The sequence below is a fragment of the Lissotriton helveticus genome, chromosome 9 (assembly GCF_964261635.1).
Source record: "Lissotriton helveticus chromosome 9, aLisHel1.1, whole genome shotgun sequence".
Classification (NCBI taxonomy): Eukaryota; Metazoa; Chordata; class Amphibia; order Caudata; family Salamandridae; genus Lissotriton; species Lissotriton helveticus.
Genome location: NC_136070.1, coordinates 201829050 through 201973228, shown reverse-complemented (window position 1 = coordinate 201973228; position 144179 = coordinate 201829050).

Sequence of the window (144179 nt, the reverse complement as noted above, 5' to 3'; positions counted from 1 at the left end):
ACATGTCAATAGGTAAACCAAACTGTACTGGCCCACAACATAAATGTGATGAGCCAAACACATCCTGCTGCACACAGTGAGGTTGCAATTCCACACATAGCCTGTGGTTGTGATGTCACACACAATGTAAACCGGTGACATCCGCAATGTGTCAGGACCATGGTTTACACACATTGATGTATTCACCAGAGTCATCAATCAACAACAGATGACTGACAAGAAGGGTAACTGTCCAGTCATGGGAGTGTTGCAACAGGCATCTTGATCCATGTTAATGACACATGTATGTATGCTTCAACAACAAGCACAGAAACAGTTCCCACACATTCCCAAAGCATAACAACCCAAAAAAGCATGTTTTAGATATCTTACCCAAACTGACATTTCCACATGTCTGTGCATGGAACGCTGATTCGACACACGTTGCAATCATCAGGATCAATAGCAAGAGAACCAAGATGACACAAACAGACAACAGGCAGAGCGACCTGGGAAAGACAGGCACACAAGGGGACACATTAATAGGAATTGCATACAGACATGGTCATGTGAATATACATCACAATGTAGTACACATGTACATTACAAATTCACTCTTTGCACATATGCGTGTGTCATGACAGCATCATTTGTGTGACACATCACAACAAACATCAAAGTGTTTTCGCATACAGTCAGCTTGACACACAGTATGCAACACATGACACTCCATGCCACAAGCTTGCACACAACTACCCAGTCACTCACCATTAAGAGAAAAAGTTGCATATGAGCTGACTCCGGATATCATCCTCCTCCTCCTCCTCACTTTCATCGTGCCCAAGCCCTCAACGGGTGGATGTTCCAGCTCATCAGGATCCAGGATGAGTGGCACGGCCTTCTCAACCGCCATGTTGTGTAGCATGCAGCACACAATGGAGATGTTACACACCTTGACCTGTGCGTATGGGAGGGGTAAGCCGGTCTTATCAAGGCACCAGAATCGGCTCTTCAGGAATCCAAACATTCGCTCAATCACGCGACTGATCTGCCCGTGTGCATTGTTGTACCGGTGGTCTGCAGCTCTCCTTGGGTTGTGGAGCGGTGTCATGAGCCACGGCATGTTGGGATATCCTGCGTCTCCTTCAAATATACAGCGTGTTGAAATTTGGGTAAAGCAATTTCATCAGAGCAAACAAAAAAATTATACATACAGGACAAACAGAGTATACCCACCAACAAGACATGCCCGATCGTTGAGCAGCTGCAGCATCATCTGTGGTACCCTGCTACACCTCATGATTAATGCATCATGGCACGATCCTGGAAAACGTGCACAAACATTGGAAATCTGCATCTTAGCAAGACACACCACAGGGGCATTTATTGAGTGATAATGCTTCCTATTGCAGTAGGCCTGCTCCTGAGCCTGTGGTGGCACCAAAGCCACATGTGTACCATCAATGGACCCAATGACATGTGGCATACCTCCCAGGGCATATAATTCACCCTTGACATCTCTCAACTCTTCAGGGTTTGGAAATTTGATGAATTAATCAATGTGCTCTAACATGGCAGCTAAGACATCATGTAGGACACGGCTGAACATAGTTTGGGACATACCCCCCACATCTGCAATGGTAAATTGAAACGTACCTGTGGCAAAAAAATGTAGTGCGGTCATCACCTTTAGCTTTGGTGTCAGCACAGTTGGATACCTGTGTCGCGGTTGGACATGTGGTTCCAGCCTGTCCGTCAAGTTCTGAATCAAATCTCGAGTGAATCTGTAACGATAGATGCAATCACGTTCCCTCATGGTCTCCAAGTCAGGAAAAGGCCTTGGTAGAGGCGGTGCCCTGCAGGACATATTGTGGAAGAAGGGAGAACAACTGTCAGATAAAAACTAATCCAATGTACATAGCACATGCAACACTGATACTACACATCAAGGTACAATGGTGTCTGGTGTAAGCAATACATCCTGGACACATATGCCAGCTTCCTGGCACTTCAAAAATAACTAAGATACATCTGTGGTTTTTTGAAAAACATTACATGCACACCAAAAGACTGCTGGGCTGCTCTGAGTGAGCAGAGCAAGATATCACTGGAGTGACACACATCACCAGACATGCACTAGAAGGTTGTCATCCCATACAGACAGCTTTTGCAAGGCACAGACCTAGGTCACATGTAATATCTATTGGACATATCATACAACTTGCTAATGAGATGTGTATGTGACAATGCAACACCACAGCAATTGTCACGATGCAGACATGTATGCATGGGGATCAATGATGTATGATGCCATCATACCCAAAAGCCATTGAAAAAAGACATGTGCCATGGTGTGCGAACATGCAAAACCATTTCATTCACAACACAGACCCATTATAGATGCACCAACGCAGATGCATTATACGGAACCCAAACTGCAAATTCAATCTTCAAAATTACACACACATTACATTGTTACATAGTTACCTGAAGAGCGCAAAATTGACAAGTAAGAAATTGCCACGGTCCCTGGCATCATGAGACAGGTCCCGGAAGTGATGACTGTGCAATTCCATTGTTTATGTGCATGACAACATGTGCATGATGATACCAATGGGACAAGTAGAAAGGTGATGTGTACCACATAGTGCCCCATCACACATCACATGTGTCAACAGGTCATCACACATCAATTGTGCAACATGAACTGATATGCTGTGCTATATCAGTGCCTGGAACACCTAGGGCCTGCTCACGTAAGTATGAAATGAGAAGAACTTGATAGACATCCTTGTGTTAACCGTACTGCTACATCCCTGCCATGTGTGCACCTTGTATCACTATTGTAATGCTGCCATACGTGAGCGTGTGCAACGTACCATCCCCCTGCTTTGACTCCAGCGTGTGAAACGCACTGTGTAAAATGCATCGTACCCCTGCATTCACATCAGCCTGTGAAACGCACTGTGTAAAACGCATCGTACCCCTGTATTCACATCAGTGTGTGAAACGCACTATGTAAAACGCATCGTTTCACTATTGTAATGGTACCATACCCAAGCGAACCGTACCCCGACATTGCATGCGTGTGTGCGCATTGTTTCATTATTGTAATGGTGCCATACGCAAGCGAAACGTACCCCTACATTGCGTGCATGTGTGCACATCGTTTCACTATTGTAATGGTGCCATACGCAAGCAACCCGTATCCCAACATTGCGTGCGTGCGTGTGTGCGCATCGTTTCACTATTGTAATGGTGCCATACGCGAGCGAATGAACCGTACCCCAACATTGCGTGCATGTGTGTGCATCGTTTCACTATTGTAATGGTGCCATACACGAGTAAACCGTACCCCTACATTGCATGCATGTGTGCGCATCGTTTCACTATTGTAATGGTGCCATACGCGAGCGGACCATACCGCTACATTGCGTGCGTGTGTGCGCATCATTTCACTATTGTAATGGGGCCATACGTGAGCAAAACGTACCCCGACAATGCGTGTGTGTGCACATTGTTTCACTATTGTAATGGTGCCATACGCGAGCGAAACGTACCCCGAAATTGCCTGCGTGTGAGCGCATCGTTTTACTATCTTAATGGTACCATACGCTAGCGTACCGTACCCCGACATTGCGTGCGTGTGGGCATCCTTTCACTATTGTAATGGTGCCATACACAAGCGAACCGTACCCGGACATTGCGTGCGCGTGTGCGCATCGTTTCACTATTAAAAAAGTGCCATACGCGAGGTGAAACGCACCATACTTGTGTGTGGATCCCAAAAAAGGCATAGGGGACACCTAGGCTATGAGTAGTAGGCCCAGAATGCAGGCTGGTTGTAATGGATCCTGAGATTTGAGTGTGTGCTACAGGTGTCCTGCAAAAGTCCGTTGGGCAAAACTAAACAATGTTGCAATGCTGTTGTGGAGCTGAAGCTCAAATTTTGAACCATGCAAATGTGTGTCAGGGCCTTATGTTGAAAGTGATTGGATGAAACGTAGGATGCTAAGTAATGTGGCCTATCACACTGTACTCCTGATACTGAAAGCCCCTCAGCAGCACTGATTTAAGGCTGCATGTGTCTGTGAGAGGGCACTTGCCTGCACAACATTGGAGTGGACCACACTGCTGCTGTCTGTGCATTCCCTGGACTCTGATTTTGCTGACCATGGAGAGGGCACCTGCATTCAGTGAGGAGGGGAACTAGGCCCTGCTGGATGCCCTCCTACCAAACTACAGCAAGTGATGTCTGCACTAGCTTTGACTGTGCACCTCTTGTGTGAGTGTCACTACAGCCATTGTGTATTTGTGGATCAGACATGCAATGTGGTTTGGCAGTGAGTGCAGGGTGTGTACATTGTGTTGTCTCCCATGCAGAGCATGTTGTAGTAAAAGTGAGTTTACTCCTTACTTGCATTATGGTAACTGTGACATTTAGTGCATACTGATTTACACATTCTGCTGTGGCACACCGTGCATGCTTTTTTGGCCTGATTTAAAGAACTGTAATAGTGTTCACCCCAGAGTGACAGCTGAATGTACTCACTGATGTTTATGGTTATTTTTGACCTGTGGTGATTTTGTACATATGCTGTGTTTGAACTCATGGACATTGAAGAGTGTGAATGTTCCTGTCACCTGGCTGAGTGTGTATGTGACGTTTTGCTGCATGGTGTTTGCAGCAGCTGTAGTCATCTGATGAGACAAGTATGAAGTGTTGTGTGCATGACTTGCACAGTTAGCCCAACACCTGTGGCACCTCTTTGTCAAGTGTGACATGTGCAAAGTGAGGGTTGTATACAATATTGAGACTGACAGGCAAGTCATCTGTGCCAGGTTGTGTATGTGTGGTCTGCTTAGGGTTCGTAGGTGTAGTGGGATATGTGACAGCATGTCACGTGCTATCCAACACCCTGCAGTTGCATGTATTGTACAGCGTGTGCCATGATCAGTGAGTGTGTTGAACCCCTTATGCAATCTGTTGCCTTTCTAAGGCATGTAGTACATTTGTGTGTGCCCACTGGGCAAATTCAGATGGACAATGATGCAAGTCCTGTCAGCATCTTATGCCCTGTTCACATCATCAATGTAGTGCAAGTGTGTGTCTCTGGGACATGCAGCAGTTGTAGTGATATTGTATAACTTTCTCTTCCTGACAGGTAACTGCCTATGAGAAGGGGGAGATCTGGTCGGACATTGTCAGGGCTGTCAGGTCTGTTGGGGGCCCTCCCCGTCTGCTGATCAACATCAGGAAGATGTGGCAGGACATCCGGTGCTGGACCCGCCGTATTGCCCGGGTCCAGCTAAAGCTGGAAGCTCCACGCCGGCATGGCGGCAGCTGTCACCTCACCCCCCAAATGCTCCGGGTCCTGGAAGTGGTCTTTCCAGACCTCCATGGGCAGTTGCAGGATGGACAGCAGCAAGGAGGGGGTAGGTACATGTCTGTTTGTAGTGTTGTGGGAGAGAGGTCTGTTATTTGGAAGAAAAGTAATTAGGAACTAATATTTAGACAAAGGACAAAAACGGACTAGTGACAGCAAAAACTATAAATGAACAAATTGCATGGTACAAAATTATGGCTTTTATTTTATTCAATCTTCATTATAATAAAAAACATTGTTATTTAATTACAAATAGTTATTATGTGCATGCCTCCATTATACATGTGACTTTTGTTCTACATATATATACATATTATTGTATCCTATACATATTTCAAGATAATTGATATTAACTTGAGATCTGTGCGGAAGCTTGTTTTGGCACATTTGTACATAAAAACATGGCTAGATATGTCATCTACGCGCGTTTCGGCTGAGGGCCTTCATCAGGGAGCCATGTGAGTATCCAAATAGACCTATGCATGTAGAAAGATATGAACAATAGCAGTGCTTGTCAATGTCCGTGAAATGTCCTAAATATATACATGTTAAAAAACAGAGAGACTTGTTGTGATACATTTATACAGTGATACAAAACATGACATAAGTGTCCTAAAAGTGCTTGAACCTGTCCTAATATTTACAGTTATATACAGTTTGTTACCCATTTTAGGCTGATACATTTGCAAAAAAGACCTTACTATACATGTAACATTTGCTACGTAACATTATGAAGGATAAGGCCAGTGGGGTAGAGAAGGGCTTATGGGGTGATAGTCTATACAACACTTTGAGATATAACTGCTAACTGCAAAAAAGGTTTTTTTTAAAATGGTGATGTCATGCAGGTTGAAGGAAGAACTAGTGAAGGGTTAGAAATGTAAGAGAGGGGAAGAGTCAGAAATGAGGTGAAAAGGAGGTGATAGAGGATATACAAGAAAGGTTAAAAAATCATAAGGTGAGAGGGGGGAAAAAAGAAGTTATAAAGGAGAATAAAGGATGATAAGGGATATAGAAAAAAAGCTGCAAGATGGGGGGAGGGAAAGAAAGAACAGATAAGTTCCGGGGCATGTGGAGAGTCATAGTTATACCTGGACGTATAGATGGTGTTGATTCTCACAGGTAGGAGAAGGAAAGAGTAATCTGAGATGGCGGGTAGTCTGTCTCGAGGAAGTGGGCGCTGAATGGTGACATAATATTGAGTGCATAAATACAAGTGACCCAAGGGGTGAGGATTCAGAGACTAAACAGGAGGGTTACAAAATGGATGAGTACCTTTAATGCATTATATTAGTTAATTTCTGTTTTTCTCTTTCCAGGTGTCCTGCTATTTAGGAGTGGGCTTCGCCTATTGAGCTGTTGAATAAAGATGACATGCGGAGAGGTTATATAGGTCATACTAGTGTCATGGGACCCAATGATGGAACAAAGCAGGATTATTACCTGTGGATTTCTCCTATATTGTTGGGAAGCTACGTACTGCTGGTTTCCAGGAAATGATCTGAAGATAACCTGTACGATAGGAGGCATTCAAGGTAGACGGTTAGTGATGGTGTTCTAATGTGGCTGCCAATAGTCATGATATTAAGAACCAATTAAGTACCTGCTAATTGATCTCAGGGGTTCTCTAGGCGGGGATCTGTGGACGGTTCTTGTCGCGCTGACAGACTGTGTGTCAGAGGGGGCATAAACAAGATTAGGTTTTAGAGTGGTTGTTCCAGCATATCATTATACTGTACTGCTAGAGGACGGGTTTGCATTTATAGCTCGTTACCTTTTGTTTGTGTCCACTGGTTATATATTGGGGATCTGTGAGATTCTGGGCGTTTAGCTGACGGATTCCGTCATGTTGATGGCGGTTCGGAGACACTCTGAATGGCTAGAAGGGAGACACAGAGCCAAAGGTAGTTGTTAGGCTGTGTCTTAGGAGGCGTGCATGGACGCTAATAAATGGAGCGTCAATCTATGCGGGCCGGTGCTTACCTTATAGTTGTCTCTCGGTCGCCTTCCAATAGGGGGGTCCTGCCGGCGTGTGTATACGTGGAGCCAGGGTCTGGAACGGACTGAATCGCACCGGATGTATTTAAACAAAAGGGGTCACTGTGAGTAGCCAATGCGTGTGCGTATTTAGATTAGCATAAAGGTGGAAGAAGGACTGTGCATGGTGGCGTCCTACACCAGTGTTGAGTACTGGCGGACATGTTGCAAGGGTGAAGCAAATCCTTCGTGCCTCAATGATTCAAAGGTATCAAAGGAGCCTGTGATAAAAAAGCTAAGTGGCGCCGGGTGTATTTAAACCGAGGAGGTTACGGAGTGTGGCCATTGCGCTTGCGTGCTTACTTTGGCATGATAGTCGAAAATGGACTATGCGCGATACTATTCTGTATCACAGCTGAAAGTTGGCAGACATATTGGAAGGGAGAGATGAACTCTTCGTTGTTAAGTGGCTAATGAAGTTCTTATTAGATTGTTCAAATTAGTAGGGGATGGAGCTAGATTTTATAATGGAAAATGTTGAGTAGGAGCACAAAGTGTCTTGGTAGGGTTGACAGTCAAAAGAGTGATCGGAATGGTAAAATATAGGAGCCTGATTTTAACCAATAATAAATGGGGGCACAAAGTATCTTGGTAGGGTTGACAGTCGAGAGAGTAATCGAACTAGTGTAATGTAGGGGCCTGATTTTACCCATGGTTGTATTTCAGTACTTGATCCCACGGTATTTCGTTGTTCATGCCCTTTGTATAGGTGTCCAAGGTGAAAATCCAATACACTTCCCGACATTTGCGCACCTGTGTGCTGAGTGTACCGGACGATTTGTGGATTTTTTCCAGAATGAACCAACGAATATCGTTGGGATTGTGTTTGGCCTCCTGGTAATGTTTGACTAGGGGGGCTATTTGTCTACCTGTACGGATAGCTGATCTATGTTCTGATAGACGTGTGGACATCATCCTTGCTGTTTCACCCACGTAACCCTTGTTGCATGGGCAAAGTAGGAGATACACCACATTGGTGGTTTTGCAATTGGTTAGAGTTTGGGAACGAATGATGTTGTTGTTGAAATTCAGTTCTTTTGTTTCAATTGCAAATTGACAGGCAGCACAGTCAAGGCACTTGTAGTTGCCTATCACTGGTCTCAAGTCAGTAAGCGTGCTCTGCGTTAGGACTTTTCTGCTGGGTTCTATTCTTGATCTTACTACCAGATCTTTTAGGTTTTTATTTTTCCTATATGCAAACATAGGCTTAGCGAGTTGGTTTTCTTTGGGTTTTGTTGCATTGAGGATGTGCCAATTTGAAAATATGATATGTTGAAGCTTCGCATTCATAGTGGAATGCCTGGTCACAAAGACCATTCTCGATTGTGGTTCTTTGATTTGGGGTGTTAATAGGTGATGTCTGTCAAAGAATCTTGCTCTTTTGTACGAGTCACGTACTAGGCGTTTTGGGTATCCGCGAGATATGAATTTGTGCTTCATATCGGTTGCTCTTATGTCAAAATCTGCGACAGAAGAGCAATTCCTTCGAACCCGAAGGAACTGACTGAAGGGGATACTGGATTTCTGAGTTTTAGGATGGTAGCTAGTGTAGTCTAGTAATGTGTTGCGGGCGGTTGGTTTCACATATAGGTCTACACTAAGATGGTTGTTCTTACTGATGATATTGATGTCTAGGAACTCAACATGTTTCTGGCTGGATGTAACAGTGAAGTGCATGTTTTTATCACATAAGTTCAGCCATGATAAAAAGGTGGATAGTGGTTCTGTTTCTGAGGTCCAGATGAAAAAAATATCATCAATATAGCGAGCCCACGATGAAATGGACTCGCAAAAGGGGGCAATTTCATTATATATGAATTTGGACTCAAATTCGGCCATGTATATGTTTGCTACGGTGGGCGCGCAAGAGGCCCCCATGCTGACGCCCTTGGTTTGTTGGTAGAGCGAACCATTAAAGTCAAAGGTGTTTTCTGATAGGACTATTTCTAAGCAGTCCAAGATGAAGTTTTTCGGACAGTCAATGTGATAAGCGTCAATGAACCATGAGACAGCTTTAATAGCTCCTGGTTGCGGAATGTTTGAATATAGAGCCTCTATATCCATGGTGGCTAGCCACTGTCTTTCAGGGTCAAATGTAAGGGATTCCACGATGTTGATGATGTCTCTGGTATCCTTAACATGGGATGGAATTTTTGGTATATGAGGCCTTAAGATGGTATCGATGTACTTTGATAGAGGCTCAGTAATAGATCCAATAGTCGAGACTATGGGTCTGTATGGTGGATCATGGCTATTTTTATGTATCTTTGGGACCCCGTATATTGCTGCCATTGTGGGTTGGCGAACATTAAGGAATTGCCACTCCTTTTCACAGATCACATTATCGTCGAGGGCCTTAGTTGTTAAGGACAAGATAGTAGATTGGACTCTTTTGGTAGGGTCTTTTTGTACTGGAACATAGTGGTTGGTATTGTGTAGTAGTGTTTCCATGTTCAATATATATTGGTTGGTGTCTATCACCACAATGCCTCCCCCTTTATCACAACATTTGATGGTAATGGTTTTATCTGCTTTTAGTTCTGCAAGGGCTTGATGTTCTTCGTAGGAGATGTTAAAACTAGGACGTGGTATAAATTTTGTGGCCGTTGTGAGTTTGTTATACACTACATGCTCAAAGGTAGCAATTTCTGGCGATACTTGCTCTAGAGTTGGTAGAAAAGTGGATGCTGGTTTGAGACCTGATAGGTTGATAGCGGGTTCCACTTCTGTGGTGTTTGATTCAAAGAAGTTTTGAAGTCTGATCTTCCTAAAGAAGGTCATGAGATCCTTGAAAAGTTCAAATCTATTGATATTGCAGTGAGGGACGAATGAGAGCCCTTTAGTTAGTAGCTTTTCTGTTACAGGGGTAAGGGACTTGCCACTCAAATTGAAAATAGGTATTTCTTCTAGTCGCGCCAATATTGTGCATGGCGGGTCACTAGGAATTGATTGGGGTTGGAGTATATTCCTGGAGCTTCCTGGTAGTTCTGAGGGGGAGGGGGGTAGGCATGCATCAGAGGGCCTGGGTATTGATGATTGAGAGGCGGCGGATAGTGTTGGTTGTATTGTTGTGGGTTGCCCCTGTGTTGTTGCTGGTATCTGGGTTTCCAGCGTCCCTGGGGGTTCCCTCGCCTGGAGAGAGGTCTGTGACATGTGTTGTTACCTTGCCTGTGCCACGACCTGTGCACTGTGTTTGGCATTCATATTTGTTTGCACTGATCATGAGTATCAACATAGGAGTGCAATTTATATGATTCACACCCTACCAGCATGCATGAGCCATGTTGCATACTCATACATAATGTACATAATTTGCAAGATATGCATAGTGACAAGACGGTTATTCATGACACAGTCAGCAATTTCGTGACCCACAGATCTGTGTGCCCACCACAGTACCCTGAAACACCCTGGCCTCCTAATCATGTGTGCCATCCAACACTGTGACCGTTCTATGTGGGTTCAGCATGGGTGTGCTTCAGTAGCATTGGTCCCTGCCATACTTTGTATTTATCATGTGTTAGCTACATCTACACACTGTCCATGGATACATGATTTAGCTTGTGCACACTCACACTGGGCATTGCCTGTGTGCCTATTCTGACAAATATGTTGCTGATTGTTTGTGACTAATATGGATTGCCAACCACAGGAGGTGACCTTGCTGTACATTTTCAAAAGTTGCTGCTCAGTTTTTGATACCCTGATTCTGATGTTTAACTTATTGAGCAGCTTCAAACACATTAATATAGTGATGGGGGTCTTGTGCAGGAGAGGTGTGATGGGCCTGCCTGTTTGGCCTTGTCAGTTGTGAACTGTGGATGTCATTTGTAAGTTACAGTTATCACCATGCACTTCCCTGTGATGCTGGACAGTGCTGTCATTGGGTGCTTTACAGGCTATGTTGTTTGCTTACAGAAATTATTGTGCCTCAAAGATTTTTGCACCATGTATGTAGCTGCAATGCTACGTTGGTTTGTCCTAGTGCGCACAGTACAGTGCTCACATTTCCCATGTGGTTAAGGGTGTGTCTTTCTATGCAGCAATTATTTTGATCTTCACAATTGCAGGCACATTAGCTTAAGCATTGTACTGATTTTGGACATGTGGGCCACTTCACATGACAGCCAGTATGTGTTATGTGCTAACAACTGTATGATCTGGTGATAGATGCCCCTGTGAGGAGTGACACATTTGAAGTGATGTCACATTGATGTATGTCCCTAGGCACTCCCAACACTTGTTGAGAGTTGTTAATGTTTGGAATGTGTTAATATGACAAAATGTGTAGGTTATACTTATATGTCTGCATTATAGTTGTCTCACAAGGTAGTGCACACCACACAACATGTGCAATGTTTTTGAATAAGCAGGCAGGTTTTGAATAAGGCCAGTGTTAGTGGTTAATGGTGTGCCTTGATCGACATAGACATTTCCCCACAGTGGTCTTGAGTGCTTGACACTCCTTTGCTGTGAATTGTACAGACTGATGTGTGTCAATCCATCAAGACCTCTGTTGGACTATGTATATGGTATATGGTCCACACCATTTATTTCTAACAGTGTTTCATCTTGAAGTGAGCAAGCTATCTCAATAAATCTGTCTATGTTGTTTGTGTGGATTTTCTTGTGAGAGATCTTTCATGCAGGCACATACGTGTTATGTTCAGAAGATGGATATTTTGCAGATGCTAAACAAGGTGATTATGTGAAGTATGCAGAGTCTGAAGATGCCAAGTTTTTTTGCCATTACTTTTCACCAAACACTACTTCCTGGGCTCTGGGAGTGGTGTAACCTTGTAGAGTGAGGTGTGTTACTTTGCCCTGAGGGGAAACACAACAGTTTTTTTATTTGTGAACTTGGTGGCATAACTTCATTGTATATATCGGCTCTCATGTGAACAAACAGAACCTCCTAAATGTGACTCTCACTCAAGTTGTGGCGTGGTCTGTTATTTGGAACCTTGTGTTCAAGTACCATTGTGTCTATACCAACTGTGCAGTACTAGTCTTAAATATGTGCAGAGTTATGTTGCTGTTACACATGATGCATGCCATTATTTGCAATGTGCCCAAATAAATGTGTGTTCATGTGTCAGATGTGTACAGGTGACTGATGCATTTTTGTTTATTCTCTTTGCCCACAGCATCATCAACCGACACAGGAGGAGACATTAGCACGGACAAGGAGGGGGGACCCAGCCGCAGTGTCACCAGCGCTGAGGAGTTTTGAGGGAGCCAGTGGCACGGAGGGTGAGGGGAGTTAGGCGGCCGGACCTTCTGTCCGTGCTGCCCCCCATGTCTCCTTCCTCCCGGCACTGCAGCCCCTGCCCCTGTCTCCCCTGCACCCTCAGTGCCGAGTCTGTGGACCTACTCCGGCAGATTCATGTTGGTCAGACATCAATGCTGACTGTCCTCCATGGCCAAACTCAGATACTGACACAGTTGTTGTCATTCATGGTAGGCATGTCAGCTAACATTTCTGACCAACGTCGGAGTCTATCGTCCATAGACTCCTCACTGACGGCAGCACTTGCCCTCCTGCAGAGGCCCGTCCCCCCACTCCTTTCGACACATCAACAACCCCCTCACCCATACCTGTCCACAGAACATGCAGACACACAAGATCGCACACACCAACAGACCCACCCAGCACACCACCACGGAAGTCTAGGCGCAGATCTCCAGGCACCCAATCTCAGGGGGTGCAGGCACACCCACAGAGACTGGGGTCAGATGGCAGGCACGCAGACACAGACACAGTCCGCAAGACTCAGAGCACTCTACCTCCACTCCCATTGTGTCCCCGGGTGCAGGTGGTGGTCTGGCAGAACTTGCAGCCACAGAGGAGGATTCCTCCTTCCTGCACCCAGAACACCTACCCTTCCCTCTACTGTCCCTGCGGTGCTGGACACTGACCCAGATGATGCGCCTCCCATGGGTCCACAGACCTTTAACTCCATCATGTCCAGGCAAGTTTGGGGGTGACAACCTCCCCAAGGTTCCAAAAAAAGGCACTTTATTCCGGACTGGCCATTGGCCTTCTTTGAGCCTGGACTCATTTATGAACTGAATTTCAATTTTGAGCTGAATAAAGCATTTTATTTTTCATTCTGAACTATTGCATTTCAGGTACTTGCTTTAGGTGCTGTGTGCCTAGGAGTTGGTGTCATGGTAATGTTTGGGTATTGTGAAAGATGTGTATTTTCTAATGGTAATGAGGTGGACCATGGTAGCCATGTCCCATCACAATGTAGCAGCTGATTATCTTGATTTGTGTGTGTTCAGTTTGCCTACAAACATTGTCCAAAAGAGTGTCAATTCCTCAGTGACACATGAGATCTTCAGTACAGACAGTTGCACAATTGTTGTGGAGACTTTTGTGCACATTTCCTAATTTTTAAGACTTCCCTTCAGCAATGGCCATGCCTCCTCACAAATGAGTTGTGCTCATTAGTCTGTGCCATCCATGCTACTCACTGTACTTGTGTTTGTAGTATGTAGTAATGCCTTCATGGACACCAACAGCCTATTTCACACTATACAGGTGTATGATCCCAGCCTTACCCTTATGTTTGGATTTGTTATGAAGGGTATTTGAGCACACAAAATCACAATTGTGTGCTTTGTATCTAAGGGGTTTCAACCCTGTTCCTTCCATGAGAGAGTACATGTTTCACCACCTGGACATTCACATCAGGCCCGGGATATACATGACAGTGTGTTTTTCTTTTTTGCTCTATTTGTTTGGTGGGCTGTTACATGACTATACACTATAGAGTCATGATAGGAGGGTGTGTAGGTTCCTTGCAACCTCCATGGGTGGATATGCATTTAGGATCTGACATCACACCCACATGTGGTGTGTCACGCAGTGTGTGACAGGAATCCATCCTCCATGGAGTGGGACACTGCTGTAAGTGATGTGTTGATATGGCACTATCAGGACTGTCACAGATTAGTGATGTAAACATACTCCCATGTAGTTGTTGTATGATGATGATAATGCACCCCCCTATAACTGGGCACTGCTGGTAGTCATATCCACCCACCCCTCCTATGTCTGGGCACTGCTGGGAGTCCTGTACACCCAACCCTCTTATGTGTGGGCACTGCTGGGAGACATATCCACACACCCCTGCTATGGTTGGGCACTGTTGGGAGTCCTGTACACCCACCCCTCCTATGTCTGGTCACTGCTGGGAGTCCTGTACACCCATCCCTCCTATGTCTGGGCACTGCTGGGAGTTCTGTACACCCACCCCTCCTATGTCTGGGCACTGCTGGGAGACATATCAACACACCCCTCCTATGTCTGGGCACTGCTGGGAAACATATCCACACACCCCTCCTATGTCTGTGCACTGCTGGGAGTCGTGTGCACCCACCCCTCCTATGTCTGGGCACTGCTGGGAGTCCTGTACACTCACCCCTCCTATGTCTGGGCACTGCTGGTAGTCATATCCACCCACCCCTCCTATATCTGGCAACTGCTGGGAGTCCTGTACACCCACCCCTCCCATGCCTGGGCACTGCTGGGAGGCATATCCACACACCCCTCCTATGTCTGGCCACTACTGGGAGTCCTGTGCACCCACCCTTCCTATGTCTGGGCACTGCTGGGAGACATATCCACCCACCCCTCCTATGTCTGGGCACTGCTGGGAGGTATATCCACACAGCCCTCCTATGTCTGGGCACTGCTGGGAGTCCTGTCCACCCAACCCTCCTATGTCTGGGCACTGCTGGGAGTCCTGTACACCCACCCCTCCTATGTCTGGACACTGCTGATAGACATATCCACAGACCCCTCCTATGTCTGGGCACTGCTGGGAGACATATCCACACACCCCTCCTATGTCTGGGCACTGGTGGGAGTCCTGTGCACCCACCCCTCCTATGTCTGGGCACTGCTGGGAGACATATCCACACACCCCTCCTATGTCTGGGCACTGCTAGGATTCATGTACACCCACCCCTCCTATGTCTGGTCACTGCTGGTAGTCATATCCACCCACCACTCCTATGTCTGGGCACTGCTGGGAGACATATCCACCCACCCCTCCTTTGTCTGGGCACTTCTGGGAGTCCTGTGCACCCACCCCTCCTATGTCTGGGCACTGCTGGGAGTCCTGTACACCCACCCCTCTTATGTCTGAGCACTTCTGGGAGACATATCTACACACCCCTCCTATGTCTGGGCACTGCTGGGAGTCCTGTGCACCCACCCCTCCTATGTCTGGGCACTGCTGGGAGACATATCCACACACCCCTCCTATGTCTGGGCACTACTAGGAGTCATGTACACCCACCCCTCTTATGTCTGAGCACTGCTGGGAGACATATCCACACACCCTCCTATGTCTGGGCACTGCTGGGAGTCATATCCACCCACCCCCCCTATGTCTGGGCACTGGTGGGAGACATATCCACCCACCCCTCCTATGTCTGGGCACTGCTGGGAGTCCTGTGCACCCACCCCTCCTATGTCTGGGCACCTCTGGGAGTCCTGTACACATCTCTCCTATGTCTGGCCACTGCTGGGAGTCCTGTACACTCACCCCTCCTATGTATGGGCACTGCTGGTAGTCATATCCACCCACCCCTCCTATGTCTGGGCACTGCTGGGAGTCCTGTACATCCACCCCTCCTATGTCTGGGCACTGCTGGGTGACATATCCACACACCCCTCCTACATCTGGGCACTGCTGGGAGTCCTGTACACACACCCCTCCTATGTCTGGGCACTGCTGAGAGACATATCCACACACCCCTCCTATGTCTGGGCACTGCTGGGAGTCATATCCCCACACCCCTCCTATGTCTGGGCACTACTGGGAGACATATTCACCACCCCTCCTATGTCTGGGTACTGCTAGGAGACATATCCACCCACCACTCCTATGTCTGGGCACTGCTGTGAGTCATATCCACCCACCCTTCCGATGTCTGGGCACTGCTGGGAGTCCTGTACACCCAACCCTCTTATGTCTGGGCACTGCTGGGAGACATATCCACACACCCCTCCTATGTCTGGGCACTGCTGGGAGTCCTGTACACATCTCTCCCATGTCTGGGCACTGCTGGGAGTCCTGTACACTCACCCCTCCTATGTCTGGGCACTGATGGGAGTCCTGTGCACCCACCCCTCCTATGTCCGGGCACTGCTGGAAGTCCTGTACACATCTCTCCTATGTCTGGGAACTGCTGGGAGTCCGGTACACTCACCCCTCCTATGTCTGGGCACTGCTGGTAGTCATATCCACCCACCCCTCCTATATCTGGGCACTGCTGGGAGTCCTGTACACCCACCCCTCCTATGTCTGAGCACTGCTGGGAGACATATCCACACACTGCTCCTATGTCTGGGCACTGCTGGGAGACATATCCATCCACCCCTCCTATGTCTGGGCACTGCTGGTAGACATATCCACACACCCCTCCTATGTCTGAGCACTGCTGGGAGACATATCCACACACCCTCCTATGTCTGGGCACTGCTGGGAGTCATATCCACCCACCACTCCTATGTCTGGGCATTGCTGGGAGACATATCCACCCACCCCTCCAATGTCTGGGCACTGCTGGGAGTCCTGTGCACCGACCCCTCCTATGTCTGGGCACTGCTGGGAGTCCTGTACACATCTCTCCTATGTCTGGCCACTGCTGGGAGTCCTGTACACCCACCCCTCCTATGTCTGGGCACCGCTGGGAGACATATCCACACACCCCTCCTATGTCTGGGCACTGCTGGGAGTCCTGTACACCCACCCCTCCTATGTCTGGGCACTGCTGGGAGACATATCCACACACCCCTCCTATGTCTGGGCACTGCTGGTAGTCATATCCACCCACCCCTCCTATGTCTGGGCAATGCTGGGAGTCCTGTACACCCACCCCTCCGATGTCTGGGCACCGCTGGGAGACATATCCACACACCCCTCCTATGTCTGGGCACTGCTGGGAGTCCTGTACTACCACCCCTCCTATGTGTGGGCACTGCTGGGAGACATATCAACACACCCCTCCTATGTCTGGGCACTGCTGGGAGTCATATCCACACACCCCTCCTATGTCTGAGCACTGCTGGGAGACATATCCACACACCCCTCTTATGTCTGGGCATTGCTGGGAGACATATCCACACACCCCTCCTATGTCTGGGCACTGCTGGGAGACATATCCACCACCCCTCCTATGTCTGGGCACTGCTGGGAGTCCTGCACTCCCACCCCTCCTATGTCTGGGCACTGCTGGGAGTCATATCCACCCACCCCTCCTATGTCTGGGACTGCTGGGAGACATATCCACACACCCCTCAGATGTGATGCACCGTACCCCAACATAAATGGTGTGTGTGTGGCTCGTATTACTATTGCAATGGTGATATACGCGAGCGTGTGACGCACCGTACCCCAACATTCACGGCGTGTGTGCGGCTCGTATCACTATTGCAATGGTGATATACGCGAGCGTGTGACGCACCGTACCCCAACTTTCATGGTGTGTGTGCGGCTCGTATCACTATTGCAATGGTGATATATGCGAGCGTGTGACGCACCGTACCCCAACATTCACGGTGTGTGTGCGGCTCGTATCACTATTGCAATGGTGATGTACGTGAGCATGTGACGCACCGTACATGTACTCTTCCGTTGTTGCGGTACGTTGTTCTCACCGTATGCACCGTCGTCGGTTCTGTGCACCAGGTTGTAGGTGTACAGGACTAGGATGACACGGTCGATGTGGTTCATGGCGTGTCTGTCGCGTACCGGGGTGCCGTTCGGGCCGGACTCTGCTTTTACAGTAGTTTTCAGCTCCCGTAGCAATAGTGTCGTACGGAGTGCCGCCGAGACGAATCGTAATTGCTGGGCCAGAAACTGCTGCCTTTTTACATGCGGACGGCGCGTAGAGCGTGACCCGGATATGTATCGTATGTATTTTTTGTTCGCATGGTGTTTGGTACGATTCGTATAATGATATGCTTTGGGTTAGGATCGTACTTGATCGTACGTACAGGGACGTTGTAGGTGTACGAATCGTATTAGAAAAACGCTCCGTACTGCGATTGGTGGGGGATTTTACCGGATCGGAATTGGCCCCTATAATGTATAGAACACTTGGTTATCTCACCACCAAGTATGTAAGTGATATATTCAAGTCAGTCAATTAAACGCCAGTAGAAGCTAATGACCTAATTGACAACTGAAAACTCACAGCTACTGCTAGCTGGCTAATAAAAGCTGAGGAACGAGCAATCCCAATTATGGTGCTCAGGAAAAAATAGAATACTGAATTAGTTCACTGCTACCAGCAGGGAGATGAACGGAGTGATGGAGGCAGTAAATCACTTCAAGGCACAATGTTGGGATACATTCTGGAAATGGAGGGTTCTAATAACACTTCATGAATTGAGATAATGGAACTTGATAAACAAGTGTTATTCTCCATGGAAGAAGGGGAATTCCATTTTGAAGGCGATAGAGAGCTCCTACTTTCAGTATTTTTGTCTAAGCTGGAGGATATAGAACTACTGATAAAGAATTCTTACGGCAGATTATTTGGTACACAAGATTGTTTGATGTATGATAATGAAGTCTTATCCAAGGTTCTTTGCTGTATGATAAAGAAGTCTTGCACCAGGTTATTATGGTGTGCACCCGTTACAACGCAACTTTTATAACTCATGCTTTTACAACGCAATTTTTACAACTCATGATCCATTACAACGAATACCGTTACAACGCATTTTTTTACAACGCTTATACCTTTACAACGCATACCATTACAACGTAAGTATAGGTAAGTAGGGTTTTTGGGTAAAGGGGTATTTTTAGGGTACAGGGCTAGGTATGGGTTTTTGGGTAAAGGGGTATTTTTAGGGTTCAGGGCTAGGTTTGGGTTTTTGGGTAAAGGGGTATTTTTAGGGTTCAGGGCTAGGTATGGGTTTTTGGGTAAAGGGGTATTTTTAGGGTTCAGGGCTAGGTTTGGGTTTTTGGGTAAAGGGGTATTTTTAGGGTTCACGGCTAGGTATGGGTTTTTGGGTAAAGGGGTATTTTTAGGGTTCAGGGCTGGGTATGGATTTTTGGGTAAAGGGGTATTTTTAGGGTTCAGGGCTAGGTATGGGTTTTTGGGTAAAGGGGTATTTTTAGGGTTCAGGGCTAGGTTTGGGTTTTTGGGTAAAGGGGTATTTTTAGGGTTCAGGGCTAGGTATGGGTTTTTGGGTAAAGGGGTATTTTTAGGGTTCAGGGCTAGGTTTGGGTTTTTGGGTAAAGGGGTATTTTTAGGGTTCAGGGTTAGGTATGGGTTTTTGGGTAAAGGGGTATTTTTAGGGTTCAGGGCTAGATATGGGTTTTTGGGTAAAGGGGTATTTTTAGGGTTCAGGGCTAGGTTTGGGTTTTTGGGTAAAGGGGTATTTTTAGGGTTCAGGGCTAGGTATGGGTTTTTGGGTAAAGGGGTATTTTTAAAAATTAAATTAAATTAAAAAAATTAAATTAAATTGAAATTAAATAAAAGAAAAATATATTAAATTTAATAACTTACATTTTTAAAAAAAATTATATACTTACCTATACTTACGTTGTAATGGTATGCGTTGTAAAGGTATATGCGTTGTAAAAAAAAGCGTTGTAATGGTATTCGTTGTAATGGATCCTGCGTTGTAAAAGTTGCGTTGTAAAAACATGCGTTGTAATAGTATGCGTTATAACGTCATACATCCGGTTATTATATGTCTGTCTCCTGAGACATTCTGCCTTTTGTGTCACCTGTACCCTGCTAATTACGGACAAGTACAGACATGTATTCCACTGTCACTGACACTACAGTTATGTTTGCATGAATGACAGTGTCAGAGTTGTTTGGGTGTCTTGACAGTCTCAAAAAGCTAACACTTATTTGTAATTAATTTAGGACAATTTTGATAGTAGCACTTTCTGTCATAAAATACAAAAACAAACATGTATTCAAAACAACAACATAATCCTTAAATATTTGCAATCACAACTTTATATATTTACCTCTGACTGATCGCCACCTGCATTATAAATTAGCTGATTCCAGATGCTCATGGATGAGATGGTAAGGAGACCCTGCAGAGCAGTTACACAAACATTGACTATGAAAAGAACATCACATTATTATGGTCAATAGATCTTGAGGATGGTCATTAGTGAACTTACACATTTTCTTTGAGTCTTTAACTCTCATGGCGACAGCTAAGAAACTCTTGCTGTAAAGGTTAACTTAACATTAGTGAGGCCTCGTTCTCGGGCCATGAATCTTACTCTTAACTTCCATGTCTCCTTTATGAGGTCTACCATTCTTTTTGTCTCCACATACTGGTATCCTCTTAAAACAAATACAATTTCTGCAGACATTCTACTGCCTATGTCACACACTGTTTGACAAATATGATCAAACATTATCCTACTAGACTCAAGACTTACAGGTAGATGGTTGAATGAAGATACCTCACCTAAACTAGCATCTGGTTCAGGATCTCCTCTATCCAAGACGGCATAGCAAGAGTGGCCCTAGAGAGCAAGAGATTAGCAGTGCCAGAAATCTCTAAAATAGAACAGCATGCATAGTCCTTTTATGAGTACCCAAGATGAAGAGTTACAGCTTTGATTATATGCTATATAGTGACACTGCTGATGTGGAACTGGCCATGAGTTCCTGGAAAGCAAGCCATTTGTTTGATTGCTCAGAGAGTTTCTGTCGGACTAAAGCAAGCAGGATCATCACCATGCCCAGAGCACAGATATGCTATCTACATCTTTGAAAAACAGGCTGTGGTGAAAAAGACATCCTTATTCAGAGAGCTGCAGGCAGGATTATGCCTGATTAATCAAAAATTCTGGAGACTCCTGGAGAGCATTGCTTACGAATATCATGTATTCTCTGACATTGGACGAGAAAAAGCAAACATAAGCATTGATCAAGGTAAAGAAAACACCGTATCTATGTGTGTTTAATATTCCTACTACAGGTGCCAGTACCTTCATAAAGATTGAATCGAAGAAACTATTATGTAAATGGCAATACTTAGACCTAGTAGTAGAGTCAGATGAATGAGAATTGCAGATATCATTGACAGTCCTGTTAAACAGACAGATGGAAGCACAGATCCCACGAGTTGAGTGCTACCTGGCAAACGTATGGCTGAATTATTGGGGTGATGCTTTGCAGTGAAGGGATTGTTTGTCACAAATATTTTCATGGTCTAGCAGTCCAACACTGTTCAGAAGTCTCCTAACTAATTTTGAGGGAGAAACAGAATAAACATTATTATTATGGTTCTCCATGATTTCAAATATTAGCACTTTTGCACAGGACCTATTAAGGGATAGGCGGTAATGATGTTCTTGTAACAGGTGGGCTTTGCAAACTAATTCCGGAGGTGGAAAACTGGCTGGATGGAGGCTGCAAAATTAATTTGGGTGTATATTCTCTGAAGACCACATGGAAAGCTCATTGACAATGGCCCATGGCAACAAAGTTCGGCTTAAGTGCTGAACCCACCTCGCAATTGAAGCAGGAGGATTATGAGGATCAAACACAGGCACCCACCACCAGGGCAACCCACTGTCTTGGGAGCTGCCTCAGCTTTAGAACCCCTCTCATAGATGTGGGACTGCTTTTTGAGATCTCAGGGGCATATTATCAAGGACCGGTGTTAAAATTATCGCCGTTTTATCAGCAGGACACAGCCGATAAAACGGCAATAATGGGCTTGATAATACGCCCTTGTTAATTCCCATAGAAGCCCATGTTAACACAAGAACATGGGCTTCTATGGGAATTAACAAGGGCGTATTATCAAGCCTATTATCGACGTTTTATCGGCAGTTTCCTGCTGATAAAACAGCGATAATTTTAATACTGGTCCTTGATAATATGCCCCTCTGTTATTTAAAATTCCACCCTACTTAAAATAATCTAAGGATGTGTTAAATCTATTAAATGACGTTAATTTTAGCTCTGACAATGAAACTCTGTTAATTATGGAAGTGGAATCCCTCTACACAGGCATCCTGCAGGAAAAGGTAATTGATGAGCTCCATTCAACATCTAGGTGGGATCACAATTAGATTGCACACACAGCTCTAACTTGCAAATATTTTGAGTTTGATAGGGATTTATTTTTACAAACACTCAGTAAGTTCATTGAAAGTACCTTTGCGCCCAGTGCTTACACATAGGTGCTTTTGAGCCTAAATATATTTATAACAACTATAATCATTTCATGATGACATCCTCCTAATTTTGAACAGAACCAGCTACGAAGCAACAACCTTTAGTGAATGACTCAACCCTCTTGATCTTTTTCATAAATTTACCACCAGTATGAGCAATAGGGAATTAGCCTTTCTTGAGTGAGGATTTATGCTGAAGAGGGTTGTTAATAGTCAGAAATATATGTGAGTTTTTATGACTACTATCAATCCATGATAAAAAAGAAGCAGAGAGACTGATCTATGTGAGTACTTTGGTTCACGTTCAAACAGTTTGAAGAAACTTGTGAACAAGCATGGATCGGCGTATCCTCACATCTGGTAATCTCTCTAGAAAAAAAAACAATGCTTTCCCTTAAGTAAGAACAAAGTCTGCAATGCCTCCTAGTGAATAGGCACTTTCAAAAGGTGTAAATCAGGAATAATCAAATTACCTTATGGAATATGACTTCCTTCGCAGGGCCTCATCCTATGGCAAGTGTAATTTATGCTGCTTAGCACATGAAGCCACCAAATTATAACTTGGAATGCCCACTCCATGCTGACTTAAACAATTCAACAAATGTAAACACACCAACATAGATGTGTTCTCTTGCCTGTGGTGCAAAAAAGAGATTACAAAATTGACACTGAACTTCCTGGAACACTTTGGGCCTGATTCACAAAGGTAAACTTAGATGTTTGATCTAAACTTAAACCACACGTCTAAGTTTATTTGGGTTGTGGAGCGGTGTCATGAGCCACGGCATGTTGGGATATCCTGCGTCTCCTTCAAATATACAGCGTGTTGAAATTTGGGTAAAGCAATTTCATCAGAGCAAACAAAAAAATTATACATACAGGACAAACAGAGTATACCCACCAACAAGACATGCCCGATCGTTGCGCAGCTGCAGCATCATCTGTGGTACCCTGCTACACCTCTTGATGAATGCATCATGGCACGATCCTGGACAACGTGCACAAACATTGGAAATCTGCATCTTAGCAAGACACATCACAAGGGCATTTATTGAGTGATAATGCTTCCTATTGCAGTAGGCCTGCTCCTGAGCCTGTGGTGGCACCAAAGCCACATGTGTACCATCAATGGACCCAATGACATGTGGCATACCTCCCAGGGCATATAATTCACCCTTGACATCTCTCAACTCTTCAGGGTTTGGAAATTAGATGAATTAATCAATGTGCTCTAACATGGCCGTTAAGACATCATGTAGGACACGGCTGAACATAGTTTGGGACATACCCCCCACATCTGCAATGGTAAATTGAAACGTACCTGTGGCAAAAAAATGTAGTGCGGTCATCACCTTTAGCTTTGGTGTCAGCGCAGTTGGATACCTGTGTCGCGGTTGGACATGTGGTTCCAGCCTGTCCGTCAAGTTCTGAATCAAATCTCGAGTGAATCTGTAATGATAGATGCAATCACGTTCCCTCATAGTCTCCAAGTCAGGAAAAGGCTTTGGTAGAGGCGGTGCCCTGCAGGACATATTGTGGAAGAAGGGAGAACAACTGTCAGATAAAAACTAATCCAATGTACATAGCACATGCAACACTGATACTACACATCAAGGTACTATGGTGTCTGGTGTAAGCAATACATCCTGGACACATATGCCAGCTTCCTGGCACTTCAAAAATAACCAAGATACATCTGTGGTTTTTTGGAAAACATTACATGCACACAAAAAGACTGCTGGGCTGCTCTGAGTGAGCAGAGCAAGATATCACTGGAGTGACACACATCACCAGACCTGCACTAGAAGGTTGTCATCCCGTACAGACAGCTTTTGCAAGGCACAGACCCAGGTCACATGTAATATCTATTGGACATATCATACAACTTGCTAATGAGATGTGTATGTGACAACACACCACCACAGCAATTGTCACGATGCAGACATGTATGCATGGGGATCAATGATGTATGATGCCATCAAACCCAAAAGCCATTGAAAAAGCACATGTGCCATGGTGTGCGTACATGCAAAACCATTTCATTCACAACACAGACCCATTATAGATGCACCAACGCAGATGCATTATACGGAACCCAAACTGCAAATTCAATCTTCAAAATTACACACACATTACATTGTTACATAGGTACCTGATGAGCACGAAATTGACAAGTAAGAAATTGCCACGGTCCCTGGCATCATGAGACAGGTCCCGGAAGTGATGACTGTGCAATTCCATTGTTTATGTGCATGACAACATGTGCATGATGATACCAATGGGACAAGTGGAAAGGTGATGTGTACCACATAGTGCCCCATCACACATCACATGTGTCAACAGGTCACCACACATCAATTGTGCAACATAAACTGATATGCTGTGCTATATCAGTGCCTGGAACACCTAGGGCCTGCTCACGTAAGTATGAAATGAGAAGAACTTGATAGACATCCTTGTGTTAACCGTACTGCTACATCCCTGCCATGTGTGCGCCTTGTATCACTATTGTAATGCTGCCATACGTGAGCGTGTGCAACGTACCATCCCCCTGCTTTGACTCCAGCGTGTGAAACGCACTGTGTAAAATGCATCGTACCCCTGCATTCACATCAGCCTGTGAAACGCACTGTGTAAAATGCATCGTACCCCTGCATTCACATCAGTGTGTGAAACGCACTATGTAAAATGCATCGTTTCACTATTGTAATGGTACCATACGCGAGCGAACCGTACCCCGACATTGCATGCGTGTGTGCGCATTGTTTCACTATTGTAATGGTGCCATACACAAGCGAAACGTACCCCTACATTGCGTGCGTGTGTGCACATCGTTTCACTATTGTAATGATGCCATACGTGAGCGAACCATATCCCAACATTGCGTGCGTGTGTGCGCATCGTTTCACTATTGTAATGGTGCCATACGCGAGCGAACGAACCGTACCCCAACATTGCGTGCGTGTGTGTGCATCGTTTCACTATTGTAATGGTGCCATACACGAGCAAACCGTACCCCTACATTGCGTGCGTGTGTGCGCATCGTTTCACTATTGTAATGGTGCCATACGCAAGCGGACCATACCCCTACATTGCGTGCGTATGTGCGCATTGTTTCACTATTGTAATGCGGCCATACGTGAGTGAAACGTACCCCGACAATGCGTGTGTGTGTGTGCGCATTGTTTCACTATTGTAATGGTGCCATACGCGAGCAAAACGTACCCTGAAATTGCGTGCGTGTGAGCGCATCGTTTTACTATTGTAATGGTACCATACGCTAGCGTACCGTACCCCGACATTGCGTGCGTGTGGGCATCCTTTCACTATTGTAATGGTGCCATACACAAGCGAACCGTACCCCGACATTGCGAGCGCGTGTGCGCATCGCTTCACTATTAAAAAAGTGGCATACGCGAGGTGAAAAGCACTGTACTTGTGTGTGGATCCCAAAAAAGGCATAGGGGACACCTAGGCTACCAGTAGTAGGCCCAGAATGCAGGCTGGTTGTAATGTATACTGAGATTTGAGTGTGTGCTACAGGTGTCCTGCAAAAGTCCGTTGGGCAAAACTATACAATGTTGCAATGCTGTTGTGGAGCTGAAGCTCAAATTTTGAACCATGCAAATGTGTGTCAGGGCCTTATGTTGAAAGTGATTGGATGAAATGTAGGATGCTAAGTAATGTGGCCTATCACACTGTACTCCTGATACGGAAAGCCCCTCAGCAGCACTGATTTAAGGCTGCATGTGTCTGTGAGAGGGCACTTGCCTGCACAACATTGGAGTGGGCCACACTACTGCTGTCTGTGCATTCCCTGGACTCTGATTTTGCTGACCATGGAGAGGGCACCTGCATTCAGTGAGGAGGGGAACCAGGCCCTGCTGGATGCCCTCCTACCAAACTACAGCAAGTTGTATAGGAGACCAGGGGAGCAGGTGAGTGATGTCGGCACTAGCTTTGACTGTGCACCTCTTGTGTGAGTGTCACTACAGCCATTGTGTATTTGTGGATCAGACATGCAATGTGGTTTGGCAGTGAGTGCAGGGTGTGTACATTGTGTTGTCTCCCATGCAGAGCATGTTGTAGTAAAAGTGAGTTTACTCCTTACTTGCATTATGGTAACTGTGACATTTAGTGCCTACTGATTTACACATTCTGCTGTGGCACACCGTGCATGCTTTTTTGGCCTGATTTAAAGAACTGTAATAGTTTTCACCCCAGAGTGACAGCTGAATGTACTCACTGATGTTTATGGTTATTTTTGACCTGAGGTGATTTTGTACATATGCTGTGTTTGAACTCATGGACATTGAAGAGTGTGAATGTTCCTGTCACCTGGCTGAGTGTGTATGTGACATTTTGCTGCATGGTGTATGCAGCAGCTGTAGTCATCTGATGAGACGAGTATGAAGTGTTGTGTGCATGACTTGCACAGTTAGCCCAACACCTGTGGCACCTCTTTGTCAAGTGTGACATGTGCAAAGTGAGGGTTGTATACAATATTGAGACTGACAGGCAAGTCATCTGTGCCAGGTTGTATATGTGTGGTCTGCTGAGGGTTCGTAGGTGTAGTGGGATATGTGACAGCATGTCACGTGCTATCCAACACCCTGCAGTTGCATGTATTGTACAGCGTGTGCCATGATCAGTGAGTGTGTTGAACCCCTTATGCCATCTGTTGCCTTTCTAAGGCATGTAGTACATTTGTGTGTGCCCACTGGGCAAATTCAGATGGACAATGATGCAAGTCCTGTCAGCATCTTATGCCCTGTTCACATCATCAATGTAGTGCAAGTGTGTGTCTCTGGGACATGCAGCAGTTGTAGTGATATTGTATAACTTTCTCTTCCTGACAGGTAACTGCCTATGAGAAGGGGTAGATCTGGTCGGACATTGTCAAGGCTGTCAGGTCTGTTGGGGGCCCTCACCGTCTGCTGATCAACATCAGGAAGATGTGGCAGGACATCCGGTGCTGGAACCGCCGTATTGCTCGGGTCCAGCTGAAGCTGGAAGCTCCACGCCAGCATGGCGGCAGCTGTCACCTCACCCCCCAAATGCTCCGGGTCCTGGAAGTGGTCTTTCCAGACCTCAATGGGTAGTTGCAGGATGGACAGCAGCAAGGAGGGGGTAGGTACATGTCTGTTTGTAGTGTTGTGGGAGGGAGGTCTGTGACATGTGTTGTTACCTTGCCTGTGCCACGACCTGTGCACTGTGTTTGGCATTCATATTTGTTTGCACTGATCATGAGTATCAACATAGGAGTACAATTTATATGATTCACACCCTACCATCATGCATGAGCCATGTTGCATACTCATACATGATGTACATAATTTGCAAGATATGCATAGTGACAAGACGGTTATTCATGACACAGTCAGCAATTTCGTGACCCACAGATCTGTGTGCCCACCACAGTACCCTGAAACACCCTGCCCTCCTAATCATGTGTGCCATCCAACACTGTGACCGTTCTATGTGGGTTCAGCATGGGTGTGCCTCAGTAGCATTGGTCCCTGCCATACTTTGTATTTATCATGTGTTAGCTACATCTACACACTGTCCATGGATACATGATTTAGCTTGTGCACACTCACACTGGGCATTGCCTGTGTGCCTATTCTCACGAATATATTGCTGATTGTTTGTGACTAATATGGATTGCCAGCCACAGGAGGTGACCTTGCTGTACATTTTCAAAAGTTGCTGCTCAGTTTTTGATACCCTGATTCTGATGTTTAACTTATTGAGCAGTTTCAAACACATTAATATAGTGATGGGGGGCTTGTGCAGGAGAGGTGTGATGAGCCTGCCTGTTTGGCCTTGTCAGTTGTGAACTGTGGATGTCATTTGTAAGTTACAGTTATCACCATGCACTTCCCTGTGATGCTGGACAGTGCTGTCATTGGGTGCTTTACAGGCTATGTTGTTTGCTTACAGTGATGATTGTGCCTCAAAGATTTTCGCAACATGTATGTAGCTGCAATGCTACGCTGGTTTGTCCTAGTGCGCACAGTACAGTGCTCACATTTCCCATGTGGTTAAGGGTGTGTCTTTCTATGCAGCAATTATGTTGATCTTCACAATTGCAGGCACATTAGCTTAAGCATTGTACTGATTTTGGACATGTGGGCCACTTCACATGACAGCCAGTATGTGTTATGTGCTAACAACTGTATGATCTGGTGATAGATGCCCCTGTGAGGAGTGACACATTTGAAGTGATGTCACATTGATGTATGTCCCTAGGCACTCCCAACACTTGTTGAGAGTTGTAAATGTTTGGAATGTGTTAATATGACGAAATGTGTAGGTTATACTTATGTGTCTGCATTATAGTTGTCTCACAAGGTAGTGCACACCACACAACATGTGCAATGTTTTTGAATAAGCAGGCAGGTTTTGAATAAGGCCAGTGTTAGTGGTTAATGGTGTGCCTTGATCGACATAGACATGTCCCCACAGTGGTCTTGAGTGCTTGACACTCCTTTGCTGTCAATTGTACAGACTGATGTGTGTCAATCCATCAAGACCTATGTTGGACTATGTATATGGTATATGGTCCACACCATTTATTTCTAACAGTGTTTCATCTTGAAGTGAGCAAGCTATCTCAATAAATCTGTCTATGTTGTTTGTGTGGATTTTCTTGTGAGAGATCTTTCATGCAGGCACATACGTGTTATGTTCAGAAGATGGATATTTTGCAGATGCTAAACAAGTTGATTATGTGAAGTATGCAGAGTCTGAAGATGCCAAGTTTTTTGCCATTACTTTTCACCAAACACTACTTCCTGGGCTCTGGGAGTGGTGTAACCTTGGGGAGTGAGGTGTGTTACTTTGCCCTGAGGGGAAACACAACAGTTTTTTTATTTGTGAACTTGAGGTGGCATAACTTCATTGTATATATCAGCTCTCATGTGAACAAACAGAACCTCCTCAGTGTGACTCTCACTCAAGTTGTGGCATGGTCTGTTATTTGGAACCTTGTTTTCAAGTACCATTGTGTCTATACCAACTGTGCAGTACTAGTATTAAATATGTGCAGAGTTATGTTGCTGTTACTCATGATGCATGTCATTATTTGCAATGTGCCCAAATAAATGTGTGTTCATGTGTCAGATGTGTACAGGTGACTGATGCATTTTTGTTTATTCTCTTTGCCCACAGCATCATCAACCGACACAGGAGGAGACATTAGCACGGACCAGGAGGGGGGACCCTGCCGCAGTGTCACCAGCGCTGAGGAGTTGGAGGGAGCCAGTGGCACGGAGGGTGAGGGGAGTCAGGCGGCCGGACCTTTGAAAGGCGGCACTTCGTATCATGCGGACGGCTCGGCTTCTGACTCCCAGGAGGAGGGGGAATACGCGGCAACAGCTTATTCCACCACTGTGTCTGTCCCCACCTTCTCCAGACCCATCTCCACCCTCCCTGTTGCTAGGGTCCCTTCTGTCCGTGCTGCCCCCCATGTCTCCTTCCTCCCGGCACTGCAGCCCCTGCCCCTGTCTCCCCTGCTGCCCTCAGTGCCGAGTCTGTGGACCTACTCCGGCAGATTCATGTTGGTCAGACATCAATGCTGACTGTCCTCCATGGCCAAACTCAGATACTGACACAGTTGTTGTCATTCATGGAGGGCATGTCAGCTAACATGTCTGACCAACGTCGGAGTCTATCGTCCATAGACTCCTCACTGACGTCAGCACTTGCCCTCCTGCAGCGGCCCGTCCCCCCACTCCTTTTGACCCATCCACAACCCCCTCACCCATACCTGTCCACAGAACACGCAGACACACAAGATCGCACACACCAACAGACCCACCCAGCACACCACCACGGAAGTCTAGGCGCAGATCTCCAGGCACCCGATCTAAGGGGGATGCAGGCACACCCACAGAGACTGGGGTCAGATGGCAGGCACGCAGACACAGACACAGTCGACAAGACTCAGAGCACTCTACCTCCACTCCCATTGTGTCCCCGGGTGCAGGTGGTGGTCTGGCAGAACTTGCAGCCATGTGCAGCCATGAATATCTTTCAAGCTTTGGCGCTGCACACGCCACAGAGGAGGATTCCTCCTTCCTGCACCCACAACACTTACCCTTCCCTCTACTGTCCCTGCGGTGCCGGACACTGACCCAGATGATGCCCCCCATGGGTCCACAGACCTTTAACTCCATCATGTGCAGGCAAGTTTAGGGGTGACAACCTCCCCAAGGTTCCAAAAAAAGGCACTTTATTCCGGACTGGCCATTGGCCTTCTTTGAGCCTGGACTCATTTATGAACTGAATTTCAATTTTGAGCTGAATAAAGCATTTTATTTTTCATTCTGAACTATTGCATTTCAGGTACTTGCTTTAGGTGCTGTGTGCCTAGGAGTTGGTGTCATGGCAATGTTTGGGTATTGTGAAAGATGTGTATTTTCTAATGGTAATGAGGTGGACCATGGTAGCCATGTCCCATCACAATGTAGCAGCTGATTATCTTGATTTGTGTGTGTTCAGTTTGCCTACAAACATTGTCCAAAAGAGTGTCAATTCCTCAGTGACACATGAGATCTTCAGTACAGACAGTTGCACAATTGTTGTGGAGACTTTTGTGCACATTTCCTAATTTTTAAGACTTCCCTTCAGCAATGGCCATGCCTCCTCACAAATGAGTTGTGCTCATTAGTCTGTGCCATCCATGCTACTCACTGTACTTGTGTTTGTAGTATGTAGTAATGCCTTCATGGACACCAACAGCCTATTTCACACTATACAGGTGTATGATCCCAGCCTTACCCTTATGTTTGGATTTGTTATGAAGGGTATTTGAGCACACAAAATCACAATTGTGTGCTTTGTATCTAAGGGGTTTCAACCCTGTTCCTTCCATGAGAGAGTACATGTTTCACCACCTGGACATTCACATCAGGCCCGGGATATACATGACAGTGTGTTTTTCTTTTTTGCTCTATTTGTTTGGTGGGCTGTTACATGACTATACACTATAGAGTCATGATAGGAGGGTGTGTAGGTTGTTTTCAACCTCCATGGGTGGATATGCATTTAGGATCTGACATCACACCCACATGTGGTGTGTCACGCAGTGTGTGACAGGAATCCATCCTCCATGGAGTGGGACACTGCTGTAAGTGATGTGTTGCTATGGCACTATCAGGACTGTCACAGATTAGGGATGTAAACATACTCCCATGTAGTTGTTGTATGGTGATGATAATGCACCCCCTATAACTGGGCACTGCTGGTAGTCATATCCACCCACCCCTCCTATGTCTGGGCACTGCTGGGAGTCCTGTACACCCAACCCTCTTATGTCTGGGCACTGCTGGGAGTCCTGTACACCCACCCCTCCTATGTCTGGCCACTGCTGGGAGTCCTGTACACCCACCCCTCCTATGTCTGGGCACTGCTGGGAGACATATCCACACACCCTGCCTATGTCTGGGCACTGCTGGGAAACATATCCACACACCCCTCCTATGTCTGTGCACTGCTGGGAGTCCTGTGCACCCCCCCTCCTATGTCTGGGCACTGCTGGGAGTCCTGTACACATCCCTCCTATGTCTGGGCACTGCTGGGAGTCCTGTACACTCACTCCTCCTATGTCTGGGCACTGCTGGTAGTCATATCAACCCACCCCTCCTATGTCTGGCAACTGCTGGGAGTCCTGTACACCCACCCATCCCATGCCTGGGCACTGCTAGGAGACATATCCACACACCCCTCCTATGTCTGGGCACTACTGGGAGTCCTGTGCACCCACCCTTCCTATGTATGGGCACTGCTGGGAGACATATACACCCACCCCTCCTATGTCTGGGCACTGCTGGGAGGCATATCCACACAGCCCTCCTATGTCTGGGCACTGCTGGGAGGCCTGTGCACCCAACCCTCCTATGGCTGGGCACTGCTGGGAGTCCCGTACACCCACCCCTCCTATGTCTGGACACTGCTGGGAGACATATCCCCACACCCCTCCTATGTCTGGGCACTGCTGGGAGACATATCCACACACCCCTCCTATGTCTGGGCAATGCTGCGAGTCCTGTGCACCCACCCCTCCTATGTCTGGGCACTGCTGGAAGACATATCCACACACCCCTCCTATGTCTGGGCACTGCTAGGATTCATGTACACCCACCCCTCCTATGTCTGGGCACTGCTGGTAGTCATATCCACCCACCACTCCTATGTCTGGGCACTGCTGGGAGTCCTGTGCACCCACCCCTCCTATGTCTGGGCACTGCTGGGAGACATATCCACACACCTCCTATGTCTGGGCACTACTAGGAGTCATGTACACCCACCCCTCCTATGTCTGGGCATTGCTATGAGTCATATCCACCCACCCCTCCCATGTCTGGACACTGCTGGGAGACATATCCATCCACCCCTCCTATGTCTGGGCACTGCTGGGAGACATATCCACACACCCCTCCTATGTCTGAGCACTGCTGGGAGACATATCCACACACCCTCCTATGTCTGGGCACTGCTGGGAGTCATATCCACCCACCCCTCCTATGTCTGGGCACTGCTGGGAGACATATCCACCCACCCCTCCTATGTCTGGGCACTGCTGGGAGTCCTGTGCACCCACCCCTCCTATGTCTGGGCACTGCTGGGAGTCCTGTACACATCTGTCCTATGTCTGGCCACTGCTGGGAGTCCTGTACACTCACCCCTCCTATGTCTGGGCACTGCTGGTAGTCATATTATTATTATTGTTATTATTATTATTATGCGTTCTTATATAGCGCTCGATTACCCGTAGGCATCTTGGCGCTTGCCTTGGGAACCCGTCCTGGCTTCCCCAAGGTGAAAGTCAGGCATCCCGTTGCAGGAGGGCCATAGTGGAGATTAAGCAGGCTAATGCCCAGAGCTGCAGAGTGTGAACCCGTGATTCGAGTAGGCACCGAAACGAGAATTATCGAGTCCGTGGATATTTGGGCTCAAGACCCTGCCGCGTCGGGAATTGAACCCTGGTCCCGGGTCTGACCTCTGCTTCAGGGTCTGCCTCCTCTAACCAGTGAGCCACACTTCTCCAGTCATATCCACCCACCCCTCCTATGTCTGGGCACTGCTGGGAGTCCTGTACACCCACCCCTCCTATGTCTGGGCACTGCTGGGAGACATATCCACACACCCCTCCTATGTCTGGGCACTGCTGGGAGTCCTGTACACCCACCCCTCCTATGACTGGGCACTGCTGGGAGACATATCCACACACCCCTCCTATGTCTGGGCACTGCTGGGAGTCATATCCACACACCCCTCCTACGTCTGGGCACTGCTGGGAGACATATCCACCACCCCTCCTATGTGTGGGTACTGCTGGGAGACATATCCACCCACCCCTCCTATGTCTGGGCACTGCTGGGAGTCATATCCACCCACCCCTCCTATGTCTGGGCACTGCTGGGAGACATATCCACCCACCCCTCCTTTGTCTGGGCACTGCTGGGAGTCCTGTGCACCCACCCCTCCTATGTCTGGGCACTGCTGGGAGTCCTGTACACATCTCTCCTATGTCTGGGCACTGCTGGGAGTCCTGTACACTCACTCCTCCTATGTCTGGGCACTGCTGGGAGTCTTGTGCACCCACCCCTCCTATGTCTGGGCACTGCTGGAAGTCCTGTACACATCTCTCCTATGTCTGGGCACTGCTGGGAGTCCTGTACACTCACCCCTCCTATGTCTGGGCACTGCTGGTAGTCATATCCACCCACCCCTCCTATATCTGGGCACTGCTGGGAGTCCTGTACACCCCACCCCTCATATGTCTGAGCACTGCTGGGAGACATATCCACACACACCTCCCATGTCTGGGCACTGCTGGGAGACAAATCCACACACCCCTCCTATGTCTGGGCACTGGTGGGAGACATATCCACACACCCCTCCTATGTCTGGGCACTGCTGGGAGACATATCCACCCACCCCTCCTATGTCTGGGCACTGCTGGGAGTCCTGCACACCCACCCCTCCTATGTCTGGGCACTGTTGGGAGACATATCCACACACCCCTCAGATGTGATGCACCGTACCCCAACATAAATGGTGTTTGTGCGGCTCGTATCACTATTGCAATGGTGATATATGCGAGCGTGTGACGCACCGTACCCCAACATTCACGGTGTGTGTGCGGCTCGTATCACTATTACAATGGTGATGTACGCGAGCGTGTGACGCACCGTACATGTACTCTTCCCTTGTTGCGGTATGTTGTTCTCACCGTATGCACCGTCGTCGGTTCTGTGCACCAGGTTGTAGGCGTACAGGACTGGGATGACACGGTCGATGGGGTTCATGGCATGTCTGTCGCGTACCGGGGTGCCGTTCAGGCCGGACTCTGCTTTTACGGTAGTTTTGAGTTCCCGTAGCAATAGGGTCGTACGGAGTGCCGCCGAGACGAATCGTAGTTGCTGGGCCGGAAACTGCTGCCTGTTTACGTGCGGACGGCGCATAGAGCGTGACCCGGATATGTATCGTATCTATTTTTTGTTCGCATGGTGTTTGGTACGATTCGTATGTTGATATGCTTTGAGTTAGGATCGTACTTGATCGTACGTACAGGGACGTTGTAGGTGTACGAATCGTATTGGAAAAACGCTCCGTACTGCGATTCGTGGGGGATTTTACCGGATCGGAATTGGCCCCTATAATGTAAAGAACACTTGGTTATCTCACCACCAAGTCTGTAAGTGATATATTCAAGTCAGTGAATTAAACGCCAGTAGAAGCTAATGACCTGACAACTGAAAACTCACAGCTACTGCTAGCTGGCTAATAAAATCTGAGGAACGAGCAATCCCAATTATGGTGCTCAGGAAAAAATAGAATACTGAATTAGTTCACTGCTACCAGCAGGGAGATGAACGGAGTGATGGAGGCAGTAAATCACTTCAAGGCACAATGTAGGGATACATTCTGGAAATGGAGGGTTCTAATAACACTTCATAAATTGAGATAATGGAACTTGATAAACAAGTGTTATTCTCCATGGAAGAAGGGGAATTCGATTTTGAAGGCGATAGAGAGCTCCTACTTTCAGTATTTTTGTCTAAGCTGGAGGATATAGAACTACTGATAAAGAATTCTTAGGGAAGATTATTTGGTACACAAGATCGTTTGATGTATGATAATGAAGTCTTATCCAAGGTTCTTTTCTGTATGATAAAGAAGTCTTGCACCAGGTTATTATATGTCTGTCTCCTGAGACATTCTGCCTTTTGTGTCACCTGTACCCTGCTAATTACGGACAAGTACAGATACATATTCCACTGTCACTGACAGTACAGTTATGCTTGCATGAATGACAGTGTCAGAGTTGTTTGGGTGTCTTGACAGTCTCAAAAAGCTAACATTTATTTTTAATTAATTTAAGACAATCAAAACAAAACATGTATTCAAAACAACAACATAATCCTTAAATATTTGCAATCACAACTTTATATATTTACCTCTGACTGATCGCCACCTGCTTTATAAATTAGCTGATTCCAGATGCTCATGGATGAGATGGTAAGGAGACCCTGCAGAGCAGTTACACAATCATTGACTATGAAAAGAACATCACATTATTATGGTCAATAGATCTTGAGGATGGTCATTAGTGAACTTACACATTTTCTTTGAGTCTTTAACTCTCATGGCGACAGCTAAGAAACTCTTGCTGTAAAGGTTAACTTAACATTAGTGAGGCCTCGTTCTCAGGCCATAAATCTTACTCTTAACTTCCATGTCTCCTTTATGAGGTCTACCATTCTTTTTGTCTCCACATACTGGTATCCTCTTAAAACAAATACAATTTCTGCAGACATTCTACTGCCTATGTCACACACTGTTTGACAAATATGATCAAACATTATCCTACTAGACTCAAGACTTACAGGTAGATGGTTGAATGAAGATACCTCACCTAAACTAGTGTCTGGTTCAGGATCTCCTCTATCCAAGACGGCATAGCAAGAGTGGCCCTAGAGAGCAAGAGATTAGCAGTGCCAGAAATCCCTAAAATAGAACAGCATGCATAGTCCTGTTATGAGTACCCAAGATGAAGAGTTACAGCTTTGATTATATGCTATCCAGTGACACTGCTGATGTGGAACTGGCCATGAGTTCCTGGAAAACAAGCCATTTGTTTGATTGATCAGAGAGTTTCTGTGGGACTAAAGCAAGCAGGATCATCACCATGCCCAGAGCACAGATATGCTATCTACATATTTGAAAAACAGGCTGTGGTGAAAAAGACATCCTTATTCAGAGAGCTGCAGGCAGGATTATGCCTGATTAATCAAAAATTTTGGAGACTCCTGGAGAGCATTGCTTACGAATATCATGTATTCTCTGACATTGGATGAGAAAAAGCAAACATAAGCATTGATCAAGGTAAAGAAAACACCGTATCTATGTGTGTTTAATATGCCTACTACAGGTGCCAGTACCTTCATAAAGATTGAATCGAAGAAACTATTATGTAAATGGCAATACTTAGACCTAGTAGTAGAGTGAGATAAATGAGAATTGCAGATATCATTGACAGTCCTGTTAAACAGACAGATGGAAGCACAGATCCCACGAGTTGAGTGCTACCTGGCAAACCTACGGCTGAATTATTGGGGTGATGCTTTGCAGTGAAGGGATTGTGTGTCACAAATATTTTCATGGTCTAGCAGTCCAACACTGTTCAGAAGTCTCCTGCCTAATTTTGAGGGAGAAACAGAATAAACAATATTATTATGGTTCTCTTTGATTTCAAATAATAGCACTTTTGCACAGGACCTATTAAGGGATAGGCGGTAATGATGTTCTTGTCACAGGTGGGCTTTGCAATAAGCATGGGCGCAAAATCCGTTCCGCTCGCGGATTTTTCGGATTTTCGGTAAATCCGCAATCCGCGAACTCTCGCGGATGTGGCGAAAATACACAAATCCGTGCGCGGCGGATTTTTTGCTTGTGTTCGCACTGCTCGCGGGCCGCGGCGCGGGCAGCAACAATCTCGCACTCGCGAAATTACAAAAATTACAATTGGGGAGGGGTGAAGGAAGTGACCCAGTCTCCAACTTCCTCTTCCTGTCCAGCAAGCTCCTCCCATTGCTTAGTCCATTTCCTGGCCACTTTGAATTCGATCTTGACTGGGAAGGATTACTTTTTGTTGATGCTGCTGGAGATTTGGCTTTGAGGCCTTTTGGATTACTTTTTGATTAGAAATTTGATTTACAAGTAAGTTGATAAGTTGATGTTGTTTGTTTGTGGTGATTTTTGTGTGTGTTTTTCGACTTTTTGGGGTGGGTTTGGGGGCTGGCTATGTGTGGGAAGCCATTTTGAGGCATGGTCCTGCAGGTCCTGGCCATGTGGATGGGGTCAATCGGCCATTTTGAAGTCAGGCAGTGTGTTTTGTGCCCTATGCCCAACCAGTCTGCTATGATTGCTTTCATTATGCCCAGGGGGCCTCGAACTCCCGCGGATTACCCGAAAATCGGATTTTTAAAAAAAAAATGTGCCTGTGTTCGCACTGCTCGCGTCCCACGCAGCAACAATCTCGCACTCGCGAAATTGTAAAAATTACAATTCTGCACATGAATTGAAAACTACCAGGCTTAGTTATGGGTACATGCATGATACAACTGTTTTCTTTAATTTTAACATTATTCTGGCCAGGGCATGGATGGCATTGGATTTTTGTGATTTTTGTGTGTTTTATGACTTTTTGGGGTGGTGTTGGGGGCTTGCTATGTGGGTGGGGGCCAGTTTATTGCCTGGTCCCGTGTGGGTGGGGGTCTAGGGGCCATTTTTAAGCCAGTTTGTGTGCTTTGTGCCATAGGCCTGCACCCAGTGTGCTGTGATTTTATCATGCCCAGGGGGCCCAGAATCCGTCTGTTCGCGGATTTTGCTGGTTATTCGCCACGTTCGCGTCGTGAAGCAACAATCTCGCACTCGCGAAATTGCAAAAATTGCAATTTCGCACCAGAAAACCACCAGCAGGCAGCATAAACCTTCTGAAACTTGATGGATGGCATTGGATTGTGGTGATTTGATTGGTGTTGTGTTTTTTGACTTTTTGGAGTAGGGGTTGGGGGCTGGCTATGTTGGTGGGGGCCATTTTGAGGCATGGTCCTGGCCATGTGGATGGGGGTCAAGCGGCCATTTTGAAGGCAGGCAGTGAGCTTTGTGCCATAGGCCTGCACCTATTTTGCCTTGCTTTCACCCATTGTGCCCAGGGGGAGTCAGTGGTACATGAAACTATAACCCTCTGTGTGTGTGCTATCTTGGATAAATGTTAAATTCCTGTTTCCCAAAAATTTAGCAATTCTTAATTTTGAAATTTCCATATTGTGTGGTGTGCACGTGTGTATTCATAAATGCCTACTTGCAAACTATTTATTGAAGCGCTACATATGCAACATATATTTACTGATGTTCCTCTGTCTTCGTTTGCTTTTAGGTGCACAAAGTCAATAACTCCGCATCATCGTTGAGCATCAGTGCCAGGAAGAAGTCCTGCTGCGGCCTGCTGTTCCGACATCTGAAGAATATGGCTCCAAAAAGAGGTGCCCGTAGCTCCTCTTGCAAGAAAGATATCTCTACTAAGGAGAAGAAGAAGCAAGTGGCACCACTTACCAAGGAGACTGGTGGCTCGACCACTAAGTTTTTGTGGAAAAAACAAAAGTCCACCATGAGTGCTGCACAGGTAGCCTGTTTAGTGGTTCAATCACCAACGACCAGTGATGTTGGCTCATCGCAAGAAAGTAGCAGCACACCATCAACACAGGTTGTAACTCATCTCACAAGTACTATTCAACAACCAAAGCTGCAACAACAACTGCATGGGCTACTAGTACAAGCACAAGTACATGCGCAAGGAGCTGTCCGAGAAGGAGCTGTCCGAGAAGGAGCTGTCCGAGAAGGAGCTGGCCGAGAAGGAGCTGGCCGAGAAGGAGCTGGCCAAGAAGGAGCTGTCCGAGAAGGAGAAGGTCGAGAAGGAGCTGGTCGAGAAGGAGAAGGTCGAGAAGGTCGAGAAGGAGAAGGTCGAGAAAGAGAAGGCCGAGAAGTAGAAGGCCGAGAAGGAGAAGGCCGAGAAGGAGAAGGCCGAGAAGGAGAAGGCCGAGAAGGAAAGGTCCATGGAGAGTTGCAAGTAGAGGTCAGTGAAGAGGCCCATGTAGCGGCGCATGGAGCGGTGCAAGTGCCCACAATGGTTCTTCTTCCAGGAGTAGGGGCACAGGAGGAAATTGACTTTGGAGCCGGGGTATCATGTCAGGAAGACGAAGGCACTCCTCCTGATGATTCATTTTCTCCCAGCTCCCCAGCAAGGAAAAGATCAAGGAGTGTGTGTAGAAGTTCCTCTTCAAGCCCCGCTCCATCAGATGATCTGGATCTAGATTGGCAACCATTTCCGACGTCTGAGAGGGAGGCACACCACTCGCTGCGAAAGGTATCAAAAGTTAAAAGGAAAGGCCCCGGAAAGCTCATACTTATGCATCCGAACGCCGGACTTGATGAAGTGGTTCATTCTGATGTTGATGAACAGGATGACAGCAATGACCTAGTCATCACACACGTCATTCCAGCCACACCGGCCATGCAGCAGACAGACATTTATACCCTATCCCGACGTCATGCTGAGCGTGACCCTGGCGACGTGGCACTGGTAGCACCACCAACGCAGTCAAGTAGTACAACAAGTTCAACAAAACCTACAGCTCCCATATTTTCTCCCCAGAGGGGGACTTCATCCAGCTCGACTCCCTCAAGTAGGGTTGCTGCAATAATTGCACAACCCAGTAGATGTCTGCAAGGCTCATCCACCCCTGCTTCATCTGGCATTGGCAGTATCATCTCGTGCGGCAAAACCAGAAGTTTCCAGTCCCCAGTTTGGAATTTTTTTAGTGTCCATGCAAAGTATGATAACATAGCCGTTTGTTGCATTTGTAAAACTAGAGTTAGCCGTGGTAAGACTGGTACCAACTATGGAACCGGAGGCCAGATAGGTCATCTTCAAAGAAGGCACGCTGTCGTATGGTTTGCGCACCTAGCAAACATCAAGGGAAAGCAATCCCAAAGGGCATGTGGCCAAAATATACCCATACTAGGTGTTTCATCTGAAGATGATGGGGAGGTAGAAGAAGCGTCAGACATTTGTCCGGTTGCACCCAGTACCCCTGGCAGCACCACACCCTCCGGAACACATAGGAGGCACACTGAGAGTCTGGGAGACACACCAATGCGGAAAATGTCAACACTGAGCACAAGTGGGTCGAAGAAGGCATCAGCATCATCCAGTAAATTTGTCCAGCGCACCATTTCAGCCATGTTCTCCTCAGATGCGCAATTTCAACGCAACCACCCAATTGTACGCCTGTATAACACTAAGCTGGCTAAAATGCTAGCGGTGGACCTTCTCCCTTTTTCGTTTGTCGAAGGTGTGGGTTTTCTTGAACTCGTGGCAACACTGGCCCCTAAATGGAAGGTTCCTAGCCGGTTCTATTTTGCCAGGGTTGCTGTTCCAGCACTACATAAAGAGGTGCTTGAGTTGGTTGGGGCAGCTTTGCAGAAGAGTGCTGTTCACACTATACACCTGATAACAGACATGTGGACCAGTTGCCAAGCCCTTGATTACATGTGCATCACTGCACACTGGGTCTCTTTTTCAGGGGTTGCAAAACAGATAAATGCAGGTGGTGACTTGGCCGAGATTTTTAAGGGTGCTCGTAAACATGCAACATTAGCCATGTTTGGCATGGAGAAAAGTCATACTGCAGCCAACATTTTGGATGACTTTAACAAAAAGGTCTCGCAATGGCTGCCCCCAAGAAATTGCAAGGTTGGTTATGTTTCTACTGATAATGGCAGCAATGTAGTTAAGGCCATGGAGAACGGTTACTATTTCAGAGTGCCGTGTTTGGCGCACTGTATGAACCTTGTTGTGCAAAAGTTCTTGAAAAAAGAACTTGCAGTCGACAAAATACTGACCATCTGCAGAAGAATATGCACACATTTCAACCATTCTTTTAAGGCCCGGAAGGAGCTGAGGCGCCAGCAAAATGTACGTAGAATGCCAGTAAAAGCACTTTTCCAGGAGGCGGCAACACGTTGGAACTCAACCTTCTACATGCTTGAGCGTCTGCATGAGCTGTTTCCAGTAGTCAATGAGTATTTCTACAACCTGGGTGGTGATACGACAGAAATGATGCTAGCGGTGGGGCAATGGCAGTTAGTTAAAAGCCTGACAGACATGCTTCGTCCTTTTGAGGTCTTCACGCGTGACGTCAGCAGGGAGGACTGTTCTTTGAGCAAAGCTATCCCATTGTTGCTGAAGCTCGAGCACCAAGTCAAGGTGGTGTCTTCAGAATTAAAAGATGCTGGAAAGAATGAAGCATATGAGTTGGCGCAGAGATTATTACAACGCCTAGTTAGCAATAAACGGCTTGTAAATATCAAGAAACAACAGCACTACATTTGTGCTACTATTCTGGATCCACGTTACAAAAAGCCATTGTTTGGCAAAGTAATAATTCCTTTTGAAACATCAGATGTTACAGAGTACAAAGGTTGGCTAGTTCAGTCAGCCATTCGTTTTGAAAGAGAGCGGAAGGAAACTGTAGAAGACAGTACTACTAGTGAATCAGCAGGCCATCAGGCGTCCCAAAAAAACACTTCTGCATCTGTGCCTGTGGCAGAAGTGAGTGACTTTTCCTCTGAGCCGTTAACCACACCAGCAACCGTATCATCTGCACCAGGCCCAGGCGATATGTCTGAAGCGGATTGGCTAAGTGAGCTAGGGTTTCCTTGTCCCAGAAAGGACACAGAAGTGCAAAATACAGGAATCCGGGAGGACATTCTTTCAATGGTGCAGGCCTATCTGGATGACTCAACAGCGGTCAATATTACTGAGGACCCATTGGCGTATTGGCATGGGAAAAGAAACATATGGCGAGAGCTCACCAACCTGGCTATCAATTACTTGTCTTGCCCACTCGCAAGCGTGTCTTCAGAACGTGTTTTTAGTTCTGCTGGTGGCATTGTGACTTCCAAAAGGTCCCGCCTCTTGCCCGCAAATGTGGAGCGGCTCACCATGATAAAGATGAATCAGCACTTCATACCACCAGATTACAAAGTACGAGAATGCACGCAGGAAGAAGACGAGGGCACCGACCTACCTGAGGAAAGTTCTCCTCAGTTACCAGAAGTACTACCGACTCAATTTGCAGAGTTTGAGGACGAGCTCTGCTTCCCTGACAGCGAGTTCTGAAAATTAGTCAATGATTCATTAACTTTAATATTAGTCCTTATTCACTTTTATTCCTGTGTGTCTGTCTTTCTTTTTTTAGCAAGTGCTTCATCACATTCACAACAAAACTGTAATCACCCAATCAAACAACAAGCCCATCAATAGAACTGTCTTGATTTTGATGCCGCAGCATTCCTCAGGCTCACAACAGTTAGTTGACAAGAACTCAGTCCTGGTCGTCTATCCTCCTCCTCCAGACTCACCCTATCCATTTCCCGTAATGCTGATGCCTGGATTCTGCACAATGAAGAAACTTACGTTGACGAGTCCCCTAAAGAGGGACTGTCTGGAAGTAGTGAGTCCTCATTTAAATACATTTTGCTAAGTGTGACTTTTTTGCGTTTGGGTTTACGGGTCTTGGCTGGGCCATTGCTGGCAAGCTCTATTAAGGGATGAAATTGGTTAGGCATTTACTTTGGAAAACATTTGGCCTATTACACGTGAACGTTTAGGAGTTATTATTGCTCGCTTGCATGTCTTAGGGGTGCTGTCTGTGGGGCTTCTAGGATTTTGGGGTCTGTGAGCACCGCTGCCATATTTCTAATGTTGATTGCTTTTGTTTTGCAGACAATCCACGCCGGGAAACTCCAGTTGGGGCCCTGCTGCAGAACGCTTTAGGACACTGTGAATTCCAGGTGGAGCCAGCCCTCAAACACAAATTACAGGTAAGATAAGCGTTTGGATGGGAGGTAGTATAATGGAGTATTAGGAGAGGCGAGAGAGTGACAGTGGTACTAGTAGTAAAGTCCTAGGACTCCTCAATTAACAAACTCTGTGACAGGCATTTACTTTGGAAAACATTTGGCCTATTACACGTGAACGTTTAGGCGTTATTATTGCTCGCTTGCCTGTCTTAGGGGTGCTGTCTGTGGGGCTTCTAGGATTTTGGGGTCTCTGAGCACCGCAGCCATATTTGTAATGTTGATTGCTTTTGTTTTGCAGAAAATCCACGCCGGGAAACTCCAGTTGGGGCCCTGCTGCAGAACGCTTTAGGACACTGTGAATTCCAGGTGGAGCCAGCCCTCAAACACAAATTACAGGTAAGATAAGCGTTTGGATGGGAGGTAGTATAATGGAGTATTAGGAGAGGCGAGAGAGTGACAGTGGTACTACTAGTAAAGTCCTAGGACTCCTCAATTAACAAACTCTGTGACAGGCATTTACTTTGGAAAACATTTGGCCAATTACACGTGAACCAACACGATGACAGTGTTCAGTAAAACGAACTTACTGCAAAACCACCACCCACCAGGCTCAAAAGTAGTAAAAAAAAAGATATGCTCAGATAAAGTTTGAAAAAGTATATTTTTATATCCCTAACAAAATAATCTCCCGCAAGACCCTCCCTAACCCCAACAAATAAATAGTCCCTCAAAAGTCCCCGAAAAACCCAACTCCCAATTCCCACCCCCCAAAAGTCTCTAAAAAAGGGGCAAGGGACACTCTAGGGATGCATGGTGTTGTTAACTTTGGCCTCCAGGGCATCATGCCTTAGGGCCAGGGCATCGTATTGCTCCCGGAGGGTGGCGTGATCTAAACGGAGGCCCTCCACCAAATTTTGGTACTCTTTCCATTTCCGGACCTCCGCCTCCAGGTCCGACACTCTGCGGATTGCTCGGCGCAAGCGAGCCTTTACAGTACTGTGAGGTGCAGCCTTTGCTGCTCGGCGGTGGCGTCTGCCAGCACTGCTCCGTTTGGCTGGAGCACTGCACTGACCGGCCGAACGTGGGGTCACGGAGGAGGATGCAGATGTCACGTTGGAAGTACTGGACTGCGTGTCGTCCCCCTCCAGTTCCACCAGCCGCCGATATTGGGCAACAGTTGCATCCAGCCTCCGTTGCCGGGCCAGTACAGCCTGCATACTCCTTGTTGGTTTTGTTTTAGTATGACCAACTATATGAAGAAAGAAAGACATAATCTGTAACCAATGCTCTTTAAGAATATGATTAACACAAAATGATTCAGCAGGAAGTTGTGTCATAGTACAACTAGCAACTAGCCAGCGCAGTACAAAAGAAACTATTCAGGCCAATATCATGGGCATCCGCAGGGATGGGCAAGAGAGGGCGCGATTGCCCCCCCCCTGGATCGCAGGTTCATCCAGTGCTGGCCCAGTGACAAATTACAATATGGTAATTACAGCAGGCTGGGACCGACAGACAGATAGAGGCAGAGACAGAGAGAGAGGAAGACAGAAGGAGAGAGAGAGAGAGGGAGGGAGCCAGAGGGTGACAGAGGGAGGATGAGGGAGGGAGACAGAGAGAGAGGGAGGGGGAGAGAGAAAGAAAGATGTGTGTAATGTGTATGCCAGGTCTGGTGGCTCAGTGGACGAAGGCATCCGCTGCAGGGGCATGATTTCAATTTTATGGTCATATTTTTTTTTGTTGCTCTAGATCCACCCCCCTCCCCCACTGACCCAGCCCCCTTCGGTACGGCCCTTGGCCACAAACCACACTATCAATCATGTCAGGAGTAGGACTCAGGAGATGGTGATGATGTTGCACCCCCCCCCCCGGAAACATTTCATAATATGTTCGTAGTTCATCCAGTGACCGTCTACTCTCTGTAGATACACATCATATGCTATCTAAGAGTCAGATAGTACCATGATCCAGCTTACCTGTACCCGCCACCACCACTGTCTCCTTCCTCACAGTCTGTACTTCTTGGTCCTCTTGCGCCGCCTCCTCCCCAGAGTGATCCTCGGACTCGGAGTCGATCACTATTACCACATCCGAGCTGGCCCCGCCACCAGATGTTCCACCTACAAAGTAGATTTAAGAATGTTAGATTACACCACTCACTAGTATTTGGTCTATGAATAAAGAATGTGAAAACAACAGAAAAAGTAATTGACTGTCTACTCTAGTCTAAAGTAAAAATGTCCCTCCTTCCAGGGAAGGCTGTTGTCTTGCTGCATTTTTTTGTCATAATTGATGAATGCTTGATTAATTTTAACACACATCATTTTTCTCTGAACAGACAGAAACTGGACTTCTAAGGACAAGAGCAACATCAACTTCAAACCAGGTGAAAGCTCGGCTCGACCACAAGAAATGTGTTCCATTACTCATCAACTCAGCACCAAGCACTTTTCCATTTCCAACTAACTTTATTTTAATATATGTGTTTACTTTAACTTTTAATAAAGCTTTTAAACTTGAATAGACTCTGTGGTTTTTGGTCCTCCAGACTAGAGTGACTGAGCGAAAGGTTTTGCAATTTTTGCAAGGAGGAGTCCGTGCTGCTGACACTACCAGGTTTATACAGTGTGCCAAACACGCCACTCTGAAATATTATTACTCTGGTCTTTGGTGTCCTTAGTTAGGTTTGTGGAGAATTGTCCCTGCAACAGTAGTATTATTGATTTTGCTCCTATCTAAACACTATTTTGAAAAAATTAAATTAGGAACGCTTGGACAACAATAGGTCCTCTATATTTAAATGAAAACTTACTGGGGCCAGCAAAGGAGCACTCGCCGCCCTGGCCTGCATCCTCCTCCTTTGGAGCCACTGCATCCGCTTTTTCTGTCCGCTTGCCCCTGGGCGGACCTGACGTACAACATGAAAGAATGAACAGAAAACATTGATGATTGCTGCTTGTCGATGTCCTTGTCAACCAAATCAAACATTTAGAAAGAACAAGAACCAACTATTTCAGCCAAAAAGAGGGCTACAAAGGAAGGACTGCACCTGAGCCTCTACTCTAGGGGCAGATTTACAAGTCCCTTGCAGCTCTTTTGCTCCGTTCTTGCGTCACTTTTGTGACGCAGCGCCACAACAAGAGAGGCGCCATGGTGTGGCGTATATTAACAACGTGACGCATATGGGAGATGCATCCCATTCTAAAGCCCTGCGCCACAAGGGAGCGTTCCAGCGCAAGGGAGGGCGTTCCTGCGCAGGAACGCATGCTAAAAGTGGCTATGGGGAATATATAAAATTTCAATCAGTCATTTAGGACAATGATGCGTCACTGAAACCCTGCGCCTGCATGAAGCAGACTTACGGCTTGACGCAGCATTGCTGGAGCTGCGCCATCGTTGCAACGCAACTCCATCAATGAGCCGCCTTTACGGCACCGATGCGTAACGCTTCTGTGACGTTTTGGGACCATGGTGTGCCGCATTGTAAATACGGCGCACCATGGGTGGTGCTGGCGTGCCGCACACTTTGCAGGGATGCGCAGGTAATTGCTAATCTGACACTTAGGGGCATACTTACGAGTTCTGAGCTGGACACCTCCAGATGTGCACCAGAACAAATGCGTAACGCAAAACTAACCTTGCGTCACGGCAGATGCGCCGCAATTACAATGCGGCAAACCCTGGCGCAAGGGTAGGCAGATGCGTGACGCATCTCGTGACGAAAGAGGGGCGCATCTCTAGAGTCGCGTCGCAGGCGCGATGCAACTATAGCAATGCTCAGGGCTGCCCAATACTCAACATACCGCATCAGTCCTTACGCCTGCTTCAAGCAAGCAGGCATAAAGAATTGACGTAGCAGCTTTGCGGAAGTGCCTGCGTTAAATCTTGTAGATTTCACGCAGGCACTTTTGCGAGGCGCACAGCTGCCTGACCGCCCCCCCCCCCCCTGCATGGGAACGCACCCATTGTGGCGCAGGCCCAGGCCTTAACGTGGCGCATCTCCTTAGATGCATCTCGTTGTACATGACTCGCATGGATTCGCCACGTTTACGTCGCTGTGCGTCAGGTAAGGCAGCGTAAACGTGGCGCAAGGGGCTTGTAAATCTGCCCCTTTGTGTCTAGCATTACGCAGTTCTGTAAAGTACACTCATACATTACTCAGCCCAATTAAATGAACACAAAATAGAAAACAAATAAGCAGTGGCACCGCCACAGAGAAGGAGAACAGTGCACCTGAAATACACAGAAGATTTTGAAATATTAATTTACCTCTCCTATCAATGTAATCAGCAGCATTATTGCTGTTTGTAAAAAAGTTAAAGCAAACATTTGCAATATAACACAGTCACACAGAGCAGGAGAAAAAACAGAGTAGTGAGTGATGAAAAAATTGCTACTACTACTCACCAAGCCCGGGGACCTCCACTCCCAGCAGGTCTAGCAGGTTGCGCTCCCGGTCCAGAATATCGGTCCAGCGGTGGGTCACTTGATTGTAGGTGCGCTGGACCCCCGTGATGTCAAAAAGGGCCCGGCACACCTGCCCCCACCGCTTCCGTCGCTCCTGGCTGTTGGTATAACCAGCAGCGATCCTGCCGCCTGCCGCGATGGTCCTAGGGAGACGGCGCTACACATAAAAAACGAGTGAGCCCACCTCCTCAGGGCTGAAGATCTCCCTGGGCACCACCATTTCCGCCCTCAAACGGCCACACGGGAGCCGGGCACGGGCTGCGGTGCCCGTCTTGGGCAGCTTGACAGCTGTCTTCACCATGTTCTGGGCAGGTGTTAGCAGTAAGGAGACAAAATGAAAAAGAATAAGAGTAGGGAAGAAGGAAATAAAAGTTTTAAAAAGTAGTTGAAAAGTAAACAAAAGTAGCCTAAAACACAAAATTATAGACCTAGAAAAATAGAGAGATAGAAAAAAAGTTAAATAGATCAAAAAAATATTAAAACAAGCAAAGGATGGCAGAGATATACAGAGGATAGAAACACCATGCCCAGACACATAGGAATGAATGAAAAACAAGATGGCGGCCCGAACACGTGCGTGTAAGTAAGTTCGCACGCGATTTCTCTCGCGAACTCGTGCGAACTTGCATTCGCAAGGCGCTCATTGCGCGAGATTACCCATAGCGGGCGGAAACGGAAATACGTCACGCAAACAAAATGGCGGCGCCCATACTCAACCTTGGGGTAACTTGCACGAGTTCGCGGCTTCCACGGTCGATTTCGCACGACGCCGCGCCTCGCGAATAGGGCGAAATTACCGAAAAACTAGTTTTGCAAAAGCAAAACCAACGAGCAGGTGCAAAAGTTCGAGCTCATCATTTGTAACCATTTACCTGTAGTGCTTCCTGAAGGGGCCCTCCAGAATCCGGTTGCCTACTTGCAACTATTGTGTGACCCTGCTCTGACAGTCACAGAATAGTTACAAGTATGCCATTGCATCCTGTTATTGCAACAAAAAGGAAAGGGAGCAGACAAGCAGGTGCCAGCCTTCATTAATGTCAGTTGGGGCAGAGCAGGTGTTGTTGTTTGCAAAACTTAAAGCACTTAGCAGGTGTGCTTGGCTTTGCCACAATAATGTACACTCACTGGTCAATCAGAGGGTGCTGTGATGACACCGAGGGTGGCATGGGTGTGCCAGCCAGAGGGTGGCATGGGTGAACCAGAGTGCCAGTGTTGACAGAGGATGGCAGTGCTTTGCTTTGCCCCAATAATGTACACTGGTGAACCAGAGGGTGCTGTGATGACACAGAGGGTGACATGGGTGAGCCAGAGGGTGGCATGGGTGACCAAAGAGAGTGCCAGTGGTGACAGAGGGTGGCAGTGATGAAGAAAGCCTTGCAAACAGGCTGGGCACGTAGAAACAACAAGTTCGCAAAACTGGCGACCCGACAAGTAAGTTCGCAATTTGCGAAATTGTACAAAACCCTCGCGAACTTGCAGAAACCCGTGCGAACACACACCCCAAAAAAAAATACGCAAATCCGCGAGAATTCGCGGATTTTGCGTATTGTCGCAATCCGCAAATACGCAAATACGCAAATTCGCGGATTGCGAATCCGCAACATCCGCCCATGCTTACTTTGCAAACTAATTCCGGAGGTGGAAAACTGGCTGGATGGAGGCTGCAAAATTAATTTGGGCATATATTCTCTGAAGACCACATGGAAAGCTCATTGACAATGGCCCATGGCAACAGAGTTCGGCTTAAGTGCTGAACCCACCTCGCAATTGAAGCAGGAGGATTATGAGGATCAAACACAGTCACCCACCACCAGGGCAATCCACTGTCTTGGGAACTGCCTCAGCTTTAGAACCCCTCTCACAGATGTGGGACTGCTTTTTGAGATCTCAGGGGCATATTATCAAGGACCGGTGTTAAAATTATCGCCGTTATATCAGCAGGACACTGCCGATAAAACGGCGATAATGGGCTTGATAATACGCCCTTGTTAATTCCCATAGAAGCCCATGTTAACACAAGAACATGGGCTTCTATGGGAATTACCAAGGGCGTATTATCAATCCCATTTTCGACGTTTTATCGGCAGTTTCCTGCTGATAAAACGGCGATAATTTTAACACTGGTCCTTGATAATATGCCCCTCTGTTATTTAAAATTCCACCCTACTTAAAATAATCTAAGGATGTGTTAAATCTATTAAATGACATTAATTTTAGCTCTGACAATGAAACTCTGTTAATTATGGAAGTGGAATCCCTCTACACAGGCTTCCTGCAGGAAAAAGTAATTGATGAGCTCCATTCAACATCTAGGTGGGATCACAATTAGAGTGCACACACAGCTCTAACTTGCAAATATTTTGAGTTTGATAGGGATTTATTTTTACAAACACTCAGTAAGTTAATTGAAAGTGCCTTTGCACCCAGTGCTTACACATAGGTGCTTTAAGCCTAAATATATTTATAACAACAATAATCATTTCATGATGACATCCTCCTAATTTTGAACAGAACCAGCTACGAAGCAACAACCTTTAGAGAATGACTCAACCCTCTTGATCTTTTTCATAAATTTACCACCAGTATGAGCAATAGGGAATTAGCCTTTCTTGAGTGAGGATTTATGCTGAAGAGGGTTATTAATAGTCAGAAATATATGTGAGTTTTTACGACTACTATCAACCCATGATAAAAAAGAAGCAGAGAGATTGATCTATGTGAGTACTTTGGTTCACGTTCAAACAGTTTGAAGAAACTTGTGAACAAGCATGTGTCGGCGTATCCTCATATCTGGTAATCTCTCTAGAAAAAAAAACAATGCTTTCCCTTAAGTAAGAACAAAGTCTGCAATGCCTCCTAGTGAATAGGCACTTTCAAAAGGTGTAAATCAGGAATAATCAAATTACCTTATGGAATATGACTTCCTTCGCAGGGCCTCATCCTATGGCAAGTGTAATTTATGCTGCTTAGCACATGAAGCCACCAAATTATAACTTGGAATGCCCACTCCATGCTGACTTAAACAATTCAACAAATGTAAACACACCAACATAGATGTGTTCTTTTGCCTGTGGTGCAAAAAAGAGATTACAAAATTGACACTGAACTTCCTGGAACACTTTGGGCCTGATTCACAAAAGTAAACTTAGATATTTGATCTAAACTTAAACCACACGTCTAAGTTTATAACTTTGGGAATTCACAAATGGCATTTAAGAGTACTATCTTTCTATCTGGTACTCGGACGGATATAAGTTTAGACCAAACGTCTACATTTACCGTTGTGAATCGGACCCATGGAGTATGATCTGCAGTGGTCATCAGTGAGAAGCTCACAACACTATACACAGGTACATGACACAACCACTGTCATACTTTGAATAACAATGGATATATATATTGCAGACAGATATTAGAGACCTGCATGATGAGATCACATGTGCACAACCGAGAAGACAAGCGAACAACTGAAGAAACCGTTGTTTTCCCCCTCAGATTTCTGGTAAAAAAAATAAAGAGAACTAATACTCGCATACATGCACCTGGCTTATGTAATACAAGAGCCATAGTTGTTACGAAGAGGACCTAATATAAGAAGGACTCTAGTGACCAGAATGACGTTCAGATGAAAAAAATATTCTTGTTGTATAATTACAAACAAATACATAACATCCACCCTTAGGAGTTTGGAACATCGATAGCCATAAGCTCGTAGAAATCATAACTTTAACTTCTTCATAACTTTACCAATGTGTCAACACTAAACTATGGTCTGGGCACGAAACAAACATTCCTTTTGGAAAAGTCTCTTTTTGCCAAATAATCGGTTGAAATTATAAGTTTGCATTGCCTGTTGGCTAATAATGACAAGTTTCTACTAATTACATTCTTGTTATTGTGAAAACACAAATATACAAAAAACCTAGACGTTCATAACATATTCTGCCCTAATTACATTCCCCAGCACGCCCCTGTTCGGAAATGCATTTTTGATGTTGCACATGTTTTCTCCAAAGAATAGAAGTGCCTTTAAACTTCCTGGCATCCCAGTCTGGACAGACTATTACGTACTGGCACACCTAGAAGTTGGTTTAAAGGACTGGTACTCCGCTGGAAGAAGTAGGCACCCGCTGACACAACTAAATAAACCGCTCTTCTAATATGTGAACCTATCGAAGCATGAAAAGACATCATGCAGTCACTGTCTAGAAAGAACGACTTTTGGTGTTTGTTTTAAGTTGGTTTGTTTCATAGCACTAATGACAGGTGAAAGCAGTAAAATGATCACACTTTTGGCGGGGTGTTCCTAAAAACATCACTGCAATTTAGAAAGGATTTCAGTGCGAGGTCATGTTGTTTACGATTGGCGAGCTAAAATACTTAGGGCCTCATTTGCAATGAACTGGCATAGGGCAGCACTCCAAGTCTTTTTGCTGCGCTGCCCTATGCCAATTCAAAAGGGCAGGAACACATAGTATTTACAAGATACTGTGCATTCCTGTCATTTCAGCCTGTGTCGCCGCACAATTTGGTGCCTAGCACCGACGCAGGCACCCTTGCACCATTGTGCAAAGGTGTCTGCGTTGTTGGCAGGATCGCTTTTGTGCAGATAGGGACAGCTTTCAGTTTACATATCTCAGTAATTCTGGGAATGTATCAAAACTCACAGTTGTTGAAAGGACCGCAAAACCCATGGAATGCTCCCCTGACACAGTTTGAAGCAATGCAGTGGCTTGTGCTGTGTTTCCTTACACCATATCTGTGAGTCCATGAAAAGCCAAGCAAAGTGGCTTTGCGTTGCTTTGTCGATATGGGTATATACACTCTGTGCCACTAAAATGTCTTAAAAGTGATGCACCGGGACTCTGGGGCATGGTCAACCATCATGGCTAATCGGAACTAACTCCGATCAGCTCCGTGCCAGGCCCAGCTGCCCTTACAATTTTGAAGGCACTTACTGCACTGAATTTGAGTTGCCTGATTCCCGGATGTGCCCGGAGGTACGGGGGCTCCCTAGTAATGACATAGAACCCCTTGACGATGTGTGAGGTATGAGAGTGTCCCTGCCATAGGGGTCCATGGCACGAGCCAAGATGGCGGTTCACGCTGCGCTCTGTTGCTGAAGCGCTCGCCGCGGCCCAGAGACCAGCACACACTGTGGGGGGCGAAGGTTCCGGCAACCCCACTCCAGTAGCCCTTGGGGTCAATACCTGCCAAGGAGAGACAGTGCCCAATGCCACTGGGACTCATGGAGGCTGCTGCGTTCTGACAGCTGTGGCCCGGTTTGAGAAGAGGAGACCCCGATTGCGCGCCGGTACCAAAGGATGCCCCATATGGCATGATTCAGGTACAAAGAGGAGTGAGGGGGCTCTCATTTCACTGCAGCGAGCCGCCAAGAGTCAGTTTGAATGAATGGGGCCTGACCCTAAATGGCGTGGGTCAGGACCTTCTGCGCAGCCTCATGAGCGGGCCCCAGTTAGAGGCTTCATCTCCCTGTTGGTTCTCCCTGCTCCAGTGACCATTCTTCACCCTGGATAGGGTCCTGTAATGCATACCAAACCCTCACAGTGGCTTATCTGGTCTGGCCCGCACAAAGTGAGCAGTCTGGCACCTGATTAGTGAGGGACGGAAGCACAGATTGGTGAGGTTCTTGGAGGCCCTGGTTGGAGGCGCTGCCTTGGAGATGCAGGCCCAGAGCTGTTGGGACGATGTAGTTATAACTATGGGGTGACTGGAGAGGTCCTTCGCTATCCCTGTGAGCGAGGTTGAGCAGATGGGAGAGTAGAAGGGGCCCCGGGCCATGAGGGGCCTGCTCTCACTGCTGAACATCTCGAGCCCCGAGCCGCCATCCTGTGCAGTGTTCCATGGCTGTAAACTCCAAGAAGATGCAGAATACCCTCACTAAGCGCCTGCCCCCACAGTAGGGTGATCCCTGGGCCCTATGGTGTCTGACTTCAACTGCATTGAATTGCTGTCACCTGTCACAGGTGAGCAGCACTGGGGTTCTGAGGAGTGTCCGGATCCTCCTGCCATTCTCTGTTGTGGGGTGGTCTGAGCCAGCGGTGGGCGCAGGTCCCTATTCCACCCAAAAAGGTGCAGCCCACGAAAGTCTCTAGTTTTTTCTCCCACGCCGCCAAGGGGACGGCCAGTGAAGAGACAACATGGACCGACAGCAGCAGGGTGCTCACACGTGAAGACCTGATGGCCTCACTTCGAGAATTGAAACAAGAGCTCAGAGATTATATCAAGGCAGATATGGGGGCCTCGTTTGACGCATTCAAGGCTGAAATGGGAGGTTGGCTGGTGGCCCTGCAATCCGATGTCGATTCAATTGGTGCCCGCGCATTAGATCTTGAAGCGAAAGAGCTGGAATACCACTTGCGACCCCTGGAGACCCAATCTGGTGACCTACGAGCTCAGCTGAAAGCCACGGTACTCAGATGCGAAGATGTTGAGAATCGCTCTCGTTGGGACAATATACACGTGAGAGGGCTGGAAGAGGGCTGCGAAGGCCCAGATCTGGAGGCCTTTATGGTGGGGCTCTTTTTAACTGTTCTCGGAGACTCTGAGCCAGAGGTTCCTCTGGAGCGTGGGGATGCATGAGCCCCAGGAGACTCTAGAAAACCCAGGGACGTGTTGGCAAAGTTCAGCTCTTTTAAAATCAAGGAATTGGTCTTCCAGAAGGCGCGAGCTCATGACAAAGTGACATTCCAAAATGCAACGTGTTCATTATACCGAGATGTAGCTCAAGCCACACTTGCTCAACAGTTTTGTCTCATCACTGCAGCCTCAAGAGACCGCAAGGTGAAATATTGCTGGACTAATCCCTTTGGTTTAGCTTTTACACTGAACAATAAGAACTTTCACTATAGAGAATTGGAGGAGACAGTGACTTTTTTGGATATCGTGATCCCTGCCCCGATGCTGACAGTTGAATTGAGAAATGTAGAGGTGACGACGAGCTCGAAGAAGCAAGTGGGGACTCTAGCCACACCAGCAGAAGCTGTGCCCCTCTTGAGGACTCCAATACAACTGGTGGTTGGAGGATCTTGGGACCAATGCGGACCAGCCTCAGTTACTCTGACTCTCCTGATGAGGCGAAAAGGGGGAAAGGCTCAAAGTTATCTTACAATCTGAAATGTTCAAAGTCATTGTTAACCAATATCTTATGTGTGCTTATGTAGCTGGTATATGGTCCTTGGAAGCGGAATTTGGACAGTTATTGCTCGAAATGAGGTACTACTCTACGAGTGGGAACCCCTGAGTTCAAAATTATGATTTGTATTTGTTAAGGTTAGTTTTGTTTTGGTGTCACAGTACTTTTTATGATTTTGTTACAGTGCGTGGGTGAGTTGGGAGGGAGGGGAGAGGGGTACTGAGAGCACTGACCCCAGGAAGAAATTGGGGGGACCAGCTGACTTTATGTTGCCTGATGAGGAGTTAACTGCTTGACGTGGAACATAAAGGGGCTTTACTCCCCCAGCAAGATGCAACAGGTCTGGAAATTCCTAAATGACCACCAGATTAAAATCACTGCCCTGCAAGAGACACAACTCCCATGCAAAGAGTAACAATGATTGAAACATAGGGTCTACCCACAGATGTTTCACTCCCCGTGCAGGTTTCATCTGGAGTCAGGCATTGCTTTATTTTTGTGCTTGAGACAGACTGCATTTAAAATTGACATGCACATTTTGGTGCAAGTGAAAACACATGGCACATTAGACATGAAATGAAGCCTAGCCAGTCTGAAATGCTTGTGCTGAATTAACATGTGTTTTTGCAGTGCAGAGAAAAACTCGTGATTTAAGTGGCCTTTTTAGTTATGAAGAATACCCAGAGAATGTGTTCTCTCTTCCCAGCTCATTTTTCCTTGCAATCTACATTCACTATTCCTGTCTTAAGAGACTTTGGCTTGTTGCATATTTGGAAAAATAAAAAAATATTTCAGTTTATAACAACTCTTTTATAATGTGTGTGAATTAACAATGCACCAAACACTACACATGGGGCAAAACGCTTTTTGCATGAAAAGCTATCTAAAACATTAAAGACTGTTGATATGAGTATGTATTAACTGTGTGCGCTTTGAAAATTTACACTAGTGCATGTTTATGCTGTCACATTTTTAATTTTTGCATGTTGTGCACAAACAATAAGAAAAGCTGCTTTAGACTGAAAGATTTGCTAGGTAAACATTTATAAGGGGTATTAGTATGGGGTGGAAAAACATAATGGGTTTATTTACATAAAGTTAATACTCTTTGTGTTTGTTTTGTTTGCGGGCCAAAGATAAAATGGCTGCCTGTGAATCCAGCAAGGCTGTGACTTGCATTAAAAAGAAGAGAGCATGCGCAGATGATACCAGCGTGCCTCAAGTACAGAAGAAGTCAAGGCCACTGTGAACCGTACATTCTTGTTATTGTGCCAATGTACCAGTGTGAGTTAAAGTATCCTTCCTGCCTGCGCTGTGACAGGATGGAAGGAAAATAGAATTAAACATTTGTCTTAGTAAATGTTGCTAAAACATATAAATGTATTAATCATTAACGCTTCTTTTGTTAAAACTGGTATGATTAGGAATTTACAATGAGAACAGGATGGTGAGACCTCATGCCATCGTGGCTAACCAATCAGGTGCAAGCTTTTCTGAATATGAAACATTTTTGTGTAGTCTGCCAAGAATTAGAGTATAAATATTGACCTCTTTGGAGGCGTGGTTGGCTTTTAGGCTTTTAGGGTTTAGGGGGCGTGTGAGCTCTTGAGAGGAGGAACAGATTAGACCATAGATTCATATGGGTTAGGTACGGGAAACGTTGTGGGAGGAGATTGCAGCAGCCTGGGCGGAGATTTGCGTCTGAGGAGAGGGGAGGTTTCTTGTTCATATTTTTTCAGAGAAGTCCTTGCACGTCATATTTTTGGCATGGCAGACCACATTCCTCAGAGGACTTGTGAAGGAGGGGCACTTTCAAGTAGTAGCTTTTCTGTCAGATGATGTAGAGCGAGAGAGACAGATTAAACATCAACAGAGCAGAGAGTGCAGCTGATTTAGAACAGGTTTGGATGCTAAAATTTTAAGTTTATACTTTGATTAATTAATTCATTTTGAAAAGATGTATTTTTCTTATGCATTTATTTATTATTGCAAAACATACTTTTTTCTTAGAAACTCTTTAGGAGTTTTGACTGACATTTGCTCCACATTTTCCTTTCTACATGTGATGCTCGTATGCAGACTGTAATATGTTCTGTATTAATGCTATTTTTTCTAATTTCATAAATCTGTAACCTGATTGATATTTTACTAATGAATAAAGGGTCAGAGAAAAAATTTAACTTTTGACCAGAAAATAAAAACCTTTACAATACTTAACAACTCTCTTCATTGGCTTAAATAATAATTGCATTTTTTGACTGTTCATGTTTATGTAAAGTCTCCTGTAGGTAATACATGGTGTCAAGGGCCCAACACCTTTTCAGCGGTAAATTAGAGGTAGATGAGGTTTTGCATGTAGAAATTACTGTGAAATTACCGTTGTGTCACTTTCTGGTAGCAGAGGATGGTTATTATTGAGTTTGGTGATTAATGAATATTAATTTCACCATCAACTATTCAACTAATTGATCATTGACTTCAGGAGGGAAGTAAAATAATTGCCCAAGTTAGATAAATGTCCAAGTCCTGATTCCTGACTCCAATGCTCAGAACCTAAAGACTGGCAAAGAAGTACTGGAAGGTGATGCAAGAAGGTGATTGCTGGAGTGATGTGAGTATCAATAGGGTTGTGAAATGTTGTTTATGTGCTAGGATGTCTTTTAAAGTGTTGAAAATAGTAAGGGTTTTGACTTGGTGAAGTTTTGCTCATTTTGAATTGATGGTGTTATTGACTACATTGGTAATTTCACAGGACAGGAATTATTGGTTATTAATTACATGTTTTAACTCTTCATGTTAAGTAAGTTAGTGTATTTTTCTATGTTGTCTGGAAAAATAGGTATGTATACCTGTGGAATCCCGGGAAGGAATAGCAGGTGGTAAACAGAAGCCACACTACTCTAAGGTTACTCGTCTGTTGGAATAACACTGAGAAGCTAGGTAGGGCTGGCAGTGTTAAATTAGGGACTATTTTCTGTGTAAAAGTGAGAGTGATTGATAGCGAAGAGTTCGCTGGTGAAACTTTGGTGTGATATCACCTAGAAAGGGTAACACTGAAGGAGTAGCAGGTTCTTCTGAACTTGAGTTAAGGGTAAGCGGAAGGGATTTACCTGCAGTGTTTGAAGAGTAAACAGAAGTTCTTACTTTGTGAAGAGTAAGTGGAACGTGTTACTCGCAATAAAAATAAATCTATCCTTTATTTAGTGGAACAGACAGGGTAGCGGGCGTTTATATGTTGTTACTAACAGAATTTTGATTAGGAAAACTCAGAAAACTATTTCAGTAAGATTTTGAGGAGGGTCAGTAGTAGGAGTAAAAATGGCTGGAATTGAGACTGACAGCATTCGAGAATAGCAATTGCATTGAACTATTGCAAAAATGAAATTGTTTGAAGGTTTAAAGAAACTGTTGGGTGGTAAAGTGAGAAGTTCGTTTTTTAATGGTGATACTCCTGAAGGAACACCCTTGCATTTTATGTATACCAATTTGGGACAAAATGCATGTATGTGGGTTTACCAACGGTGCAAGATTACTGAAAAAGAAGGTCCTTTGAGGTTTCCAAAAGATGGTACTTTTGAATTGCAAATAATTGACAAATTAAGGGAAGTGTTATGTGAAATAAAGACACCATCTAAAGCTGCACAATGTGAGGCTTTAAGCATGTGGGAAAAGACAGCAAGAGGCAAAGCAAGTAAGGATAACAAGTTAAAGCACCAGATGCAGGAGAAGGGAATTAATGATGATAAAAAGCTTGAAATAAATATTGATTCAGGGGATGAAATAATGGATGCATTGTTAACTGAGTGTCCACCACTTTATGTGGTTCCCATTAAAAATACTGAAAATAGTTTACCAGTAAGTACCACAGTGGCTACTGCTTCTGGTGAACAGAGAGAAACACAGACTAAGAATACTGTGCAGACATTTCAGGCTGACCCACGGTCTGCTGATTCAGCACTGACAGTTATACCTCCAGGTGTTACTGCTTCAAATGTGACTGATTCAGTCCAAGAATTACAAACTGCAGATGCACAGATAATGCCTAGAACAATTATGACTGTCCCAATTAATATGGTCCCTACTCAAAAGGTTTAGAGAACTGCAGAAGGAGTGATTTTGCCAGGGTTTATTTCAGAAACTCAGAATTCACAGATTATTGAACAGAAATTATCCCAGACAGTCCAAGCACTGAGAGGTGAGGGGAAACTGGTTTTTACACCATCTGCAGCCCAGGATTAAATTAATATTTTTGAAAATGGGATTTTTCAAACCTGCTCTGAGGAAGGAGCGGTGATTAAAAAGATGAAGAGCATAGGGGAACAAATTAGCACATGGGTACAGATTAAAATAATACAGGATGGAAGTAAAGGTGTTTTGGTTTGTGAAAATTCAGGTATGGATGTTGTACTGCTGGAAAAGGTATTCTTTTGCCATCTTTATAACATATTTGAGCATTGGAAGAAGAAATATAAATTTAAACAGAATGCACAAAACATAAAGGAATGCAGATGCAAAATATGCCAGTTAATCAAATGCAATTGTCAGTTCAGAAACAGGTATCAATGGCTGGAATTTTTCAAGCACAGATGGTCCCACAAAATATGGAAAATGCTAAAATTAAATAAATAAGTTGTCCAGAGACTCTGTGAATTATTTCCAGAGACAAAATCAGAACCTAGTCCAACAGGTTGCTGTGTTTGAAAATGAGAATTTTAACCCTCACAATTCTGAATTTACCAAGTCCATTGTGAAGGCAGTGGAAAGTCCAGATTCAATTGCAGGAATTTTGAACAAAGAAATTACAAACCCAGTTTTAGAAGAATTTGCACCAAAAACGTGCCCATTTGCGGAAAATTGCTAAGTTGTTATTTGTGACTCAGGCCTAGCGGAAAAACAATTGTTTTGCAAATTAAACAGCACAAATTACTGTACACCAGATAATATTCATTTTCAGATTTCTGATGAGGATGTATATTTTAAAATGGCCCAACAAGAGACAGTTGTAGCATTAGTTTCGGAAAAGACAGTTGAAAAATGACCTTCTGATATGAAAGAAATAATAAAAAACAGAAACAAAAGAGTTCACAGAGAAGGATGCCAGATTAATAAAATGTGCAGAACATATCTTATTACAATTATAAGCAGACGACATGTATTCAGGAACACCATCAGTTGCAGGAATTTTACCAATAAAAGGATTTTGGATGAAATTGATTGGAAGTTTATGTAACTTTCTGATCACAGGTTCATAGAAAATAAATGAAAAAAACGAATAGTGCAGCAGATTAAAAGCATCATTTTTCCATGTTGTCCTGTTGTACCTGATCCAGCCAATATATTTTTTCACATTCCATGTGCTGAAGAATGGCTTATTTTTATTGATTTTTGCCAGGTTCATGTCACAGTGCCATTGCATGAGAATAGGCAGGAGTACTGTCAAAAAGAAAATGAATGTCTGGGACACAACATTGGAAAGGGAGGTAGAAAGGTGTCACCAGAGAGGGTGGAAATAATTTCCAAGATTTATCTACCTCAAATTCAGAAACAAGTTAGGAAATGTTTGGGAATGGTTAGCTATTGTAGAGAGTGGTTACTAAACTTTTCCCTAGTAGCTAAGCCTTTACTGAGGCTGACACACAAGGATGTGTCTGATCTGCTAAAACACAATGGGGTAGCGCTTCTCTTTCATGCATCTATCCCATTCCTCCACCACGATACTAAAACAGACAAAGAGAGGAGGTACTTGATGGTTTGGGGTGAAATTCGGGGTACACTGTGCACTGTTGCCATGATCTATGCACCCAACGCAGGGCAACATGATTTCCTGAGCTCTATCCTAGGCTTACTGGAGAGATTTACAAGGGGTGACAGCCTACTGCTCGGAGACTTCAATCTGATATGGGACCCGGCCCTCGATACCACACACTCCCATAGAGCAGTGGGGGTATTTAGAAAACCACATAAGGCTGCACTGCAGGGGTTGGGGCTAATAGATGCTTGGAGGGACGCACGTCCCGTTACTCGATATTATTCCTTCTTTTTGCATTCACATAGGACATACCCCAGGATCGATCATGCATTCATTAGTCAGTCCCTTCTCCACAAACTAGCGGGTTCACAGTTTCACCCGATCTGCCTCTCTGACCACGCTCCCCTACAGCTAACCCTGGATTGACCCGCCCCAGTCTCTAAGCCTGTCAGGCGGTATTTTTACAACTTCCTTTGCAGAGATCGACTTCTTAGGGATGAGTTAAGAAAGGCAATCACAGATTTTTTTTACTTAATAACCCAGCGAAATCCTCCCTGGCCAACAACTGGGATTCCTTTAATGCAGTTATCCGGGGAAAGTGTATCGAAGTAGACGCCACCCTCATAGCACATCGTAGGGGGAAAGGCCGAATCTGACTACAAGTCTAAGCCCTCGACTCAGTCCCTCAGTAAGGTCATGCAGGTTTAAGGGAAGCTCCAGGTGATTTACACTAATGGGGCGGAAAAGACCCTTCTACGCTTACAAGCCTGCAGCTATGAGGGTGGCAACAAAGTTGGTTCACTTTTGGTGCACCAGCTGCGAGTGAGACAGAAAAAGGAATACATTAAAAGCCTAGTCGATGGGAAGGGCATCTTCCACCAAAGTGAAATAGGGAAAGCCAGGGCCTTTTGGGGACTTCTACCGCTCTTTGTCTACAGCAGATCTGATGGATGCTCTGATTCAAGACCAATGCCTAGAGGATCTAGACCTGCCCCAGGTTCTGACCTCTCAAATGAAGACATAAGTAGCCCCATCTCCGCCGCTGAGGTCCAAAAGGCGAAAGACCCCACAAGATCCGGTCCAGATTGTCTGAATGCCCAGTACTATCATACCTTTGCACCGGAACTTGTCTCCCATCTTGTGCTGCTATTCAATGTTATAGCTGACAGACAGAAGGTGACCCCTTCTATGGGAGAGGCTCTGATCTCCGTCATCCCCAAGCTGGGGAAGGACCCTACTAGTTGCGCCTCTTAAAGGCCTATTGAGCTCCAGAACCTGGCCCCAAGGTATACTCTAAAATACTGGCCTCGCGATTAGAACATGTTATGGCGATGCTTGTGCAACCAGACCAGGCGGGCTTCATCAAGGGGAGGCAAACTCATGATAACTTTTGGAGTGTTGTCCACATTATTGAGAAGGCACAGAGGAAGGATATTCCTATGGTACTCCTCTCGCTAGACCCAGAGAAGGCCTTTTACCAGGTGGACTGGGTTTTTCTGACCCGTACACTACGACGGTTTGGTTTTAATGAAGCCTTCATTGGCATGCTAATAGAGAATTCCTCCGCTCCGAGGTCCAGAGATTTAGTTAATGGGTTGCTTCAGAACTCTTTAACCTTTCACAGAGAACCAGGTCGGGGTGCTTGTTGCCCCCCTACTCTTTGCACTCAGCATTGAACATCTTGCTGTACGCATTCCGTCCACTCCAGACATAGGGGGGGGTGCCGTTTGGCACGGATGAGCACAATATTTCTCTTTTTGCTTACTAGGTGTTACTCCCAATCACGAAGCCTCAGACCTCTCTTCCAGAGATTCAAGCTGAACTTGCCTCATATGAACAGGCCTCGGAGTTTAAGGTGAACTTCGCAAAATCCTTCCTTCTTAATCTAACCGTCCCCAAGGAGTCCATGTGGACTATTGAATGGACATCCCCTTTTCAGAGTACGCACAGAGACATCACATATCTTTGCATCAAACTCACCCCAAGCTAGATAATCTCTGCGGAGCTAACTATCCAACTTTGCTGCACGAGCTTAGAGCTGACTTGTCTCGGTGGAGGACTGCCTACCTCTCTAAGATTGGGTGAGTAAATGCCATCAAAATGAACGTTCTTCCATGCTTGTAGTATCTCTTTCATCGCCTCCCTATTCCAGTTGGCTTGGGTGCTTTTTTCTGAGGTGAAAACAATGATTACCAAGTTTATTTGGCAGGGGCAGAGGGTGCTACTTTCTGATCGAGTGTTAACCAGGTCAAGAGCAGAGGGGGGCTTGGCCCTTCCAGACTTCTTGGGGTATTATAGAGAAGCTCAACTTTGAGTGATTACGGATTGGTTCCTTTCGAGAATCGGACAAACTTTGGCTCCACATGGACCAACAAATAGTAGTCAGGACGATCTGGGACCCCCTGTGGAAGCTGAAACACTATCGCCCACACAATGCCTACATTAGTACCCCTAGGGCAACCACCTTAAGGGTTTGGGATGAGCTAGTAAGATCCACTCCCATTGCCACCTTCCTTTCCCCCTACACACCCATCCACTTCAACCCCGAGTTTCCTCTGGCGTTGCAGGAGGGGCCATTTGAGGCATGGTGGGTGGAGGGCTGTCTCATGCTCTCTCATCTGTTTGAACGGGGCAAATTGATGACCTTCGCAGAATGTGTTAAAGCTTTTCACCTTCAACCCTCGGAAGAATATCACTACATGCAAATCAAACATTGGGTTACACAACCTCAGATATGGCAGGCTGCTACTAGGGATCTACTCTACTCCCAATCAAAAAGTTTGTACATTCAGGAACCTCTACAAGGGTGAACATTTCTTTCCTATATTCACTCATACAATCTCTGGGTTCACACATACACCCCTAGACACCAACGATTCTGGGACTCAATCTTAACCTCCCTTCCGGAAACAAAACAATGGGCCTCACTATATAATGATATACCCAAGTATAACCGCTCCCTGGTTTCAAGGGAAGCCCATTATAAAATTATGAACAAATGGTCTGTTGGACTTGGCCCTTTTTCCCTGAATTTTTTCACCTTTCACTCTCCTATTTCAGGATGTCTCCCCCATGGTGAAGAAATGTGTACGTCATGTCTGGAGTGAGATGTCAAGTGTAATGTAATGCAATGGTGTGTGCACTTATTAACCCCCATAGTAGAAATGTACCCTGGTAGCATGCTGTATTTAAAATTGATGCCATGGCTGTGTGTTGTGCCACCTGACTGCAGTGGGTTGGCGGTCTAGTGTTCTTTTACCATTGCAGAAAGGTCACTTTAAAAATAAATGCCATTTCTGTCTGCTTGTGCCGCCTGCCTGTGGTGGGTTAGGGGTCTTTTATTTGAAGTGACAAGGTGCTCTGTACTACCCACAGCGACAGCTGAGGCTGGAACTGCCAGGGACCTTCTAGAAGCTTCCAGCCTTTCTGGTATTTGCAGAGCAGTAGAGATGCCATGTGCTCAGTCAGAGTGTGGACTTGAGAGTGAGCGTACCTGCTGCCAGGGGTGCCGCCGCATGGGCCTGTGTGCTGGCTCCTGAGCCCATCTGTGCCCCTACACTGTCCACAGGGCCAGTGAGAGCCCGCTGCTGGAGTTCAGGCTGCTGTACCAGGAGGAGTGCCACGTTACAGGAGATGATGGTTCCGAGGAGCTGCTGTCCTGTACTGATGAGTACCCGCTGACCTGGCCTAGCACTGCCTGCCTGCTCTCCTGCCCTAGCACCTCGTGAGCGCTACACCTGTGCCCTGACTGTTCCCTAGCGCCTGGAAAAGGAGAGCGCTTTGACTGACTGCCAAGGAGCACCTTTGACTGCGCCCAGAAGGAGGTGAGGAGCGCGGCCTGTTGTCCCTGAGTCTGCTGGTGGGAACTAGCACCTCGTTAGCCGTCCATGTGGACTGCCTGTACCCTCTCCCTGCCTGCACTCTAGCGCTGTACTGCCCAAACACTATATGCAGATGGCCAGTGAGGAGAGAGGAGCATGGGCCCTATGTCCTTAGGTGGAACCCTTAATCTGTGGCAGCTACCTACTGCCTTGTGAGAGCTATATTCGCATTGCTGGTGAGGAGCACTACCTGTTGTCCCTGAAGCCCCTGGTGGGACTGAGCACAACGTAAGTGCTGTATTCAGGGTGTCAGGGGAAGAGGAGCTGAGGCCTGCAGCGCTGTGCTGTCAAAGTGCTATATTTCAATTCCCCTGCACGTGTGCTGTATTGTGGTGCTGCCAGAGAGCCTTATTCACATTGACTGTGTTCTGCTTGCTGCCAAGGCGCTACAGCTGTGCCCAGAAGAAGAGGAGCAGACGTCTGCAGCACCGGGATTCTAAAGCGCTACAAGGGGATCCCGGCGTGTGGGATTCTCCCCTGCCTGCTTTGTTGACAGTGGGCAGCTGCAACATATTGGGGGCATTGTATTCCTCAGAGAAGAGAGAGAGGAGTGAGAGACACTCCTGCCCTGCCCCAGCGCTTTGTGCACTTTGCTTTTGCTGTTTTTGCAGCCAGCCCTGACTTTGCGGGACATAGGGCATTTGAGCCCCGGAGAGAGGCTAGTTGGCCTGGGGCCAGTTTCAGAGTGTTGTTCCCCCGGTTGGGGCGAACTGTGTTTATGCCGGTGAGGCCTATTGCCCAATATGATTTCTTGCATAATATTGTTGCAAAATGCATTTGTACCTAGGATGATACCTAATGCTTTTCCCTCCGGTTTGCAGTGCTGATTTAGTCCAATGTGACTTATAAAAATGCTTTTATGCATAATGGGCCTGTGGTTCGTGATAAGGTTTTTCCCCTAATGCTCTTATACCTAATGGGGTGTTCATGTTTTCATGCTAATGTGGGGTTGCTCAGGATTCCGGCCTAATGGGGGGCTTGTGATTGATGTTCAATGCAACAGATGCTTAATGCGTCTAGATGCACAAGGTGGAGCTGAAGGTTTTTATCCCCTAGTTCGTGCATTGCTGGTGTCCTGTATACAGTGCTGTACCTGAGCTGAGGTGGCTTATGCCCCGCCTAAGGTGGTCTACACCTGATGAGAGTGTCCCCTATGTTTCCATGCCTAATGGTTGCGCATAATGTGTTTTTATGCACATTGAGACGCCTCATGCAAGTTTGCCTAATGTCATGTGAGTATGCCCAATGCTAATGTGCCTGCCAATATCGGGCTGTGGCGATCTAGGCCTATGTCTGACCCATTATGATTTATGCCTAATGATATTGCAGTTATGCCGCAGGTTTAGGCCTAATGCTTTTACGCCTACTGAGAGGCCTCAGGCAAATGTAATTCATGCCTAATACTATTGGGATAATGCCAAGTGCATGGATTTGCCAGTAGGTACTGGCTGCTACCCAGTTATTGCTGAGGGCTTTATCTTTATTCGTTGTTCCTTGAGATGATGCTGGCAGCGGCCTGATTGGCCCTGCCCTGTAAATAATCCCCTTGTATATATTGCCCTGGCGCGAGTTGGCGCAGCATTGTGACTATTGTGTTTACTATTGCATATTTTACCCAATACAAAAGTTATTCTTTTTCCCCTAATCTGGTGTGATCTCCTTTTGTGGTGTGCATAGTGGGTCGCCTGTGTGTAATGCGTGGATGATTCACACATGTCCTTTGGAGTTTGGCCCGCCCGCTCTGCACCATGCTACCCCATGTCTAACATGGTCCCTGCACCCTCAGAAGCTACAAACTGTCTTCCCTAGCTCCTCTGATATGTGCTGGAGGGGATGTGGACTACTGGGAGACTTCAAACATATATGGTGAGACTGCGCGCACACAGACCCTTCTGGAAGGAGGTACTTTCCCATATCAAAGGATTCTGGGGTATCCGATCCTGGACACGTTAGAACACACTCTCCAGGGGATTAGGGATTCCACCATGAAGAGCCAAACATAGGGGGATCGCTGCATGATGTGACTGTGCCTCGGGCCGCTAAGATGGCTGTGGAGACTCCATGGAAGAAGGTGGAGGCTTCCTCTCTTACCCAATGGAATGCCAGGTTATGGCACACACTGGCGATGGAAAGAATGGCCGACATTGTGAAAGACTCATGGAAGGGATTTGACTATGTCTGGGCTCCCCTGGTGGAATATCTTTCGGAGGGGCTCCCCTTGTTTGCATGTGGGCCATGACTGCAAACTCTTCATCTCTTCCACATCTAGAGCTTTAGTTGGCTCCCCTGGTTTGTCAAAAAGAGTGCAGAGGGGCTTGGGGACTCCCTCTCTTCATAATCCTGCCTTTACCCGGAAAAGCATCTGATCCTATTTTTTTCTTTTTGACCGTGACACCATAGTTCGTGTTTTTGTGGTTATTGTTTGGGAGTGGGGGGTGGTAGAGGAGGGATGGGAGGGATGACAGCCAAAGACCTTGCTGACTTGCCATGAGAACTTGTTGACATGTACGTTGTGCGGGGTATGTTTGAGGCATGGGGGACTCAGGATGACCAATTTAAGGATTTGCCGGGTCCTAGTACACAAACTGTATATGATACTTTAGCTTTCTGTAACTCTTGCCATATTTGATGCACTGATGTCTCCTTCCACAGCTTATTTTTGTATGTGCTGTCTTATCTTTGAAACCAATAAGAATAATTTTGACAAAAAAGTGACTCACCAGCAGTGCAAGGAGCTCCTAAATAAGGACTCTTAGGGCCATATTTATGAGAGGTGTGCGCCACCATTGTGCCACTAATTTTTGATGCTGCGCAAGGATTACTCTGTATCTACAAGCTGACACATGTGGCCAAAAGCATCAGTTTTTCAACACCTGCATCAGAAAAAAGCTTGCGCCGTGCACACAGTAAAATATGCAAGGTGGGATTGTTTTGCGTAACTGGTCTCTGAGGCGGAAAGCCGGAGACATAGGAACCTGCTTTTAAAATATTGCTTGCTACTTTGCACTTTATCAAGAAACTGGTCTCTGAGTCGGTTAGCCGGTGACGTAGGAACCCGTTTTTTTTAAATTCTGCTCGCCACTTTGCACATTGTTTTTAATCGCTTTTAGCATAGCCTGCCTTTATAATTTGACGCTCACCTAACTGGAAGTCTCCTTCCCCTCAGCCGACTAGGCACTGAAGAGGGAAGCACAGCGGCCATATTGGAGGTAGGCTGGGGGTGGAGGTCTAGTTGTTTACCTCCCCCGCCCTCCTCAGCATAAAATGGTCCCATCCACTCGGCCACACAGCGGTCGCGCGCAGCGGACGCGCGCAGCGAGCGCGCCGAAGGGAAGCCAAAGGGAAACCCGTCTGCGCCCGTCCGCGACCATAACGTGGCCAGGGCCAGCTATGCTGTCCGTTGCACCAGCCAGACCAGACACACTTACTCCCGGAGGGAAATCCTCGCCCTTCGCCCTGGGGCCTGCTCTCATAGCCGGGCTGATCTCGCCACTACCCAAGGAACGCATATAACCTGTGGGCACTGTGGGTTCTCAATTATGAATCCTCGGGACCTCTTGCCTCTTGCACGAGGCCCTACCCTGACTATACCTATTAGGGGTGCCCTTATAAACTGTAGGTCATTGGTCTCTCGATATTCAGCAATCTCTTACAGATAATATTTGGGACTTTTTGTTCCTAACTGAAACATGGCTGAATGAGGAGAGTAACCCCGCTATCACCCTGGCGATCCCGGAAGGTTTTAGTATTATTTGTGCAAATCGTCACAGTGGGAGAAGAAGAGGAAGAGTGGCAATTATTTGTTAAAATAAATGGACCATTAACTCCCCCCGTTTTGACCCTATTGACATGATCGAGGGGCTCCCGTTCTGTATCAATCTCTCAGCATCTGTCTCATTTGCGGGCCTGCTGCTGTACCGCCCACCTAATTCCAGCCCTACTCATCTCCAGGCCTTGTTGGATTACATCACTCTAGCCAGTACCCGCTATGCTAATTACACTGTCCTTGGAGACTGCAACCTACATGTGGAAGATCCTACCTGCTCTATGAGCTCGAATCTTCTATCTACTCTTTCTGCCTGTGACATGTCCCAGCTAGTGGCCCATCCTACCCACAGAGCCGGACATACACTGGACCTAATTTGTTCCAATCTCACGGGCATGAGAATTGATGATCCAATTCCAGTCACATGGTCAGATCATTTATTAATTCCATTCTCCTTCCTTATTTCTCGCCATGACAGACCCTCTTCCACCCCTAGGGAATTTGGCAGAATCTGGAGTAAAATTACATTTTCAACTCTTGAAGACCATCTTAAAGACAGCTGCCCAGATTTGGGTGCGGATTTGGATTCACGTATTTCTAATTTTAATGAGTGGGTCAGTAAAGCTATCAATTCTCTGGCACCCCTTAGGCCGATAAAAACATTCAGATCCTCCCCAGCGGCCCCGTGGTTCTCGGACGAACTACGGCAATTAAAGTCCGCTAATAAAGTGCTGGAGAGACGCTGGAGATTGGACTACTCTAGTGACAGTAAAACTAACTATCGTAAAGCTCTAAAGGAGTATCGGAAACAGATTATAAAACATAAAAGAGACTTTCTACCTGAGAAGATTGACAGAGCTAGTAATGCTCCTAAAGAAATCTTCTCGATTATTAGATCATTTACTGATCTTCAAGCCCTGATTCGTAAGCAGCCAGTTTCTCAAGAACTCTGCTCTCAACTCTCAGAGTTCTTTGAGGACAAGATTGCTCAGATCCATGCCTTCTTTCCGATTAGAGATGAATCGGATTTCCCTGTGGCACAGACAGTGCTTCATTCTGCTGGCCCTGTTCTCACTGAATTTGCCAAAATTTCTATTGAGTCTTCCCTTCAAGAGCTACTCAGATGCAGATCAGGCTCTCCTGGGGACCCATGGCCTGCTAAACATTACAAAGCGTTAGCCTCCTTTTTAAATCCCTTCCTCAACTCTATTTGGAACTCCTCCTTAAGCTCGGGGATCTATCCGGAGGCATGGAAACATGCGTTCTTGATTCCTATTTTAAAAAAGGTCAATGCGGATCCGGAGGATACGGCCAATTACAGACTGATATCTCTCCTCCCAGAGGAATGGCCTCTACCATGATTCCCAACATGGTTTTTGTAAGGGCTGCAGTACGGAATCAGCCCTCATCTAGATGGCTGATTCTGTGCATTGGACTTTAGATCAGGGATCGAGGGCGGTGTTGGCGCTGCTGGATTTATCAGCAGCATTCGACATCGTCTCTCACCCCTTACTGCTAAATAGACTGCAGGACATTGGTGTTCAAGGCAAGGTCCTTAAGTGGTTCAGCTCGTTCTTGTCTAACCGTACACAACAGGTCCACACCCCTTCCTTTACCTCAACACCAAGATCACTGAAATGGGGCGTCCCTCAGGGCTCGTCTCTTAGCCCACTTTTATTTATTGTTTATTTCTCACCATTGGCAGATCTGATCTCCCGCACAGGAATTAAAACGACGTCCTATGCGGACGATATTCAGCTGCTTTTTACGTTTAAAGATCCATCTCACGGTGCCTTCGACCCCCTCAAAACCTGTCTGAGAGACATCGCCCAATGGATGGACCTTAACTTTTTGAGACTTAATGCCGGTAAAACAGAGGTGCTCTTCTTTAATCAGCCATCTCCTCTCAGCCCGAACCTGTGGTGGCCGGAAGGGTAAACAGACATAATATCGACTACAAAATATCGAATGGACATAATATCGAGTACAAAATATAGGCTGGACAAAATATTGAATGGACAGAATATAGACTTCAAAAATATCATTTTGAAGGTAAGTAATGTAATATCGAATGTTAAAAATATAGAAAGTTAAAATATCGAAGTATATAATATAGGTTATTAATATTATCGAATTTTTAATAATATCACATTTTTTATAGTGTTTGTTATGTTATTATATGTGTGAAAAGTGTGTATTTATGTTATAATTAATTTTAATTAATGAATTTTGTTTTTTTAATTTTTGCGTAATTTAATTCTGTAGCGGGTTGTGGGTTTATAGGGGAATAGGGTGGGTAGTAATTTAATTATAATTAATTAAATATGTACATTTATATATTGGTATTCATTTTTAATTAATTGTTAATTAATTTACATTTGGTAATTAATTAAATTTAAATTGGCAATTAATTTTAATTAATTGTTTAATTGCTAATTATGTTAATTTTACTAATTTACTTACTGTAGCGGGTTGTGGGTTTATAGGGGAATTGGGTGGGAAGTAATATATTTATAATTAATTAAATATGTACAAATATTTATTGGTATTTTTTTAGAAATAATTGTTAATTAATTTTTTATGGGTAATTAATTAAATTTTAATTGCCAAATAATTTATTTTAATTGATTAATTGCTAATTATGTTAATTTGACTAATTTATTTTCTGTAGCGGGTTGTGAGTTTATAGGGGAATAGGGTGGGAAGTAATTTATTCCTAAGTAATTAAATAATTCAATTTATTTAATTGTTTTTAATTTGAATTAATTGTTAATTACTTTTTAATTGTTAATTACATATTTGTTAATTTGTAATTAATTTGAATAGGTAACTAATAGTAAAAATGAATTGTAATTTGTAATTTTAATTGATTAATTATTATATTATATTAAATTGGTAATTACTTTTAATTAATTTTTAATAGATATTAATTTATACTGTTTTTAAATAATATTTACTTTCCCTACTGTTGCACTCTCTGGAGTGGGAATAGTAATGTTTACCCCTACGCTATCCAACGCTTTCTCTACTGTCGCAACCACTTGAGTGGGAATAGTAATTTTTACCTCTACGCTATCCAATGCTTTCCCTACTGTTGCACTCTTTGGAGTGGGAATAGTAATTTTTACCCCTACGCTATCCAACGCTTTCCCTACTGTTGCACCCACTGGAGTGGGAATAGTAATTTTACCCCTACGCTATCCAACGCTTTCCCTAATGTTGCACTCACTGGAGTGGGAATAGTAATTTTTACCCCTACGCTATCCAACGCTTTCCCTACTGTTGCACCCATTGGAGTGAAAATAGTAATTTGTACCCCTACGCAATCCAACGCTTTCTCTACTGTTGCACTCCCTGGAGTGGGAATAGTATTCTAAACCCCTGCGCTACCCAACGCTTTCCCTACTGTTGCACTCTTTGGAGTGGGAATAGTAATTTTTACCCCTACGCTATCCAACTCTTTCCCTACTGTTGCACTCTTTGGAGTGGGAATAGTAATTTTTACCCCTACGCTATCCAACGCTTTACCTATTGTTGCACCCACTGGAGTGGGAATAGTAATTTTTACCCCTACGCTATCCAACCCTTTCTCTACTGTTGCACTCACTGGAGTGGGAATAGTAATTTTTACCTCTACGCTATCCAATGCTTTCCCTACTGTTGCACTCTCTGGAGTGGGAATAGTAATTGTTACCCCTACGCTATCCAACGCTTTCCCTACTGTTGCACAAACTGGAGTGGGAATAGTAATTTTTACCCCTACGCTATCCAACGCTTTACCTACTGTTGCACTCTCTGGAGTAGGAATAGTAACTTTTACACTTCCGCTATCCTACGGTAATAATATTGGATATTATTTAATTATATTATGTTACTATATATATATGTTTTAACAAATATGATTGCAAATTTTTTTTAATAACTTTCATTAATTATTTAATTATTATAAGGTAATTTAAGTAATTTTAAGTATATTTTAGTCATCAATTTTTAATATTAATTTAATTTAACATTGTTTTTAATAAAGTCGATATTTTCATAAACTATATTTTTGTAAACGATATTTTTTACTCGATATTTTTGTACTTACCTGTTTGGAGATACAAAGTCGATATTCTGTCGGTCGATATTTTGTCGCCGATATTTTTGATAGTCGATATTATGTCCCTCGATATTATGTCAGTGATCCGGCCAGAAGGTCTGAGCCTAGCCCCGACTCCGAAGGACTCTGTTAGTAACTTAGGAGTTCGTTGGGACAATAAATTATCCTTTGGAAGTCAGGTTCAAACAGTCTCAGCTGCCTGTTTCACCAAGATAAGAACCTTAAAAAAATTAATCAACTATTTATCGTGCGCCAATAGGAAAACCATTGTCCATGCCCCTATTATCTCCCATCTTGATTACGCTAATGGTCTGTATCTGGGTCTCAACAAATGCCTTTGTCAGAAACTCCAAATGGTTCAAAACGCTGCCGCTCGATTATTTGGTGGCCTCACCCGCAGACAGCATATTTCCCCATACTTAAGGGAACTGCACTGGCTCCCCATGTGCAGACGAATCGAGTTCAAGGCGATGATACTTGCCTTTCGAACCACCAAGGGCCTCGGATCTGCCCACCTACAATCCACCCTTCGGCCCTACAGCAATCCGAGAGCCCTCCGATCTAATACCAAAGTTATGCTGGCCACCCCGAGATTTAGGAAAGCCCGTGCAGGAGGAAAGACCTTTGAGCTAGGAGCCGATCAAAGATGGAATAAACTGCCGCTGGATCTCCGAAGGAGTAATTCGGAACGAGAATTCTGCAGATCCTTGAATACTTTCCTGTATCGCCTGTAACTTCCTGCCCGCTGAGACGGTTTATCATTCAATCAACGCCGGGACACCCCGTTGGGGTAGCTGCACGCTTTATAAAAGACACTATAATAATAATAATTCCCCTGCAAATTGGAGCGTAAAACTAACGCAGTGATATTTATGGTTTTGTCAATGAGTGACGCATTCACTGCAAGTGGGGCACAAAGCTTGTAATGTGATAAAAGTCCTGCAAATCGGCACCCCAGACATGGAAAATGATGCTGAATCTGCGGCACATAAAGAAAAGCCACAGAAAAGAATTTGGCACGGTCAACTACACTGTGGAGGTGGGCATTCTACAGGTGGGAGTCACCAGGAGACCATCACCACCACCACAGAGGCAGTGCAGGAGAAGGGAGCATGTTTTTTGGCAGCCTGTTTCCCTCATTGACCTCAGGGAGGATGAGGTCATTAGATTTTACAGACTCAGGAGGGACAATTAGGCAAAATCTTCAGCCATCAAATGCTAGGCCCAATAACATCTCTCCGCAGGTCAAGCTTATGGCAATCCTCCACATCTGGCATCTGGTTCCTTCCAGATCACAACAGCCCGAGTGGCAGTAATATCGCATTTATTATTTTCTGCCTTCCTACCGTCTGTCCTGGATGCCATCATCTGCCTCCCACCCCAGTAACTTCTACTTTCCAACACCCAACAAGAGCATCTGATGTTTGTCAGGGAAACACACATCCAGCCGCGGCCCGTGGATGGAGTTCTGGTGGGGCAGGCAGGTGGGGCGGGGGAGGGGCAGGGTGGGGGTGATAAACACCGGAATATGGATGATTGCAGGTAAGTAAACAATTAAATTAATAAAACGAATTTCGTACCGCGCCCTGCATCGCATTTTGCGATATTTTAAAAATAAGTCTGGCTGCGTCGTTCATAACGCCTTGAAGCCTGACCAGAGATTTTTTTGGTAGCCCGACATATAGGGAATTGCCATAATCAAAACGGGCCAGGATCAAGGCTGAAACTACCGTCCGGATGGTAGAGAAGGACAGCATCGAAGACAGTTTCCGGAGTTGACGCAGCAATCCCACACAGGTTCCTACCACTGCCGCGACCTGTTGGGACATTGACAGTGTAGAGTCGATTTTGATACCTAGACTTTTTTACTACGGACGCTGGTACTGGAGACTGTCCCAGTTCACTAGGCCAGAACAGCTCATTCCAGGGGTTTGTTGCTGTCGTGACCGCCAACACCTCCGTTGTATCTGGGTTCAGTTTTAATGAATTAGCCGACATCCAGTTCAGGGTAAATTTCAGGATGTCTTGCATTCTCTTCTGTGATGTAGGCGACTGGTCGATTTGGATCAAAATTTGGATGTCGTCGGCATAATTATATACCCTACATTCCAGCTGGTTTAGCGCGGCGACTAAGGGCTGTAAATAGACATTAACCCCCTCCATGCTGATGACGGCCCCCGTCCATCATGCATCACGGTGGGTGTGTGCTGATGATGGCTTAGGGCCGTCATGAACCCGCCCACTCATTAAAACGGCCGCACAGGCGCCGAATCGCGTCCACGCCCAATGGGATCAAAAGTAAGGGGAACAATGCTGATCCCTGCGGTACTCCACATGTCAAGGTCACAGGCTGAGATACCAAGTCTGTTAGTTGGACTCTCTGAGAGCGATCCCTGAGGGGGAGTCATAGGTTTTTCACCATGCTCTTTCATATTGGCAATGAGATTGTTTTTGTTGCCGCAGAGCATCATTAAACCAGGGGGTCGCCTTGTATTTATCGGCCATTCTGACCTTGCAAGTGGGCACTACAAACTCCACCACCTCCTTAAGTGTTTTCATTACAGCGGCACTTTCCATATCTAAGGTGTTACTCTTAGGTGGAGCATAGTTGGAAAGGAAAGCCATCAAGGCGTTGACTTTGTTCCAACTGCACCTCAAATTCAATTTCAATGGAACATTTACGGTCTGTGAAGTGAATGGTAAATGACCTTGCAACGATGGTAGTGTTTGTGTGGGAGGGATCTGAGACACACACACATTGGGGGCAGAAGTTGTGGCTTTGCTGTCCCTGGCTGCATTTGTCTGCGCCAGCAAAGGAAGGCTGCACAGCCCTGACAAGGGGCTGGTGGCTTGTCAACAAGGTGACAATGTCACTGTGGATGCATCCATAGTATGCTAAGATGATAGCTATGGCACACAGCAGGGTGGCAGCCCCACTGGTGTCTCATTTACAGGGCTATTGTCCTTGCCTCTACCTCATGACATCAGCGATATCAGCCAGGGATCATCCATTCTATGGAGTCAAAGATAGGTGTCTTTATTAGTCTTGGAGGTGTCCTCATTAGGAGTAAGGCACTCTTTCAAGGGTGCCCATTATGTTCTCCATCCCCCCCGCGCCTCATCAACCAGCAGCTGCTGTACTCCTACCACTTGCAGTTGGAAGACAACTTGACGATCCTCGGAGTCCACAGCTGGACTTGGACTGGCAGATGGGGCATGTCCTCTGGTAGGCGGTTCCTCTGGAGACCCAGTGATCCTGTCATCCCTTGACATGACCAGAGAATGAGCTCCAATGGAGTCCAGGAGTTGCTGGATAGTGTCATCGTTAGTGGGTGGCAGGAGGTCATCACCAACAGGTTGGGCATCTAAGACAGGCTGCTGAACAGTAGGTATTGTTTGTCCCTCGGCAATGAAATTGGAATATGGTAATGATTTATGATAGATGTTTACTTATGTAATTTGACTGACATACAGACTTCATTTTTATTCTCTTTAGGTTAAACATTGATGTGTCCGACATATGTTACTGAAAGTAAATGGGGCCAAGTTACGCTGCAGTTGCCTTTGACATGTCAATATCTTTGCATCGTTCACGCAACCACACAACCACTGTGTGACAAGGGTGCCTTTTCATGTCATACCACACATTGCAATGCAGTTACACAGCTTGACGGTCTGCCCTGCCTGTGAGAGTTAGTGTAGATAAGGGCCACATTTACCATGTTGGGTAGCTTTATATTTTTCATGATGCCTAGACTGATCTGAGGTTCATTTATTGACACCACCACTTTGCAAATCGCACCAAGTCACCAGAATGCCTAAACTCCTCTAGCCTTTAGTTAGGCCACAGCTCCATAGAAAGTGATGTAAGGTTTGTCCTTTATTAGATTTGGTCCTGTACTCTGCCTTTCACAAAGTGCACTACACCACACCAACCTGCCTTGTGCTGTCTTGTACTTAGTGCATTCATGTTGCCAAGGGCTCACATTTGACATACAACTCTACACAGCAAGCAACCTTACTACACTGCGGGAATGTGTAAGGGCATGTACTTACCATGGTTAAGTTATCTCTGTGTAATCAAGTAATTTCAAGGCACACACAGTCTTCTGCTAAGTTCAGAACAGGTGGCACTGTATAGCATCTGAGCAGGATAGGCCCCACAAACGTTGAATATTGCTACCACTGAAGGTTACCCCATTTTGCCATTACCAAACTTGGTTATCTGCAGAGTATCACACATCTATTCATTCAGCTCACTCACGTGTCCCTGTACATGACTCCTATGGCAATCAACATTTAGACTCAGGGATTCAAATAAGTGTCAAACACTTATGACACCCAGATCAGACATTAACTCTCATGCGACACCAACAAGAACAAAATATGTTACCATATGCAATTGACAAACATGCCTACCTGCATGTGAGAGCTATGGCTGTACCTGTACCCCACAAGACATTAGTAAAGATATTCTGTCACATGTATATACATTGTACACTAGGTCGAAACACCTCAACCTTCAGTCATCCCCATTTGCTGCCCATGATCCTGGACACCTAGCTCATTCTGTCACTTCACTATTCCCTATTTCACATCCTCCTGCTTTGACATATGTGGCATAGTCAGACACTTTGTTACTGCTCCCTCATTACACCTGCTACACTTTCACTCAGTCCCACATTAAGGGGCCGATTATGATGGCGGACGGACCTGAGTCGGTCCGCCACCATAGAGTAGGAGGGACCGTCCGCAGGGGCAGCGGCGGTCCCTCCGTGCAAATTAGGATGTGACCGCCACCCTGGCGGTCACATCCTGTATTTTTATCATTGCGGCGGGTGCTGCTTGATGCAGCACCCGCCGCAATGATAAAAATGTAAGTTGAGCATTTGCATGCACAAAGCGGCAGGCACCGCGCGGTGCCTGCCGCTTTGCGCAGGCAAATGCAGGGGGTACCATAGGTACCCCCCATGTGCACCCCCCACCCACCTTCACCCCTGGGGCCCGCAACGGGCCCCCAAACAAAAATCCGTATGCCTTTGCACGGCAGAAATGCCGCCGTGTAAAGGCATGTTCCTCCAGACATCCTAATATGACTGGCGGTGTCTGATAGACACTGCCAGCCATGTTAGTGCTTTTCCGCCGCGGACGGGAGGCGACCGGAGCGGAAAAGCTGCAGACTGAAAAACGATCTCCAGCCATCCTAATCTGGCGGGGGGTCTTTTTCAGACCGCTGCAGTTTTCCCGCATCCTCCGGGCCGGCGGTGGCTTCCGCCGGCCCGGCACATGAACGTAGCCTGCTATTCTACACTGCATGACATTTTTAACCCTATTGCCCCTTACCCTGTAGATCTTCCTGGTCCTCAATCCCAGCACCTTTCTGCACGCAACTCCTGCCAACAACACTCCTTAAATGACTAATACTAGTTGCTCCTCCAAGGGGTTCAGCACCTCATGGCTGCCCTCAGGTTCTTGGATAGTTTCTCGCTGGTCCTGCACCTTTAGTCATACAAGTGCATCTTGCACTCTGGCACTGTCCTTTTAGTTTCCCCAACACTGTTTATCTTCTCCACTATGGACTGCCAAATGACTTCTTTCTTCCCTAATGGCAATTTGGTATTGACAAGGAGAAGGTGTTCATTCTTTGTCACCTTGTTAGATCTGGGGGTCTCTAGTTGGCAATGGTATTCACCTATGTCCAAATAGGGACCCTTACTTCTAAGTCAGGATAAGGGGATTACACTCCTTAATAACCCTTGCTCACCCCCTTGGTAGCTTGGCACGAGCAGACAGGCTTATTTCAGAGGCAGTGTGGTAAGCATTGTGAATATACACAGTAATACAGTGATAACACTACAGATGGACACAACACAGGTTTTATAAAAATAAATATTATTTATATAAACTTAAACACAAGACCACAAACGACAAAAATCCACAATACTACACTGAAGATTACTTAAAAGATGATTGAAGTCTCTTAGTTCAAGTTGATGGTAGATGCGACAAAGTTCAAAACAAAGTACCTGGATGCAGAACGCAAAGTAGACAAAAAGACTCGCAGACGTAGAGTAGGGGACTCGTCGTGAGCCTTACCGGTGCGGAGGTGATGCGTAGATTCTCGGCCTGCGGGCCCTTTGCGGTGCGCAAGATGGAGCCTTGATGCGATGTGATGATCCAGTTGCGATGCGAGAAGATGGCGCCCTTGATGTGGCGATGCGATGATGATGCGATGATGCCCTGGCAGCCTTGCAACGACTCTGTACTTTGGAGCCGCGACGGGCCCTGCGACGCGCTTCTCCGGCGATGCGATGGCGACTCTCTCGATGGCGTCACATTTCCCCGGCGATGTGACAGCTGGCAGCTTCGATGAACACACACTTCCAGGGAGATGTGATGAAGGTTCGCTTCTCCGGTGTTGCGATGATTTCAGCTGCAACGGCGACACGCTTCTTCTAGATGCGTCGCGCTTCTAGCTCCCAGCGATACGCAAGTGACTAGAGTCAGAATTCCCAGCATGGAAATTCAGGAGGGAGCTGGAGGTGAAGTCTTTTGGCCCTGAGACGTCACCAGGAGGCAAGCACAGTTCAAGCCCTTGGAGAATATTCTGTTGATGAAAGTCCTTACAAAGTTCCTTCTCCTTTCCCTTGGCAATGAAGCAACCACTGCAGGCCAACCCAGCAAACAGCACACTGGCAGAGGGGCAGTCCAAACTCCTGCAGCTTCCTTGGTTCTTCTCCTTGGCAGAAAGGTTTCTTTGTTCCAGAAGTGATCTAAAGTCTGTGGGACTGGGTCCCAATATTTATACCAACACATCCTTTGCCTCTGCCTAGTTCAAACCAGTTCCTGAGCTCTGTGTTTACATGACTCTTCTCTTCCTTTCACTGTGCAGGGCAGAAACATCAGACGCCCCATTCTAGTCTATGAGAACAGGTAGCCTTCAATAGTGAAAAACGAAAATGGCTCTAATTCACTACTAGAACATGCTACACACATCAAAACATGCCCTACCTTATACTTACAATGCACCCTCCCCTTGGGCCTACAATATGGGTGTCTAATATGAAGCAAAGGGAAGGTTTAGGGACTGGCAAGTGGGTACACTTGGCCAAGTCGACATGGTAGTCACAGACTACACACAGGCCTTGCACTGGTAGGCCTGAGACATACTTTACAAGCTGCTTCTGTGGGTGGCACAGCCAGGGCTGCAAGCCCACCAGCAGCATTTGCTCTACAAGCCCTGGGCACACATGGTGCACTGTACTAGGGGCTGACAGTAGAACAAATAAGCCAATCATGGAATCCAATCAGCATATCAATTTAACATAGGGAGCACTTGCACTGTGGCACTGATTAGCAGTGGCACAGGGCCCAAAACATACAACCAGTAAAAAAATATGTCAAAACAGAGGAGGCAATCTGTCAAAAATGGAAGGGAGACTCACGCCAATGATGTCAGGTCTAACAAAGCCACAGGGATGAGGTGCCCTATTGCCCAGGAGAGGAGGCTGTGGTAATTATTAAGCCTTCTGGGGAAATTGTGACTACTGCATTTGTGCATGCTGCTGGCCTTGTTGTAGGAGCGCAGGTGCCACTCTTACTGTTGTCCTAATCTATGGGATGTGGACATCTGGAAATTCATAGGTGTTGTGCTCTGATTTAATGTTGCATATTGCTGGGATATTCACATTGATAGTGGTTTTACTCTAGTGCACTGCTGATGATGTTTTTGCCAAATGCTTTACGCTAAGTGCAATCCTACCAGTAGTTACTGGTTATCCTAACTGTGATATTTATAATACTGGACCGATTGGCCAAGTGATTTATGTAATTCCTGTGAAGTTATGACAAGTGCCTAGCGGCACAGTAATATATGTGATTGTGATCTAATGTGATTTTATGGATAATGCAAAGGATATTTTTGTATAACCTTGTGTGGAGTCTCTTTTTTGTGTGCTGAGTGTGTCACAGTGTGTTGCGCAAATGCTTTACACATTGCCTCTGGGATAAGCTTGCTTGCTGTGCCAAGCTACCCAGGGGGTCAGCGGTAAGCATGGACGTAAAATCCGCTCCGCTCGCGGATTTTTCGGATTTTCGGCAAATTCGCAATCGGCGAACGCTCGCGAATTTGTCGAAAATCCGTGAATCCGCTCGCGGCGGATTTTTTGCTTGGTTGCGGCGCGCGGCGTGGTGCACGGCATTCACTTTCCGTCATTTAGCGTTTGCCGAGTTGTTTTTCTTTGCAAGTGACGCGCCATTTTAGATCTTGCTGCGTGTTCCCGCGGGAGTTTGGCGCCCGCGAATACGTAATCGCGGCTTGCCACCTTGCACAGCACAACTCGCGAGAGTTCGCAATTGCGAACACGTAGTTGCGGCGGAAAGGAACAATCTCGCACTTGCGAAATAGAGATTTTGCAATTTCGCACAAGAAAATCACCAGCAAACAGGATAAACCTTCAGAAAATTATGATTTTTATCAGAATCACTCCTCAGGTTGACATTTGCATGGCCTTTTTTTTTGCAAGGAGTCCATTTTGGGGGGGGGGGGAGGAAGGAAGTGCCCCACAGTCTCCAACTTCCTGTTCCTGTCCAGCAGGCTCCTCCCAGTGCTTTGTCCATCTCCTGGTCACTTTCATTTGGATCTGGAGCTGGAAGGATTACTTTTTGTGGGTGCTGCTGGATATTTGGATTTGAGGCCTTTTTGACTGTCTTTGGATCACTTTTGGATTAGAAATCAACTTTCACAAGTAAGTTTGTTTGGGGCATTACAGTTGCTGCAAGTAAAATTTTGGAACTTTTTCAGAACATTAAATAAATTATATTGTGGGTAGCCACAGTATCCAGTAGGACCAGGGTTGGTTAGGGGTGCATGATACAACTGTTTTGTTGAATTTAAACACCATTGAGGCCATGGATGGGCTGGGATTGTGCTGTTTTTTGTCCTTTTTTTGGGCCTGCTGGTGTGGCCCTTTGCCCAGGGGTGGTGAGTGTTGCATGGGCCTAGTCTTTCTGTGGGGTGTCTTCTTGAATTTAAGGCAACATGTGCTTGGGGTGTAAGGGGCCATTTTGAGGAGAGGCAGTGTCTGAGGCCTGCACTTATTTTGCCTACTTTTCATCCATTATGCCCAGGGGTAGTGAGTGTTGCATGGGCCTAGTGTTTCTGAGGGGTGTCTTCTTGAATTTAAACACCATTGAGGCCATGGATGGGCTGGGATTGTGCTGATTTTATTGTTTTTTGTCGTTTTTTTGGGCCTGCTGGTGGGGCCCTTTGCCCAGGGGTGGTGAGTGTTGCATGGGCCTAGTCTTTCTGTGGGGTGTCTTCTTGAATTTAAACATAATTGAGGCCATGGATGGGCTGGGATTGTGCTTATTTTATTGTTTTTTGTCGTTTTTGGGGGGCTGCTGGTGTGGCCTTTTGCCCAGGGGTGGTGGTGCATGGACTGAGTGTGCCTGTGGTGTGGTCTCACTCTCTTTAATGTAACATCATGGATGGCATTGGATTGTGGTGATTTCTGGCTGTTTTTCAGTTTTTTGGGGGTGTACTGTTGATGTGGACTGGCCATGTGGGTGGTGGTGGTGGCCATCTTGAGTGCTGGCTGGTACAGGCAACATGTGCTTGGGGTGTAAGGGGCCATTTTGAGGAGAGGCAGTGTCTGAGGCCTGCACTTATTTTGCCTACTTTTCATCCATTATGCCCAGAGGTAGTGAGTGTTGCATGGGCCTAGTGTTTCTGAGGGGTGTCTTCTTGAATTTAAACACCATTGAGGCCATGGATGGGCTGGGATTGTGCTGATTTTATTGTTTTTTGTCGTTTTTTTGGGCCTGCTGGTGGGGCCCTTTGCCCAGGGGTGGTGAGTGTTGCATGGGCCTAGTCTTTCTGTGGGGTGTCTTCTTGAATTTAAACATAATTGAGGCCATGGATGGGCTGGGATTGTGCTTATTTTATTGTTTTTTGTCGTTTTTGGGGGGCTGCTGGTGTGGCCTTTTGCCCTGGGGTGGTGGTGCATGGACTGAGTGTGCCTGTGGTGTGGTGTCACTCTCTTTAATTTAAACATCATGGATGGCATTGGATTGTGGTGATTTCTGGCTGTTTTTCTGTTTTTTGGGGGTGTACTGTTGATGTGGACTGGCCATGTGGGTGGTGGTGGTGGCCATCTTGAGTGCTGGCTGGTACAGGCAACATGTGCTTGGGGTGTAAGGGGCCATTTTGAGGAGAGGCAGTGTCTGAGGCCTGCACCTATTTTGCCTACTTTTCATCCATTATGCCCAGGGGTAGTGAGTGTTGCATGGGCCTAGTGTTTCTGAGGGGTGTCTTCTTGAATTTTAACACCATTGAGGCCATGGATGGGCTGGGATTGTGCTGATTTTATTGTTTTTTGTCGTTTTTTTGGGCCTGCTGGTGGGGCCCTTTGCCCAGGGGTGGTGAGTGTTGCATGGGCCTAGTCTTTCTGTGGGGTGTCTTCTTGAATTTAAACATAATTGAGGCCATGGATGGGCTGGGATTGTGCTTATTTTATTGTTTTTTGTCGTTTTTGGGGGGCTGCTGGTGTGGCCTTTTGCCCAGGGGTGGTGGTGCATGGACTGAGTGTGCCTGTGGTGTGGTCTCACTCTCTTTAATGTAAACATCATGGATGGCATTGGATTGTGGTGATTTCTGGCTGTTTTTCTGTTTTTTGGGGGTGTACTGTTGATGTGGACTGGCCATGTGGGTGGTGGTGGTGGCCATCTTGAGTGCTGGCTGGTACAGGCAACATGTGCTTGGGGTGTAAGGGGCCATTTTGAGGAGAGGCAGTGTCTGAGGCCTGCACTTATTTTGCCTACTTTTCATCCATTATGCCCAGGGGTAGTGAGTGTTGCATGGGCCTAGTGTTTCTGAGGGGTGTCTTCTTGAATTTAAACACCATTGAGGCCATGGATGGGCTGGGATTGTGCTGATGTTATTGTTTTTTGTCGTTTTTTTGGGCCTGCTGGTGGGGCCCTTTGCCCAGGGGTGGTGAGTGTTGCATGGGCCTAGTCTTTCTGTGGGGTGTCTTCTTGAATTTAAACATAATTGAGGCCATGGATGGGCTGGGATTGTGCTTATTTTATTGTTTTTTGTCGTTTTTGGGGGGCTGCTGGTGTGGCCTTTTGCCCTGGGGTGGTGGTGCATGGACTGAGTGTGCCTGTGGTGTGGTCTCACTCTCTTTAATGTAAACATCATGGATGGCATTGGATTGTGGTGATTTCTGGCTGTTTTTCTGTTTTTTGGGGGTGTACTGTTGATGTGGACTGGCCATGTGGGTGGTGGTGGTGGCCATCTTGAGTGCTGGCTGGTACAGGCAACATGTGCTTGGGGTGTAAGGGGCCATTTTGAGGAGAGGCAGTGTCTGAGGCCTGCACTTATTTTGCCTACTTTTCATCCATTATGCCCAGGGGTAGTGAGTGTTGCATGGGCCTAGTGTTTCTGAGGGGTGTCTTCTTGAATTTAAACACCATTGAGGCCATGGATGGGCTGGGATTGTGCTGATTTTATTGTTTTTTGTAGTTTTTTTGGGCCTGCTGGTGGGGCCCTTTGCCCAGGGGTGGTGAGTGTTGCATGGGCCTAGTCTTTCTGTGGGGTGTCTTCTTGAATTTAAACATAATTGAGGCCATGGATGGGCTGGGATTGTGCTTATTTTATTGTTTTTTGTCGTTTTGGGGGGCTGCTGGTGTGGCCTTTTGCCCAGGGGTGGTGGTGCATGGACTGAGTGTGCCTGTGGTGTGGTCTCACTCTCTTTAATGTAAACATCATGGATGGCATTGGATTGTGGTGATTTCTGGCTGTTTTTCTGTTTTTTGGGGGTGTACTGTTGATGTGGACTGGCCATGTGGGTGGTGGTGGTGGCCATCTTGAGTGCTGGCTGGTACAGGCAACATGTGCTTGGGGTGTAAGGGGCCATTTTGAGGAGAGGCAGTGTCTGAGGCCTGCACTTATTTTGCCTACTTTTCATCCATTATGCCCAGGGGTAGTGAGTGTTGCATGGGCCTAGTGTTTCTGAGGGGTGTCGTCTTGAATTTAAACACCATTGAGGCCATGGATGGGCTGGGATTGTGCTGATTTTATTGTTTTTTGTCGTTTTTTTGGGCCTGCTGGTGGGGCCCTTTGCCCAGGGGTGGTGAGTGTTGCATGGGCCTAGTCTTTCTGTGGGGTGTCTTCTTGAATTTAAACATAATTGAGGCCATGGATGGGCTGGGATTGTGCTTATTTTATTGTTTTTTGTCGTTTTTGGGGGGCTGCTGGTGTGGCCTTTTGCCCAGGGGTGGTGGTGCATGGACTGAGTGTGCCTGTGGTGTGGTCTCACTCTCTTTAATGTAACATCATGGATGGCATTGGATTGTGGTGATTTCTGGCTGTTTTTCAGTTTTTTGGGGGTGTACTGTTGATGTGGACTGGCCATGTGGGTGGTGGTGGTGGCCATCTTGAGTGCTGGCTGGTACAGGCAACATGTGCTTGGGGTGTAAGGGGCCATTTTGAGGAGAGGCAGTGTCTGAGGCCTGCACTTATTTTGCCTACTTTTCATCCATTATGCCCAGGGGTAGTGAGTGTTGCATACTTGCATGTCCCTAGTCTTTCTGTGGGGTGTCTTCAATGTAAACATCATGGATGGCATGGGATTGTGCTCATTTTTCTGTGTTTTTTCGATTTTTTGGGGTGTATAACTGAACTGATGTTCCTCTGTCTTCCATTGCTTTTAGGTGCACAAGAAGACTCAAGAGAACCACCAGTGCCAGGAAGAAGTCCTGCAGCGGTGTGTGTGTGCAGCATAACGTCACGCGACGTCACGTCTGGACACAGAACCCTCTGCAACTCGTGCAACTGCTGCCTGCTGACCTGCTCTGAAGAAGATGGCCCCAAAAAAAGTAACCCGTAGCTCCTCTAGCAAGAAAGGTGCCAGTAAGGAGCAGAAGAAGCAAGTTACCAAGGACACTGGTGTGCTGCCCGCCCCTTTTTTTGGGAGTAAAAAAAAAGTATGCCTGCAGCAGCAGCAGCGGGATCTGCTGGGGACCAAGCTGGCAGCAGCACCCCCGCTCCATTGGGCTCAGTGCCACCACCACCACCACGCCAACTTAAGTCCAAGCCCTTGAGTGCTGCAGAGGCAGCCAGTATAGTTGTTCAATCACCATCGACCAGTGATGTTGGCTCATCGCAAGAAAGCAGCAGCAATGTCCCTCAATCAACACAGGTTGTTGTAGCTCATCTGACGAGTGTTGAACAACCACAGCCGCAACAACAATCACATGTGCAAGTACAAGCCCAAGTACATGTGGAAGGAGAGGCAGCGCAAGGAGATGCGCAAGCAGAGGTGCATGGAGGGTCACAAGTGCCCACAATAGTTGTTCTTCCCGAAGTAGGGGCACATCAGGAAATCGACAATCAAGGCGAGGTATCATTTGAGGAAGCCACTCCTCCTGATGATCCTTCATTGTCTTCCACACCCCTAGCAAGGAAGAGATCAAGGGTGGTGTCTACATCTTCTTCAAGCACACCTCCTTCTGATGATACGGATCAAACTTGGGAACCAGCACCACAGCCGTCTGAGAGTGAGGCACACCATGATCCGACAAAGGTAGTTAAGCGTAAAAGGAAGCTCGTCCAAAGTCTCAGAGTTATGGAGTGTGATGAGTCTCAACAAGAAGTGGCGGATACTGCTGCTGATGAAGACTCTGCCAACGACGACCCAGTCATCATAAAGGTCACTGCAGCCCCAGCGGGCATGCAGCAAACAGACATTTTGACCCTAGCCCGAAGAGCTGCTGAGCGTGATGATGATGATGATGTTGTCGATGAGGAGGCAGTGGAAACACCACAATCATTGGAGTTAAGTAGTACACCAACTCGTCCCGCTTCCATATTTCTTTCTGGCAAGAAGAGACCTCCGTCAACCTCGACCTTAATTAGTGGCGGTGAAAGTGCAAAACGTACAAAAGTTGGGCAATCCAGATCCTCCACTTCATCTGGCATTAGCTTCATGACCACCACCACCAGTATCGCCGCCTCCTCCATGTCCCACAGACACTTCAAGTCCCCAGTTTGGGACTTCTTTACTGTTTGTCCAAAAAATCCAAAGTTTGCCATTTGTACCATTTGTAAGCAAGCAGTTAGTCGTGGTAAGCCAGGTACCAACTATGGTACCGGAGGCCAGAGAGGTCATCTTAGGAGACAGCACACTGTCAAATGGTTTGCGCACCTAGATGCGATCAAGAAAGGCCGAATTCAAGGAAACGTTGATGTTTCATCTGATGATGACGAGCAGGAAGAAGACGTGTCAAACACTTCCCTTACACCCAGTACCCCTGTCAGCAGCACACCCAATGTGAGGCACACTAAGAGTGTTGGAGCAAGTGAGACACCAACGCACAAAAGTTCACCAGCGAGCGAAATTGGGTCAACGAAGTCATTCTCAGCCCGTAAATGCTTGGTCCAGGGCAACATTAGAACAATGCTTACTTCAGACGTGCCATATGAACGCAACCACCCACTGACGCGTCTGTATAACACTAAGCTGGCTAAAATGCTAGCTGTGGACCTTCTACCTTTTTCTTTTGTAGAAGCGGTAGGTTTTCTTGAATTAGTGGCAACGCTCTGCCCTAAATGGAAGGTTCCGAGCCGGTTCTATTTTGCCAGAGTTGCGGTTCCAGCACTACATGAAGATGTGCTGGAGGCGATTGGGGCAGCTTTGTAGAAGAGTGCTGTTCACACAATACATCTGACAACAGACATGTGGACCAGTGGCGCAGGCGCTGATTACATGTGCATCACTGCACACTGGGTCTCTTTTTCAGGTGTTAAAGCAAAGCTAAACGCAGGTGTTGACCCGGACAAAGTTTTCAAAGCTGCTCGGAAACATGCAACACTAGCCATGTTTGGCTTGGAGAAAAGTCACACAGCAGAAAACCTTTTGGAAGAGTTTAACAAAAAGGTCTTGAAAATGCTATCCCCCCTAAAACGCAAGATTGGTTATGTTTCCACGGATAATGGCGCCAATGTAGTTAAGGCCATGTTGAAGGGTGACCATTTTAGAGTGCCGTGTTTGGCGCACTGTATCAACCTGGTAGTTCAAAAATTCTTGAGTGATAAACAGAGTCCAGCGTTCGAGGTAATGGCCACCTGCCGCAAAATGTGCAACCATTTCAGCCATTCTTTTAAGGCCCGGAAGCATCTGCGGAGACTGCTACTTCAACGTGGAATGCCAGTGAAAGCACTCATCCAGGAGGTGGCAACACGTTGGAACTCAACCTTCTACATGCTTGAGCGTCTGTATGAGCAGTATACGGTACTCGATCACTATTTCTTCACAGAGGCTACATCTCAGAAGGAGGACATGCGGATGGGTGCGGCGCAATGGGACATAGTTAAAAGCCTGACAGACATGCTTCGTCCTTTTGAGTTCTTCACGCGTGCAGTCAGCCAGGAGGACTGTAATTTGGGAAAAGCTATCCCATTGTTGTGCATGCTGGAGCACCAACTGATGGCGGTGTCTCCTGAGTTTGAAAAAGATGAAAAAAAAAAGACCATTTTATTTTGTCTGAGAAATTATTAGAGCGCCTACGTGGTGATGAACGTCTTAAAGTGATCAACTCAGAACAGCATTACATTTGTGCTACTATTCTGGATCCACGCTACAAAAAGGCGCTGGAAGACGAAGCATTCTTTCCTTTTGCTGATGCAGATGTTCAAAAGTACAAACATTGGTTAGCCTGGTCAGCCAAGAGGTTTGAAAAAGAACGGCAGGTTATTGAAGGAGAAGCCAGTACATCAGCATCAGCATCAGCAGGCCATCCCCAGTCACAAGAATCCACTTCTGCACCTGTGGCTGAAGTGACCTCTCAGCCGTTAAAGACACCGGCAACTGGATCATCTGCACCACACACAACAAAAACAGTGGCTGCTGTAGAGGATTGGCTAAGTTTGCTTGGGTATGGTTCTCGAAAAAAAGTCACAGGCACAGCAAAAAGTAAGCAAAGTGGAGGAACCGCTGATGACCTTGAGTCGATGGTGCAGGACTATCTGAATGACTCAACAGAGGTCTTTCTTAATGATGAGCCATTGCAGTATTGGCATGGCAAAAAACAATTGTGGCCACAGCTCTCCAACCTGGCTATAAACTATTTGTCTTGCCCACTCGCAAGTGTGTCTTCTGAACGTGTTTTCAGTGCTGCTGGTGGCATTGTAACTCCCAAACGGAGCCGCCTCTCGCCCAAAAATGTGGAGCGGCTGACAATGATCAAGATGAATCAGCACCTCATACCACCAGATTACAAAGTACGTGAAAGCACGCCGCATGAAGACGAGGAGGACGGCAACGTAGATGAGGGGATTTGTTCTCTGTTCGGTGGCACTGACCTCATCCAGCCTGAATTCGCAGAGTATGATGACGAAATCTTGTTCTTATTCCCTGACACCGAGCCCTGAAAATGAGAAAATCAATCAAGAACTTTCTTTTTCGTCCTTATTCACTTTTATTCCTGTGTGCTTTGTGTCTCTCTTTCTTTGTTTTGCACAGTTAATTTAATTCAAACTTTAATCTCCTAATCCCAAAAACAAGACCATCATCAGAACTGTCTTCACTTGTTTGCTTATTGATTTGAAGGTGCCGCAGTCTACATTCCTCAGTCTACATTCCTCCTCTATCCTCCTCCTCCAGAATGCGATTTCCCTCAAAGCAGAGTGCTGGATTACGCCCAATGAAGAAAGACTCAGCACTTGTGGGGGTGTTGTACTTCTTTGCGGGTGAGTTGACGGATTTGGGCCCATTGCTGTGAAGCTCTAATAATGGACAAAAGTGTTTTGGACCAAATATGAGGTGGAAATTTCTTGCCGTTTTTGCTGACTTGCTTGCCTTTGAGGTGCTCTTTGGTGGGGTTCCGGGTGTTTGTGGGTAATTTTTGGTGTCTGGGAGCACTGCTGCGACAGTCTAATCTTGATTGCATTTGCTTTTCAGGAAATCCGTGGTGGAAAACAGGAGTTATGATGATTGATGATGATGATGACCTAGCTGCACAGCGCCGCGTTTGGACCGAAGGCCGAGAGATATTGTAAGTATGAGATTGAGCTTTTTCGCTGTTTGGGGGTGTTGTCGGGTGGTTTTTTCCGGGTGGGTTGGCGGGTCTTGCCTGGGGCATTCCTGGGAAGGTCTAATACCGGATAGAAGTGTTTTGGACAAAATCCTGAAGGAACAGCCTTTTTTTTGCTATTTCTTCTGTCATCTTGCTCAATGTAGCGTTTTGGGGGGCTTCCTGCTGTTCGTGGGTGGGTTGCGGCCGGGGTCTCTGTCGAAGCACTGCTGCGACAATCTAATCTTGTTGCATTTGCTTTTCAGGAAATCCGTGGTGGAAAACAGGAGTTATGATGATTGATGATGATGATGACCTAGCTGCACAGCGCCGCGTTTGGACCGAAGGCCGAGAGATATTGTAAGTATGAGATTGAGCTTTTTCGCTGTTTGGGGGTGTTGTCGGGTGTTTTTTTCCGGGTGGGTTGGCGGGTCTTGCCTGGGGCATTCCTGGGAAGGTCTAATACCGGATAGAAGTGTTTTGGACAAAATCCTGAAGGAACAGCCTTTTTTTTGCTATTTCTTCTGTCATCTTGCTCAATGTAGCGTTTTGGGGGGCTTCCTGCTGTTCGTGGGTGGGTTGCGGCCGGGGTCTCTGTCGAAGCACTGCTGCGACAATCTAATCTTGATTGCATTTGCTTCTCAGGAAATCCGTGGTGGAAAACAGGAGTTATGATGATTGATGATGATGATGACCTAGCTGCACAGCGCCGCGTTTGGACCGAAGGCCGAGAGATATTGTAAGTATGAGATTTAGCTTTTTCGCTGTTTGGGGGTGTTGTCGGGTGGTTTTTTCCGGGTGGGTTGGCGGGTCTTGCCTGGGGCATTCCTGGGAAGGTCTAATACCGGATAGAAGTGTTTTGGACAAAATCCTGAAGGAAACACCAGTTTTGGCACTTTTTGTAAGTTAGGGTTCGTTAGGGTTAGCCCTAGCAGCAGGATTGCATGTGTTTCGGGGGGTTCTATTGCAACGCAGTTCTGGTGTTGTAGAGCACTGTTGGAGCGATGCTGGCTATGGATACTTTTGCTTGCTTGCAAGTGGTTTGAATACAATCCACGGTCTGTATTTGGGCCTACTGTTACTTTCAAAGTACGTTTTGTAACCATTTTTCTGCTAGGCATCGTTTTTGGAGATCTGATTGGGGTTCTTCTACATTTTTGCGACTGGCTTTAGTAAGGGTCTTGGTGGGAGCATTGCTGGGAAGGTCAAATTTTGTTCTAAAACACAGTTTACAGTACACCTACCTTGAGGGGAAAGATCCGCTATAATATTTTGGCCATACTTATTTATCCTTAAAAAGGTGACTCAGACAGAGCACGCAATTTCAAAAATATTGTACTGTCTATTAGGGAAATCAAAGTGTCACATTTTGAACCACACAGCGTACATACCTTTTATTTATTCATCAGTGGTATTGTAATAGCACTTCCTGTTTTCCGTTCAATAATTACAGGCCGGGTTTCAGTCAACATCCGCCAGGCAGGCAGTGGACAGGGTGTCTTCTGTCAGTGGTCACCAACATTGATGGACGAAGCGTCAGCTGGAATGGAGGAGTGCCGCCAATAAGAGGAATTGTTTGCTGCATGCAACTTACTTACCAAATTCAAGGACAACTCCAACAACATACGCAATACAGATACAGTATCCATTGTTTTATTCTATGAGTGTGACTGCATGTGCTTAGCTTTACTTTGTAACCAAAGATTGTCTTTATCTTCAATTATTGTTTGTCCATGCTCTGCTTTTCTTTTCTTCTCTCAACAAAACCTACCCAAAAAGAAACCCCCATTCCCATCAATTTTACAAACCCTAACCCTCTTCCCCCGGGCTGTGTTGTTTTGCTTGATGTCTGACTAAAATGACATCAATAATTCCACACACTTGCTGGGGAGGATAAGGTCATAGCAACAGGCTGGTGAAGGAATACGAGGATATCTTCTAGACTTACTCAGCTTCAGTACTATATCTTCTAGTAGTAGTAGCCAATGTCAAATAAATTCAACGCAAGTACTAGTTATACTTGCAAGCAAATACTTTACCATTTAGTAGGCTACATTATGGCACTGTTCTGTCTGTCACCTGCTATATTCTCGATCGTACCGTAACCGTTGTAATGCTACAGTAAGGACAAACAAGGTTTCGTTTTCTTTTTTTCCATAGGCATGCAACTGCCACTGTGTCACACCACTAGTACCACCGCAATGAGGAAATGTCACCCGCCCAGGATTGACAACGTTAATCCCCATTTCACGTGGAGCCAGCCCTGGGCCTAGCCCTAATTTCTAACACAAATTACAGGTAAGATAAGCGTTTGGTAGGAGGTAGTATAATGGAGTATTATTTCGGAGTAGACAAGAGATTGACGGTTGTACTACTAAAGTCCTACGACTGTCCAGGAAAACAAAGTTACTGTTACACCCCCGCCCCCCACCCACCAGACTGAAAAGCAGTAAAAAACAGGTATGGTCAGATAAAGTTAAAAAATATATTTATGTAGCCCTAACAAAATAATCTCCCTCACCCACCCTAACCCCAACGATTGTCTTTGAAACGTCCCAAAACGATCCCAACTCCCAAATCCCACCCCCCAAAAGTCTATAAAAAAAGGGCAAGGGACACTCCACTACTGGAGGGTGCTGGTGCTGGTGCATTTTGCGGCATGGGCATCATACTCCTTGCGGAGGGTGGCAAGCTCTGAGCGGAGGCCCTTAACCAAGTTCTTATACTTCAGGACCTCCTGCTCCAGGTTGGACATTCGGACTCGTAGGCGGCGTTGGCGTTCCTTGCAGCTCCTGTGGGGGGCAGCTGGTATTTCTGTTGCTTGGCGGTGGCGGTTGTCTTTGTTAGCCCGGCTCGGTCCTGCTGGCTTAGTCACGGAGGAGGATGCAGTGGTCACAGTCGAGGATGTTGTTGTTGCCCCGCTCGACTGCGTGTCCTCCTCCTCCTCCAGGGCCACCAGCCGCCGATATTCGGCGACAGTGGCCTCCAGCCTCCGTTGCCGGGCCATTCTAGCCTGCTCCCTCCGTGTTGTTGATTTGGAAGGAGCAACTATATGAAGAAAGAAAGACATAGTCTGTAACCAATGCTCCTTAGCATTAATAACACAAAGTGATTGAGCCGAAAGTTGGGTCATAGTACAAGTAGCAAATTGAAAGCACAGTACGTAACTATTGAGGACAGTATCTATGTAACCTCCCACTTCTGCATCCTTGCTCTAACATTAGTGGTAGTTTAAAGAACAAATTCTACGACCACTATGGACTTCCATTACAGTCGACTATGACAGTACACCAGTCTTATTCTTCTTCTTCTCTCTTGTTTAGGGAAATTGGTACGTTATCTTATGCAAGCCGGCAGAATGACATGGACAGCACAGTGAACTTGCACCCGAGAAAAAAAGTTGCACACCATGATGAGTGAGACAGACTTGCGTTACTGTACCGGTCCAGTACATGCAGGTGGTGAAGCTATTACTTTTCTATTACGGGTGGCACTGAGAATACTCTGTTACAAGGGCTACTGCTTAATTAATTTACCTTTCACCCTACAGTGCAAATGAGTACTAGAAAAGGAAAATGAAGAAGCTAACTAATTTGATTATCTATCACTTCACATGGGACGTATTTGATGACGTATGGGATGACTTTAGGTGCTTTGCTTAATATTGAGTGAACAGTGATACACCCACACATGAATGACGTACTACAAGTAAACTAAAGTTATTAAGAGAGGTACGGAGTGTCCACCGTAATAACCAGATATATGCTGTGATTGCAGACGCAATACAAAGTACTGCTACTATTCATGGTAGTATTGGACACATTTACAATTTCTTTTCCTTGCCTTCCCTGCACTGGAACGGACGTGCGGGTGCGGTGGTACATGCTCTTCAAGGTAACACTTACTTCATCTGGCGACCATCTACTCTCTCTAGATACACATGTGCTATCTAAGAGTCAGAGAATACCATGCTCCAGGCATCCATTCAGTCAAAGTATACGCACACATACAGTTTCTGTTTCACCCACCCAGGCTGCTGTCCTTCCACCCATCCTTGCTTCATCATTGACCCAGCCATGCACCATACCATATTCTTTCCTTCCCAGCCACCTCGGGGGCCAAGCAAACACATATCGTTCTTCTTTGCCAGCCATCATACAAGTTCGCGTCCCACTTACTTACACCCTTCTTTCGCTTTTCGTTCATCCCATCCATCATGTTCGTCTAAGAACTTATTGGGATTCTTCTCACCAAAAACTTCACAGCTAAGTCGAAGAACATTTCGAGGAGGCTACTACCTGGTTGATTTGTAATACACCCGTGCAGAAAGCACACTATGCAGTCTTCAATCTCAATAAGTAAGGAATATATAGCTTACCTGTTTCCGCCACCACCGTTTGAACCCCCACAGGACCGTCCGCCGGCTCTTGCACCGCCTCCTCCCCAGAGTCCGCCGAGTCCTCGCCCAACACAGCCACCTCCGCGCTGGCCCCGTCACCAGATGTTACACCTACAAAGTACATTTAAGAATGTTAGAATACACCACTCACTACTATATAATATTTGGTCTAGGAGAAATGTTAAAGAAACTGAATACAATGTAATAATTTGTGACTGTCTACTCCAAAGTAAAAATGTCCCATTTTCCAGGGAAGGCTGTTGTCTTGCTGCACTTTTATGCACAACTGATGAATGCTTGCTTTTGATTTTTAACACGCACCACTTTTTCTCCTAACAGACAGAAGCTTGACTCCTAAGAACACGACCAGGATCAAGTTCAAACCAGGTGAGAGCTCGGCTCGACCACAAGAAATGTGTCCAATTAATCGTCAGCACTAACCACTTTTCCGTTTTCAGTTAAATAGTTTTATGACAAAGTAGATTTTAATAAATGTGTTTACTTTTAATAAAGCTTTTAAACTTAAATAGACTCTGTGGTTTTTGTTCCTCCAGACTAGAGTGGATGAGCTAAAGGTTTTGGAATTTTTGCAAGCATGAGTGCCTCTGACACTTCTTGACTGTGCTGTGACTCCGTACTCTCTTGTCCTGCGTACAATAATCTAGAGATCATTGGGGATCAATAATCGGTGACTTCGGGAGCTGAATGACTCTGCCACACTATCTAGTCAGTAAGGAGACAGTGCATAGAGCTATTGCTGAATAGAATGGGAGTCCAATGGAATTGCCAAATGTCCAATCTTAGTTAGCTACACAGACAGACTAATAAGAATAGTCTAGTAATACCACAGGGAGTCATATTCGAGGCAGGATAAGAATTTATATCCAGTCTACAAGAAGATCAAAGACGATTTAGAAAAAATCGAATGAGGAACGCTAGGAAAAAATAGGTACTCTTTATTAAAATGTAAACTTACTGGAGCCCTCGCCTGCCCGATCCTGGCCTGCATCCTCAGCACCCTCCTCCTGTGTCCTCTTGCCCTTGGGGGGAGCTGATGTACAACATGAAAGAAAGAAAAACCAGAAAACATGGATGAGATTTTTCAACCAAATCAAACATTTCAAAAGAACAATAACAAAATATTTTGGAGAAATAGCAAATAGATAGACAACTAACTATTCGACGGGATCTATCTCATGTGGTATACTACGTTATTCGTATTGCCTGATTTGCGGAACGTTGACTTAGAAAGTTCCTATGTAACTCAATAAACAGACTACTAAAGAGGTTTGCCTAGGCCTGGCACTGCAGGCAGCAGTCCGCAGCACGCGAAGTGACAGACAAAGTCCATCCTGCTTGCAGATCAGTGAATACTCAAACTATCAATCCACCCACCACCGCCACTATTTCTTCTTATAGCCATGTGTCTAAAGGAAGGACTGGACTTCAGTCTATTGGGGCTGATTTAGAAGTCCCTTGCGGCTCATTTTCCTCCATTGTTGCGTGCCTTTTGTGACGCAGCGGCAGAACAAAAGACTCGCCATGGTGTTGGTGCGGCGTATATATTAAAAAAAAACACATATGGGCATATGGGCGATGCATCACGTTGTAAAGCCCTGCGCCATCAGGGGGCGTTCCGGCGTAAGGGAGGGCGTACCTGCGCAGGAACGAATCCTAAAAGTGGCTGAGGGAAATCTACAAGATGTCAATCAGTCACTTTTAGGACAATGATGCATGACTCAAACCCTGCGCGCTTGAAGCCGACGTACGGCTTGATGCAGCATTGGGGAGATAGGGTACCCCAGAGCATTGCTGGAGCTGCGCCATCGTTGGCACGCAACTCCAGCAATGCGCTGCCTTTACGGCACAGATGCGTAAGGCTTCTGTGACGTTTTGGGCCAATGGGTGGTGGTGGCATGGCACACAATTACTGCCGCATCCCTGCTACTTTGCAGGGATGCGCCGGTAATTGAAAATATGACCCTTAGTGTCTAGCATTACGCAGTTCTTATCTTTACACTACACTCATACATAATTTCTCAGGCCAATGAAATGCTTCTGAACACAACATACAAAACAAAGAAGCATAGTAGCAAGCAAGGCTACTGAGAAGGAGAGCAGTGCACCTGAAATGCATAGAAGATTTTGAAATATAATTTAAACAAAGCCACAGGGATGAGGTGCCCTATTGCCCAGGAGAGGAGGCTGTGGTAATTATTAAGCCTTCTGGGGAAATTGTGACTACTGCATTTGTGCATGCTGCTGGCCTTGTTGTAGGAGCGCAGGTGCCACTCTTACTGTTGTCCTAATCTATGGGATGTGGACATCTGGAAATTCATAGGTGTTGTGCTCTGATTTAATGTTGCATATTGCTGGGATATTCACATTGATAGTGGTTTTACTCTAGTGCACTGCTGATGATGTTTTTGCCAAATGCTTTACGCTAAGTGCAATCCTACCAGTAGTTACTGGTTATCCTAACTGTGATATTTATAATACTGGACCGATTGGCCAAGTGATTTATGTAATTCCTGTGAAGTTATGACAAGTGCCTAGCGGCACAGTAATATATGTGATTGTGATCTAATGTGATTTTATGGATAATGCAAAGGATATTTTTGTATAACCTTGTGTGGAGTCTCTTTTTTGTGTGCTGAGTGTGTCACAGTGTGTTGCGCAAATGCTTTACACATTGCCTCTGGGATAAGCTTGCTTGCTGTGCCAAGCTACCCAGGGGGTGAGCGGTAAGCATGGGCGTAAAATCCGCTCCGCTCGTGGATTTTTCGGATTTTCGGCAAATTCGCAATCCGCGAACGCTCGCGAATTTGTCGAAAATCCGTGAATCCGCTTGCGGCGGATTTTTTGCTTGGTTGCGGCGCGCGGCGTGGTGCACGGCATTCACTTTCCGTCATTTAGCGTTTGCCGAGTTGTTTTTCTTTGCAAGTGACGCGCCATTTTAGATCTTGCTGCGTGTTCCTGCGGGAGTTTGGCGCCCACGAATACGTAATCGCGGCTTGCCACCTTGCACAGCACAACTCGCGAGAGTTCGCAATTGCGAACACGTAGTTGCAGCGGAAAGGAACAATCTCGCACTTGCGAAATAGAGATTTTGCAATTTCGCACAAGAAAATCACCAGCAAACAGGATAAACCTTCAGAAAATTATGATTTTTATCAGAATCACTCCTCAGGTTGACATTTGCATGGCCTTTTTTTTTGCAAGGAGTCCATTTTGGGGGGGGGGGAGGAAGGAAGTGCCTCACAGTCTCCAACTTCCTGTTCCTGTCCAGCAGGCTCCTCCCAGTGCTTTGTCCATCTCCTGGTCACTTTCATTTGGATCTGGAGCTGGAAGGATTACTTTTTGTGGGTGCTGCTGGATATTTGGATTTGAGGCCTTTTTGACTGTCTTTGGATCACTTTTGGATTAGAAATCAACTTTCACAAGTAAGTTTGTTTGGGGCATTACAGTTGCTGCAAGTAAAATTTTGGAACTTTTTCAGAACATTAAATAAGTTATATTGTGGGTAGCCACAGTATCCAGTAGGACCAGGGTTGGTTAGGGGTGCATGATACAACTGTTTTGTTGAATTTAAACACCATTGAGGCCATGGATGGGCTGGGATTGTGCGGTTTTTTGTCCTTTTTTTGGGCCTGCTGGTGTGGCCCTTTGCCCAGGGGTGGTGAGTGTTGCATGGGCCTAGTCTTTCTGTGGGGTGTCTTCTTGAATTTAAGGCAACATGTGCTTGGGGTGTAAGGGGCCATTTTGAGGAGAGGCAGTGTCTGAGGCCTGCACTTATTTTGCCTACTTTTCATCCATTATGCCCAGGGGTAGTGAGTGTTGCATGGGCCTAGTGTTTCTGAGGGGTGTCTTCTTGAATTTAAACACCATTGAGGCCATGGATGGGCTGGGATTGTGCTGATTTTATTGTTTTTTGTCGTTTTTTTGGGCCTGCTGGTGGGGCCCTTTGCCCAGGGGTGGTGAGTGTTGTATGGGCCTAGTCTTTCTGTGGGGTGTCTTCTTGAATTTAAACATAATTGAGGCCATGGATGGGCTGGGATTGTGCTTATTTTATTGTTTTTTGTCGTTTTTGGGGGGCTGCTGGTGTGGCCTTTTGCCCAGGGGTGGTGGTGCATGGACTGAGTGTGCCTGTGGTGTGGTCTCACTCTCTTTAATGTAAACATCATGGATGGCATTGGATTGTGGTGATTTCTGGCTGTTTTTCTGTTTTTTGGGGGTGTACTGTTGATGTGGACTGGCCATGTGGGTGGTGGTGGTGGCCATTTTGAGTGCTGGCTGGTACAGGCAACATGTGCTTGGGGTGTAAGGGGCCATTTTGAGGATAGGCAGTGTCTGAGGCCTGCACTTATTTTGCCTACTTTTCATCCATTATGCCCAGGGGTAGTGAGTGTTGCATGGGCCTAGTGTTTCTGAGGGGTGTCTTCTTGAATTTAAACACCATTGAGGCCATGGATGGGCTGGGATTGTGCTGATTTTATTGTTTTTTGTCGTTTTTTGGGCCTGCTGGTGGGGCCCTTTGCCCAGGGGTGGTGAGTGTTGCATGGGCCTAGTCTTTCTGTGGGGTGTCTTCTTGAATTTAAACATAATTGAGGCCATGGATGGGCTGGGATTGTGCTTATTTTATTGTTTTTTGTCGTTTTTGGGGGGCTGCTGGTGTGGCCTTTTGCCCTGGGGTGGTGGTGCATGGACTGAGTGTGCCTGTGGTGTGGTCTCACTCTCTTTAATGTAAACATCATGGATGGCATTGGATTGTGGAGATTTCTGGCTGTTTTTCTGTTTTTTGGGGGTGTACTGTTGATGTGGACTGGCCATGTGGGTGGTGGTGGTGGCCATCTTGAGTGCTGGCTGGTACAGGCAACATGTGCTTGGGGTGTAAGGGGCCATTTTGAGGAGAGGCAGTGTCTGAGGCCTGCACTTATTTTGCCTACTTTTCATCCATTATGCCCAGGGGTAGTGAGTGTTGCATGGGCCTAGTGTTTCTGAGGGGTGTCTTCTTGAGTTTAAACACCATTGAGGCCATGGATGGGCTGGGATTGTGCTGATTTTATTGTTTTTTGTCGTTTTTTTGGGCCTGCTGGTGGGGCCCTTTGCCCAGGGGTGGTGAGTGTTGCATGGGCCTAGTCTTTCTGTGGGGTGTCTTCTTGAATTTAAACATAATTGAGGCCATGGATGGGCTGGGATTGTGCTTATTTTATTGTTTTTTGTCGTTTTTGGGGGGCTGCTGGTGTGGCCTTTTGCCCAGGGGTGGTGGTGCATGGACTGAGTGTGCCTGTGGTGTGGTCTCACTCTCTTTAATGTAAACATCATGGATGGCATTGGATTGTGGTGATTTCTGGCTGTTTTTCTGTTTTTTGGGGGTGTACTGTTGATGTGGACTGGCCATGTGGGTGGTGGTGGTGGCCATCTTGAGTGCTGGCTGGTACAGGCAACATGTGCTTGGGGTGTAAGGGGCCATTTTGAGGAGAGGCAGTGTCTGAGGCCTGCACTTATTTTGCCTACTTTTCATCCATTATGCCCAGGGGTAGTGAGTGTTGCATGGGCCTAGTGTTTCTGAGGGGTGTCTTCTTGAATTTAAACACCATTGAGGCCATGGATGGGCTGGGATTGTGCTGATTTTATTGTTTTTTGTCGTTTTTTTGGGCCTGCTGGTGGGGCCCTTTGCCCAGGGGTGGTGAGTGTTGCATGGGCCTAGTCTTTCTGTGGGGTGTCTTCTTGAATTTAAACACAATTGAGGCCATGGATGGGCTGGGATTGTGCTTATTTTATTGTTTTTTGTCGTTTTTGGGGGGCTGCTGGTGTGGCCTTTTGCCCAGGGGTGGTGGTGCATGGACTGAGTGTGCCTGTGGTGTGGTCTCACTCTCTTTAATGTAACATCATGGATGGCATTGGATTGTGGTGATTTCTGGCTGTTTTTCTGTTTTTTGGGGGTGTACTGTTGATGTGGACTGGCCATGTGGGTGGTGGTGGTGGCCATCTTGAGTGCTGGCTGGTACAGGCAACATGTGCTTGGGGTGTAAGGGGCCATTTTGAGGAGAGGCAGTGTCTGAGGCCTGCACTTATTTTGCCTACTTTTCATCCATTATGCCCAGGGGTAGTGAGTGTTGCATACTTGCATGTCCCTAGTCTTTCTGTGGGGTGTCTTCAATGTAAACATCATGGATGGCATGGGATTGTGCTCATTTTTCTGTGTTTTTTTCGATTTTTTGGGGTGTATAACTGAACTGATGTTCCTCTGTCTTCCATTGCTTTTAGGTGCACAAGAAGACTCAAGAGAACCACCAGTGCCAGGAAGAAGTCCTGCAGCGGTGTGTGTGTGCAGCATAACGTCACGCGACGTCACGTCTGGACACAGAACCCTCTGCAACTCGTGCAACTGCTGCCTGCTGACCTGCTCTGAAGAAGATGGCCCCAAAAAAAGTAACCCGTAGCTCCTCTAGCAAGAAAGGTGCCAGTAAGGAGCAGAAGAAGCAAGTTACCAAGGACACTGGTGTGCTGCCCGCCCCTTTTTTTGGGAGTAAAAAAAAAGTATGCCTGCAGCAGCAGCAGCGGGATCTGCTGGGGACCAAGCTGGCAGCAGCACCCCCGCTCCATTGGGCTCAGTGCCACCACCACGCCAACTTAAGTCCAAGCCCTTGAGTGCTGCAGAGGCAGCCAGTATAGTTGTTCAATCACCATCGACCAGTGATGTTGGCTCATCGCAAGAAAGCAGCAGCAATGTCCCTCAATCAACACAGGTTGTTGTAGCTCATCTGACGAGTGTTGAACAACCACAGCCGCAACAACAATCACATGTGCAAGTACAAGCCCAAGTACATGTGGAAGGAGAGGCAGCGCAAGGAGATGCGCAAGCAGAGGTGCATGGAGGGTCACAAGTGCCCACAATAGTTGTTCCTCCCGAAGTAGGGGCACATCAGGAAATCGACAATCAAGGCGAGGTATCATTTGAGGAAGCCACTCCTCCTGATGATCCTTCATTGTCTTCCACACCCCTAGCAAGGAAGAGATCAAGGGTGGTGTCTACATCTTCTTCAAGCACACCTCCTTCTGATGATACGGATCAAACTTGGGAACCAGCACCACAGCCGTCTGAGAGTGAGGCACACCATGATCCGACAAAGGTAGTTAAGCGTAAAAGGAAGCTCGTCCAAAGTCTCAGAGTTATGGAGTGTGATGAGTCTCAACAAGAAGTGGCGGATACCTCTGCTGATGAAGACTCTGCCAACGACGACCCAGTCATCATAAAGGTCACTGCAGCCCCAGCGGCATGCAGCAAACAGACATTTTGACCCTAGCCCGAAGAGCTGCTGAGCGTGATCATGATGATGATGTTGTCGATGAGGAGGCAGTGGAAACACCACAATCATTGGAGTTAAGTAGTACACCAACTCGTCCCGCTTCCATATTTCTTTCTGGCAAGAAGAGACCTCCGTCAACCTCGACCTTAATTAGTGGCGGTGAAAGTGCAAAACGTACAAAAGTTGGGCAATCCAGATCCTCCACTTCATCTGGCATTAGCTTCATGACCACCACCACCAGTATCGCCGCCTCCTCCATGTCCCACAGACACTTCAAGTCCCCAGTTTGGGACTTCTTTACTGTTTGTCCAAAAAATCCAAAGTTTGCCATTTGTACCATTTGTAAGCAAGCAGTTAGTCGTGGTAAGCCAGGTACCAACTATGGTACCGGAGGCCAGAGAGGTCATCTTAGGAGACAGCACACTGTCAAATGGTTTGCGCACCTAGATGCGATCAAGAAAGGCCGAATTCAAGGAAACATTGATGTTTCATCTGATGATGACGAGCAGGAAGAAGACGTGTCAAACACTTCCCTTACACCCAGTACCCCTGTCAGCAGCACACCCAATGTGAGGCACACTAAGAGTGTTGGAGCAAGTGAGACACCAACGCACAAAAGTTCACCAGCGAGCGAAATTGGGTCAACGAAGTCATTCTCAGCCCGTAAATGCTTGGTCCAGGGCAACATTAGAACAATGCTTACTTCAGACGTGCCATATGAACGCAACCACCCACTAACGCGTCTGTATAACACTAAGCTGGCTAAAATGCTAGCTGTGGACCTTCTACCTTTTTCTTTTGTAGAAGCGGTAGGTTTTCTTGAATTAGTGGCAACGCTCTGCCCTAAATGGAAGGTTCCGAGCCGGTTCTATTTTGCCAGAGTTGCGGTTCCAGCACTACATGAAGATGTGCTGGAGGCGATTGGGGCAGCTTTGTAGAAGAGTGCTGTTCACACAATACATCTGACAACAGACATGTGGACCAGTGGCGCAGGCGCTGATTACATGTGCATCACTGCACACTGGGTCTCTTTTTCAGGTGTTAAAGCAAAGCTAAACGCAGGTGTTGACCCGGACAAAGTTTTCAAAGCTGCTCGGAAACATGCAACACTAGCCATGTTTGGCTTGGAGAAAAGTCACACAGCAGAAAACCTTTTGGAAGAGTTTAACAAAAAGGTCTTGAAAATGCTATCCCCCCTAAAACGCAAGATTGGTTATGTTTCCACGGATAATGGCGCCAATGTAGTTAAGGCCATGTTGAAGGGTGACCATTTTAGAGTGCCGTGTTTGGCGCACTGTATCAACCTGGTAGTTCAAAAATTCTTGAGTGATAAACAGAGTCCAGCGTTCGAGGTAATGGCCACCTGCCGCAAAATGTGCAACCATTTCAGCCATTCTTTTAAGGCCCGGAAGCATCTGCGGAGACTGCTACTTCAACGTGGAATGCCAGTGAAAGCACTCATCCAGGAGGTGGCAACACGTTGGAACTCAACCTTCTACATGCTTGAGCGTCTGTATGAGCAGTATACGGTACTCGATCACTATTTCTTCACAGAGGCTACATCTCAGAAGGAGGACATGCGGATGGGTGCGGCGCAATGGGACATAGTTAAAAGCCTGACAGACATGCTTCGTCCTTTTGAGTTCTTCACGCGTGCAGTCAGCCAGGAGGACTGTAATTTGGGAAAAGCTATCCCATTGTTGTGCATGCTGGAGCACCAACTGATGGCGGTGTCTCCTGAGTTTGAAAAAGATGAAAAAAAAAAGACCATTTTATTTTGTCTGAGAAATTATTAGAGCGCCTACGTGGTGATGAACGTCTTAAAATGATCAACTCAGAACAGCATTACATTTGTGCTACTATTCTGGATCCACGCTACAAAAAGGCGCTGGAAGACGAAGCATTCTTTCCTTTTGCTGATGCAGATGTTCAAAAGTACAAACATTGGTTAGCCTGGTCAGCCAAGAGGTTTGAAAAAGAACGGCAGGTTATTGAAGGAGAAGCCAGTACATCAGCATCAGCATCAGCAGGCCATCCCCAGTCACAAGAATCCACTTCTGCACCTGTGGCTGAAGTGACCTCTCAGCCGTTAAAGACACCGGCAACTGGATCATCTGAACCACACACAACAAAAACAGTGGCTGCTGTAGAGGATTGGCTAAGTTTGCTTGGGTATGGTTCTCGAAAAAAAGTCACAGGCACAGCAAAAAGTAAGCAAAGTGGAGGAACCGCTGATGACCTTGAGTCGATGGTGCAGGACTATCTGAATGACTCAACAGAGGTCTTTCTTAATGATGAGCCATTGCAGTATTGGCATGGCAAAAAACAATTGTGGCCACAGCTCTCCAACCTGGCTATAAACTATTTGTCTTGCCCACTCGCAAGCGTGTCTTCTGAATGTGTTTTCAGTGCTGCTGGTGGCATTGTAACTCCCAAACGGAGCCGCCTCTCGCCCAAAAATGTGGAGCGGCTGACAATGATCAAGATGAATCAGCACCTCATACCACCAGATTACAAAGTACGTGAAAGCACGCCGCATGAAGACGAGGAGGACGGCAACGTAGATGAGGGGATTTGTTCTCTGTTCGGTGGCACTGACCTCATCCAGCCTGAATTCGCAGAGTATGATGACGAAATCTTGTTCTTATTCCCTGACACCGAGCCCTGAAAATGAGACAATCAATCAAAAACTTTCTTTTTCGTCCTTATTCACTTTTATTCCTGTGTGCTTTGTGTCTCTCTTTCTTTGTTTTGCACAGTTAATTTAATTCAAACTTTAATCACCTAATCCCAAAAACAAGACCATCATCAGAACTGTCTTCACTTGTTTGCTTATTGATTTGAAGGTGCCGCAGTCTACATTCCTCAGTCTACATTCCTCCTCTATCCTCCTCCTCCAGAATGCGATTTCCCTCAAAGCAGAGTGCTGGATTACGCCCAATGAAGAAAGACTCAGCACTTGTGGGGGTGTTGTACTTCTTTGCGGGTGAGTTGACGGATTTGGGCCCATTGCTGTGAAGCTCTAATAATGGACAAAAGTGTTTTGGACCAAATATGAGGTGGAAATTTCTTGCCGTTTTTGCTGACTTGCTTGCCTTTGAGGTGCTCTTTGGCGGGGTTCCGGGTGTTTGTGGGTAATTTTTGGTGTCTGGGAGCACTGCTGCGACAGTCTAATCTTGATTGCATTTGCTTTTCAGGAAATCCGTGGTGGAAAACAGGAGTTATGATGACTGATGATGATGATGACCTAGCTGCACAGCGCCGCGTTTGGACCGAAGGCCGAGAGATATTGTAAGTATGAGATTGAGCTTTTTCGCTGTTTGGGGGTGTTGTCGGGTGGTTTTTTCCGGGTGGGTTGGCGGGTCTTGCCTGGGGCATTCCTGGGAAGGTCTAATACCGGATAGAAGTGTTTTGGACAAAATCCTGAAGGAACAGCCTTTTTTTTGCTATTTCTTCTGTCATCTTGCTCAATGTAGCGTTTTGGGGGGCTTCCTGCTGTTCGTGGGTGGGTTGCGGCCGGGGTCTCTGTCGAAGCACTGCTGCGACAATCTAATCTTGTTGCATTTGCTTTTCAGGAAATCCGTGGTGGAAAACAGGAGTTATGATGATTGATGATGATGATGACCTAGCTGCACAGCGCCGCGTTTGGACCGAAGGCCGAGAGATATTGTAAGTATGAGATTGAGCTTTTTCGATGTTTGGGGGTGTTGTCGGGTGGTTTTTTCCGGGTGGGTTGGCGGGTCTTGCCTGGGGCATTCCTGGGAAGGTCTAATACCGGATAGAAGTGTTTTGGACAAAATCCTGAAGGAACAGCCTTTTTTTTGCTATTTCTTCTGTCATCTTGCTCAATGTAGCGTTTTGGGGGGCTTCCTGCTGTTCGTGGGTGGGTTGCGGCCGGGGTCTCTGTCGAAGCACTGCTGCGACAATCTAATCTTGATTGCATTTGCTTTTCAGGAAATCCGTGGTGGAAAACAGGAGTTATGATGATTGATGATGATGATGACCTAGCTGCACAGCGCCGCGTTTGGACCGAAGGCCGAGAGATATTGTAAGTATGAGATTTAGCTTTTTCGCTGTTTGGGGGTGTTGTCGGGTGGTTTTTTCCGGGTGGGTTGGCGGGTCTTGCCTGGGGCATTCCTGGGAAGGTCTAATACCGGATAGAAGTGTTTTGGACAAAATCCTGAAGGAAACACCAGTTTTGGCACTTTTTGTAAGTTAGGGTTCGTTAGGGTTAGCCCTAGCAGCAGGATTGCATGTGTTTCGGGGGGTTCTATTGCAACGCAGTTCTGGTGTTGTAGAGCACTGTTGGAGCGATGCTGGCTATGGATACTTTTGCTTGCTTGCAAGTAGTTTGAATACAATCCACGGTCTGTATTTGGGCCTACTGTTACTTTCAAAGTACGTTTTGTAACCATTTTTCTGCTAGGCATCGTTTTTGGAGATCTGATTGGGGTTCTTCTACATTTTTGCGACTGGCTTTAGTAAGGGTCTTGGTGGGAGCATTGCTGGGAAGGTCAAATTTTGTTCTAAAACACAGTTTACAGTACACCTACCTTGAGGGGAAAGATCCGCTATAATATTTTGGCCATACTTATTTATCCTTAAAAAGGTGACTCAGACAGAGCACGCAATTTCAAAAATATTGTACTGTCTATTAGGGAAATCAAAGTGTCACATTTTGAACCACACAGCGTACATACCTTTTATTTATTTATCAGTGGTATTGTAATAGCACTTCCTGTTTTCCGTTCAATAATTACAGGCCGGGTTTCAGTCAACATCCGCCAGGCAGGCAGTGGACAGGGTGTCTTCTGTCAGTGGTCACCAACATTGATGGACGAAGCGTCAGCTGGAATGGAGGAGTGCCGCCAATAAGAGGAATTGTTTGCTGCATGCAACTTACTTACCAAATTCAAGGACAACTCCAACAACATACGCAATACAGATACAGTATCCATTGTTTTATTCTATGAGTGTGACTGCATGTGCTTAGCTTTACTTTGTAACCAAAGATTGTCTTTATCTTCAATTATTGTTTGTCCATGCTCTGCTTTTCTTTTCTTCTCTCAACAAAACCTACCCAAAAAGAATCCCCCATTCCCATCAATTTTACAAACCCTAACCCTCTTCCCCCGGGCTGTGTTGTTTTGCTTGATGTCTGACTAAAATGACATCAATAATTCCACACACTTGCTGGGGAGGATAAGGTCATAGCAACAGGCTGGTGAAGGAATACGAGGATATCTTCTAGACTTACTCGGCTTCAGTACTATATCTTCTAGTAGTAGTAGCCAATGTCAAATAAATTCAACGCAAGTACTAGTTATACTTGCAAGCAAATACTTTACCATTTGTTAGGCTACATTATGGCACTGTTCTGTCTGTCACCGGCTATATTCTCGATCGTACCGTAACCGTTGTAATGCTACAGTAAGGACAAACAAGGTTTCGTTTTCTTTTTTTCCATAGGCATGCAACTGCCACTGTGTCACACCACTAGTACCACCGCAATGAGGAAATGTCACCCGCCCAGGATTGACAACGTTAATCCCCATTTCACGTGGAGCCAGCCCTGGGCCTAGCCCTAATTTCTAACACAAATTACAGGTAAGATAAGCGTTTGGTGGGAGGTAGTATAATGGAGTATTATTTCGGAGTAGACAAGAGATTGACGGTTGTACTACTAAAGTCCTACGACTGTCCAGGAAAACAAAGTTACTGTTACACCCCCGCCCCCCACCCACCAGACTGAAAAGCAGTAAAAAACAGGTATGGTCAGATAAAGTTAAAAAATATATTTATGTAGCCCTAACAAAATAATCTCCCTCACCCACCCTAACCCCAACGATTGTCTTTGAAACGTCCCAAAACGATCCCAACTCCCAAATCCCACCCCCCAAAAGTCTATGAAAAAAGGGCAAGGGACACTCCACTACTGGAGGGTGCTGGTGCTGGTGCATTTTGCGGCATGGGCATCATACTCCTTGCGGAGGGTGGCAAGCTCTGAGCGGAGGCCCTTAACCAAGTTCTTATACTTCAGGACCTCCTGCTCCAGGTTGGACATTCGGACTCGTAGGCGGCGTTGGCGTTCCTTGCAGCTCCTGTGGGGGGCAGCTGGTATTTCTGTTGCTTGGCGGTGGCGGTTGTCTTTGTTAGCCCGGCTCGGTCCTGCTGGCTTAGTCACGGAGGAGGATGCAGTGGTCACAGTCGAGGATGTTGTTGTTGCCCCGCTCGACTGCGTGTCCTCCTCCTCCTCCAGGGCCACCAGCCGCCGATATTCGGCGACAGTGGCCTCCAGCCTCCGTTGCCGGGCCATTCTAGCCTGCTCCCTCCGTGTTGTTGATTTGGAAGGAGCAACTATATGAAGAAAGAAAGACATAGTCTGTAACCAATGCTCCTTAGCATTAATAACACAAAGTGATTGAGCCGAAAGTTGGGTCACAGTACAAGTAGCAAATTGAAAGCACAGTACGTAACTATTGAGGACAGTATCTATGTAACCTCCCACTTCTGCATCCCTGCTCTAACATTAGTGGTAGTTTAAAGAACAAATTCTACGACCACTATGGACTTCCATTACAGTCGACTATGACAGTACACCAGTCTTATTCTTCTTCTTCTCTCTTGTTTAGGGAAATTGGTACGTTATCTTATGCAAGCCGGCAGAATGGCATGGACAGCACAGTGAACTTGCACCCGAGAAAAAAAGTTGCACACCATGATGAGTGAGAAAGACTTGCGTTACTGTACCGGTCCAGTACATGCAGGTGGTGAAGCTATTACTTTTCTATTACGGGTGGCACTGAGAATACTCTGTTACAAGGGCTACTGCTTAATTAATTTACCTTTCACCCTACAGTGCAAATGAGTACTAGAAAAGGAAAATGAAGAAGCTAACTAATTTGATTATCTATCACTTCACATGGGACGTATTTGATGACATATGGGATGACTTTAGGTGCTTTGCTTAATATTGAGTGAACAGTGATACACCCACACATGAATGACCTACTACAAGTAAACTAAAGTTATTAAGAGAGGTACGGAGTGTCCACCGTAATAACCAGATATATGCTGTGATTGCAGACGCAATACAAAGTACTGCTACTATTCATGGTAGTATTGGACACATTTACAATTTCTTTTCCTTGCCTTCCCTGCACTGGAACGGACGTGCGGGTGCGGTGGTACATGCTCTTCAAGGTAACACTTACTTCATCTGGCGACCATCTACTCTCTCTAGATACACATGTGCTATCTAAGAGTCAGAGAATACCATGCTCCAGGCATCCATTCAGTCAAAGTATACGCACACATACAGTTTCTGTTTCACCCACCCAGGCTGCTGTCCTTCCACCCATCCTTGCTTCATCATTGACCCAGCCATGCACCATACCATATTCTTTCCTTCCCAGCCACCTCGGGGGCCAAGCAAACACATATCGTTCTTCTTTGCCAGCCATCATACAAGTTCGCGTCCCACTTACTTACACCCTTCTTTCGCTTTTCGTTCATCCCATCCATCATGTTCGTCTAAGAACTTATTGGGATTCTTCTCACCAAAAACTTCACAGCTAAGTCGAAGTACATTTCGAGGAGGCTACTACCTGGTTGATTTGTAATACACCCGTGCAGAAAGCACACTATGCAGTCTTCAATCTCAATAAGTAAGGAATATATAGCTTACCTGTTTCCGCCACCACCGTTTGAACCCCCACAGGACCGTCCGCCGGCTCTTGCACCGCCTCCTCCCCAGAGTCCGCCGAGTCCTCGCCCAACACAGCCACCTCCGCGCTGGCCCCGTCACCAGATGTTACACCTACAAAGTACATTTAAGAATGTTAGAATACACCACTCACTACTATATAATATTTGGTCTAGGAGAAATGTTAAAAAAACTGAATACAATGTAATAATTTGTGACTGTCTACTCCAAAGTAAAAATGTCCCATTTTCCAGGGAAGGCTGTTGTCTTGCTGCACTTTTATGCACAACTGATGAATGCTTGCTTTTGATTTTTAAAACGCACCACTTTTTCTCCTAACAGACAGAAGCTTGACTCCTAAGAACACGACCAGGATCAAGTTCAAACCAGGTGAGAGCTCGGCTCGACCACAAGAAATGTGTCCAATTAATCGTCAGCACTAACCACTTTTCCATGTTCAGTTAAATAGTTTTATGACAAAGTAGATTTTAATAAATGTGTTTACTTTTAATAAAGCTTTTAAACTTAAATAGACTCTGTGGTTTTTGTTCCTCCAGACTAGAGTGGATGAGCTAAAGGTTTTGGAATTTTTGCAAGCATGAGTGCCTCTGACACTTCTTGACTGTGCTGTGACTCCGTACTCTCTTGTCCTGCGTACGATAATCTAGAGATCATTGGGGATCAATAATCGGTGACTTCGGGAGCTGAATGACTCTGCCACACTATCTAGTCAGTAAGGAGACAGTGCATAGAGCTATTGCTGAATAGAATGGGAGTCCAATGGAATTGCCAAATGTCCAATCTTAGTTAGCTACACAGACAGACTAATAAGAATAGTCTAGTAATACCACAGGGAGTCATATTCGAGGCAGGATAAGAATTTATATCCAGTCTACAAGAAGATCAAAGACGATTTAGAAAAAATCGAATGAGGAACGCTAGAAAAAAATAGGTACTCTTTATTAAAATGTAAACTTACTGGGGCCAGCAAAGGAGCCCTCGCCTGCCCGATCCTGGCCTGCATCCTCAGCACCCTCCTCCTGTGTCCTCTTGCCCTTGGGGGGAGCTGATGTACAACATGAAAGAAAGAAAAACCAGAAAACATGGATGAGATTTTTCAACCAAATCAAACATTTCAAAAGAACATTAACAAAATATTTTGGAGAAATAGCAAATAGATAGACAACTATTCCATGGGATCTATCTCATGTGGTATACTACGTTATTCGTATTGCCTGATTTGCGGAACGTTGACTTAGAAAGTTCCTATGTAACTCAATAAACAGACTACTAAAGAGGTTTGCCTAGGCCTGGCACTGCAGGCAGCAGTCCGCAGCACGCGAAGTGACAGACAAAGTCCATCCTGCTTGCAGATCAGTGAATACTCAAACTATCAATCCACCCACCACCGCCACTATTTCTTCTTATAGCCATGTGTCTAAAGGAAGGACTGGACTTCAGTCTATTGGGGCTGATTTAGAAGTCCCTTGCGGCTCATTTTCCTCCATTGTTGCGTGCCTTTTGTGACGCAGCGGCAGAACAAAAGACTCGCCATGGTGTTGGTGCGGCGTATATATTAAAAAAAAACACATATGGGCATATGGGCGATGCATCACGTTGTAAAGCCCTGCGCCATCAGGGGGCGTTCCGGCGCAAGGGAGGGCGTACCTGCGCAGGAACGAATCCTAAAAGTGGCTGAGGGAAATCTACAAGATGTCAATCAGTCACTTTTAGGACAATGATGCATGACTCAAACCCTGCGCGCTTGAAGCCGACGTACGGCTTGATGCAGCGTTGGGGAGATAGGGTACCCCAGAGCATTGCTGGAGCTGCGCCATCGTTGGCACGCAACTCCAGCAATGCGCTGCCTTTACGGCACAGATGCGTAAGGCTTCTGTGACGTTTTGGGCCAATGGGTGGTGGTGGCATGGCACACAATTACTGCCGCATCCCTGCTACTTTGCAGGGATGCGCCGGTAATTGAAAATATGACCCTTAGTGTCTAGCATTACGCAGTTCTTATCTTTACACTACACTCATACATAATTTCTCAGGCCAATGAAATGCTTCTGAACACAACATACAAAACAAAGAAGCATAGTAGCAAGCAAGGCTACTGAGAAGGAGAGCAGTGCACCTGAAATGCATAGAAGATTTTGAAATATAATTTACCTCAATGTAATCGGCAGCATTATTGCTCTTGGTAAAGAACAAAGATTTGCAAATAACAGAGCCGGATAAAACAGAGTAGTAAATGAATAGCTACTACTACTCACCAAGCCCGGGGACCTCTACGCCGAGCGCGTCCAGCAAGTCCCGTTCCCGGTCCATGACATCGGTCCAGCGGTGGGTGGCCTGGTTATATGTGCGCCGGACCCCAGAGAGCTGAAACATGGCCCGGCACACCTTCTCCCACCGCTTGCGGCGCTCCCGGATGCCATAGCCAGTCGCGATCTTGCCGCCTCCCAGGATCGTCTTGGGGAGGCGGCGCTGGACGTGGAAGATGAGTGCCGCCACTTCCTCCGCGCTGAAGATCTCCCGCGGGACCACTTGCTCCCCCCTCAAACGCCCGCACGGGAGCCGGGCACGGGGTGCGGGACCCTTCCCCTTCTCAGGGTGCTTCCCGGCTCCCTTTACCATGGTCTGGGCAGAAATACAGTTAAATGATAAACAAGAAATAGAATAGTGAAGAAGAAAAGAAAAGAGTTTAAAAGTAACTAAAAGCAGCAGAAAACACAAAAATATAGAGCTAGAAAAATAGAGGGATAGATAGTAAGTTAAATTAGATCAAATAAACTTCAAACAAGCAAAGGATGGCAGAGATTGAGAGAGGATAGAGAAAGCATGCCCAGAACCATAGCAATGAATGAGAAACAAGATGGCCGCGCCCGTTCACGACCGCGTGGGTAAGTTCGCGCGAGATTTTCCTCGCGAGCACGCGCGAAATTGTACTAGCGAGCAGCACACTTTGCGAGATTACACATAGCGGCCGGAAACGGAATTACGTCACGCAAACAAGATGGCCGCGCCCGTGTACGACCGATAGGGTAACTTGGCAAACGTATAGCTAGAAGCGCCTCGCGAACACGCGCAAGATCACGCGAACATACACGTCGCAAAAAAAACAATTTTGTATTCGCACGCATTCGCGGCTTCCGAAATCGATCTCGCACGGATTCGCGCCCCAAAAAACGCGCGAAATTGCAGAAAAAACGATTTTAGCTAAACTGAAAGCAATGAGCAGGTGCAAAAGTTCAAACTTAACATTAGTAACATTCAAGGTAGTGCTTCCTGAGGGGCCCCTCCAGAGTTTGCAACTATTCTATGACCCTGCTATGACCCAAACAGGAGGCTCATAGAATAGCTACAAGTAGACCATAAAGGTCCTGTGAAAAAAAATTTCACTGCAACAAAAAGCAAATTACAGATAAGGAAGGAAGCAGGTGCCAGCCAGACTGGAACTTTCAAAATTACTGACACATTAATGACCCACAAATTAATTGATGGCAGTTGAAGAAGGGCAGGTGTGCTTGCTTTTTTCAACCACCATAATCTACAGTGATAAATAAACCTAATGGGTGGCAGTGAGGATGTACCAGAGGGTGGCATGGGTGTCCCAGAGGGTGGCAGTGGTGAAACAGAGGGTGCTGTGAACCTGTGATGATAAACCAGACGTAGAAACAACATAGTCGCGGCCGTTGCGAGCCGAAAAGTAAGTTCGCAATTGCGAACTTGTCCCAAAATCGGCGCGAACGCGCGCCAACACAAAAAACGGGAAAATCCGCAAATCCGCTAGAGTTCGCGTATCTTCGCGGATTGCGAATCCGTAAATCCGCAATTTCGCGTACGCGAGATCCGCTAGATCCACCCATGCTTAGTGAGCGGGGGTTATTTTCAGTGTGTAACTCCCTTGCCCTGACTAGAGTTGTGGGTTTTGCCTGGCTTAGGTGCATACCATAGCCAACCAGAAACCCACAGTTATGCATGGTTGCACTGCAAAATCTGTATTTAGACAATCACGTGTTTTCTCCTGATTTTCTCTCATTGGTCATTTTTTTATTGTGTACTCCTGCTTCAGCTCTTACGCCTAGGTCTCTTGTTTTGCACATGTGTATTTAGTGCCTTGCCAAAATGGAAACTGACTTTATCCTATGTGATCTGTTAAAATACAATCTGGAGGAATCAGAGGGGTTCTGCAGGGAGAGGAAAATAGTAGTGACTGCGAAGGACACCCAACTAGGCCATCAGAAAGTCTAGATGAAGTGGCCAGAGGATGAATGGAGGCATGAGTACTCGGAGAGGGAGAATTCCCAGTCCACCTACAAAGAGGGTGGTGGTTCTAGAGAGTCTGAAGAGGAGGGAGAAAATGACTGTGGTGCCATGCATGACTGGAGGGAGGCAGAGGTGGTGTGCATGAAGATTTGTTTCAGAAAGGACCACTGAAGATGTTTCAGTTAATGACTATGGGATACCGGTCGGTTGTTTCTGGAGTACAGCGCTCTTTGACATATGCATGCCACTCTCTGGGGGTGGAGGGGTGGAGGAACTGCAGACATCACTCCCATTGCAGGTTCTGCTTATGCACAGGGATTCCTAGAAGGTGTCACTGTGATATATGGTACACAACATACCCAACAACCTGAGGTAGAAGTGCTGGACAAGGCCAAGTGGGCGGCCGTCCTCGGCACCACCTTAACTGATAAGCAATGGGTGTGTGCCAAAGTGCATGTGAAAAAGGGATGCAGGATCCCACAATTCCAATACACACAATTTAACTACGTACACAAAACATACCTGACACTGAAGCGTATTCATCGGATATTCCCAGGGGCACCATCAGTGCATCCGCATTAACACATACCAGTTGCTGACTTTTATCATGTGGTGTGGGACTGCCTTGTCCAGGGAGGGACATTAGGAAGGTAATATAACTGTTGTTGGAAGTAGAAGAGTCAGTGGTATTCCTCACCCCTGAATACTGTATTTTGGGCGTATGACACCGAACCAAAGGCAAACAGGTTTGGTGCTCAGATCCTGGTGCTCTTTATGAGACAGAGAGTGATATCAGAGAAGGCCAAGTCTGCACCAGACAAGGGGGTTGGCTACTCGACCTTGCGAAATGGGCTAAGGATGAAGTGGATGTCATTTCTAAGCTTAGCCTACAACTACAAGGTGGCGGAGGGCCATTTGCACCATGTGGAACATGTATGTTTTGAAGAACGATGAGAGGCCACCCTGAGAAGGGAATTGTTCACGGCAATATTGTTGACAGGTGACATTTTTTATGATACATGACTCTGCATGGTATGGTATTCATGCGGTGCCCTATGACATCTGGGACCTTTTGCTGTCTGTGAAATGTACTACTGTTTGACTCTTGTGTGAATGTGTCCTATTACTAGTTTAAGTGCCTCTGTTTGTTTAGTAATGCCGGGTGGGAAGGTAGGTTAACTACCTGTGACTATGTTGTGTCAGGTCCTCGGACTTCAGCAATGCAGATACTGGGTAGGCTTGAACACATAGGTTGGTTATTGTGTTATGATGTTGTAAAAGCTCCAATAAACAAGTGTAAACAAAAAAATTTTGGATTTAAAAAAACACATTCTGCGCTATCATAGACAATAGGGGGCTACTGATTCACTAGAAAAGCAAGCACTGTAAGTTTTCTATTTATCCAAGACACTTTAGTAGCATTACAATGGCATACGTGGGCTCTGAAGGTTCAAGCTCAAGCAGCTGGATAAATAAGCAAAGTCTTCACAGCTGCGTTGAGTGAAAGCACTTTTCTATGGAAGAACACTACTTCTGTGCAATTAAAATTTACTCCTGGCTCCCAACAGGTGGGCTGAGGCAAAGCCCCTTTCCTGGTAATTCTCACGTAATTGTCTAGTGACAGCTGCATTGTCGGCCAGGCCATAACAATGTTAATCACAAATAAAGGCGTTCTCAATGTAAACCACCGTGATTTAAAGATACTCACTGATGTACTTACCATTTTGTAATGACTCCCAGTCCTAAGTACTGGTATGCGAAGCAAAGACTGATATTTGATTCAACTCCTAGTAGAATCTCTAGCATTCGTACAAATAAGTAATATTTCCGTTGTGCTTGTTAACAGCACTCTCTCTTGTTTGCAGCCTATGTTTGTATTTTTTCAATTGAGAGTTACTTACTTTCCCTTTAGTGTGCATATGTTTTATGGGAAGTTTGCACCTTGGCTACAAAAAAAATCCTATTTTTACAAGCTACATATCTCTGTGAATCACAGTATGATATGGCTGCACCATCAGTTACAATAAACCAATGCACTGAAAACTGCCTCTTATTGTCAAGCTTAGTACTCTTCCCTCATTATTTGTACCACAGTAATGCATCTTGTATATCGTATGTGGAGCAGTAGTTTATAGAACAATCGAACCATGCACCACTCATTTTTTTCATAACTCCCTTAGTCTTAAATAAAGAACTGGCTGCCGTTCAGTGCCCTAATAACATTAAAGAACATGGCAGTGCAAGTCCTGGTAGTGCACAGAAAGCATGTAATGAATGCTGTCACTGTCTAAAAAAAAAAGATGAACTATCGCCTGAGTACAATATGGGTCAAGTATAAAGCTAAGTGTACAGAGTAGGACTTTGAAATCTGTTACTTCCCATTCAATTTGTGAAAACCTTCAAATGTCATTAGGACTTTAGAAAGCGTTAGCCTTCTGTGTCACAGGTCAACTGTGAGTAAAATTAACAGAATGATTCCAGGAAATGGGACATTCTTAGATATCTACTAAACCACTTGCCGCCTGTATCTGAAATATTTTCTAGAATTAATATGTGAGGTTCCATTCTCACTTACAGTACTGTATTCCTGAGAATATACTACTACTGAATGAATGCGTTCTGTATTGGTACTGTTTGAGAAATCATCAATTGTATTTTAAATTGTAATTTATTGGTTCTTGATCAATTGCAAAAGATAATAATTAATACAACCTACAAGGGACAAATACACATGAATAATCGACGTTATTGCTATTGATTGGTCTTTTCCTTTCTCAAACCCCCTTTATTACCTTCAAGAGCACAATTGTAAGTGTATGCATATTTTACAATACAACAGTGCATTTCCTGATTGGTGGCCTGTGAATTTCGATAAACTTTCTTATCGAACTACAATGGATGTATGATGTTACAACGCATGCTTTTACATTGCATGCCTTTACAACGCGGTTTTTACATCGCATACCATTACAACGCATAGCGCTTTTGGGTGTTGGATAGTGAATAGTTTAATTTACTATTCCAATTCCAGTCCCCGTGGACACTAGGGAAGGTTATTGGATAGTAAATTAACCTATTCCCTATCCTAGAGCACCCCCCAGCGCAATGCGTTGTAATGGTTTGCGTTGTAATGACCGCGTTGTAATGGTAGTGCGTTGTAAAAGTTTCGTTGTAAGTGATGTTTCCCAACTACAATACCTGAGAGGAGTTTTTGAAACAATATTGGTAACAGCAAACGTGAGGCTGCAAAATCAATATTGGTGACAGCAAAAGTGAGGCTACAATCTACAGATTTCAGTGCCAAACAGCGGTTCCAAAATTTCTCTATCTGTTTTAGCCAGCATTGGATTTTTTATTTGAGTAAACTTTTTTAAAAGAGGACATGTAGGAGTTTTACTTACCTGGAAGCGTGAGGGAGATCACATACTGTTAAAAGGACACTCTCTCGTCACATTAATTTACCAGGACTTCAGGATAGTTTATGTTTCCATGTTACAGTCTGAAAAACAAACCGAAAAACAGGTAGGAGTACAACGTGAAAGTTTGCTGGGGGGTGAGTCACTTTGCTCCAGAACATACATTATTTTTGGCGCTCTCATCACTTTACCAGCCTATGTGGTGAATTTCAGTCAATGGATAACAAAGGGGCATATTAGCAAGAACCTCGTTATAATTTTCGCAGTTTTACTGGCAGGAAACTGCCACTCAAACGGCGATAATAGGCTTGCTAATATGCGTTATAGAATTCCAATACAAGCCAAGGTTAGATGTGCAGGACATCTAACCTGGGCTTCTATTGGAATTCTATAACGCATATTAGCAAGTCCATTATCGCCGTTTTAGCGGCAGTTTCCTGCCGCTAAAGCGGCAATAATGTTAACGAGGTTATTGCTAATATGCCCCAAAGTGCTTTAAAACATTTAGGAGGTATAACTCATGAGCACAGATTCTGAACATCTCTCATAGTCATGGTGGATTCTCACCAGATGCCTGTATGACAAGAGATCAGGGAAGTTCCAGCTCTATCTCAAGCAGTTGCAGGCTCATTATTTGTTATAGTGAATTATGCTTAGAGCCCGCAGGAAAATAAAGCATATCATCTATCATCTAACAGAGTACAAGCATTCAATGGTGGGAAGTCCAGTTGAGATCTGCCTGCTGGTATACACTCCATTGTTAGCTGCAAGACATCATTAACAGAGCCGTGGCAGTTGACAAACAACATTGCACTGCAGATCAAGTGGTGAAGATGGGATGTTTAACATTCAGACTCCAGATCCTGTTCATTTACTAGTCCTAGACCTGAGCATTTCGACGAATATGTTCAGATCCTTCAGATTCCAGAGGTCAGTGGTATATTAGAACAGTATTAGGGTTTGAGACACTGTTTTTTACTCTGGCTGGTCTTGATACCTTTTTAGCAAGTGTAGTTCACCTGTGTTGATTTGGGGTGTCTATCAATTGACAAGGCAACTCCTCAGGAGTGACAGGTTATTTGTTTCATTGGGTGGTGAAGGTGGACATGTAGTTCAGCCAATTGTACTTTGTCTTGGTTTCTTTAAAAGAAGCTCCCCTGTCCATGACAAGTCCTCCTAACTCATAAATATACTGACATCGCCCATATACTAATAAACACACACAGATATAATGGTGGTGGGGGTAGAGTCCACCTTGGGCACTAGCCTAAACCCTAGAGTCAGCCAATATGCCAATCATATTGGATGCGGAAGCCTCACCCACTTTCTGTGGCATTCTTTATCATTGGCAACCACACCCCACCCTTGTATGGTGGTGCAACCAGGGATATTTGACATCAGTCAGATGGAGTTCTTCATAAGAAATAAACAAGTTAAAGACAGGATCCAGGTGAGTATAAAAAAACTTAGAGATAACATGTGTCTGCCCACCCTTGTGCCAAAAATTGGTCAGGGGCATTCATCATCGCTCAGTTAATCCCTGCTCCTATTACTATACACTGCAAACATTTGTGGGACAAGAAATGTCCTACCTCCACAAATAAACAATCTAAGAAAACCAGGGGGAAAATCTTATACATTTATCTGTGTATGTCAAGCACAGAGACAATTAAGATATTAATGCACTGTGCATTCAACACAGTAATACAACATTACAAAGTTGGCACACTGTTGTCACTGCACACAAAACCACTATGTGCATGATTGGTGCATGGTCAGTGGATACACTCACACATACTAACCCGTACGATAATCTTGGGTTGTTAGAATTGTATGGTCTTGTTGGAGCGAGCGACCCTCTGCAGATCATATACACATTAAAATGAGTATTAAGAACGTTTTTGTTAAATGAAGAATGATTACAAAAATGTATATCTACATACATGAGGTGTCATTTAACCAAAGCAAGATATAATCATATTTGTTGTCTGCAATTTTATTGTAAGATTGCCCACACATATTTTATTTCAATGAGTCACACATATCATTCAGTCACACTATGCATTAGGTACTGGTCATGATGCTGTTCTTCTGAAGCAAAGGATATATGTCATATTGTAGCAACATTTGCTGGAAATATCGTTTGTGACAATGGTGCAGTCTTAAATTGTATCCAGGGTTAGCTGTAGGCATAGAAAATACATCATGAGGGTTAATTTAACAATCATACAGATAGTATCCCAGAATTGGAATCTGTATGGTGAACGTGCCATATAAAGGACTGGAAATACACCAAAAATATCATTGGTGGCAGTGGGACTCTAATACATAATGTCTGTATTTTACTGTATACAGAAAAACGCAATAAAACATATTAAGGGGCTCATTTGTGAGAACTGATGCATCAATGTGGTAACATGTCAGTTCATCCAACAAGTTCCTCTGTGGTATGACATTCTTAGGCACCATCGAATCACCGTATTTATGGTACGAAGCACCATGTCGTAAGGAGGGGTGAATGGCAAACTCTGCTCTGCAGCATGGTGTAATTTACCTTCGCCTCATCCCACCCCTAATTAAGACAGCCCTGAGGTTCATCCACACTAAATCGGGTCGGGAGGGTATGGAAATGAGCAGGAACATGGCGAGAGATGGGAAGCACCCATATGTGCGCCAGCCCTAGAGATTTCCCTGACGTCCGCGATCGCAATACAAACTCCTACTTAGCCAGTGGAAGAGGAGGTGCTGGGTTCAGCAGAGCCTCTCAATCAGAATGGATCCTCACAAGACCTACAGATCTGTCATGAGAGTAAGGACAGTAATCATCAGTAGCCACTTTGAATGCAACGACCATCTTCAGATTTACCATTTCTAATACCATATGCTTCTGTGTGTCACTACAAATACAGTACACTCAACCTCCAGCAATATGGAAACAATTTGCTCCATGTATTTTTATTTTCCAGAAACATACCTATATACCGCGGGTCACGGAACTGACGCATCTCCCCTTCTGTGTACCGCATCCAAGAACTTTGTTGAGAACTTTGTCGCATTTACCAACAACTTGAACTAAGAGACTTTTATAATCCTTTAAGTAACCTTTAGTATAGCATTATGGATTTTTGTCGTTTGTGGTCTTGTGTTTAAGTCTATATAAAGAATACCTATTTTTATAAAACCTGTGTTGTGTCCAACTGTAGTGCTATCACTGTATTACTGTGTATATTCACAAATGCTTAACACACTGCCTCTGAGATAAGCCTATCTGCTCGTGCCAAGCTACCGAGGGGGTGAGCAAGGGTTATTAAGGAGAGTAATCCCCTTGGCCTGACTTAGAAGTAAGGGTCCCTATTTGGACAAAGGTGATAACCATTGCCAACTAGAGACCCCCAGATCTAACAGCCTTTATTAGAGAGTGCTGTAGTTTATCGAAAAGTAATGCCCCCGTAGGTATAGAGACCTCACTCAGCCCCCCCACCTGAGAAGTGGCCACTGGCAGCCCCGCAGGCATGCGGGGTAGCTGCTGACAACAAATGTGGCAGTCAACTAACGGTGGGGACCAACGGTAGGCCCAAGAGGGCTCACCACATGGGAGACCTTCCCCGATTTTGTGTGGTCAGTTGGGGAGGGAACCCAACACCTTGCTTCCCGTCTTCTCCACTGATTAAAAATGGACACTAGCCCCAGCCCGGCAGAGGTTGGAGCTAAACTTAGTGGCTGCCCACGAATGCAAGGAGGGGCAATGGCTGCTAGGTAATGCAGTCACACTGACAATCCAGCTCACTGCTGTGAGGGTGGAAATGCTGACAGGCTACAGAAGGATTCCGGCCGGACCCCGTTGGGCCAGGAAGCACAGAGCGAAATTTGCCCTCTCCACTCTCTCTGGGGTGGAATCACCTCTCCTGACGGGGCCCCGTCCACAGGCACAGCCGGATTTTGAAAGAAGAGATCCTCTGGTGCTGCTTCCGCTGTGCTTGCTGAGCAACCGGGACTCTGGGCTGGTCGTGTTCAGCACTTTTCCCACCCTTCAGCAGGCAGGGAAAACAGGCATGTTTCTTCCTAGCATCTCCCTCCTGTTGCTGGCCAGAATCAGGGCAAGGGGAAGCACCTTGCGAGCCATACACCACGCTCCCCATGCACTTGCCAAAGCACTCGCTGGTGCCCCCCACAACAGTGCATTCAAAAATAAATGGGTGACTGACACTGAGCTCACCCTTCACCTTTGGGCTGAGCACACAAGCAATTACACATGCTATGTAGAGAAGGGACACAGGTAGCTCCAGCAACAGGGCACCAACAAGGAAGCTAGCAGAAAGGGGGCTGAAGTGAGAGGGACCGGCTGTCTCATAGCCCAACAGGCAGCAGATCAGTCCTTCAGCAAACAAGTCCAATGGCGCTTAATCCTGGCTAGGTGTAGTCCATGCAGTGTCTTTCTCTGTTTCCTGGGGTCACAGCCCCTATTCTTAGAGTGCTAATGTCTTTGTTTTTGGGGCACTTCAGTCACTGTTGAAGTGCACAACACCCCCATTCACATTTTCAGACCAGGCCCCAAAAACAACACAGGGGGCGGACCCAGCATTGTGGAAGGCAGGCACATTCAGGTGCAGGTGCAACTCCTCCCACCACTCTAAATGCAGACCAGGCCTATTCAGGTGCAAGGCACAACTCCTCCTGCTACTCTAAATTCAACCAAGGTCTATTCAGCCTAGCTCTGAGTCACCCAGGAAAGGCAGGACACACCTCAACCCCCCTAGTGACTGGCTGGAGTGAATGCACATCCCCTCTCCCCTGATAGTCAGACCAGAAGGTCAATAAACATCCAGGGCAGGCACAACGATATGTCAGCACACAGAAATGCCCAATACTAAAAGTAGCATTTCTAAAATAGTAAAATAGTAATGATAAATCTGCTTTCACCAATAAGCAGGATTTATCATTACTATTCCAAATATACCAAATATGGTCACGCTACTCCTCTCATGTCAGGAATTACCACCGAAGCACATATCAGGGAATGCCCAATGCAAGCCTATGCTAGGGCAGCCTCACGGCACTACCAGGACTACACAACACCCTGCCCACAGGGCTAACTAGGGCCTAACTTAGGGGTGACCTCTATATGTAGTAAAAGGGGGTTGCAGACGTGGCAACCACTTTATATGCCATGTCAGGGGGTCAGTAAAATACACTCACAGGTCCTGCAGTGGCAGATGCCTAAGACTGGTTTGAAAGGCTACTTCGGTGGGTGGTGCAAGCAGCCATGCAAGCCCATTAGTAGCATTTAATTTACAGGCCCTGGGTATATGGTATACAACTGTACAAGGGTCTTATAGGTAAATTAAATATGCCAAACAGGTGTAGACCAATCTTACCAAGTCTACAAGAGAGAGCACATGCAATTTAGCACTGATCAACAGTGAAAAAGTGCCCAGAGTCATAAATCCACCAACAACAGGTCAGAAAAAATTCAGGAGGAAGGCAATAAATTCTGGGATGACCCTGCAAAAAGGGCCAAGTCTACCAGGGAGCCACCTAAATACTGAACACCCTCTAGTGACCACTTCCTGTGGGAAGGAGCACTACCCTAACCCAGATTGGAGGGTTTCTCACCGTTTCAAAATGGTGGAATTTCAGGAGATGGGCTCACCTCACCTGCCATGCCCTAACTGTGGTGCAGCCTGAGGGGGGACCTTCCTCCTATTTGTCTCACCTTTCTTCCCACCAAAAGTGGAACAGAAAAAGAGCTTGGTCTCCCGTTACTATGTGGGGATTCCTGAGTTGGATTTCACGGACTTTGAAGCTTTCCGTCTGGAAGGCCATCTTGTCTTGGAGGAGGTGTGAAACACCTGTGCCCAAAGCAGCCATTGTTTCTGTCCTCTGAGAGCACTGGGTCTCACCCCATGAGGTCAGAAATTTGTCTGATGGTGGCAGAATGGTAAAAATCAGCCAAAGACCCCACTAGTGTTTAGTTAGGTTTCAGAAGACCCTCTAAAATGGTCTCCTGTGTGAATTTATTAATACATCCAACACTGGTACCAGGGAGTATTTACTAAGACAAGACGTCTGGTACCAAACATCTTATTAATTAGTGAGACCATCATGGCGATAGGGAACATTTTGTTGACAAATATACAGCCCATATACTCTTTATGACTTCCCTGTTCATTTACAACATCACAGGTTGGACTAGACATTGCATGGAAATATCTGCTCATGCTGATATGCCCACATATAGGATATAGTGCACTCAGCCTTAGGACTAAAGGCCTGCAGTGGGGTGACTTGTCTATATGCAGTGCAGTGCATGGGTGGCAGAGTGGATTGCCTTGGTAAGGGTGCCCTGGGGTGGTACAACAAGTGCTGCAGCCCCAGAGGACTCTCTTCAGTATCCATTCCCAATGTACCAGGGGTACCATTTACTAGAGATGTACAGGGGTAACTGAAGTTGTGACAATTGTGGTACATTTTCAGGGGAAAAACACTGGTACTGGGAACATTTTCAGCAGGGACCCAGTACTCTACAGTCAGAGTTGCATGAGAAGTCAGGCAAAAAGTGGGAGAGTACTGCAGTAAACACCCACTTACTCACACAGCTGCTGCTGCATGACTACGAATCGCCGGGAAAATGCCTCTCCACCAGTTTCTGTGGAGACACCAGCTCATGGCGCCGAGCATATCATTGTAGCAGGGTGCAAAGGGGATCGTGCGGATCCCAGCAGAATGCATCTTCATATGCTGCCATCTTGTTCATGTCCCTTTTTATCCCAGCTTTAACAATATAAATCAAAATACACCTCCTTCTTTAAACTATAAAAGGTGGCTTTGCAATTTAGCCTCTCTGTTATAAGGGTAATTAAAGACATGCCCCTGCTCCTTAGCTGGGAGGCCAATAGTTAGCTCCCTGGCCTCAATGTCTTGAAAGTATGCTATAGTGTTTCACCATTTGGCTAAAACCTCACTTTTGAACTTGATGATGCAAATTTGATTTTATTTATTTGTGTTTAAGTAATAGGTTTTCTTGTAACCCAGATTAATTTTAGCTTACATAATTTACATATGACATACTCATTATGTATTCAAATTATGTCATTTATTAGTCTTGCATTATTCACTTTCAGATTTAGCAGAATGAACCATATACATGTATATATTTGATTAAATTTAGCTAGTCAAGATGCATATAAAGTTAGCATGAGTGGACCTTGGTGTTTCATGTCTTTTTGAAATAAACCTTGTATTTGTGCTTGCCACGCAGAATATTTTCTGTTTCAGACACCATGTCACAATGCGCCCATTATAATCTTCTTCTTTGCCAGCTTGCATTGTGATACTCATAGTATAGTGACTACTTGGTTCAGACCAAAATATGAACACATGCTGTAAATGAAAATGCTAAGGAGTTGATACTCCTTTGTGTGATTCAGTGTAGGTTTTGGCAGATGAAAGAATTGTCATTGTGTATTTCTGTGAGAAGGAGGCTGACACCAGGCAGAGAGAGAGGACTGGAATTTGACTGGTCATTGCTTGGCGGGAAACCAAAGACTGTAACTTTTTGACTAAATGTAATTAGCTGTTGAATGCTCGTAGGCTAGTTAAATAACTTGTCCCAGTCCACCCTTACAGATGGACTACTTCTCTCATCTCCTGAGATAAATGCTCCTTATTTTCCTGCTCACAAAAATATTCTCAAAAGCGTGTACCTTACGAGTGATTCTAATTGGAATTTGTATTTGGTTCAAGCCCTGCCCACATCTCTAGCTTGGAATTAGAGCAATTGGTTAATGGAAACAATGATTTTCTAAAAATTGCACATAATCCTTTGGATATAGTGAACTTCTTTATTACAAAATGTACTGCTGGGATCATATTCATGCATGCTGTACCCCCCAAAAAATTGGTTTACTCAATTGAATTGATTTGTGATTACATTTTACTAATCTGATTAATAAACCTTCATAGATTGCAATCCACTCCTGTCAATCTTCACAGTGGGGCAAAATCTGCTTCACTGTCAATGAAATGTTAATGCATTTCGTGATATCCGCCTCAGTCCGAGAAAAGGTCCCTCTGGGTGTAGATAGCAAAGTTTTGATATTGCGCCCTGGTTAGCAAAGTGCAATGCAATGTCCTTACCTTATGTAATCTCTCTATCAAACTTCTCAATCATTTCCAGGGGCTGTCTCTTTTCACAGTTGACAACTTCATACATCTTGGTGATCTAATTGAATCCCTTTATTGTTTAAATTATCACAGAAAGTGTGGGATTTTCCTTCAGGTTTCTTAGCGTAAATCAAAAACTCCTACTTCCTTGAACTTTAGAAGGATACTTTGCAATTCAGCCCTTTCAGTTGAATGGGATAATAAATGACACACCCATACCCCTTATCTGGAGAGGCCAACAGTTGACTCTATGACTGCAATGTGCTGAAAGATATGCTATAGAATGTCACCAGTTGGCTACAGTGGCGGCTCCTTCTCTAAGGCGGAGGAGCGTCACGCCACTACTTTAGTTGTTATTATCATTTTATGCTTCCCTGCTGCGGCAGCTTTGCAGGTGGGCCGGGATGCTCTGCTTACAGAGTGGGGCATGGGAGGAGTGGTTTGCATTCCCTATATGCACATGAATGTTTGAAAGGCCCTTGTAGGCCGGCCAAACAGTCACACGCACTTTCCTTGTTCTCCATGCAGGCTGCATTACAGTCTGCATGGAGAACATGCTCGGGCCCTCATTCTCTGGCTGAGCAAATGGACCACGGCACTCAGACCAATCACAACGCTGCATTGCAGTGCTGTGATTGGCTATTGGAAGCCTGGGAGCCGGGCACTTCCTGGTTCCCTGTTTCAGCCTGGAGAGATGACAGAGGAACAGCAAAGGAGAGACCCAACAATCAGGTATGTTTACGCTCATGACGAGCTCAGCTCGCCATGGAAATGCCATTCATTTCAATGGAAATTACATGGCAACGATGGAATAGGCCTTAGCATCCAAGTGGTTAACCATGCACCCCTGTTCTCCGTCCCTACACCCCCAATCCATGCCGGCCACCACTGTTTGGGTACAAGGTTACCCTGTGAACATCCTTTTCATTTCCAGGTGCTGTTTATTTTTACAGTCAACAACTTCACATATCTAGGTGAGCTAAGTGAACACCTCCATAGACCACACACATGAAAGGAAGCAAAATCCCCTCTCAACCAAATGCACAGTCTCATCCAAAATGAGACAGTACTGTGCTTTACAAAAGTGACTGTACACTTTCTCAAAACACCGCCTTCTGGACGAAGGCTACCAGGGCTGTGGGAGTAGAGTTGCGACTTGCTTCAGGTTATTTCCACTGAGAGAAGCGACATGACAAACATGCACCCAACCAAAAGTACATGATGCAGGCAGCTATAGAACTACAAGCGGTCGCTGAGGAGCACAGACTCGCCTCCTAACTGAAAGATGCGCCACAGTGCTCAAAGTTGCCTTTCCTCTCTCTATTCCTCTCATAAACTGCCTCAATCTGCTAGCATCGTGAAAAGGAGAGTTCTATGCTATTTCAGACCACTAAAATAGTAATAAATTATTGCAAATAACCATATAGAATATATTATTGGTTAGAAAGAGCATTCATTACTATAATGTGAATTTGTCATGCGGACAGAATCCAGAATAAGTGCTTTTAACTAAAATGAAAATGCTGAGTTGCTTAAACTTTACACAATTATTTATAATTTATAGTTTATAATTTACAGGCAAAAGTACTGTGTGTGTTCTTCAGGCAATGAAAGTGCTTGTAATAATATGCTGTTTTCATGAAATTCTTGCATCTAGTCAATGTGAACAAAGTGCTTTTTGGGCATGGTAGGAATTAATGCTTGTATGCAGGTTTCACTTTTCATGTGTGCCAATATGTAGGTAGGGATCAACATAAAAGGTGTCGATTTATTACAGGGAGTTCTGAGTATGCAACATCACAGCCATTGAATGCTCTTGTCAGAACCTCCGTCTTCACAGACCAAATTACTTGGGTCCTCACTTTAGACCTCAGCATTCTGGTTTTAGTAGCTAGAATGTTCACTCCAGAAATCAGTCCTTACAATAAACTCAGGCAGCCTCATCCCACAATCTGAATGCCCCACTTCCTGGAGGAGTAAATGGGGTCTCATCTGCTCTCATATCTAAAATCTGAGTTTTCTCATTTACATGGCCTCTGAAGAGACTTGGTGAACGGAACCACACTGTCACTGCATAGCAGTTATTCACATAATATAAGCTTGTGTAATTGATACACTAAACCAGAAAGATTTAACTTCAGTGGCATAATGCTAAATGATGGACTCCCCTGCAGAATGTGATTAGGGAACCCATATGTTGCATTCATTGGCCTTGTGTGATTGGGGGCTCCTAAAGGATTAGGGGCTACAGCGGTTCAGTTTCTCCCCAGTTTAACTTGTGGCATTAATAGCCTTCACCCTGGTTAAACACTACCGAGATGAGTGCATAAAGAGCTTGGAAGCCCTCTACTTAGCCGTCAATTGTTGATAGGTTCAAAAGTTTATAGAATGCATTCTAGAAAATGTCCCTCTCTGAAGGGTCACCCCAAACGTTTTGCCATCCTCCTCCTCTTTTTCTGACCTTTTCTGTTGGCTTTAGGACTCTGAGCACTTTACCACTGTAATCAAGTGCTAAAGTGCATGCAATCTCTCCTCTAAACATGGTATAATTGGTTTACAAATGTTTGGCATATTTGAATTACTTGTAAGTTACTGCTAAAGTGTTATATCATATACCCAGGACATGTCAATTAAATGTTACTATATGTTACTATTGGGCCGGTAGCACTGATTATGCCACACACAGAAGTAGCCTTTCAGACCTGCCTCAGGCCTGCCACTGCAGGGCCTGTGTGTGAAGTTTACGGCCACTTTGACTTGGCATTTAAGAAGAGTAGCATGTTAATGTTTTCTATATTTGAAATGGTAATGACAAATCCTCCTTACTGGTAAAGTTGTATTTGACATGTAATATTTTAGAAAAGCCACTTTTAGAAAGTGGACATTTCTCTACTCTCTACTGTCTCCAATACATGATTGGGGTGGGTGCCAACTACACTTTGTACATTGACTCTAGACAGCCACAACACAAGAAGGATAGGTGTGTCTGAGTACGCATCTGCATCCTGATGGCTTTGAATGGACAGGGTGGAAGGGAGGGACTAACACTTCGCTTGAATAGACTGTCCTGTCCCCACACAAAGGACTGATTTCCCCCACAGATAACCTCGCAGACAGTGCTGGGTTATAAGGAATGCATGTGCACTTCAGAGAGCTGCTTAGACGTCCCACATCAAAAGCACTTTTGGGTATAATTACTTGGTCTTTGACCTCTTCAAATCAGATACCACTGGACATGTAACTGAAGCTTTGTCAGAAGAACTGCTGTGCTGCTTAAAGGACTCAAATGTACTGCTGATCTAGAACGCCTGCTTTTCAGTTCGCTGGCATGAAGCTTTCTGCTCTCTGACTTTGCCGAAGGAGAGCTGGAATCTGCTTTCACTGTAACAGATCGCTAAGGGCTTCTTGGCTTGCCTCCTGTTGCTTGAGACTCATTGATGTTAACGTCTCTACACCTGCTCCTGTGCCTAGCTAACTGGAAGTGGTCCAGATACTTGCAACATGGATTTCAGTGCATCTATTGTCAGTGTGTAACAAAACCTTCTGAAGGGCTGTACAATGTGTTTGCCAGAGAGCATATGTTCAGTTACTGTTTTCCAGCTGTACACCAAAACCTGGTTGAGAGTAAGCTCTCTGATCCCAGGGAACTTGCAAAGGAGGAAGACTTCTGGGTGAGAACAAGAGTGTCTGAAAAGGCATTTAGGAGCGATCCTTAGGGGATTGGCTCAGGTTCCCCCCAACTGAGGAAGGGGGATGTTCACAGAAACCGAGACAGCTCCAAGTATAGTCGGGGGGTAAAGGATCCCATGTCCCTTCTCAGAGTAGAAGACAGGGGGTGGGCAGAGACCAAGGGTGCCCTATTCTCAGTCTCAGAGCTGGCATTGGTCCCAGAGGTAAGAGGTGGAAACCACCCACTGTGGGAGGACCAGTGGATCAGGGGTTGCCAGCTCTAAGATCAGAACAGCCCAAGACTGACCCTGGTGAGGCCACTTCTCACCCGGGGATGACTCCATGCATTGGTGAAGTGACGGAGGGCGTGAGACCTGCACCTGGCAGGCTCTTACATAACACATGCAGAGTGTGTCTTGGGAGTGGGAGGGTTGTACATCCCTGGAAATCCTGGCTTGTCAAGCATATGTTTAGCATAATGGTACTGACCCTGGGTTGAAGGGCAAGGCTCAGGATATCACCCCTGAACTGGTGGGAGAGACAGCTGCCATACACGCTCCAACAGTTTTGTTTTCTGGGGATGCCACTCCCAGAAGCAGGGTTTATAACCCCATATGAAAGGTAGGGGGAGGAATGACTCACCTCTGATTCCTGTTTAATCAAAGGGTACAGACCCCGGGTTGAAACACCAGTTGTGGGATACCACCATGTTCTAATCGCTCTAATCAGAGGAGCCCTTCAAAGTATTGATTAGGGTACCCCGGCTTCAGGCCTGGGGGGTCATGTTAGAAAATGGCCCTTCTGGAGGGCCTCCCAAATTGTTTGCCTTCCTCCTCCGCTTTTCTGACTTTCTTTTTGCTGGCTTCAGGACTCTGAGTACTTTAATGCTGCCATCCAGTGCTAATGTGCATGTGACCTCTCCACTAAACATGGTATATTTGATTTATACCAATGTGTGGCATATTTGATTTACTTGTTAGGCCCTAGTAAATTGGTACACCATATACCCAGGATATGTACTTTAAATGCTTTAAATGCTACTAGTGGTGCAGCACTGATTATGCAACCCACAGAAGTAGCCTTTCAAACCTGTCTCAGGGCTGCCATTACAGTTTTCTGCCACTTCGCCTTGGCTTTAAAACTACTTGCCAAGCTTGAAACTCCCCTTTTATGACACAAAAGCCACCTCCATGGTAAGCCCTAGGTAGTCCTAAATGAAATGAAAGGTAGGACATATACTAGTATATTTTAAAAAGTCCTGGCAGTGGCAAAGACCCTATTTAATTTTTCACTATTGTTAAGCCTACTGCTCTCACAGGTAAGCATTGTGAATTAATTAATACACTTTTAAGATGTAATTTCTGGTTGGTGAAAAGTAACTTTTCCATGTTATATATATTCGGAACGGTAATGGCAAATCCTCCATGATGGTAAAGTTGAATTTCGATTCAAAAAGGGGCGGGGGGGGGTGATGGACAGAGTATCTGAATTAAGCAGAACACTCCTACCCAGTCAAAATATGAGGGCTTGATCCATCACCGTTTTTAGCTCACTGCACCATCCCAGTTCAGAACCTGGCTACATGCAAATTAGTCTGTCCCTGGCCCAGTGCATCATGGGAACAGGGCAGACCAAACTACCAAGCCAATTCTTTACTGGAAAGGAAACAAGCTTCCGGGGACCGGTTTCTGGCATTACAGCCGTCTTCGGCTCGGCTTGTTTGAATCCTGATGGTGCAGTGAGCAAGGGACTCACATCTGAGCATACCCTTCCACGCTTGTGGTGGCCAAAACGATTCAAAAAGGGGGTGGTGATGGACAGAGTATCTGAATTAAGCAGAACACTCCTACCCAGTCAATAGATCAGGGCTTGATCCATCACCGTTTTTTAGCTCACTGCAACATCCCAGTTCAGAACCTGCCTACATGCAAATTAGTCTGTCCCTGGCCCAGTGCATCATGGGAACAGGGCAGACCAAACTACCACGACCTTCTACACTACCCAAACACCACTGCACTACCTAAGTAAACACTAAACCAGTACTGCAAGCACTACAAGGACACCACTTCACTACCTTAAACCCTAAAACACTACCCCCAGCACGACCCCCTACACAACAGAAATACCACTGCACTACACTTAACCTTAGAACCGTACCAGGATTACCCCCTACACTACCCAAACACCACTGTACTACTCTAAACCTTAAAACACTGCCCACTGCAGGACCAGCTACACTATAAACACCACTGAACACCCTATACCATAAAACACTACTAGTCTGTTGGCTCACAGTTCTGCGTTTAGGAGCCGATGGCCTGTATCTCCCTCTGTGTGAGTCGAGCCCACGGGCCGTAGCTGTCCCTCTGCGAGGCTGCCCGACTCCAGCAGGTCTCCCTGTGCTAGCCGGATCGCAGCTGTTACTCTGCAAACCTTTATTGGGAATATAAGGCAGCTCTAAAAAGAGCCTTTGTGTTTATAAGTTGGAGCTACATATAAGTGTAGATGCACAGCTTCCTGTTATTCAGATAAACTCGATTTCCCTGATCTATGAAGTTCACTCCATCACTTCTGTAGATATCAGCCATATCAAAATGTATGTTACTGTTGTAGATCGACCCCATTCTATAGTCTCTATGCAGACACAGCTTTGTTGACATTCTTCCTAGATTTTTCAATCTGAGGACAAAATTGGTTTGACCATTTCTGTCTTTGACATATATTGGAATATACAAGGACAGTTTGAGGCAAAAGCAACATAAATTGTCTAAAGTTGTCCTTCATTAGCATTTCCAAACCTACCCCAGTCAATGTGCCTAGGTCATTATCACCGCAGTGCACAATCATGAGGTCAGGGTGTTAGAGATGCAAACAGGTTTTAACCAAAGGAAGAAATTGGTGCCACTTCACTTCTCTATGTCTAAACCATTTAATGTCAACATTTTGTAAACCTGGGTCTAAGTCAATACGTCTATGTTCTGCATTCCTCTTTCACCAGAAAACATAGCTATGTCCTACGATCCACACTAGCATTTTGAAGGTGTAGCTGGAAGATATGGATAGATGTCGTAGCTCATGCAGTCTGTTCGTAGAATAAGAGATATGTTTAAAGATGGGGAACTACTTTTTTTTCTTATACAAAACGATAGCTGATTGGGAGATGAAAAGCATTGTTTACTAAAAAGTAGGGTGCATATTAGTTTGTCGAAAAGCATCATTGTCATTGGTTAATAAAAAGTAGTTTTAACATAGAGTACATATGATAGGATAACATTTGCTCATTTCAACCACACCAGCAACTTGCATTTGGAAGGCACTGTTCAAACTTAAAACAATGGTGAACTTTTAATCTGCAGGTGCGTTATATGTTTGAGAAAATGTTGCACAAAAATAGTGTTAGATTTTAAAAAATGATGAATTTTTAACCTGCACGTGTTGTAGAATGTTCTAGAAAGTGTGTTGATAGAATACGTTGAACTTCTTACCTGTATGTGTTCTTTAAAATTTTTTAAAACTGTTTGGATGGAAAGTTCAAAATTAACCAATAGAGAGAAGTTTTGTAACTTGAAAAAATCAAGAAACTATTCTGATTTGTTGTTTACATGTATTTATATGGGGAGTAGCAGGAAATTTGTGGCATTACTGGTTTCATTCCTGATGAGAGCGGTGCATTACATGTACTGTGTGACGAAGAAAGAATTGTATGCGTTCGTGACATTTGGAATCTGCATACCAACTACGAATGTAAGTTAAATTATGCTTAGTGTGAAAATAGTGGGGAAGGGGTAAGAGTAGAAAATTCATGCGTTATTAACTTAACAGAGATGGAACAAAAAACAGAAATGAAATGTGGACAATTTGTGGTCTCATATTTTATACTGAGGGGTATGTTTCAATATCAGTCAAGACTGGTGTGTTACTGGGAGGCTTTGGATGTTGGTGTTGTTATTAAATGGAAGTTGTTGTGGAGCGTTTCTTCAGAAGACATTTTTTATAAATATGTGAGAGATACAAAATAAATGAAAATGTTCTTTGTATATTTTCTGTACGATTTTGTTCACAGTGCTAAAGTAAATGTGATTATTAGTGAAGGTAATTGTCAGAGTGTGTTTGTCTGTTGAATATACGGAGGCCTTTAAGGGGTCCGGGTTTTGTCGGTACTGAGCACCGCCACCGTTTTAAGGCAGTTGCCAAATTTTTCATTCCACTTAAAGCTGTTAATATACGTATAGTAAAGGGACGATGCATAGAAAGTTTGGGAATTACACCTTTATTTACTCTGTGCAGCTCCCACCACCATGTTGTGCCCCCAGCAGTAGTGTTGATAAAAATATTATAATACAGCTCTTTGTATTATAGAAATAGCACTTCTAAGTTTATTGCCATATGAGTAGGGTTTGTACTATATAGGGAATGGTGCAATCAGTTTAATTGGTATAAAACTGCACTTTGTTATGTTGGAAATATTACATATGCATAGGTTGTGATGTTATATTTTACACCGTGAGGTACATTTGAATATAAGTGAAGACAGGTGTCATACTGCAAACCCGTTCAAAATGTGCACAGATTACATGGAGAGTAAATGGACAAAGTAAAAGTACATGTTGCTTTCCGTATGTATTTATGGTTAGAATAATTTGATGATGCCTTAAGATATAATCTAAATAGTGTTTGTGCTTTACAATTGGGTATGCTGCACCGTGTTAGTAGTTTGTGACTAGATATTGCTACGAAATAAAGGTAGAGAGGGAAGTTTCTGTACAAGAGATATTTTATCAATGTGTGAGCGATAAAAAAGGAAAAAAAATGTTTTAATAAATTTTATGTATGATTTTTTTCACACTAGGAAAGTAACTGTTATTATAAGTGATGAAAATTGTTAGGTTGTTTGTCTGTGCTGAATACACATAGGCCTTTAAGTGGGCCGGGTCTTACCGGTGCTGAACAATGCTACCCCTTTCAGACAACTGCAATTTTTTCATCCCACTTAAAGCCCTGAATATACGTATATTAAAGGAATAATGCAATAAAAGTTAAGGAATTACACCTCCGTTTACTCTCCTCATCTTAAATTATCCATTTTGTGCACTCAACAGTAGTGTTTATAAAAATTAAGGTGTAGAGCTTTTTATAGTACAAAAATAGCACTTATACTTTTATTGGCATGTTCGTGGGATCTGTAGTGCATAGAGAAGGTGGTTATCAGTTTCAATGGTACAAAACAGACGTGACATATGTTTGAAAGGTTACATGGTTTTAGGAATAAGCTCTCGCTCTGCAAGTTTTCGGGCCCGCAGTTGTGCCTCTACAAGCCAACACTGGAAATATACTGCAGCTGTCTCTCTGCGAGATGCCCCCTACACACTCCCTCTCCCCAAATCACCATCCCGCAGCTATCTGTTTGCAAGTCGACGGCCCATACCTCTCCCTATACTAGTCGGGATGCAGTTGTTCCTCTGTGAGCCAGTCCGCAGTTCTCCCTCTATGAGCCAGCTAGTCGGCTGGCAGGTCTTCTTCTATGAACCAGCCCGCTGTCTTGCAACTGTTCCTCTGTGAGCTGGCCCGCAGCCCTCTCACTACATGCCAGCCAGACAGCTCGGAGGTCTTCTTCTGTGAACCACTGGTGGGCTCGTAGCTGTTTGTCTGCGAGCCAGCTCACAGTTGTATCTTTGCAAAGCAACAATGGAAATATACCGCAGTTGTCTCTATACGGGATATCTCCTTCACGCTCTCTCTCTTCACATCATTGTTCCGCACCTATGACTTGCAAGCCGACGGCACGCATCTTTCCCTACAGCAGTTGGCCCGCCTCTGCTTCTGTGCGAACTGATCCGGCGCTCTCTTTCTATGAGCCACAGGCTGCAGCTGTTGTTCTATGAGACAGCAAGTCGGCTTGTAGCTCTTCCTCTATGAGCCAGCCCGTCAGCCCGTACCTCTCACGCTGGAAAGTATTGTTCGGCTCTTAGCTTTTCGTTTGTGTGCCAGTGCGCAGTTGTACTTCTGCAAGCCACACTGGAAATATACTGCAGTTCTTTCTCTACGCGATACCCCCTTCACGCTCCCTCTCCCCACATCATAGTCCTGTGCCTATACCTTTGTATGCCGACGGTCCGCACCTTTGCCTATAGCAGTCGGCCCACAGTTGTTACTGTGCGAGCCAACCCTCAGCTCTCCCTCCTCGAGCCTACCGGCTGCAGTTGTTCCTCTACAAGCCAGGCAGTCGGCTCGTAGGTCTTCATCTACGAGCCAGCCCGCTGGCCCATATCTCCTCCTCTGCAAACCACTGGTGGGCTTGTAGCTCTTTTTCTGCGAGGCAGTCTGCAGTTGTACATCTGCAAGCGAACACTGGAAATATATCGCAGCTGTCACTCTACGAGATATCCCCTTGACGCTCCCTCTCCCCACATCACAGTCCCGCACCTATGCCTTTGCAAGTTGATGGCCCGCATCTTTTCTTATAGCAGTCGGGCCGCAGCTGTTTCTGTGCGAGCCTGCCAGCAGCTCTTTCTTTGCAAAGCATTGTTCGGCTCGCAGCTCTTCCTCTGCGAGCCAACTTGCAGTTATAACTCTGCAAGCCACCACTGGAACTATACCACAGCTCTGTCTCTCTGCAAGATACCACCTTCACAATCCCTTTCTCCACATCACCGTCCCACAGCTATCCCTCAACCAGTTCGCCTGCAGCTGTTCCTCTATGAGCCGGCCCCGCAGCTCTAAGTCTGAGAACATGCACTCTGTTTACAGCACTGTAATCATTCCACTTAGTAGTCAGGTTCTTATTCAATGGCCTAGCCACTAATACTACTATAGATACAATGTATTGTGCACTATGCATGGAGACCTCTAATCAGGTACATACTTTTGATACAGTCTTCTAAATACCCAGTTAGTACCTATGCAGTGTAGGAATACTCCTGTCAGTCCTCATGCACTTCTGCAATGAACCATCCAGCACAATCTATTATTTCTATCACTTTGCGAATATCTAAGCACTTATAAATTCACTATGCAATGTGTTTGGAGCAGTATAATCATTCTAGTTACTAGTCATATACTTATGCAATGGTCTAACTACTAACACAAATACAACTACAATATTCTTTGTATCATTTATGCAGACTTCTAACCAGGTACCAGATCTCAGGCACAAATATGGTGACAATCACATAGAGATGCTGCAACATGCACCTCCAGACAACAAATGGCATCAGATTTCATGCGAAACATACAGACCAGGTCCCCCTTGGAGTGGAACAGCCACAACCATCACACGCCTTTTGGCTTCTGCGATAGTATTGTTACACTTCTCTAAATACTCAGTTAGTACCTATGCAGTATAGATATCCTCCTGACTGTCCCATGCACTTCTCCAATCACCCATCCAGCACTATCTCCTTATCCTATTACTCCGCCAATACCTAAGCACTTATAAATGCACTCAGGACTGTTTTTGTAGTATTGTAATCTTTTAGTCACTTGCCATGTATTCATGTAATGATACAGGTTGTAACCTTGCAGTTCCACTAGTAGATGTGTACTACTAAGGCTGTGCTTTAGTATCTTTCAAACTACTCATACACTAGCACAATTATTCAGGTAGCACTGTTCCATTGCTGGAATCATTAATCTAGTTTCTTTGTATGTATTTTTATAGTTATACATGTACATATTTATACACAATTATTTTAATGTTTTTAAATTGTTTTCAAAACGTTACTTATTTTACAGATATTTTGCATAATTATTAAGAAAGAGTAAAAATGACAAGAAAAGAGCAAAGCAAAAGAGAACAAAGAATAGGGGTTTATTAAAAAAAGGAAAAGAGGAATTAGATCAACTAATCTTTAAAGAAAAAGTATTCTGGTAAGAGAAGTAAAGATTGTTTTTAAAACTTGTAAAAACTGTTTCTAATTTAACAAATAAAGAACAGACAGATATAACAAGGACAGTGAAACAAAAAGAAAAGAACAATGTACACAAAAGTGGAAAATTGGATAAGTGAAAAAAGAATTATGTTGGAAGCAGGATAAAACAATTTTCAGAAATTCGCAAAAGAATCTATAAAAGTAGACTACTAAAAAAATTTTAAAAATATAAAAGGAGATCAGCATTTTACAGACAAAAAAGGAGATTCTAAGTTAAAATGAAAAAGTCTTTGATTTGAAAATAAAATTATTTATCTTAATTGTAAAAAGATTGAAGACTTTAAATACAATAATGCAGCGTATGAAGGCAAATGTAAAAGAAAAAGAGCTGTAAATAGAACTAATTTTTGTAAAATATTTTCCGGGGAATGGAAGCATACTTCTAGTACGGAACCTTTTTTAATGAAGAAAGTTATTTTCAACAAAATAGATTACTGCATGCAGTTGATACCTGTGGTCGTTGTTATGAAGTGAAAAATGGCTCTTCAATTGAAAAAGAAAAGTTAGTTATTAGAAATGTTGAACAAGTAATAGCGGAAGAAGTACAAGGGAGACGTACCCAGGCCCCAGTGTTTACATGGGATTGTAGTAGTATTTGTAATATACGTCAACAATATATTTATGAATTGAATTTTTTAATTTGAATTTGAAGGGATTTATATAGCGCTCGTACACCTGGCGGTTTCTTGGCGCTCACTGGCAACAGCTACTCAGCGAAGCGGAAAGGGGAAAAAGGTGAACATTCAGGATGGGAAGGCTTGGGTGAAGAGGAAAGTCTTGAGGTCTCTACGGAAGTGGGGGTACTGGGTGCAGGTTCTGAGGGGCAAAGGGAGAGAGTTCCAGAAGGCTTGACCTGTGGTAGCAAATTTTGAACCACCCCACTTCTTCCGTTTGAAGCGGGGAACCAAGAGGAGGTGGTGAGAAGAGGATCGGAGGTCTCGTGAGGGAGTGTAGGATTGAATGGCCGAGTTAATGAAGGAAGGGGCAGAGCCTGTCCGGGCTTTAAAAATGGTGCAGCCGAACTTGAATAAGACGCGTTGCCGGACCGGGAGCCAGTGCAGGGAAAAGAGAAGAGGGGTTACATGGTGTGATTTAGAAAGGTTAAAAACCAGCCGAGCGGCCTGGTTTTGAACAAGCTGGAGACGTCTCATAAGGTAGTCTGGCATGCCATGGTAAAGGATATTGCCATAATCTAGGCGGGATGTTACCATGGCTAGAAGAATTAGTTTGAGCGCGTCTGGGTCGAAAAATCGAGAGACTCTGCGGATAGTCCTGAGTGAAAGGAAGGCTGAGGAAACCACAGCAGAGACTTGAGAATGTATATTTGGAATATGGAAGAAAAACTGTGAAACAGAGGATTAAGATATTATAGGGACTGGACCCTTGAAAAAAGAGAAAAAATGCAAGGTTGCAAAGTCATTCTCTGGCTTGTCTTTCTAGGAAAAGCTTGTCAGAGGCGTTTTCATCATTTAGGGATGTTAGCAGTACATCATTCCGAAATGCGAAAGTTAGTTAGAAGATTATACTACGTCAAAAATCCTGCATTATGTTTAAATGAAATTAATACAGCTCTTTTGCATGGTTCAGTGTTGGATGTAAAAAAATTGTGATGATATAGAGTTACATTTCTTTGGTGGTCAAGAGGAGTGTAGAGAAAGTTAAATTTTGATAAGTGTAGGTGTTGAACAAGAGATGGAAGATAGTACTCATGTGAAGTTTGAAAAAGAAATAACAAAGTTTAAAGTAGTTTCTGGTGAAAAACCAAACTATGGGCCTGAGTCCGTCCGCCACAATAGAGTAGGAGGGACCGGCCGCAGGGGCTGCCGCGGTTCCTCCGTGCAGATTAGGATGTGACCGCCAGGATGGCGGTCACATCCTCAATCTTTAACATTGCGGCGGGTGCAGCTTCAAGCTGCACCCGCCGCAATGTTAAAGATGCATGCACGGCATTTCCGTGCACAAAGCAGCAGGCGCCGCGCGGTGCCTGCCGCTCTGTCCACGCAAATGCAGGGGGGTACCATAGATACCCCCCATGTGCACCCCCACCCCCCTTCACCCAGAGGGCCCGCAACGGGCCCCCGAAGTGAAGCTCCGTATGCTTTTCCATGGCGGAAAAGCCGCCATGGAAATGCATACTTTGTACTCCATCCTAATATGGATGGCGGTATCTGGTAGACACCGCCAGCCATGTTAATGCTTTTCCGCCGCGGTCGGTAGGCGACCGCGGCGGAAAAGCGGAGGACAGATTGTAAGACCCATCAGCTATCCTAATTTGGCGGTGGGTCTTTCAAGCCTCCGCGTTGGATTTCCCGCATCCTCCAGGCCGGCGGTGGCTTCCGCCGGCCCGGTGGATGCGGGAAATCCGCCATCGTAATAGGCCCCTATGTTTGTATTTGTTGTCAACTTACTCATTATAAAATTCAAACTAGGAATATAGATGTGTTTTTGAAAAGTGAAAACGAAAACAATGAGAAATGGAAAGAATGTGCTGCTTATCTGTTTGTGGAAGGTCGTTTTGAGTTAGGTACTGTACAATGTATTTGTAAATATTGTTACAATAAATTGGAAGAAAACAAAATGCCAGCTAAAGCTATCCATAATGACTTAGAGTTAGTATCTATTCCTCCTGAACTTAAAGATTAAATACATATAAGGCCATTCTTATACAATCTGTGCACCCTTTTCAGGCTATAATTCATATGGGGCCTAAAACAGGCAAGCTGCCTCTAACAGATCTACAAGGAGGTTTAAAAGGAAGAGTTGTATATTTACCTTTTGATTTTAAGAAACATGTTGAAACTGTTGGTGTAGAAAGAGAGAATACTGAACCTGTAGTCATTCTTGTTAATGGTGTACCCACAACGAGTCGGACAATATGACAAGAGTTAGTAGATGTCAGGAAAGTCCAAAAGGCTACATTATATCTGGTGCAAAACAACATTGACTATAAAACTGTAAATGTAGAAGAAGAAGAAATTACTTTAGAAGATGAAACACACATTTTAAGTGGACAAATACAAAAAGTGGAGAATTCCAGAAAAGAAGAAATGTATGAACATTATACTATACACTCTTTACATTCAAAAGAACTGATAGGAGATACTATTGAATTGATCCAGAGAAAAAAAGCAAAAGGAACTCCCATGAGTGTGTGGGGAAAAAAAGTTTGGAAGCTGTTCCCTACTGGAAAAGCTGGACGATATGATGAATGACCAGTTCAGAACCAAGATTTTGTCAGTGTATTCCATATTAGTTTAATCTTTTATTTGAGAGTGATCTGTCTACACTTTCATATGCAGTCAACCATATATTAAAAACTGGAACGCATCTTTCACATGTTTCTGCAAAGGAATTTATTAACAAAGTTGAAGAAAGACACGAACATTTAGAATCACAGTTAATTAATTTGATGGCATATCAACGTGGCACTAATGAATATTGATATCAATGTCACAGGGAATCAAAATGTATGTTAGGAAATTTAGGAACCCCTACGTGGTGTGTTACACTTAGCTGTGCTGAGTACGCATGGGATGATTTACTGGATTTGCTACGAGAAGCAAATTCAAATATAGAAAACATTGAATTGAAGACACCTGGAGAACTGTGTTAACTAGATCTGTAAATGTCTGCAGATATTTTATTCAAAGAGTTGATGCTATGATGTCTTTTATCTATAATAAAAAAAATCCACCTATTGGAGAAGCTATTGATTTATTTTGGAGAAAAGAATCTCAAGCTAGAGGTGCTCCTCATATACATATGCTTTTATGGATCAAGGATGCACCCAAATTTGGAACTGATTCGGCTGAGACTGTTTTATCGTTTATTGAAGAGTATGTTACCTGTGCTATTCCGAAAACAGGAGGAAAAAATATCTCAAGACAGCAAGTTTTACGGTTTCAGAATCATCGATGTGGAAAATATTACAGATGGAAGTATAAGTCAAAGGATACATTTTACACAAAATGTCGATTTAGCTTTCCAAGTCCAGTAATTTCCAAAGTAAGAGTGAACAGTTTTATGTCAGCAGTGATGCATACTATCACTCGAAAATCACCTAAAAATACTTATAATATCAAAAGAATAGAAGAATCGAAGTAGATTAATGATTACAATTCGGTGATTTTGAAGTTGTGGAATGCAAGTATGGACATATTATATGTTGCAGATAACTCAATTGCTGTTGCTCGCTATGTCACATCATGTACTACCAAGTCATAGAAGACAGAATTGACCGAAATGTGGGAGGAAATTTCACTGGAAAAGACACTTAGCAAAAAGTTGTACAGCTTCAGCTTGAAGATGCTCTCACATCGAGAGATTGGATCCTCCAAATGTTCAGATGGATTGACATTTGCAAGTTTATATTCCAAGTCAAGAGGAATCATCTGGCTAAGTCTAGGCCTTGCTGCAGCACGAAATCAAGTTTTGAAATCTGTACAAGAAATTGAATACTTGGCACTGAATGAACCAGAAAGGACAGATATTCTGATATCAAATATGTTGGATACATACTATCCAAATAGAAGTCCATACCTGGAAAACATATGTCTATATGAAATACTACAACATTATAGTTTTTAAAATAAGTTTCAGAAAAAATAAATGAAGGAACATATGCTGTAATTGGATCTGAAGTATGTTTGGTAAGGCATGACAAAGGAAATTTAATTAATCACAGGAAATTAAGTTGTGATACTCCAGATAAAAGAGAGTTTTTCTATTTAGCTCTTCTGCAACTTTTCAAACCTTGGTGGACTGAAATGGAATTACTTGGAGATTTCGACTGCTATGAATTTTCTTTCAAAGCATGCAATAATAGCATTGAATGTGCAATTTTACAAAATTATGTGCAAATGTTGAACAAAGAGATTCATCAAGAAGGAACTATTGCAGCTGAAATTGCTAGAGATAGTTCCCAAGATAGTCAGAGTTCTGCTCCACAAAGTCAAGATCCACTTGGAGAAGCCATACTTGAAAATGAAGCAGCAATAGCAATAAGTCGAGTGGAAACGGTGATGCAGCAAGCACTACAGGACAATATAGATTTGGAAAATTTGGAGGAACATCTGAATAGTGAACAGAAAGAAATATATCACCAAGTTACACAACAGACGCAACATGGATTACTGCATGAAAAGAATGATTGCCAATGTACATCATTTACACCTATTTTTATGTACATCAGTGGACAAGCTGGAACAAGGAAAAGTTTCTTGATTAAATGTTTGTCAAGTTATCTACAGAAAACAACTGATTCACATTTATCTTGTGTTGTAACTGCTCCAACTGGATTAGCAGCACACAACATTAAAGGGATTACATTACATTGTCTACTTATGTTACCAGTAGAACATGAAAATAAGTTGGAATACCACAAGCTATCTGGAGAAGCTTGTTTCCAAGTTTCAAGAGTACTGAAGAAAATGAACCTTCTGGTAATTGATGAAGTAAGCATGGTCTCAAACTTAATGCTTGTGTTTGTACATTTGAGAATGCAGCAGATTTAAAAAAATAAATTACGATGTTTTATTTGGAGGAAAATATATAATTGTATTTGTTGATCTACTACAACTCACACCTGTGAAAGGCCAACCAGTTTTTAAAACCCTTCTTCATGAAGACACTAAAAAATCTTTGGGAAGTATTGGAAATGTAAACATTTGGAGTTATTTTTAATATAAGGACCTTATCAAGAACATGTGCAAGCCAATTATGAAGATTATGGAAAAATTCTTCAAAATATTAGAATTGGTGTCTTAACAAAGGATGGAAAAAATGCTTTAGCAAGTCGGCTACTAAGAAACTTGTTTCCAAAAGAAAATATTGCCGCTGAAACAATCTAGCAAAGTATTGCAGAAAAGAAATCTATAATTTGCCTTATGCCAACACTGAAAGAATGCTCTTCATTTAATGAAGAACTTTTGAAATTGGAGAATGAACCGGTAATTAAAATGGTAGCTATTGATAAAATAGAACATGAAGGAGTAACGCTGTTAGTTTCTTGCTTGTAAAAGATTTGCATGATCGTAGAAAACAGTTTCCTGTTTGTTTAGCATATGCAGTGACTATTCATAAATCTCAAGGTTTAAATGTCAACAGTGCTTTGGTAAATATTGGAAGTTCTATATTTAAGGAGGGTATGACATATGTTGCATTATCTCGAGTAAGAACGTTATCCGGATTAAGAAGAGTCTATGGGCCAGATGTAGGAGCCCTAATACCGGTCGGTAACGGCCGAATTCGGACGTTACCGACCGGTATTTAGGATTCCGCATGTAGGAGGCATCTCATTTACAGAATCGGTAAATTTACCGATTTGGTAAATATACAGAATCGGTAAAATACCGAATCGGTAAATTTACCGAATCTGTAAATGAGATGTAGGTGGCACTTCACAGAGTGCCACAGGCCCTTAAGAGTCGTTATTTTACCACCCATTCCTATTGGGTGGTAAAATACCGAATACAGGTGTGCATGCACATCTGTGCAGGCACACCTGTGCAATGTGACACACAGACGTGCCCAGAGGGCATGTATGTGTGCCACATGTTACACTTGCCTGTATTTGGGGTGTTAGAGGGTGTCAAAGTGACACCTCCTGCACCCTTGCAGGATTTGGTATTTACCGATTCGGTAAATACCGAATCTGTATTGCCCATAGATTCCTATGGGCTTCAAGGCCCATAGGAATCAATGGGCAATACCGATTCGGTATTTACCGATTCGGTAAATACTGAATTTTACAGAATCGGTAATTCAAAAAAAGAATTTACCTACATCTCCCTCCTTCTAATTTACCGATTCATAAATACCGAATCGGTAAAATTCGGTATTTATGAGTCGGTAAATTGAAGTTACCTACATCTAGCCCTATGCTCCTAGTTTAGGTGAGTATCCTATTAATGAAAAATATTTAATACGTCCCAAACAAAAATATGATAAAGATTTTACTGTGGTTGCAAAGAAAAAAAGAATTGAAAAAAATTATGAGTCTCGAAAGAAAATAGAAGGGAACACGGTTGCTAAATTGTAGGATATCAGTTTGAAAATACTTCAGGTATCAACTGCTATGCTAATGTAATTTTAGTTTTTTTTTTAGAAAATTTACAGCATACAATTATGGAAAATCAAGAAAAAAGATTTTGTTCTTTGTTATATTATATTTTTGAGAAATTGAAAACTGATAAAACAAAATTTCACACTGCTTCCGATGTGCGGAATCTTCTGGAAATATGTTCAGGATCTTCACAATTTACACAGAACTTACAGCAAGATGCTCAGGAATTTCATATGTTTATGCTTGCAGTATTAGAAAAAGAAGGTATACAAATTTCAAATCTGTTTGGAGTATATTACAGATGGGTTCATACATGTGACAGCTGTTCATTTTCATCTACTACTAAAATTGACACTGAACGATTCATATATTTGAAAACAGTGTCTTTCAACGATATGGTAAAATCAGATAATCAACATATGAAATGCACTCAGTGCAAATCAGAAATGTTGTCAACATTATTTATACAAAAATGTGGACAATATATTATTTTATTGCTGCAACGTTGTAGAGC